This window comes from Salarias fasciatus, chromosome 12 (assembly GCF_902148845.1).
Source record: "Salarias fasciatus chromosome 12, fSalaFa1.1, whole genome shotgun sequence".
NCBI lineage: Eukaryota > Metazoa > Chordata > Actinopteri > Blenniiformes > Blenniidae > Salarias > Salarias fasciatus.
In genome coordinates, this window is record NC_043756.1 from 5,804,982 (window position 1) to 5,925,049 (window position 120,068).

Sequence of the window (120,068 nt, forward strand, 5' to 3'; positions counted from 1 at the left end):
CTGTGTGATAAAGACAACATAATTAAAAGAAACCCTGACAGGTAATAAAGACACAGGTGTAAATGTGTGTATGTGTGTGTGTGTTGGAGACATCGGCGGCTGGTTCAGTACGCGGACAGATCGGAAATCTCTTTAAATCCATGCATTGTGCTGTAGACGTGACACATTTCATTGGATTTGCTGCCGCTGCATGCGAGCAGCGCTGACATATTTTCACGTGCCTCGCTTTCTGCCTTCTTTTTTATTTTTTTCTTCTTCCCTCGCCGGCTCCACAGGATCGACAACAGTATTGATTGTATCTGGGTTGCACACCTCAGACTGAAAGCAGGGGTCTCGTGTCAGTCCCTGGGACACAACCGAGCCTGTGCAGAAATGAGCTGCTTTATACTGGCGCTCCTCTCTGGTAAGCAGGTTTGCTTTTAGTGGATCCCAAGTAGGCGAAGGCATTCTCTGCATGTCGAAGACACAAAAACAAATTCCAGTCCCTGAAACCAAAAAACAGATTAAAAATCTTGGCTTTATGTAACCATCTTTTTTTTTAAACCATGTCAGTTAAGGAATATTGTTCCGGTGCAGTGAGAGAGAGGAGAGTGGAGACAGTCGACTGAGGGCCGGGAGGTCTAACAGGTCAAGGCTGTTATGAAGATATTACCCACCTTATTCTGACCTTCTCCATCTCTTCTCCACTATTAACTTTTTTTTTTTTTTTTGGCTCGATCACTGCAAAGAGAGAGGACCAAGCCACATGCAAAGCCGACACGTGTTCAACCATTAACAAATGGTGCCGGAGCTCGAACGTGAACGCTAAAAATAAGACGCTGAGATTTGGTTTGAAAAAAACAGCAATCCACCACTTACCGGCCCTTTCCTCGCAGCTGTCAGTCACATTTTTCCTCCCCGTTCCGAAAGCACGCCTCACGCCTCACTCCTCGCTCCTCGTTATCAGCCATTACCGTGTTCCCACATCTCGTGTGAAGCACACAGGAAGTTTCTGACTGGTCGAAGGTGGCTCAGATAAGGATTTATGATCTCTCGCGATCCACTCTTTACACATGACTCAGGATTTCTTTTGTTCTGCGGGCAAGCGTGGAGGCATGCTGCCAACTGAATTTATGTCCATAGTTTCCAGCTCTTGCATATATGATGAATTTGTTTTGTTGGCCAATGGGAAACTCTGTGAGGCTGTTTGAATAAATGTAATAAAAGCAGGAAAAATGATTTGTTGGTCTAATTTTGGCAGATATTGTAATTAGTGTTTGATTTGTCGTATTGTGACTGATGAAAAGCAAGTCCCCGTGCTTTTGAAATCTTTGGTGTTGGGTAAACGACTGCCGATTATAGAGCTGTGGTCTGCATGCTACAGATCATTACCAAGGATATTCGAATGAAGAATAGCTGGAGTGCACAGTATTGACTCAGTGCAGAAAGAAACAAATATAAACAAACTCCACAGGCAAAAGCACACTATATGCTTTCCAACAACAGAGAAATGCGTCTTTATTCAAGGCGCCTGATATACCATAACTTTCTCCCAGCGTATAATTCTAAAAACAACCAGGCGAATCAAATGTAAAAATCCAGAAATACTATATGTTTGCCTCCTGCCTCGTGTAAACAGTCACAGTGTGGGGTATAAGTCGCTCAGCCCTCATTGACAGGCGTGAAATTTTGATCACTACATCTCTCTCCGGGGATCTTTTCCAAAGTAACGCGTGTGTGACGCTCTGCCTCCTTCTGTAAAAGTCACACTGTTTATTTGAATGGGAAGGACAATAGTCTGAAAGCATCAGTGAGGATGTTTCATCACCTCAAAAACATGCTTTCTTTTCATGTGGTGGCCTGATTTCCATTCATGAGGTAAGTCTTTTAAAGCAACAGTTCAGCACAGAGCAAAGAGGCTCATTTGCATTCAACCAATAGTTAGGCGGTACTGACACCAGTCTGATGTCTGCCTGTGAAAATAAGACTTCAGTCAGCAGCAGGTTATCCTAACGTTGCATTTCAAGCCTGACTTTGCCCAAAGGTAATAAAAATTTACCTACCAGTACCCTTGAAGCTCTTCAATTAGCATGCTATGCTTTATTTATGGAAGCTGTATTTATGTACTTCTTGCACGCTCCCAAGTTGTGAAGTAATTCTTGCGGCTTGGTCTTGTTGAACTGCTTCTAAAGTCATAATGTGGAAACAATATGGAGGTCACAAACTATCCGGATCAGATTCAGCTAATCTGACATTTTCATGGTACATTGGCGCGTTCGTGTGAGAACCGTTTCTCTACAGGTCATGGGCCATTTACCGAAGGAGAGCGTGTTGCGTATGGATCATCATGCTGTGCTCTGTTTACCGAGGCTGGAGCAGGTTATTTAAAATAAGAGCTCTTTAGATAACCAGAGTTTGAGTACAGAAGCCAACCTCGAAGCAAACACAAAGAATAACTTTGCAGCATTATAAAACGTTTCTCCTCTTTCACATCCATCCTGATGCAGAGTTAACAAGTAAGTTACAAATGTTTTACATGTTTCTGGGTTATTTGTCTTTGCTGAAAGTTTAAATGAATTTTCCCAGTCAGGCACATATTGGCAAAACAAGAACAGTCTACAAATCCATAAACAAACTGGTGTGCTGCTCTTTTACAGTAGAACTTCTGATAAGGTGATCAAGCAACGGCACATGTATGAACTCTGGTAATGATTCTGAATGTGACTGAAACTGTTGTCACGTCTGAAAATCGAGGTGCAGCAGCTGAAATGTCAGCGGCTCCCAGCTGCGGCAGTGGATTAGCAAACTGCATTAGGAACTATAATTATATGCACACATGATGATTTGATGGTTAGACGTTTGCAGGATGAGAGACTGGAGACTGACAAGCCTCACAGTCAGCAGCAGGTTGTGTCCGGATTTCTTGTCCGTTCTCTTGAAAGTTTTTTTCAAGTATTCTGTTTAAAATGATCACTGCAAAGGTAGACCAGTAATTTGGATAAAATCAGCCAATTTATTCATGTCATAATTTAGAAAAAAATAATAAAGAGGTTGTTATGCAGCTCTGGATGCACAGGACTATATATAACAATTGAAGGAGTTTTCCACACAGTGTTTTTATGCTGCCACATTCTCGCACACACCAGTGATGATGGCCGTCACGCAAGTTGACCCACCTCCACAACGAGCAGTTTGAGGTTCGTACGTTGATTCAATGGATTGAGAGATCAAACCGCCAACGTGACGCCACTATTCGACCCTCTCCGCCAACCGAGCCGCAGCGACCCTAAATTTATTAGCAGAAACTTGTTTTTCCTCCCTAAGTGGCTCAGAGTTGGCATGTGCATGATTATCTGGTAGTTTCACACACGCCTCCCCTGGGAAAACAAATTTAAATATGAAAAAAATGTAAAAAAACAAAAAAAAAAAAATTAGAAACAAAGACATGGAGGACTGGAGGCCACAGTCCTGCATGTTTTCAATGCATTTCTGCTCCAAGGACAGCTTCATCATGAAGCAGAAGTCTAATAAACCTATAAAATCCCGTGTTCTGCACCAGGGACACGTGAGAACCATGCAGGACCCGGAGAGACCACCTTTAGAAACAGACGTCTGAATTTTTCCTACAGACTTTAGATCTTTATCCGATTTCAAGGTTTTTATACCGCGCTAACCGGCTAGAGCTTTATCTTTCACGTGCTGATGTTACACAGTGGTGCAGTTGTTACCAGTCTTAGGCCTCAATCACACATACGCGGTCACTGCGCGGCGCGGGGCGGACGCGTAGACCGCGCGGGCCCTGGAGCGGCGTGTTCAGGCGTCCCTTTCTCACCAGCGCGGGTTGTCCGCGGCAATGGGCTACTAGTGTAATATGTTTGAAGTAATTCCAGAGGCGTTTCGGGAGCGAAAGGATGTTTATTCCCAAGAGCAGGCATCCAGAAACATGCATCAGCATCGGGAGTCAAAAACACTACACAATGCGGCTTCCGTAGCTCCAGCATAGACCTATAGATATAGATCTCTAGATATGTGTATCTAGACACGAACGCTCCTCTCAACTGCGCTGAATAGTAAATTCAAACGGAACACATATCTGCATATCAACTAGGACCTGTCTTCATTGGTTTTAATGGCACCCGCTCCAAGCCGCGCGGAAAAACAGATGGAGCAGAACACTGGCGAAAGCCTCTTGTGTGACCAGTTTGTGGGCAGACATGAGCTCAATACATGCATAGAAAGCCTCGCTGACACGAGATGAGTGTTTACGCCACTGGTTTCAACGGGACGCAGCGCACAGCCCGCTCAAGTCCGCGCAGAAAAATAGACTCGATTTCTATTTAGAAACCGCCGCGCGGATTTGAACGGGCCACGCGCGGGGCCGTGCAGTGTGAAAGGACTGATCTGTTTGCATGCAGTTCTGACTTTTCCGCGCAGACACCGTGCAAACCCGGACAGATCCGCGCCCGCACAGCCGCGTATGTGTGATTGAGGCCTTAGTTCATAAGAACTTTTTTTCTCAATTCAAGTGTAGACATGGAGTTTGCATGTTCTCCCTGTTACTGATACTCCTGGTCCAACCTTTGTTACAGAGAAAAAAAAAATCCACATGAGGTTAAATGGTGATTCTGAAGTTTCCCATAGGTGTGAGATGGATTTTCCAAGGTGCACGGAGCACCGGGCCTCCACCCAAAGCGAACTGGAAGTTGGATGAAGCTCAACAAAAGATGAATGTGAATACAAAAAAAAATGGAGGTTATTCTTTTTATTCAGCTCTTGGCAAGAAAAGAAGAATTCCTGAACCTTAACACCAGCAGTTTAAATTCTTATAACGTCTTCAGTTCAGCCTGTTTCATTGTTTCGCTTTCAACTGCATTTGTACCACCGTCCCCTGAAAGGACTTCAAGGAAGATTGAGCCACAGAAATGAGTTCACCTGTAAGAAGACGGCCTCTCTCTCTCTCTCTCTCTCTCTCTCTCTCTCTCTCTCTCTCTCTCTCTCTCTCTCTCTCTCTCTCTCTCTCTCTCTCTCTCTCTCTGACAGCTGGTAGCATCACATCTTTTCTCAGATTAATTTAGGGATCCAACATGTAGTACCTTTAAGCCAGCGAGTCAAAATAATGAGTTCCAGGCTGCTAAATCCAAATGATTAACGGCAGCTGAAAATAGAGGCAGTGAAGTATGAAAGTGTTCAAAGGCAGTCGTCACAGTTTGAGGGGGAAGAAAGTTGTCCTGTCTCTTGAGCACCACAACAGGATCTCTTTGTCAGGTGCTCTTTTGTCCACTGTATGTCACCTGTAAAATTCATTTGAATACTAATGCTTTACAGCGTTTGTCGCATGTCCCAGCAGGGCCTGAAAGCGGCACAGAAAATCTCCTCGCTGCTTTTTCCCGTGCATGTGAACAAGTGACGGTCAGGAAGCAGAAAGCCCCTTTCAGTGTGCAGCCAATTTTTTTTTTGAAGCATAATCGTTCCAAAAAGAAGACATTAGCGTGAGCTGTACAGGATTTGAAAAGAGAAAAAGTTCCAAGAAAATGATTTCGTACTATAATATTCTCTCACTTTCATCTCTACGAATCATTGTTCTCTAGAAACTTGAACAAACTTGAAGCTTAATCAAAAAAAGGAAGAACTTAGATTTTCTTTGCATTCTGTCCTGGAGCAAGGCGAGGCGAAAAACTTTTCTCATCAGATAAATTCATCTTCTCCATGCATCCCTTTGTTCTCTTAATCCCGCCACCCATCTTCTATATCCGCTTTATCCTTTATCCAAACTTGAAGTCACGGGGGAGCCGGGCTGCAGCCTGTCGCAGATGTCAGGGGGCAAAAGGCAGGGAGCGTCCCGGGCAGGTCGCCAGATCATTATGGAGCGAACACGCTCGCACACACCATCACACACTCACTCACACCTCGGGCTGGACTCATCCATCACTCCAACGGCATATCTCTGGCCTGTGTGAGGAAGCCAAAGGACAAGAAAATGCTCCAATAACAGAGAGAACATGGAAACTCCACACAGGAGACGCAAGCTGGGGCATTAAGAAGCGAGGAGTGTTAACCTGGTTCCAAACCTTGGTTTAGTTTGAAGAACGTGAACCCCCTCCCCGTCGACTACACCCACACACAAACACGGAAACTTGAGATTAAAAGAAGGGCGCATTTCCAGGGTTTCTCTACAGAGCTTTCATTCCACTGTAGTTTTCTTTGACACAGGAGCGTATAATTTGAAAGAAGCCCCCACTGTGATCTCTGGCACCCTCCCTGTATGAACCCCGGCCGGGAACAATAGCGCTGCACCTCCACGCGGCTCGTTCTCCGCTGGAATTCAGCATCCAGGTGATTTTTCACACAGTGAAGATAATATAGAACATTTAACAAGTTAATATCAGATCAACAACAAGGGATCCCAGAGCGGCTTTCGTTTGCTTAACACCAGGAAATCATTTCCGGCAGAAACACGGTTAACTGCCTGACCTTTAGAAGTGCATTTCCACCTCGTTTCGACGAACCGTCTGCCACGTCGAAGTGGGGTTTGTTTACTTTGCGGACACATTTTCAGAGCGTAGATTGAATTATTTTGTACCAACCGCATGCTGTACATGTAGACCGTGTGATGTAATAGTAATATAGTGCGCTCTTTTGCGGCGGCCCCTCCTTGTTTTTCTGATTTATTTCCCCTGATTCTTTGACAGGTCGGCTTCCCACAACTGGGGAAATCAACCAAAAGCCAACAACAATTAAATGTATAAGATTTACAAGCGGTGGGCCGAGCCATGTTGTTGTTTCCTGAGTAATAAAGCATCACCATGGTGCCCATAATAAAGACAGTGTGGCAGCGGGCGCCCAGGATCCACTGTGCAGGGAGGAGAAAAGTCATTCAGATCTCTGAAAGAAGATTTTGGGTGGTACACACACACGGACACACAATACACACAATTCAGTCCCTTCCTTTCAAGACGGTTGTGATTTGACGGCTGGTTATGTGGCTGAAAGACAAGCGGACTTGGCAGACCTAGAAAAGAAAAATGGCAGTGTTAAATAAAATATATGAAATACGTACACTGCCCGTCCGCATTCTTTCACTGCTTGTTTTTTCTTTCTTTTAGAATTTAACTGCTCGTGTGAAGCGTGGACTTGCACAACACATCAGCCGCATCTATTCAGACCTTCAGCACAAAAACACACGCGCCGCCATTATAAAAGGCGGTAAAATATTGCTCTTGTTAATTTGTCTCCACACGGGGAGTCCTTTTGGCAGAAGTCCCTCAGGCTCAGTGCTGTGGGCTTCTCCGCCGCCGCATGAATGATGGCGGCATTAGTGAAGCAGCCGCGTTCGCCGCCACGGCACTCTGAAACATCCTAACAAAGATAAAAAGCACCAAACTCATCTTTATTTCCACTGAGGCTCCGCAGTGAAGGTTGTTAAAGGGCAAGGGAGAGAAGAAAAAAAACAAAAAACAAAAACTGAGTAACAGAAGGGTGTTGTAAGGTTTGAATGGTCCCAAAAACCTCAACATCGCAGCAGATGGGATATGTTTCACAGGGTCATCTGAAGCGTTGATGAAGTTACTGACAAAAAGTCACTTGATTAGAGACGTCATCCATCCGTCCATGCATGTTTTATTGAGTTCAGGGCTCATCCGGGCGAAGGCAGGGGCCACTGCGGACAAGGCTGCCAGCTGAGCACAGCGAAGACACGGCGAGGCGTCACACACATTCATATTCTGTCTCGCAGGACGTTTTGAGTCACCAATTAACCTGAAACATGTCAGGGTTTGATTGTTCTCTGTTCCCCCTGCTCTTATTGTCTGATCTCCTTCACCTGTGTCTTATTAGTAACTCTGTGTGTGTGAGTGTGTGTGTGTGTGTGTGTGTGTGTGTGTGTGCTCCTCAGTGCTTGATGCCAGATTGTCTCCCTCTCATGTCAGCTTTTTGGAGTTTTTTGTGTCTGTCATGCGTTTACCTTGTGTTTGTGACCTTCTGTGGGTTTTGGGCCTGTGGCTTTACGCCTGTTACCTCTGCCTGATTTGACTTGCTTCTGTGAGCTGACCCTGCTCGAATTGAAGGCCTCTGAACTTTGGACGTTGCCTCAGTCCACATTTGTGAGTTCATCCCTGTTGAAATGCATGTGAGAGGAAACCGGTGCACCTGGGGAAAAACTACACACGCAAGGAGAACATGGAACCTCAACGCAAAAGACCCCAAGACCGAGACTGAGGTTAATATCTAAACTGTCTGCAGGTGTGAGTGTGAGTGTGTGTGGCTGTCAGGGTGTGACCTGCCTTCGCCCGTCGTCCACTCCAACATATCGTGATGCTGGGTTGAAAAAAGCGATTTAGAAGATGAATGAACAATTTTGTGTGCGTAGTTTGAGGACTGATTCACTCATTAACGTCTGCTGAACATTAATGAGCCGGAGGCCGACTGGAGGTACACCCCTTTATTTTGTTCTGTTTGTGTTATTCTGTTAACATTAAAATCCATACTCCAGCCCGAGCCTGTTTTAAGAAGCTGTGCTAAACTTTTTCCTTATTTTTTTTTGTCACTAAAGACAAAGAAAGCAGCACAGAAAACAGCTGGAATGAACTAACAATGTGCAAACAGCAACAGGCAGACTGCAGTCGAGGTAAGTTACCCTGCTGATAAATCATGAGAGCAGTGGAAAAATGTGTGAAAGCGTTTACTGGAGAAATTTGGCATTTCTCAGGTTTAACAGTGAAAGTATTTTCATGATGGCAATCAGTTACTTACTGCCAAACGGTAGCGGTGTTCTGCAGTACTTTATGGAGCTTTATTAACCGCATGTTTCACTGCAGCAGATTCGTCTCTCTCCCTCCTGAAGGTCCTTGGAGTGAGGCATCTATCGGCCTTCATTGGAAACCACACGGCGGTCAGCAGCAGCCTGTCATGGCTAACGCGGCATAAATAATAAAACCACATGTGCAGCGCAGCTTGTTTGCTAATTGGCAAGAAGATTCTTCAGCAAAAGTGGACGTGTATTATAATCTAAAGAGCCGGCTGTGTTATTTGGTGTCTGTCTGACAATCAAATATCCCGGTCTCTGTTCCATCCTAACAGTCCGTCAACAACAATGTATTGCTGATTTTTTTTTTGCCAGCAGAGCTGTAAAATTCCCACTTGTTGACAAATAATTTCAGCTGACAAACACTGCAATCTTGCATTTCTGTGATTGAAGTCCGAGGTGTTCCAGAGTCCAATCAAAGGCGTCTGGTCATGATTCATCACACCCTTTGTTGTCAGGAACCCACCTCCTCAGGGTTGATTTAAATCACCTGCTTTTGTAGTTTTTTTGGCAATCTGTGTAAAAACCACGGCGTGTTTCAAATGCCGCTCTGTGTCTGACAGCTGCTGTATGAAGATCTGTCTTCTGCTAAGAGCGTCTGTCATTGATTGGTGACAATATAGCGGCGTTTTGTCCCCGGTACCACGGTGAGACACACCGCTCAAGCTGTGATGCTCGGAATATAGAGACTTCCAGACAGTCCAGCGGTGTACTCGCATCCAGTTCAATAACACACTAATCATATGAAGTAATGATTGCTTTGTATTTCCGCAGCCTAATCTATAACTCATGGCATTTATGAATGGCGATGTGAATGTGAAATACATGTGAACACAGACAAGAAAGGGTCCCTGCAAACCTCCGCATACGCAGTGATTAGTCCAGCTTCTAGCAGAGAATTAATTCATTAGTGGCTAGCTGATGAGAACTTCTTTTTGGTGGGTTCAGCGCCTTGATTGCTCACAAAATTATACCATTCATCACTGTTGGGTATCTATTGAATCATTTTATTTTCTACAATTAGCATGATTTCCATTTTAATACCTTATGCAATATGTAAATAGTTTTCATTAAAATAGTTCCTTGCAATATTCATGCTTCCTGCTCTCAATGTAGTCATCTCTATGATGTTATGATAATTTGAGTAGCCATGTGCAGCGAGTGTTGTCATCGCAAATTGCCCGGCCTGGTTAGACCAGGAAGACATGTTAGCATTTTAATCTAATTCTGCTTATTTGTTTTCGTCCCTGCATGCAAAGATGCATGCATACATGTCAGAACATCCGAATGAGGCGGCCTGCAAGTCTTTCCAAGGAGGGGGGGTGGGGGGCGGGGGTTTATTTGGTCTGCGTTAAAATGAGGGCACTTGACATGTTTGACACTCACCCTCCAAAGGACAACTGCAGACTCCGGGAAGCGCCAGGAGTTGTGGAGACATGTCGCCTGGAATATGCATTTGAATTACAGAACCAGCATGTGATTAAATAAAACATGCACGTTTAATAAATTCATTCTTTAGCAGTTCAGTAGTATGCACATTTATGCCAGTGTAAATTTTCTGTCCGTTTGTTTTCATAAACGGCTGATAATGAGACTGGTGATCTTCAATACTTTCATTCTTGCAATTCATATAAAAGTTTGATTCTGCATGGATTTAGTCGTAAAAAAAAAAAAAAAAAAGTATTGAGGAAAATTTAATTTGGACCAGATGATGGTGCGCAATGAAAAAAAATGTTATAATTCATCCTGAAGGCAACTCAACTGTGTGTGACCAATTTTACGGCGGCCAATGCCGAGGCGTTTCACTCAAAGCAGCGTCTATTAAAGTAACCACAAATCAGTCAGCAGCACTCAGACACAGCAGCTAACAGACAATGCTAACCCCGCAGCGGTGCCACCAGCATGCCTGAGAACGGCCATTAATTATTAAAAAAAAAAAAAAAAAAAAAAGACAACGCCTGGCATGTACGTTTTCAGGTCTCCTTTAATATTGGTCGTGAGCTGCTTTGTGCTGCAGATATGAAACTCTGCGCCCGGTCAGGACTGCAGGACTGACTCAGAATGAACCACAGCGCCTTTCCAGTGTTTATCATAATGAAGGAACATGTCAGCCAGCACAACAGTGTGACTCACTGATGTGTTTGGAGAATTAACCTTTATGAAAGTTTCTGCTGCACGGCCGCATGCCAGACGACGCTCCGCGTTCATTTTTAGTCGTTTAATGTTTAATGCTTATTGAAAGCTCGGCAAGAGAAGTCTTCACTTTTCCTTCAGAATTAACATTTACTGGACAGCTACAGATATTTAATCTACATGAAGCATATGTGTCTTTACAAAAATCAGATAAAGTACGTGTCTCTGGCAGAGCACTCAGAGTTTAGTTTAATCAGTCGTTATATTGTCTTTAGCAGGAAAAACTATTTATATTCAGCAAGTGTCACATTTTAATTATCAGAAAAATATCTCTTTATTGATGAATGATGTTACCATATTCCGGGCTGTAAATGTAAGTTCTTGCCTATATTAATGTCTCATGCGTCATAAGTTATAAAGTCTGTGTCAGTGAAAGTTTGAGTATAACACGTTTAGCTGTGGCAGAGCCAGTGTAGCACCAGGGAGAGAAACGGCCAGACATCTCTATACATCAAGAACCTTATCAAATCTCGGCTCGTTCGCGCAGTGAATCATTAAAATACTCATTAAACATCTTGATGAGGACTGACCCGTGCAACAGCTCAAGCGTGCACACAGCCACAGAGAGGATATTGAACTTTGCAGCAACAATGATTCAACTGCAACATAACAAATGACACTGTGTGTTCTTCCCAGAGTCTGGCTCGCTTTACTCTCACTCTGGATCAAATCCAGGCCACAGAGAAACTTTTTGTTCTTACACATGTAAATTAAACTACCTGCTCCATATATCAAATACATAAAAGGATTCATATGAATTCTAGTGAATGTATAACCTCATAAATAAATATAAATAAAAAAAGAAATTTGCACCATGGTTTTCTTTGGGTGGGAATATTGAGAAGGAGGTTCACTAAACGATTGTTTTGTTGTGGCTTCTTAAACAACATTTTAGCTGCATTGTTGTTTGGAATTCACCTGAACAAAATAGAAAAGCTGCTCAGACTGGTTGGTCCAGTCCACCTAATCCTTATTGAGCTGTGTGCTGTTGGACAACTGGAGTAAAGCAAGGCTGGCGCCGGAACTCGGCCAGCTGAGTTCAGTCCAGACAATCCTCCTTCCAGCAAGCGTTTAAAGACGGATCCGCTTGGAAGTGTTTATCGACTATTAGAGCAATTCTTCAGATAAAACAATGTGAAGAAGAACCACATTGTTGGAGAATGCATTTTAACTTGCAGCCTTTTACAAGATTGCAAATTCTCTCCACACAGTGTCGGCAGAAAAAATATTTATTTTTAGGAAAGTTACACAGAGGCTTGTTCAGATTACAATGGAACATATGTTTTTACAATAGCTTAATTGATATTTACCATCAGACACCTCAAAAGCACTAAATATGGTGTTTTTAGTCAAAAACAACCTAAAAGAAACAAAATTCACTGAAGTTAGGACAACCGGGCATCCAAGGACCAAACTGTCTTGTAATACCACTCTGTACCACAAGATGGTACAGTGAGTCATTCTAACATTTCTCCTGCATTCAGACCGATAATGAAGAAGCAGCAACATATTCTGACACACACACACACACACACACACACACACACACACACACACACACACGCATACACAAAAACACATCTCAAGCTCTAAAATTTGGTGAACAGCTAAAGCAGAAAAAAAGTGACTTGAATTTTTCTCTTCAACACTGGATATTTTCATCTACAAAATGAAAGCGAGGCAGCCTATAATCACTCCGCTGAAGCAATGCTCGACCACATTCGCCTCAGCAATCAGAAAGATCTTTATTTCCAGGTACCTTCAGCATACAAAGATTTTTTTTTTTCTTTCTCTCTTTCTTTCGTTTTAGGGGGGTTATTAGCAAACAGCTAACTTGGCAGAGTTAAAACTGAACACAGTGTTGCAAATGTTCGCATAGCAGTTACACATATTACCACAGAAAGTTACAGAAAAACATGGTAGCAAACATGCAGATATTAACCTGTACAGTGGAGGCTCGTGACCCCTAGAGATTTGTTTCAACCGAATTCAGTTTCAGCGAAAGGCCTCACAGAGTTGGAGTAATACTTTGAACCTGAATACGTGGTGCAAGGACATAAAATGATAACCTCCAAAGAACAGCACAAAGCAAAGCGCATTTAAGGATGAGGCTGGTCGAGATTGTGATTAAAAGTTTCAAAGGGCTCATTCTACAAAATATTTTCAAGTATAACTTTTTTTAGAATGTTTTCTTTAAATATTACTGAAGTTTGAATGTTTTCCTTCTTTTTTTTAAACACATCTTAATCAAACATTTTCATTTAATTGAAGTTATAATTAGTTACCATCCCTACTCCCTGCTGCCACCCACTGCTAAAAAACTGTCATTACATCACATTGCTTATTCCAATGGGAATCCTTTTTTTCCACTTGCCCACCTCTTTCCTCTAAACGTTAGTGGGGTTCAGTTAACATAAAGATTTAAGAGCAGGGTCGACGATAAATTAAAGCTAATCAGTATTTTATAACAGCGACGGCTCAAATGACTATGTGAAAGGTCACTTTCTGTGTAAGAAACCCCCCACAGATTTATCACCCGACTCTGCACTTCCTGCCACGTTACAGAGTGCTGGTAACATCTTTAAGCTCATTGTTTGCATTTTATGAAGTGGAGCTTTGCTGTTTTGGTTCGCTCACTTCACACTCACCAGCCCGGGTCCCATCTGTAACAGCTGCCTCCAGCGGGAAAAAAAAAAAAAAAAAAGCCCTGAAAACTGCTGCCTGAGCAAGTAGGAGAGGTTAGAGACATTTAAATCCACTGTGCCGCTCCAGGTGTACCCATCACGTCTCTGTTACACCAGCATCTGTTGCTCACTCCATTTTTTTTTTTTTTTCTTCTTCTTCTAAGACAAATCACACGTCCTCCACAGCAGTTGCTTTCAGGAAATTTATTGCAGGTATTAGTCGGCGGACATATGGTTTAGGAACACACAACGGAGCCCAAACAGCTACGGTTTGATTCCCTGCTGATGGTCCTTTGTTCTTGTCAGACATGTCTTTCTCTGCTCTTGTTTCTCCGACATGCGCTCTCAGGGGCTGTTATGGGGGTTTGGGATGGGGGGGGGGGGGGCAGGCCATCAGTTCAACACGGAGAGACGGAAAATACACCAATTCACTGATAATAATTTTAAATGTGATTGTAACCATTCAGGCATCTTCTGTGCTGCTTTATTCAGTCAAGCTAATTAAGACAGGATACAACCTGCATGTATGCCTACGGGCAATATAGAGGGATCAGTTTACCTAAAGGGCATGTGTTTGGAGTAGCCACAGAATATTTATACTTATGAACTCCATAGTGAGAGATCCCCAACTGGATTCAAAACCTTGCTTTCATGCATCCATGAGCACTCCATACAAATGTGACCTTTGACACTCATGTCTTTGGACTGTGAGGAGAATCTAGTGTGGAGAGAGACCGAGACAGAAAGGGGGGATGAAAGCAAAGAGCGCTCCACCACCAAACATCCATAACCTATCAGGCTCATCTTTGCATTGTCGAAAAAAAATGCATGTGCAAAACACACATAGGTAAAGATGAAGTGTGCAAACTCTAAACACGATAATGATGATGATGATGATGAATGAGTTCGAAGAATGAAGCCTTTTATAGATGGGAATAAAATTACTTCTACACTATCCTGAAGTTGACCAATGAACACATATTGTCCATCCAGTTTGTGTGAAAACTTAAGGGAATCTGGGAATTTCAGAGAATTGAACCTTTTTCTAGCAGGTTAGTCGTCCAAGAGCAAGTTATCCACTAATCCCAGAGCTGCTGCTTTATTTCAGCTCCTCCTTTCCACACGTCGAAAGACGCTGGACTGAGTTCCTCCTGATGGTCCGGTGGTTTGTTAGCGCGTCTGCAGAGTAGCTGTTCAGTGGAAGGCAAACGGCTTTGCATAAAAGCAGTATAGTGAACACCGGTGAGCTCATCCTTTAAGGTGTGGGCTTTCTTAATAGTTTTTCGGTCAGGAATAAAATTAGACGTGCATTAAAGATGGTTGAGTTAAGCTGCAGAGCGGCGGTGTGCACAAGGCAAAGCGGTCGGAGTGTCATCCCAAATTGTATAATTCAAGCCTGAGTGCTGGTGTAATTGCCGGGTGAGAGTGCCTTGTGATTCCAGGAGCAACATGCTTTTATTGCTGCCCAACACCAAACAAAGTCGAGTTCACTAATTTGTGGCTCCGCCAGGGAGCGAAACACAAACTGCATCAATAAGATGAAAATGACGTTTCTCCACCAGCTGTTGTCATGCGCATGAGAGCTGCTCGCTCTCCACAATAGCATAGCATGTACTGCGTGCAGATCCCTAATTTGCAGAAATAATTCCCTCCCTGAATGAGTTGCGTTGAATGAGACGACGACAGATGATAAAGCATGGAATCACCATTTTAACTCGACTCGTTAATTATTTCTGGTCTTTCTCCGCGGCGCGGTTGGTGGCACGCAGCTTTTTCCAGGAACATTTCACCTAATTGAGATTTTCCTCAAGAGGAAACGCAGCATTACCTTACATCATTAAATCACAACTCCTCATTGTGTGTGGGGGGAAAATATAAGCGATGGTCGTGGCAGAGGGGGGGGGGGAGAGATCTGAAGTTCTTTATCAGAGAATACAGTTGCCTTCCTCCTCCTGGAAGCGAGGCTTAGGGGACGCCGGTCTCCACGGACTCCGTGTGTGTGCCAGACTTCACTGGGTTTAGCACAAGAAGCACAACTTATTGGATTATGGAATCCACAGTCTATGCTCATATAGCTGGAGGCTGTGCGTGCGTGTGTGTGTGTGCGCGTGTGTGTGTGTGTGCGTGTGTGTGCATACGCTGTGGTATATGTGGGTGGGCAGCTTGTGAACCGAGGGAGGGACGGAGCAGTAAATACACGCTAAATTCCCATTTACTTATCCGTTTCATACGAGGAGCTTCCTGATGGAGTCCTGCCTTTTCATGTTCAGAGGTTAGAAGTTGAGGAAGCCCGAGGAGCGGCCGGCCTCCTCCTGGCACCACTGCCAAGACTTTTGCTTGTTTCCCATATAGGTTTAACTGCACCTGTCTAGATTCGACTCACAGAAAGTGTTACATCTGCACGGACGGGATAAGCCGCTGGCGCACATTCCTGGTTAGATGGGCTTTCTGCTGATGATATAACACTGCATCATAATTGTGCACATGCAGACGGAGATTCACCATGGAAGTGATTTACTGGCTCTTCTCTCTGTGTGTGTGTCCTTGATGTCTATTCACTGGAGTAACTCCGCTCACCTTCCACAGATTTCAGTCAGGGTAGTGTGAGAAGCTGCATTTTCAGGTTAATCTCTCTCTCTCTCTCTCACTATTTCTCGCTTCCAGTCATCTCCTTTTCCCTTTTCTGTCCTCTTTCTGCGGAAGAGATGTAAAAAATAAAACCATAGGGGCACTGTGTCTGGCTGCGCTAGTTTCAATGTCATTAATACAGGAGAATGAGAGCACAGCAACCGATGGGACTTTGTCCTGCTGTGTCCAGCATCATCCAGGCATGCTTTGATGGTAGATATGCCCTTTCCTTAGTGAGTTACTTACCGAGAGAAAGAATCACACAGGCTGGAAAGGATTTTTGCATTTCCCTCTTTATTATTTATTCTGCAGTCTGGCTCGTGGAAGGCATGCAGGGCGGGAGCAGCTGAAAATGTGTTCGACTGGGAGAGAACGAGTAATCATGCCAGTCTCACGCCAGAACAAGAAAACAGATAGAAGGAGAATATGAGTGGAAACACTTTAACCGAGCCCATTTCTGTCCACATTATTCCAGAGGATAACTGCAGCCTGCATGTTCATGATCAGCAGGACATCTGCAAATAAAGAATGATCGTTGCAAAGAAGACCAAAAAAAAAAAAAAAAAAAAATCAATTTCACTGTCAGAGTGGACATTTAATTGCAGAGATTCAGGGGGTCATGAATATGGCGCGCGGTCCAAAGTGTGCCGGCTTCATTCCGCTCACGTAGCTCTTTGAGGGTCTGAGTGACTGCCTCCCTCTGCCAGAAGCGCCATCCTTGTCCCAGTGGCGTTCCACCTTAAAAAGACGAATATATGTGCCTAACTGGCTCCCTGACATTGACACACCGTGAGTCACGCTGCTGAGCTATTTCAGTATGGCTGCTGGCGAGCCCGGGATGTCTGCAGCGCTCTCCCTCCCGGTTTTGGTCATTTGTTCGCCTCCTCCTGCTACGCTGTTTACTTGTAATTTGGACATCTGTCAAGGTGCTTTGTTTGCCACCCTGCGGTGTGATTAGGCTACCTTTGCCAAATCTGGGAAGATAGATTGTGTCTTGGCTATAAAGACAAAGCATGAAAGTGTGGAGCTTGACTGCCTCCCATCCACCAAGTTTAGTGGAATAATCAAGAAAGCACTGGGAAACAAACAAACAACAAAAAAAGCTGCCGTTAAAGAGTTACAACAAGTTCAGAGCATTCAGGTCAGCGGTCACTAATGTATTCATCACGCTTGTCCACACACACTCCTGCAGTGTTAATGGTGATCTTATGCAATGTCCCAGTCCTGTCCGTTTGGTCCCACCTCGTCCCGTCACACAGCCTGTTCGGCTCAGCGCTCCGACGCCAGAGCGTCCTCTTACACCGGGGGAGGGGCAGGAAGCAAACGGAGCAATTAACCACCTGCTGGTAAAACGGCCATACAGCATAGCTCACACAAGCCGTCACACACACACATACACAGCATCGCTCAGGAAGATGGATTTATGGGCGTAGTGTCGCTCACACGTGCTGCACAGAGCTCAGGTGTAAAACATTCAGAAGGCCTGAAAAAAAGAGAGAGAGGGGAAATTTGCTTCCTAATCATGTTTCATCTGAGCGTTACTAACTTGTTCATCTCCTTAATGAACATTATTGGCAGGACGGCATTAACCCAGCACTTAAGTTCCCTAATGGCGAGCGTCACGCTCCGTGCTCATACTGTACACTTTCACACAATCAATACTGAATAATTTCACCAGCCCATCTAACTTCAATAAAAAAAAAAAAGTCTTTCTTTTAGTTTTCACATCATCGGGCACAGTGAGGATCTGCATTAAAACAACCACATAAATCACAGCGACCTCCAAATCAAAACTTCCCAGTTGGGTAAGTCATTCATCGCTGATAAGAACTTTCAATTATGTGTGATTACAGGCTGAATCATCACATTCCGGGGTTCTTCGTGGACTGGACATCAGCCTCTGTTCGGCAGCTATGTCGTCAATCAAATGAAATCAACATATCTAATTTTAAACTGGCTGCCTGGGAGCCACAACAACAATAACAGTGAAACTGTCTTCTTGGGTGTGTCAAGAGGGTGTGTTGGTGTCGAGGAAGCGCTGGTGAAAAAGAAACAACAGATTGGCTGAGTGGAAATTTAAATATGAAAAACTCACTCTGGGAAAACACTTGAGCGGGATGCATTCAGTCTGCGGGATCTCTTCCCTGCTGGGACGTTCCCTGCACCCAGCGGGGCAGACGGCAGATAAAACCTGCACAGAAAAGCTGCACAGTCGCATAGTTATTGCAGGTAAATATTAACCTCTCGGGTCAACTCCCATACAGACGCATGCCTGTAATTATAAAGCAAGTTCAAGCAGCTCAACTATCAAAAGTTATTCCTATTCCTCCTGAGTTTTCCTTGGGGGGGGGGGGGGGGAGATATTTCAGCATTGTTTATGAATGCATAAGCACATATTTCTTTTAAAACTAATCAGTGAGTAAAAGAAAAACAAAACCGGTAAGAAGGAGGTTTGACTTGTTTCTAAGTCAAGGAGTGGCCAACAGATGCACTATGGACAGAAAGGGTGTGGTCTTAGTTACTGCTGCTGAGTTTCACCTGAGAAGAAAATAACCAAGCCACACAGCCTGTGACAGTCAGACGGCCGTCCAGGGACTCACGTTCACTTTGGATTGTAACTTCACCTTAAGGTATGTATCCACCCTTATGTTTCTCACCCTTATAGCCTGTGTTTATAAGGGCTTCGTGTTGTTGACGCTGTGGAGACAGTCTGTCTGCCTTCTGCTAAATAAAAACAATGGAACACGCCGTCTGCTCTATGAAAAGGGGAAATATAACAGTAGTTCCTCCATTCTGAGGTGAGACAAACAACTACAATAGAAAGGTGGATGATAACCTTACAGGAGAAATGTTTTCCCCTCAGATAATCTAAATTACGGACAAAAACAAGCATTCGAAGACAGCGGAGGCTGGTTGAAATTACACCTGTTTTCTTTACTTAATGCTTCCACTTGCTTTCAGGCACATAATGGAGCCTGCTTTCACAAGCGTGGCGTTTAAGGTGACCGTGCTGGTTCTGATAACAATCCAGCTGAAGACGGGTGAGTCTGACTTCACCATTCCTTTTCAGGTTTTTGATAAGGCAGATGCCTCATTTCATCTGCAGTTGACTTCCCTTTTTTTTCACCTGTTGACAGACCCTTTTGTGGTTAATCATGAATATTCAGACCGTGGTGGATCCAGAATGAGTCAGACCAGGTGGTTTTGAATTTGGATTGAATCAGTCTGGTGTGCTCCTGTCACGACTGTCCACTCTTACATATGATGAAGTGCATTACAGACATCCAGTCAACCATGAGTATATAATTTGGTCAGGATGACAGGCGCCCTGCATACCGTTCATACCTACGCTGCCGTTGCGAAGGGTCAAGCTGCCGTGTGCGTTTCCACAGCAGAGTCCTGACAGACTTTATTGTGCCCGAGAGGGAAATTAGTCCTGGGCCACCGTCCAAGCTGCCCATTTAACGTGAAAACATTATAAAAACAGAGGTAAAATTAAATCAAGAGTGTGCCGAGACTGAACGGTGAACACACACCACATCCTCGGAGCCACAAAGCCTTCAAATTACAGCACTTCATTAGACCATGAGGTGCTGAAAGGACTGATTGATTTTTCAACATCCTGTCGTTCACCGAGGGACAAGGGCCATTCAAGCCTTTTGTTCTGAGCCAGTTGACAAGGTATACAGGATTTAAATATTCACGGCTTCCTGGACTGAAACATGGTGTCTGGGTTCAATAGCGGCGCGGCTCAGCTCCACATAGAAAGCTCATCTTCCATAGATCAGTGTTTCGCCCAAGGGGGCTTTCACAGTGTAAACATCTGACTGACTAATTTGAGCTTTTTTTTCCAGCCTCCCCACGTCGCATCTGCCATTTACACGCTTTCATAAATACATCTGACACACTTTGTTTTGTTGTTGTGGCATTGGAGTGCTTTCAGAGGGCTACAGTGGATTTAACGACGAGCGGAGTCAAAAGAGAGGCTGACTTGATTTTCTCCATTTAGGTATTTTCTGAAGGTTAAACATCTAAGTGGGGAAAAAAAAATATAGCAAAGTCTTTTCTCCTAAACTTGAACAATATCAAGATGAATAAGCTGAATGTGTGGGAAAGAAGTCTTCCGATGTGATGCTAATCAGCAGTGAGTTTTGTTTGTTCGTGTCAGGCTATCAGCAATAATTAAATCCATGGCTGTAAACAGTGAGTCAGCAGGGTGGATGTCAGCATGCCGAAAGCTCACAACTGCCGCTCGTCAGCCGTGTTCTCCTCGTTTGTTCATTTACTCAGTTTTTATCTTCATGTGCTCTCACGTTTGGAGCAGGTAAGGAGCCTACAGAGTACTGAATTAAAATGTAACTCATTTGGGCTGAGATATCACAATTGCTTATTTTTTTAAAAAACCCTCAGATCTTTGCTTTGACTTAAGAGGCCAATTATTCTCACATCAGCACGTCGGCTCCACCCTGAGAATGCCCTCAAGCTCAGACAAGCCCAGAGCTGGAATGTCATTTAGCGGGATGATATTGATACATTTGCCAGTGAAATTAGTTTTATTCTGTCCGTTTCTGTTGCTGTGTTTTCCCCGGTGGCTGATTATGAAAATCATAGAAACAGACAAGTTCACATCGGAGAAGTCTGATTACATTTTTTTTTTTTCTTCATTTCTTCGACAGAGGCTTTGGAGGTGACGTCCTCGGGCCCACAGACCATTCAGACCGCCCACGGCTCCTCGGTGCTGCTCGGGTGCACCTACACGCCGGGCCCCCAGGACGTGGGGGAGCTGGATATCGAGTGGTTCAACGTCATGCCAGACATGACACAGAAGGACAGACTGGTGCGTTTGTGTACGTTTGAAAACAGCAACAAAACGGAAAAACCTGTCTGAGGGGTTTGAGAGAGTCGGGCGTGCAGGAGGCATTCGTCAGCCGGGGTTTCACTGTCGGGGTATGTTCGCTGATTTAAAATCCTGACGTGACTGTCTGTGCGTCGCAGCTCTTGTCCTATTCAGGCGGGCAGGTGCACAACCACGACCACAGCCTCACCAACAGGATCACGTTCAAGGTGGACCCCAGCCAGGGCGACGCGTCCATCATGATCTCCAATCTGAGGACGACGGACACGGCCACCTACATGTGCAAAGTCAAGAAGCTGCCGGGTGTCGACACTCGGAAAGTCACTCTGGTGGTGATGGGTGAGGAGAAGAAATTCCTTTTTACCGGTTTTACCTGTTTCATTTTCTCAAGGTTCCCTTTCTTCTCTTCAGTGCTGCTCTTTATCTAAACCTCTCGCCCCGCGCCTGAGCGCTCACGTCATCTCCGCAGCCTTTCCCAGATGTTTACCTCTGTTTGTGCTTCTTGTATCGAAGCACAGCGTTCTGATAATTGCTCCTCGTGTGTTTCCTTCCTTTTCGCAGTCCCCCCATCCACGCCGAAGTGTTGGGTTGAAGGTGGTGAGGAGAAAGGTGGCTCCGTCTCCCTCCGCTGCAAATCTACCAAAGGATCCATTCCCATCAACTACGTGTGGAAAAGAGGGGACGGCGGCGCACTGCCCGCCACTGCAACCCAAGGTGAGCAATTTCTAGTGAAATTGCAGACCTGCACATTTAAGTATTTGTGTATTGATAAATTGCATGAACCCATATGTGCTGAACATGCGCTTCTTTCATGTAGACCCGCAGAGTGGGGAGCTGTTGATAAGAAACCACACAGAAAGCAATGCTGGGACTTACATGTGCGAGGCCAAGAACCCTGTGGGCAACGGACAGTGTGAATATTCACTACATGCGTACAACCGTAAGTCCCTGCCATCACCTCATCGGCTAATTGAATTCTGAAGAACCCAGAACACCTTGTTTCCTGTTTCCTTCACCGTTTGTGCTTGGTGGAGTCTTTCATGCTCCACCACGCTCCTCGTCGAAGCTGGTTTTTAATGACTGTATCTGAGGAGAGCCGCGCTCGTTTGATGTCAAACCGTTGGGTCCTCTCTTCCAGCGCCCAACAGAGCCGGAGTGATCGCCGGCGCCGTGATAGGTGCTCTCTTGCTGCTGCTGCTCCTCCTGCTCCTCATCTGGCTTCTGATCTGCTGCTGCCACAAGCGCCGCTACGAGAAGGAGGTGGCAAATGAAATAAGGTATTGAATCAAATCCGGAGACTGTTTCTCATATCCATGAAATTGATCTCGGATCAAAGCATCTCTCTCGCCGAGACTTATACTGAAACCTCATTTCTTTGCAGAGTGGACGCCCCGGCGCCGGAGAGCAGACCCTCCAGCAGACACTCCAGCCTGCGCTCGGTGCTGGGGTACCGGACTCACCAAGGGGTGATCTACAGCTCGGTGAAGAAACAGCTGCCCAGCGTCACCGAGTCGGATCAGAACTTCCCAGCTGGGAGTAACGGCGCAGCCATCACAGAGGGCAGGCCCACAAGCCTGAAATACGACCATCGGTATGGATACCCTGTGTGATGGCCGGCCCGCTGCGTGACACGCTTCACTATAAAGCTACACCTTCTACAGTCTATTCTGAAGTATTTGCGTGACCAAAGGTGCAATATTATGTAACACAGAACAATGGGAGCACTGGTATTTGTACAACTGCTGCAGACTTGTCAGTCCGACCTCAGACGTCTTAAACTGCTGACTTTCATGATGCACTGCATAGCACATCGCGGCTAATGTAAATATTTAAAACAAAATAAGGCAAAGTCTCATAATACAAGCCATTTTTACAGGGATTTTGCTATAAAACTGTGTAAAATGTACATAGCAAAAACTGTATTTTTGTTGAAGGTTTTTTTTTTTTCTATATGTACATTTTAGCTTACTTTTATTGTTTTTTAATGTGTACAATAAATTTCAAACTCAATTAAATGATTACTGTTTAAAGTCTCTTTGAGTGCACTCCACGTCAGATTTTTGTGTAATTTCTTCATCTTCTAATGCTCGACATTATCGGGGCTGACAAAACATCATGGAATCATATTTGAACACGTCTCCCTTCCAAAGGATGCATAATTTAGCAAAAGTTATCTCTTAAGAAATTAAAAGGAAAAGATAAAACCTAATTGAATGGCTTCTGCATCATGATGAAAAAATGGGAAATTGTTGCACTGTAGAAACAATCAGTATTTCTGCCTGGCTGGAATGCTTCTTAATTGGAGACATTAGTAATTGCAGAACTTATTAAAATGAACAAGAAGCAAAGCACAAGAAAGATCCCAGTGCATAAACATGGAGTAAACAATTTGTGTCAGGGGAGAGGCGATTTCCCAGAGAAGTGATGGAAATTCAAACTTTGCACCTAATGAGGCAGAATATGGAGTGTCAGTCATGTTAGTTCTGCCTGTCATCCTTTCTGTGTCTCCCACCAAGACAATCTTCATTTGTAGAACAAAGAGCCGCAAAATTGCCTCGTGCCTACAGACGTGGGGTTTTTTTTGCAGTGTGCAGCGAGGCAGCCAGTAAACTAGTTATTAGTCTAAGTTGTAAGAGCTGAGGCGGTAACCTGCCGCTGACACCTTGAGCCGGCAGAGTCAGCACTGTGCCTGCAGCCGCACCTCTCTTCAAAACACACTGAATTAGTCTGATCCCAGCTTCAAAAAGCTTCAATAAGTGCCGCTGGAGCCGGTGTGGGGAGATGGGTTGTCGTTCCAAACACACAGCGATAAATCCCGGTCTTCAGGAAACATTACCATCAATTATATCAATTTCCTGAATATATGCCTTCATCTTTATTATAGCTTCTACTTGCATGATGCATAATGTGTGTTTACCTTCCATTTGTGGTATTGCGCTCTCACTTCATGCGTGTGGAATTCTCCTGTTTGCATGTTCTCCCTGTGCACGTGTGGTTGCCTCTTGCCACTTTTAGTTTCCTCAAAATGTCCAGGATGTACTCTGCCTTTGCTTTTAGTCAGCTGGGACGGGTTCCAGCGCGCTGCGACCCTGAACTGTAAAAAGTGGTTTAAAATATGGATGACACTTTATGTTCACCTTAAAATGTGTGTTAATGTAACAATTTACCTGGAATTTATCACCCTGAGGGGTTTTACAGCTCTATTGTGTTTGGCACTCTTTGGGGTCCTTTCTGTGTTGAGTTTGTATATTTTCCCTCTGCATGTGTGGTTTTCACCTGCTCTACACAGCCCTAAAGAGAAGAACAGTATCTGATGTGAGTTTACATGTGGACAAGTATGTCTTTCTTCTTTCTTCATGTTTTGAAACAACTTTGTTTCACACTATAAAACATCTGGAAACAACTTCTGAGAAAGAGACTTTACTGAAAAATCACTGAAAAACAAAAACAGGAGTTCTTTAAACTTCCTCAGTATGAATGATTTCCTTTTTAAAGTCTCAGTGGAGGCATGTTGGATTTACCCTCCTCATGCAGTGAACTCGCTCTGTGTGTGTGTGTGTGTGTGTGTGTGTGTGTGTGTGTGTGTGTGTGTGTGTGTGTGTGTTTTCTCCGGCTACTCCGGTTCCCTCCCACACTCCAAGAGAAAGCATCTGAGTTTAATTGGTAACTTGCCTGTCTGAATGAATGTGTGTGCAACACGTGTGTGTGTGTGTGTGTGTGTGTGTGTGTGTGTGTGTGTGTGTGTGTGTGTGTGTGTGCCCCGTCCGGGCAGTGCCTGCCTTCACCCATAGCCGGCTTGGATCAGCGCCAGCTCTCTGATCGAGATAAAGCGTTACAAACACGGAAGGACGGCAGTTTACTTTTTATTACTGTAATATGACAGTAAATAGATATAGGGGACTCCAAAGTGTGTGTCTCACACACACACAAACACACACAAGCACCATCTCATGTCATGCTGTGTTTGACTTTCACTTGTTTGTCTTACACAAAGACAAATTTGAAACTGTCACCATTCGTGGGTTCATGTTAATTTCTGTCTTTCTGTTGACTCAATCCAGCGTTTTAAACAAGTGCACATCCATCAAGGCTGTTTCATGTGCACGAGCCCGTCCTTTGAACCAGACATGAAGTGGAGGAAATAGATACAATAATTAATTACAAATACTTTTCTGGCAGCATCATCAGGACATCACATAATCTCAGTTTTAATATTAAGTTTCTTAGAAGGCAGAACTTTTAACTGAGCTGGCATGGTAATTACCCCCCTAAAAAGGCGAAAGGCTCAGCCTGCCGCAGTCTGCCTTCACATCCACATTCAAAGAGCTCTTTCATGCAGTCGTGCAAAAAGGCTGAATCTGTCCTTTGAATTTGGATTGTCTTGTAGGAAATAATTTATTCAATAGGGTAATAAATTTGACTAATACATGATATTCATAAAGACGAGTGGTGACAGAGCCCGAGGAAGCCATGTTTACTGCCTGTGTAATTAGGACTTTGGTTGCATAAGGAAACCAAACAAACAGACGAATGAGGAATCCAAATGGAGCGATGATTTAATTTAAGGCAGCATCTTGTTAAAAGTGTGCTCACAAACTTTGTGTCCTCCACAGCGCAAACCACAGTGATAAGGTGTGCATGAGCAAGGCTCCTGAAGGTGATTTAAAGGTGATTGACTTTTCTTATCGGCTAAATAGGTGTGTAGGTGGTTCGGTGTTTGTAAATATTGTGGAAACGCTGCAGGAAAAGCTATTTGCATGCGGACTGTGGTGGATCGTGGTCTGCGGATTGGTCGGGCCGCCATGCTGCATTGAGAGACGTACAGTAAAGTCACAGGATATCCATAATGAGCGCGTATCCTGCCCTCGCTTTGTCAATGCAAATAAGACTGTCACCGCAACCCGTGGTCAGAACAGATGCAAATCATCCCCGGCGCTCACGTATAAATCCCCGTGAAGCAACGCTTAAATCTCAGGGTTTCACCTTGCCGCGTGCGTCCTGCAGACGACTCAAGGCAAGGATTAATACTCGGATAAAGGAAGCCAAACAAAGGATTCTTCAACGGCAGCCAAAGTTATTGAGTCAGACAAACGCGCTGCGATGACGAGCAGGAAAACAATGTGTGTGAAGACGTCTTCAGATGGAGTCGGAGCGATAGAAAGCCTCACCTGAGCCAAGGGAGCTGCGTCTGAGGTAAAAATGGAAAACATGTTTCACCCTAATCTCTCTTGCCTTTTTACTTCTGCATTGCCGTGCCTGCGACCATCTAAATTTCACATCTAAAATATATTTTTAAAATATAATGTGAGGTTTTAATTGAGCCTATTTGTATCCGTTTTATGTTTTTCAAAAGCTAAATGTGCGAATCTTTTTCCCCCTAGGCCCCGAACTGACACACAGTGACTGATTCTGTTCTGTCACAGAAATGAAGAATCGTCTGATTGGGAGTGTGTGCGCATAACTTTTTTTTTTTTTTTTTTTTTTGCCTTCTTGTCATCTCACTCTTTGAACGCAGTGAAAACAAAACACTTCAAACTCCTCACAGACTGCTGAGTGGGACACAGAGGTACAAAGTTATTCTCACAAAAGTTTACGCTGCGTTCACTTTGGCTGAAGACCGTCGTCATGTTGTCGCTGAGCAAAAAGGCGGTCTGGGTGATGACCAGTCTGCAGGCCGTCCTGACGGTCTTCTTCAACAGCTACATCTTTCTGATGAGTCTGTTGAACCACAGGCAGCAGAAGAAGTGGAGTCCCAGTGAAACCATCATCGTGGCGCTGTCACTCGCCGACATGGTCCATCAGATCATCTGCTACTTCTGGATGACCATGGACCAGGTGGACGTCAACTGCCGCCTCGCCCAGATGGCCTACGCCGTCATGCTGGTGCTGGTGTTCAGCTCCAAGTTCACCATCATGTGGGACACCGGCTTCCTCACGTTCTACTACAGCACCAAGCTGGTCAACGCGCCCAACCGCTGCTACACGCACGTGCAGGGCGCCATCCTCAAGCACGTGACCCTGGCGGTGATCCTCATCCCGCTGTGCGGCCTGGGAACCTGCGTGCCGATGCTGGTGGTGTTCCACTCGCAAAACTACACCGGGAAGAACCGGGACTGCGGGGTTCTGTTCCCCGACACGGCGTCGGGCCGGGGCTACGAGGTGCTCTACCTGCTGCTGTCCGACGTTCTGCCGGGGCTCCTCATGATGAAGTGCTGCATCTCCATCTCCGTGCACCTGGCCGTCCACCTCCGCAACATGAAGGCCAGCACCAACGGCGCCCACGCCCCCAAGCTGGGCTCCCAGATGAGGGTGATCCAGATGGCGCTGTGCCTGGTGGCCATCTTCATCATCTTCCTGGTGGTCGACCTGTACGTGAACTACGAGATCGTGGTGAACCACGAGAACGCCATCGTGCTCACCTTCTTCTTCACGTCGGTCTACACCACGGTGGCCGCCACGGTGCTCATCTACGGGAAAAAGACTCTCTGGAAGGCTCTGATTCGTGAAGTCAACGTCTTCCTGGATGGATATCCGTGTTTGTCTCGTCTGAAAGTCCCCGAACAAAAGACCAAACCCAGCAGTCCTGCGAAAGTTAAAACCTAAAAAGCCAATTTGCTCTGTGCTGGAGGTTTTTTGTCCTGAAATCAATTGGTCATTGTTTGAACTTATTAAAAAACTTATTCTTTTATCTTTTGTGCTAGCAATTTCAGTAATGACTACTGTCCTGCTGTGGTGCCATTAATTGCAATTTCTTACATCAATACGGTCCTCCGGCTGTGTAGAGGAGGTGGAACTGCTCGAGTGTTGCAGGTAAATCACCAGCTCATCAGACTGCACCATTGAATATTAATAATTTAGTAGTACAAATAATATTCAGGCCTGTAAGATATCTCCCCGAGCATGGCTGCCTGGACATGATGTAACTCTGTGCCCATCTAAAAATGCTAAAAAATACATGCGACTGTTGTGAGAGTACAGAGCATATTAATAAAACAGGAAAGCATGCTCAACTTGGTTTTTTTTTTCTGTTCCTCTTCTTTTTTTTTTTGCCATCACAGAGGCTTTAGGAGTCTTCCCAGTCAGGTTGCAGATAGCTTAAGCTTCGCGCCGGGACTACAGAAGCTGGCGGCAGCTGGAAGGCTGCCCGGCCAGCTCCTGCACCGTTCAGCGGAGAAAATACAGAAACTTGATGAGGAAAAGCACTTATAATCTCCTCCTCTCTGGCGTACCTGTTTGTTAGCCCACAAAAGGAGGGCGCACGCGCGCTTCTGACAGCTCCCAGGTGCGCCCGAGCGTAGCTGTGACTGAGCGTGCATGAGAATGCCGAGGCTGGGCGTTCCTGAAAAGTCCAGTCCTGCCCTGCGAAAACCAACTCACAGTAAATAGAGAAAGAAATAATAATAAAAAAAAAAAAAATGCAGCAGACCTCTTTGCAATGCTACATTAGTTCACACCCTCTGGCACCACCTAGTGAGGTTCAAAGCAGAGATACAATGGTGCAGCTAATCCCACTCCACGCAGACTTGGGATCCCTCCAGCAGCCAAATGGACAAAGTGAAAAAAAAGGGCAAACTTCCCTTTGATGCCGGGAGTTAAGTCGTACCAAGGCCCCTGCTTCCCTCTCTGCGGTCTTCCTCCCTCTGTGGACGGGTGTTAGATTCATCCTGACAGGGAAGCTCAAAAAAAAAACAGAACAAAACCAAATACAAATCCAGTACAGTTCTAAGCAATTCTGATTTGATTCCGCACACTTAGTAGATTTGTATCCACTGCAAACTGTGCATGATGTTTAATTAAAAAAACAGACGTTCAATCAGCAGGAAATCGTCGTGGCGACCGATGCGTCACGCTGTATCACCTCGTTATACGTTTCCCGGCGGGCCGCTCGGTCGGGTCTGTTGTTTAACCTTTGGGGCGCAGGTCTTCTCGCCCTAACAAACGGCTGCATCAATGGCTTTAAAACGACGTGGCGCAGAACTTTCTGCAGATCAAGTTAATAGTCTTTAGTCCCGACTCATTGGGCGCCGCCATTACGCAGCTCCGAGGCTCATCATCATAAAACATCAGTCAAAAGGGAACAAATCTGCTCTTCTTTGAGATCTGCCTCCGTCATGAGGATTTTCCCACAAGTTATCTGTATAACTTCCAAAATCAGGTCAATACTGACCCATAAAAACTGAAGACTGTCATTCATGCTTTGATTACAGCAGAATCATCTCTGGATAAAATATTGATTAAATGCAACATGTTTAAAATGCAGCAGTCGGGCTCTTCACCAGAACAAAGAAACAAGATCATCCCGTCAATATATTTGTAGTATTTAATCTCTTCAATTGCTACCAGTGAATTATAGGATTAACAGTCAGGATTTCACTGAAACCTTTCAAAGCCCTTCGGGGTGTGTCAAGGTCGTCACCTCAGCCGAGGCTCTTCTCTCAATCCGGACTGAAGACTCAACGCTTCAGAGCAACCCGAGTCAATCAGACTCAGGAGTTTTCTGTCACACAATCACAAAAACATTACTGTCATTTTTTTTTAAAGAAATAAGGAAAGTTTTAGGAGCTCAAACAGGAAATTCAAGTATAAGATCATGAAGGATTGCAGGCGACAGAGGGGGAAGGTAAAGTGCATTCACCAGTCCATCACACAGGAAACACACACACACAGTCACACTTTCACATTTTCATCGATGGGAAAGTTAGAGTCAACAATATCATGTTTGCTTTTGGGCTCCAGGACACAAGGCCACACACACACACACACACACACACTGAGAACATGCAGGCTGAACTGAAAACACAACTTCAGAAGCTGTTTAAAGTCTGCTGGCTGCTGCGTTGCAGAGTTTCTGCCCCCTGCAGAGGAACGCTGGAGGAACGGGCGGGTCAGGTCCGCCATCTCAGCGCCGGAGTGCGGCTGTGATACGCTCTCTGAGGGGAAGGAGGTTGTTTTGAGGGTTTTCTGGAGAGTCACACACTCTGCAACCGTATGTCAGGAAAATTTAAGTGATTCGGAGAAATAAATCTGAGCGTCTCTAAAGCTGAGGACATGATGCTCTCCATATTTAACCCGCCCTCCAGGAGCAGTGGGCTGCGACAGTGGAACTCCCCGGGGTGAAGGACATTGCTCAGGGTGGTTATATGTCAGCTGAGGGATTCGAACCAGGGATCACATTTCCAAAGTCTGCTTCTCTTAACTTCTATCGCACTACTGACTGAAGCAGATATAATTTGACATTATAGCCCTTGACGTTTTATAGTTTGTTTCATTCCTATTTTTCCCAGATGTAGGTTTTTCACTCAGTTTCAAATTAAAATTCTCTTGAATAAATTAAGCACACCTCTCACTCCACATTACATTTAAGAAAACACAAAACGAACAACCCAAAAACAATACTATTCTCCACAATTCTGTTCTTTTCAATGCGGCTATCACCTCACTGTTAACCGTTTTCTTACAAAGGACATCTTGTCCAGACGCCCATCAGTCCGTCCACCGTCTCCACAGCGTTATCCAGCTTCAGGCATGGACGAAGATGGAGTGCAGGCTGGACAGGACAGGGTGTTCTCTGGGGCGGGTCGGCAGTCCATCACAGGACACACACACACACACACACACACACACACACACACACACACACACGGGCAACTTATTGTCAACAGTTAACTTTAAGCACGTTTTCAGTCTGTGGGCGAAAGCTGGACTATAGCCCCCCCCCCCCCCCCCCCCCCCCCCCGAAACACACACACACACACAGCAAGGCCAGAGGCCCAGCAGTGAACTGTGGATTCTTTAGTGTGGATTCTCTGAAGTGCCGACCACTACTCCATTACATTCTATTACTGATCTGAACAACAGGGTTAAACTAGCCGGCCTCGAGAGGTTTTCATGTTTCCAGCTGACTGGGTTGATGCTTTATCTATTTATTTTTGTCTGTTATCATTGGCTTCATATTTTTTTGTGAAATCCTAATTTCGGAAGAAGCTGCCAGCTGCTGTGCAGTAAAAGTAAAACGTTTCCCTCTGAAATGTTCAGGGACGGAGAACAAAGCGCCTTCAAAATAGCTTCATGAAAAACAAGCATCTCAAAATCAAACGCACACTAAATGAATGTACTCAGTCATGTTCCTGCGCGTCACACAGGCGAAAAAAAATAAAAAATAAAAATAAAAAAAAAAGTCAAATCTGCTGTCCACTGTGTGCTGTCTGACCCCAACAAATCAAATTTACAGACAGAGGCGTCTGTGGCTTCCGGGCGAGACGTTTTCCATGTAAATGAGAGGACTTCAGTGAATCTCTACTGTATGAAGACACAAACACGCTACAGTGTAAACACAGTTACCATGGAGATGTTAGAGAGCATCCAGCCGGAGCTGGCACTTACAACGCGACTCTCCCCGCATGAGTGAACATCACTTCAAACGCTCTCTGCTCCGGAGACTCACACAGAGAGAGAGAGAGAGAGAGAGAGAGAGAGAGAGAGAGAGAGAGAGAGAGAGAGAGAGAGAGAGAGACAGAGAGAGAGAGAGAGAGAGAGTGATATCCTGTTCCTCACTGTCTGACAGGAAGGAACAGGCCATTAACAATCCAGATTAGCAAGGCCAGCAGCCATCGACACAACTCCTGTAAACACCTCCTGAACTCCTCCCGGGGAGAAGGCCTCTCTCCGCATCCCGTCGCCGCGGCTCGTCCGTCTGCGTGAGCGAACGAGGCATCATTCACCTGCACCCATTCTGATTGGGTTTGAAATGCACAAATCACCATTTTCATCCCAGTTTGTTCGATATTTTGAGCACAAATGGGTAATTTTTCACACCATCGAGAGCTTCCAAAGCAGTGTGCGTGTGTGTGTGTGTGTGTGTGTGAGCGCCGCCACCGAGGGCACAGACAGTCATCTGTATTCTCCGCGCCGACAGCGCCGCAGTAAAGAGATGGAGACGATGCCTTTCTCAAATAATCAATGTCATCAAAAAAATGGGAGTTTTGCTTGGCTTTTCAAAGTCTTTATTTTTCTTCAGTCGACAGCAACTAGTTCATAAAAAACACCACAATATATCTCTTGAAGCACTTGTTTGTATAAAATTTCTCTGATGCTTATTCGAAACTGTGTACTGTACAAAGACGTTGATCCCTTGCAAAACAAATTCAAAAAAACACAATACTGACAACTTAATTATGGATTTGATCATTTTTAGAGCAGCTTACATGCAGAGATTTAACATTTGCATTGCATATATTCAAGAACAAAGAAATGACACCGCATTAAAAAAAATGTCAGACGTCTGAACAACAACGGACATGAGTTCTTAAAATCCATGCAGTAAAAGCAATAATTTAAATTTCAGTAGGAAATGGATAAAAATAAAAGTAAATCTAGCAACACCTGAAACTTGAGAGGACTTTATTGCTTGTACCATACAGCGTTTGGGCTTCTTTTAAGGAGCAGTTTGACATTTTGGATAATAGTCACTTTCTCAATGAGAGTTTTGTGTGATGTTTGTCACCTCAAATCTTTTTTAAAACAGACTGTGAAAGAATCTCAATACGATTCAAAGCCCACCAATTAAAAGTCACATCTTACTTATTAGAATCTAAAAACAATAGTTTGTTGTTTTGCAGGAGGTGATGAGAAGAAGTATTTCTTTCCATAGAAGCCTTGAGAGGCTGCCTTGGCAAACACACATAACCTTTTGCAAAACCACAAATTGTTTGTAGAATGAAGCGTTTTGCAAAGATTAACTCGTAGCTTTAACTGTGCTTGTAGGTGGATTTGAACCATCTTCACCTTCAGCTGTTGGCTCCGGCTGAACAGAGCAGTTTGACAGCGACGATCTCGCTTCTCAGCCAGGATGCAAATAAGCTCATTTTCCAAAATGTTGAACTAATTCCTTAAAGGAAAATAAAAATGTGCTTCCTCTACACGCCACCATCAACATGATGAATGGCGGCCTGGAAGCAGCAGTTACAGTATCCAGCTCATGATATAGATCAAAACAACATCACAACAATCTGCACCACATTCAATAATGCCATCCAGTGTCTGAAAAAAACCCTTGTAGTTTTTGCACAAATTAATCATTTTACGACCAAAATTCCATCAATGGACAGAAAAGCACATATCAAACAGTTATATTCTGTACAGTCCTTTCCCTGCGATTCCTCAAGATAATGCAGCTCTGTCCTGTTTAAATGCAGGTAAACAGCTCCAGAGGGAGAATGATTCATCCAGTGTCGCCCCAAACAGAAATAAAACATTACAACATTGGTCATTTCCTTTTTCCTGTGAATGATTTTTTAAAAAATACACTGCAGTGACTTCTTTTCAAGAAAAACTGGTTCGTTACCTCTTTAAAACTGTACCTAAAATCTGGCGTCCAGTATTACACAGTAGTACCATTTTCTTATTTTCTTATCGTCACCACACACACACGCACGCACACACGCATCCTTCCTCACGGCTTAATAACAAAACAACAGTTGAAACTCGAGAGAACAAAGGGCTGCTTGGAATTATAAGAGACTTGCATCAGAATTTTTTTCCTCCCCCCCTCCTGAAAATCTTGCAGACTTCCCACGTATCGAGTCCTGCAGCCTGAATCCTACCTGTGGCGTTTCAGCGGCGCCACAGACGAAACCCGGCTTTCATCGCAGCCAAATCTGAGGACGGGCGAAACTCTGCGGCCTGTGCGTGCGCAGGTGCAGCCTTACTGGGGGGGATGCTCGTACGAGGGGAACATGGACTTCCGAGCCTTGGGAGGGGGCGGGGGAGGCTTGCTCTCGATTTTCATTGGTAGTGGAGGAGTGAACTGTGGGGAAGGCGAGACGGGGAGTTCGTGTTAGGACTTCAAATAAAAATAAAAACAGAATATTTTAGCGTTTACACGCCATTAAATATGCATTAGTGAGAGGGTGCTGTTTTCCGCGAGCAGACGTACCTCTGAAGAGAACCCCGGGTTGTCAATCTCGTGCGGGTGTTTCTTCGGAGGCATGGGTGGGGGAGTCCCTGGGGTGTCAGTGGCGTTGGCATCGTTGTCGCTGAGGAGTGATGAATAACCTACCGCAGGAGGAAGGAGAGAGAGGCTGTTCAGACCACACGCACGAATCTCTGCACGCACGTGTGTGTCGGTGTGAGCGTGTGACCTGATTATTCTATTTTCTGAGCGCGAGGCGTATTTTTAAGAGAGGAATAACATGATGGCATGTGGTGCGGTGGTTTGCTGGAGTGGCGGCGGTTCGCTGCGTACTGGAGCTGCGCGGCGTGCGCGGCGTGCGCGGCGTGTGCGGCGACGCGGGCAGCGGGCTGAGAGGGTTCGACAGGCTCAGCTGGGATGAAACGCCCTGGAACAGCGAGAGGGTGAGCCGCCTGTCTCCTAACTGTAAACTCTTGGGCCTCTGCTGCTTCTCTGGAAGAGTCTGGGGTGAAAAAAAGCAAAAAGGAGAGAGAGAGAGAGCAGAAATAGAAATAGAAGTGAAGCTGATTCTGACAACTGAAAAACACAATTACGACATTCTAAACCAGAACATTTCAAACATTGTTTGAAAGAGAAAACACTTGTAAAACAATTGTCAATTATTATAGAAACACAACGCATCTCAGACAGAAGTATTGGCAGCTTCCACTGCAAGAGCGCCGAAGACTCTCTAGTATCCATGCAAACAAAGCTCAAGATTCTTTGGAAATTAATTTCCTGTTGTTCAGAGTTATAATGAAGAATGTGCACGTGAGGCTTGACGTTCCTAACTCCGTTCTCTCGTTGTGACTGACTGATAATCCAACTTATGACCCTCGCTTAGAGAAAGCAGGAAACACAATCGATGGACGGTTTGCGGTCGTTTCTTCATAATTCAGGCTTTCAGGCCATCAAACAGGACATATTGGGACTTGAAGAATCGTTTAACAAACAGGAGCCTCGGCTGCAGAACCCGTTCGCAGTCAGAACAGCCCGGTCCTCCCCTCCTCATGCTGCTCATCAGCCTGCTCACACTCTGCTCTGGGACTGGTCCAGTTCTGTCACCGGCATTAGTCCAGAGTCAGCCAGCATGGCCGTGTTGGTCGGAGTGATATCTGAGCTGATAGGCGGCACCTGGGGGACACTGAGGGTCAAACGAAGACTCTACACCAGGAAAAGCTCTTTGATGCCAGAAGATTTGGTGACTTTTTTTCATTTCAGCAACCCTCAATTCCTTATAAATTCAGCTCAATTTCCAAGGCAAAAAATAAAAAGCAACAACTGGCTTTTCAAGTAATACCAAGAAGCTTTTTTACACTGAAATCTCCTGCACATTCATTTCCTGCCCCTGTTTGTTTGTTGTTGCTTTCTGTCACCTTTCCACTGCAGCGGCTTCACACTCAGCCAGCCTTCACGAAGTTGCAGGATTCGGGTTTTGCTGAACATTTAGGTGAGGTCGCACTTCTCCTTTTCACCCATTCCTCTGTGCTGCTGAACGGACCCAACACTGTGGCCTCAGACCTCGCTTTCTGGCACTGGCCAACACATTTCTCTCTCGAACGTCTTGGTAATCTTCATATTTCATTATTCCTCTGATGCATTCAGAGCCTTTGGGAGCAGAAGCTGCTCAGCAGCCACACAGCATGAGGGACCCTCCACCTGCTTCTGACTGTGAGTGAGATGCTCTTCAGTGCATCGGCTTCATTTCATTATCGGTGCGCTGCGTTCCCGCGCGGCGCCACTTTCATTTCAGACGCTCATAAAGCGTTATCCCGGAAGGATTGTAGCTTTCTGTGTGACTTTTTACAAACACCAGACTTCCCTCTCTAATGAGGTCCTCCTGGTTTGATGCTCAGTCAGGACCTTTTGTATTTTTTAACAGTTTTCCCCCCCAGTTTGCATGAAGTCCCTTAATTTTTCTTTTGGGTAACTAAATCAAACGAACTGAAATGTGTTTGTACAGAGCAAGATCAGCCACAACGTGAAAAGTGATTATCTCTTAGTCACCTCGCCTGCTGTCCTGGTCCTTAAAAAGTTGCTGTGTTAGATAAAGGAGAAGCAGGACAGTGAAGACAGCGGCAGTGTGACCGGGTCAGAGCGTCTCCAGCTCTGGTGAGGTTCTCCCAGTCTGCAGCTGTCGGTATTTATTAAAAATGAGGCGGTTGAAGCACGTGGGGATGAAGTCTGATGTGCGTGAATCAACTCCAAGTTACTGCTGGAAGCAGTCATGCTCTTATGGCATGTCAGTGTTTCTGGTTTCAGTTCCTAATTTATTCATGTACAGAAAAACATTTGCATTTAATCATTCCATTTTCTACATTATGTGCTTAAGTTCAGAACATAAGTAAAGTCAGGACCTCAGTCTATATCATCTTAACGCAGCCATTTTCAAGTTTGGGGTCAAGAAAATTATTTTGGGAGATCACCAGTTTCATTTAGCTTCACCAGAGATTTGAATGAGTTGCATTCTGGCAGCAGTGATCAGCGCGGTGCGCATCCACCCTGGGAGGAGCTGGAGCGCAGGGGTTACCAGCACAGCTGCGATCCAAAAAGTTTGAGAACCACAGCCTGAAGGAAAGAGTTTCACAGCTTCAAGGATGAGAGACAAGAACACAAATAGCAGCAGATGCTCACGAGGCCGTACCTCATCCACGTCGGATGGCCTTTCCAGCAGAACCTGGGATTTGCTCACACTCCACTCCTTCCTGTTCTTTCGAGCAATCCTGTTGTCTTCCTCCGAGCGGGACAGGACCGAGGCCCTGCGATCGCTGGGACGGGACAACAAGGAACTGTTTACAGATGAAACGAGGCAGAAAACAAAAAAGAAAGAAACAACATGTTGAAAAATGCAGGACGGAGTAGACAAACAGTGCTCTTTCTGGAGCAGGGAAAACAAATCAATGTTCAAAATAAGCAGCGTCTGCAGAGAGCCGAGACTCAGACGGGGTGAGGGAGACGGGGACTGACTCGTGGGAGGAAACGCAGGAGGGTCCGTCTGAGGATGCAGAGCCGCTGGAGAGGCCCGAGGAGGCGTTGGACAGGGTCGAGACGGTGGACATGCGGCGCAGGGTGGAGGACAGGATGTAGGGCATCACCACCGAGCCCACGCGACTCTTCTTCCTCTCGGTGAGAGAGCAGGGCTGGGACACACAAATGGGATTAGGCATCGCCGGGGAGTCTCGGCCGGGGGAGGAGCACAATGACGGGCAGAACACAGGTCGCAATGAGACGGCCGGAGGAAGATTTATAGTCCGGCGCTAAAATATGGTACGCTCCGCTTTGAATGAGAAGCGCTTTGATTAGAAGGCGAGGGGGGGCCGATAGCTTCAGCTGGCACCGTGTTACATTAAATTGAGTTTGCGGCTGGCAACGCACCAAGGTTATGACGCCATAATGCTTTTCCACTTTCTCCCGAAGGTCCTGGAAACAAGTCACCAGGCGATTGTGTAAGGGCTTCAGCTGCTCCGTCGTCTTCTCCCCGTGGATGCGAATTCCATCTGCCAAGAGAGGGATCTGCAGGGGGGGAGGAAGACGAGCACTTGAGTGTTACAAAACGAGCTGCGCTCGAGGCCAACGTCACTGACGACGACGGCGGAAGGATTTACCTGCAGGGCGATGAGGTGTTTGAGGACCTCGATGCGATCGTGATCAGCCGGGTGCTCCTGAATGTACGTGTCTGTGAAGAAGGCCTGCAGAGGACGGCGACAAGATTAACGTCTTCAGCTTTTAAAGTATGAACACTTAAAACGTAGCCGCAAGCAAAAAAGGAAGAGTTTGCGCAAAGTGCCAAACGGATGAATGAAGCTTTTCGGCGCACAACAGGCTGGAAACCAGCCAGGAGTCACGTCAGCAAACAAAAAAGCGTGTTTTTTTTTCCCAAACATCTTAATTATCATCTGTACTTGTATAATTTATATTATATTAGCATAGTTTGGTTACGTTTGATGTTTATGTCACATACAATGAGTCTTTGAAACTACCTGTGCACACAACCAAACCTGTTTGAGTAAACAGAGACGCATTCACAAATACAGAGCTGTGTGTGAGGAGAGGCGGTGTGTGTGAGGCCTGAGAGAGCTTCTGTACGCTCGCATAATACATTCAATACAAAAGTAGTGAATTATTAAAGAAAAAGCATATTTTTTTTTGCTTTTACTGTTTTAGTTTCGAGGCTAATTTAGCGATTGGCTTCCGGATTTAATGATGACATTTATTTCTTTCGCCGTTTAGAAACGAGCACTCTGCAGATTAACTGTACCTCATAAATTATTCCAAATTAAAAAGACAGACCTTCTCATAGTTGGAGAAGCCACCCATGACGGCGGGGTCAACGATGCCGCTGAGCATCATGGACAGGGGGTTGATGGACAGCGAGCGATCGCAGGCCTGCTGCTGCACGAGGTTGCTCAGCTTCTCGTTGGCCATCTCCATGGTTTCTATGGCGTTTTCTAAGGGGCTGATCTCCTCCTGCACGCCAGACAAGAATAACATTTGGATAATGCATATATCTGAGGGTGAAAGATGTCGAGCATACACAAGAAATTGCAGCTGGAGGTTGCCTCTTACCACTGAAACTGATTTGACTTCAAACCATTTGAGAATCCCCGGGAAGCGATAAGCAGTAATGTAGGTTGTTCTCTCGATCCACATGGTCTGTGGGGCAGAATAAACAACAAAAAAAAAATACTGAAGTGAGGCGTTTTTATGAATCTTTAGCACGAGGAATACACAGAGTTGTTTTTTTCTCACTATATGCCAGTTTGCTTACACATATGAGCTTCATGCTTTAAAACGTATTAAAAAAAAAAAAAAAAAATGCTCACTGCAAATTCATTGTCTGGATCCTTTTCTCCTTTCCTAAAAGGCCTGGAATACTGGAACTGGTCCACTTCGTTGGTTCTGTAATAGCTGCGGCAGGAGAACAGGAAAGGACAGCGTTGACTTAGCAGTTTGCCCAGAGAACTATAAATCCCCAGATATTCACGAGATAATAAATCAGCCTTTAAGTGTTCCGTTACCCACTTTAATATCTGCTCTGGAACCCCTTTGTCTTTAAACTGGTGTGGCACAGTCAGAACGGGCTTGACAGTGAAGCACTGGATGTCTGTGAAGTTCAGCTAAGGACACGGCCAGCAGGAAAGCGGAATTAAAGAAAACCAAACGCGGCGGATTAAACAGCTCGAGATCTGTACGTGGCTAATATAGGTAATTATAGGCCGCTCGCTCGGTAAGGCTATACTTACGCACAGCGGTGTTTGGAGCTAAATGCTCATAAGGACAAGCTCATAATGGCAGAGCCGGCATGCAAATGTCGAGCGTGTTGCCGTCTTGTTCCGTGTCTCACATCATGGACTTCCACACTTCAGTGTTTGAGCAGATAAGTGCGTGACAGTGAAGTGCGAGCACACAGGTGCTGAGCAAAAGTCTGGAAGCTGCTTGATTCCTGGACATCGAGTCAAATTTCGGCAAACAGAAATGAAACATTATTTGTTAAATCATTAAACTGAATAAAGAAAAAGCTGGACATCAGCAGGTGATGGGTGCTCAACAGCGGGGGGCAGAACTCATGTGTGCACTCTGCAAGCCGGAGCGATCAAATGTGACCAGCACGTGTGAAGCGGAGGTAGAATAAGAGATTTAACAAACAAGGAGCGTTTTGTTTCTCTCGATTCAGAACGCGAACACTCGATTTTCAGAGATGGCAGATGTATGTATTCATTACCATCTGGACGACAGGCAGATTAGCTTTAACCCTTTGTAGGAAACTCATTGAAATTCTTGGACATTTTAACCTTGCTCTGGTTGATTACTTTTTTATTATAATCATTTTAATGGATTTTTAAGGACAGGAAAAGCCAATATAATCATATGCCATTTGAATCCCATTAAATTGTGATTTTTCACTGAGGAAACATTCATTCAATTACGGGTGAATTTTTTTTTGCACTATTCGATAATCTGCTGGCAGGTTATTACATGAAAAATGACCAATATTATGTTTTAGGCCATTATTGAATGACTGGTTGTTACATACGCTGCTCAATGCATGAGAGTTGGCAGCTTCAGGTGAATTACACACATCACTGAGGGAATGAGATGAGACTTCTCACAAAAATATTGATATCAAATAAAAATTAAGCAGATTCTGGTGATCAATTCTGAATTAAGCGGTAACCTACCAAACAGCGTTTTTTTTTTCTTTTTCTTTCTTTCTTTTTAATTCTCTGTAGCAGAGCGTGCCAGCATGGCCTGAACTAAATCGGGTTAAAGTGGGTTCGCAGTGCTGCCAACTCTCACACTGTGAGTTTGAGATTCAACAATTTGGCCTAAAGCCACAATCTCTCACCATGCATGCTTTTTCTGAGACTAAGCTGCAGCTATTGTCTGAATACTCAGGAATTTCCTGCCTTTCTCAATAAAGACATAATTGCTAATACAATACGGAGGCCAAAGCGGCGGCGCGTCATGAAAGCTTTAATGAAAGTGACTTATCACCGCGTACAACTGACCTCCCAATCTCACTCATGGCTTTCCATCACAGGCCCGTTTTATGCCTTTTTAATTTTTAATTTGTCCTTGTTGCGTTCATTTTATTACTTTTTTCCTAATAATGTTTGGATCCTCGGCAGATCTTTGTCAGGTCAACATTTCTCCGCTGAGGATTGAAATGTTAATAATTAATTTCTGTGGGTTACTCTTGTGCGCAGGCATTTCTCCTTTTTTTTTTTTTTTTTTTTTTTTTTTATTTGACGGAGAAGTTCAAGCAACCGCTGCTACATGTGATGTGTGCATCATTCTGCATCACTTACTCTGCAGCACTGCTTTTACTCAAGACGTTCAGTTCCAAATTAGGGCATTTTATTGAAGAAATATTAGTTCTGTCACTTATCAATTATTCACCATGATATATTCTCAAAAAGTACAAGGACGGAGACATGCCGGAGAATATTAGTCTCCTTTTATCCTGAAGAGAGACTGACACACACCTTACGATGAGTTTTTCCTCTTTTCTTTTGGTTTGTAAATGCTAAACTAGCATTCCTCACTCCGCTGATGCTTGCGTGGTATTATAATATTTATGTACTGTATGTGCTGGCATATGCGTTTGCATACATGCAGGGTGTGAAAACACCTGGAGAAAACACACACACACACACGAAAGCCATCCATCCATCCATCTTCTACACTGCTTAATCCTGCGCAGGGTCGCTGCAGCACCGTCATCTTTAAGGATACACTGTCCGGAGGAGTTGCTGATGTTGTCTCCAGGCGGCGCCGTGCTGGTCATGCGGACGGCGTTCGGGAACTGCGAGAGGAGCTTCAAGCTGAAGTCCTCCAGCCACTCGTACTCTTTACCCCGGTAGATGAACATCTTGTTCTGCAGAGGAGGGGGAAAAAAGTTTCGGCTCACATCAAGTGAAAAGTCAGTGTGATGGGTTTGAATTGTGATCAAGCCCATTTACCATTATATAAGAGGAGTGTGCTTAAGCAATGCTTCCACATGACTGTATTCTTTCTGACATTACCTTCTGTCATCAAAATGCCAACAAGCTTTATCTGCCTTATTGCACATTCCCTCCAGAAATTTCTCGGACACCCGCTCACTGCATAATCTCAGACACATGAGAGCTTCGCTAAGTCTCTATTCAGTGAAATAGGTAATCATTTTCTTACCCTGAGGAAAGAAGGAAATCCAAGGCCATAATATCCGACAGCAAAGTACTCTGGCTGTGGTCTCATCGCATGCATAATATTTTCATAGAACTTGGCTTGTTTTTTCTGCAGCAGAGGACAAAGTAGACGATAAGACAGCTGTAGGAACACAGCATGTTGTAATTAGTCTGACGGAGGTTAAAAAATGAAATCATTCATAACACTAAACAAAGAAAAAATATCCTTTTTTTCCCTTCTTTTAAGTGATTCCAAGAAAGCTGTTTGGAGCACAATTGTATTAAATACCGAATGCTGACAGAGTTTATAAATGGATTCTTCACAGTATCAGCAGACGCGATCTGGGTGGAAATGAGTTGGGTAAATACAAAAATAATCTCTTCTCCAGTTCTTTGAGTTGCTCGGAGTCGTTCAACACGCTGGCGCAGAACTTTTGTCGTCCGACTCATTAAAATTAGCAATGATGAAGCGGCAACAATGAAATCATTTGCATTTTATTTCATTTGGTTTCATATCAGTAAATGAAGCGGACTGTTTTTGAGGTTGTAACAATGTTTGGCTTGGTTGCTTCAGAATTATGATGCATGTGTTCTCTTACCAGCAGCTGGCTCAGCTCCATAAAGTCGAACATGTGGCTCTCATGCATCTTGGCCAGCTGCTTGCCCAACTCTATGGCCTTCTCCCACATCTAAGAAGACATGCGCATCACTCAGTTAAAAGGAAACATAAAACATGTACATGGAAACAGCAGCGAGGGTTTTGCCATCTGCTTTCTGCTGCTGTCCTGGGAGAAACTCAGACTTCACAGCTTCACTCGCTCACTGTTGGTATGTAGTAATAAGATAGCGATCTAAACACTGAGAAAACACAGTTTATGTAATTTCCCCATGAGTTTCCTTATGCTAAATTTGCAAGTAGACGTACGATTATTTATAGTATAGTGCATTTGTTAGAGCTGCATGGTGGTGTAGTGGAATTCTGTTTGCATCTTCTCCCTGAGTGTGTGTGACAGCTTTCTGCGAGAATGTGCAGTGTGTGTGATGTGCAACGCTGCAGTATCTACAGCCATGTGTGTATTGTCCCTGTTTGTGTGGTGCCGACTGGAGGTCAGAGTTCACAGGCCCGATAGCTTGAGGACTGTGAACGCCTCGTGTGAAGACAACAGCTCACATCAGAGGTAAAAAATAATATTAATTTACACTTTTACAGACAAAAGTTTAAAGCAACCGAAAAAGTCACCTTTCCCTTGTCCAGGTAGCAAATGATCTCCTGGAAGAGCCGCTCCTTCAGCTCCTGCTGGGTCCACACATGTTCTCCATCTCGAGGGATCAGATGAGACGCGCACTGCTTATCAGACCACTATGGAAGCACAAAAAAAAAAAAGGAAATCAACACAAGATACACCTTTAGAAGTCTGGTTTTATTGGCAAAGAGACTAAACAGCTTCAACGTTATTTTAAAGAAAAAATGTTTTAATCTGAGAGACCTCCAGTAATTCTGCGTGCAGCAGCAGCGTGAACGCCGCCTCTGTGTAGTTCTCACAGTCCAGGTGCAAATCACGCAGCTTGTAGAGGTACCTGGGCACAAGAGCACAGCGGTAAGACACAGCTAGGTCAACAGTCCAAAAAAAACAACAAATGTCTCCATCTGACCGACCGGATGTAAATGTCCTCCCGCTTCTTTTCTTTGTAGAAATTCTGCAAAGAGAAAAAAACAAATCTTAATTTTAGCATATCGCAAAGATTTTCCCTCCAGCAGTTTGCACAGTTTGCTTTATGTGTGCATGCACAAACTGTGTTGAAGCGCTGGATAAACGCAGACGGCGGCCGCACCAGCACGTTGACGGTGCAGCTCATTCGGTGCTCGGGGCTTTCGTCGTGTGTGATGGTCCGGTAGGCCAGGAGGTTCTCCAGCAGGCTGCTCAGCAGCAGGGCCAGCTCCTCTCCCGACTGCGACAGGTATCTGTGGCGTCTGCAGTGCTCCAGCAATCTGCACGGGCACACACCGAGTCTTCTTAGACTAATCTTTAACTGTAAAGAACAGCGTCTCGTTTATCTGTTTGCCGAGCCTGCCACTCCTCCTGACGGGACATTTGTCTTGGCAGTCGTTTCGTGTTGATCTGCAGCGCGGTGCCAAAAAAAGTTCCTATTGATTAAAAGGTTGCTCACAATTCTGCAGACTGTCACGTCCTTCTGGCTACTGCAGGACTTTATCAAAACACAATCAGAGAGGTATTTGTTGCGTTTCTGCAGCCACGCAGAGTGAGCTTCACTTTAAACAGAACAGGCTCTGTGACCGGCGTGTTGTTGTAACCTAAACAGCGTTCAGTGTTTGATCCGTTAGCGGTCCTTACGTTTTCTCCAGCAGGACTTTGTACTGCTCATCCCCTTGGCCTCCTTCTACCTCTTGATCCAATTTTGTTATCAATTCATTTTCAAACTGCAGAGATGAGAGGGGACTTTAAACAGCGGATCACCACACACATCATGAATATTGTAATTTGTTCTGAAGTCGGCCAGGCCGTTCAAAAGTGGGGAGTCCGAGATAATTTCTCACCGTTTCAAAAGTGCGTCCGGGGCTGAAGTTGTGCTCACACTGCATCATATCGAAGAAGATGGGGATTGTAGCTTTTCTGAGTTCAGGCTCGGGCACCAGTGTGACCTCCAGAATGGGTCCGACCATGGCCGGGATGAACTTCATTTTGTGGGGGCCTGAGGGACGGCGAACATTGTCAGGCAAGAATATCACAGTATGATTCCAGAAGGCAATAAAGCCGCATCTTCATTTCTCAACAAACAAAAGGACAAATCCAATAACGCGGTAAACAAAACAACAAGACACTGTGAAACAGGACAATAAAAAAATATTGTCACGTAATTCCCCGTGCATGACTGGCAGGCACTTGAATAAACAATTCTACAAACTCTATGGTAATAGCAACATTATCAAGAGGCTCAAAATACTCACCCAGATTGTACCACATGTCTCTCATCTTGAAGCCGATAGTCTTCCTCATGTCTCCATATCTGAAGCGGATTCAAATCAAAGAAATGCTACATTAGGTTTTCCCCTCATTAAAATTCTTTCTGATGAATTGAGAATAACCTCACTTGTTGAGGATCTTATTCCGTTTCTCCTGAGAGAAGGACTCCAGCTGCAGTGTCTTGTGAGTGAGGAACGCCACGGTCAAATGAAAGTAGTTATTCCACAGCTGCGAGGGGAGCAGGGTTTTCAAATATTAATACAGTAATTACCTTTTCATAACAATTTTGATTTCATGTTTAATAAAAAAGCGCGACCTCCACCGAGGCGGTGGAGGACGAGACCGCACCTGTTGTTCGAAATGCGCTTGGTCCAGAAAATACATGTTCAGGACGTCCGAATATTGGTTGATGGCCCTCAGGAAAACCTGCATCTGCACCAGGTTCATGATCATCCAGTCAGCCGGGAAGACGTTTCCCATGAGGTCTTTAAACATGATGAACGTCTCCATGAGGAAATCCTTGAATCAGAGTGAAAGATTTTGCCTTTTAAAAGGGACACTCTGCAAAACTGAAGGCATGTTTCTGCTGTACATCTGTTGATGGTGTTGATTATCAGTCAGTTTTGGTTCTCATCTTCATCTATACGGGGTCCATTGGGTAAGAGAATCACTGAGACGTAATCTTTCAACCACGGTTAAGTTATCTGCAGCCCGTCTTGTTCTTTGAGACATTATTAGGACTGTTCTTTTGCCTAATTCGGCTATTTCTTACAGGCTGTATTGACTTATATTCATATAAAATACCACATGTTGTATGTTTAAAATCAGTGATAAAAGATCCTTAAAAATCAATACAATTTTAACTAAAAGATTAAAAACCAAAGGAGTAAAACCCACAGCACGTCAGTCACGCAGAATGTTCCCACAGCTTAATGGAGGGCCATCATGTCTGTCCAATCCATTGCACAAAATACCTATAATCAATATTCCCCTAAGGAGCAGTAAGTGGCCGCAGCGGTTTAATGTCTGTGATTGATGGGATGTTTCGGGACACGATGTAGCCACCAGGGGAGGAACCGGGACACTTACCATGATATCCTGCCTCGTCTTGAAGGTGCCGATGTAGTGGGCGTAATGCATGTCGTCCATTTGCTTCAGGACGGCCGTCATGCAGGCGAGATAGTGGCCCTGCCACAAAGGGGAGCGCCATCATTCACAGGAACACATCCCTCAACAACAAAAACTGCATTCGCAGCACATGCTTCACACACTTAACTAAATTTAGCTCCCGCGGATGTCAGAGATATTAATAATAAAACAAATGCTGATGACGACGATGTCAAGGACCCGCTGTGTGTGTGTCTTACAATGAGAGGAGAGGATCTCTCCATGCTGATGACGGTGCGATTAACCCTGCGAAGAAGCCGCTCCATTATCAGCTGAACGTGCGCCCTGGTTGGTCCCTGCACAGACGGGAAAGCCCGAGACGCGGCGAGCAGCTTAATACACTCACACACACACACAAACATGACACAGAGCGCCGTGCGCATTAAAGCACTGACTCACCCAAATTCAATCACCTCTGGATTTATTTACCCACATTTGAGATACTTCAGGCTCCACTATAAAACCATCAATGTGAGCACAATTTCTTTGGCAATGCCCAGGAGTATTGCTAAAAGTGATCATGAAAATAAGAACCTGACCGTACAATAATGCAAATATTCATCCACTCCTAGGTGTGCACTCTGGGTATAGGCAGCCGAGATCGGTGCTGAACCCCTTGAGGATGAGTGGAATAAAGTGGTATTGATGGAAATAATCAGCTTTATCTCCCAGCAGTGGTTTGTCTTCCTACTGCAGGAGATATAGATAAACCACATTTTCATTGTGAGAGTGCCTGTCATGGAAAATAACACTGAATGGACCATTAATCAGTCACTTTGCGGTACATTTAGGCTGCTTCTTGACAAACTATCCATTCTTTCAGCCATTTTAAACCAAAAATGCCAAAAAGAATTAGAAGGATTTTGTGCTTTCCTTTGTCTTAAATCATCAAAACAGTGCATGCTGGTCTTTTTATTCACACAACAGCAAAGATGAGGATGAACCTTGAAGAGAAACAGAAGTGATTATTTTTTTATTTTTTGACAAAGGGAACCTATTGAGAACTGTAACGTCTGTAGGTCATTAACAGCTGTAACATCCTTCCTGAGAACGGCAGTTTTGAGGCGCTGATTTATCAAAAGGAAACCTTCATTCATCAGGTCTGTGTCAGGATGGTGGGAAAAAAAAAAACGGAGAGAGAAACACTTGTAAAGCTGGGTGAATAAAGCCCCAAACAGACTGGATGACTCGATGTTCCAGCCTCCCCTTCGTCCACTTTAAACCGCTTATCTGTGTTTGGGTCAGTGTGGTAGTGGGCTAAGCACAGTAGACCAGACGATCTTAATAACATCCCCCAGCTGTTCCAGGGGGGGACCCCAAAGGTTCACCCAGGCCAGATGAGCTTTGTAATCCCTCCAGCTTGCCCCCGGAGCTTGCCGGGAGGGGAGGGGGGGGCTGCTCCCAGCTGGGCAGACCTAGAAATCCTCTAAAAAGAGGTTCAAATCATGGAAGGGGGAAAAAAAAAAAGGGCAGCACTCTGAACGTTTGAGCTCCTTACTCCATGTCTAAGGTTGAGCTCGGCCACCCTGAGGTGAAAACTCATTTCAGCTGCTTATGTCCGCCACCTCATTCTCACCAGATAACTCCCTGTGTAATTTGGGTTTGTTGAACACGTAGACTTCTAATCCCCGTCCACATGCGACCCCCCCCCCCCCCCCACCCCCCACCCCCCCTCCCCTCACCACGTCTTTGCGGTCCAGATTGTCCAGCACTGTGCTGAGAAGTTGAACGCAGGCCTCGTAGTCTGGCTTACTGGAGTGGTCGTCCAGCTGCCCGCTCAGCTGGTCGGTGACGAGCGGCAGGAGCACATCTCTACAATCTGTGGCAGCAACCGAGAGAGGGAGAGAGAGAGAGGAAAAAAAAAAAAATTCTCGCTGGATCATACGGCACATTTTCCAGTAATGGAGCCGGCCAGACAGACTTGCATGCAACTGTAATGCAGATTTTTTTTTTTTCCCCTTTTCTTTTTCCATTTTCTTCTTTCTGAAATGTCATTATGTGGTTTTGAGCCTTGAGGACTCCTACCTGGCTGCCTGAAAAGGTCACTCTCCACCATTTTACACATGCAGCTCAGCTTCTGGCGCACGAGCTGCGAGTCGGGAATGCTCTCGATGAACTTGGCTAACAGAACGCTGAAAAGGGAATCAAAGGAAAGAGTCAAAAGAGCAGATGTGACAATTTTAATACCATTCACAGTTCACGTCTAGTAATTATAGTCACAGAGGACTAATGAGCAACACACATGACGGACTGATTTTATAGAGGAAAGAATTGAGTGCAACGCCTCCTGCGCACAGAAGTAAATATGATAATTTGCACTGAGGCAGGCAATTATCATTTCCTGCTGTGCAAACTCTCTGGAGAGTTACCTGAGCTCCACAGGATCAAACACAGTCTGGATGTCATTAATGATGCTGGGGAGATACTTCAATATTGCCCCCTGAAAAGGAAAAGAATCAGGTCTCATCAGGCCGAAGCACGGGGACGTTTTCCTCTTTGTCTCCTACCAGAGTTGTTCTTCACCTCGCCGAGGCTGCCAACAGGAAACTCGCTCTTATTAACAGGCAATTTGGAAAACTTTCCATTAGCCAGTCAATAACAGTGTGACACATTCTCACAGCCGGTTCCCTGCAGTTATCTACATACAAACACACAGACTGACTCACTGCTTTCCAGTTCCACTGTCAAGAACCATGCTGAAGGATCGAGTTGTCTATGTTTCCAAACTTTGCTCATTTTTTTACACAAAAAAAAAACTTTTTAAAGAAAACGTTCAGGTTACCTTTATCTTCACCCCCTCGTCCAGCGGTCTGTCCATGAGAGTGTTGAAAGAGAGGAAGAGCGTGCGAATGGAGTTGAGGAAAGCGTCTCCGTCTTCACTGTTTCCGTAGAATCTGATAATGAAAACCAGGAAGTGCATTACAAGAAGCCATCCTCAGAATATGAGAGCGAGAGCAGGATGCTCGTGTCGACGGGCCTCCAGTACCTGAGATAGAGAACTCGGGACTGCACGATAAACCTGAACAGGTACTTGAGCGCCTTGAGTGCTGCGTAGAGCCTCTCCGTCAGGACAGGCTCCTCGGCGTGGCCCACATAGTAGTTCAGCACCCCGGTTAGCTTCCTGACAAAGTGAATGAGTCAGACATCAAGGTCTGCTGGCAATTTGAGTGTGGGAGGAGAGGAGCGGCGAAAGGACCTAAAAATAAAACGGCATAAGCCTTGGAAGGTGGGAAAGACAGAGATTGGACTCACATGTAAGCCAAAGTGGCGCTGAAGTGCTTGGTGATGTACGTTTCCAGGACCGGGTTGAAGTGCTGGAATTTGATGTCGCCGATTAGTGTGATTATAAATACCTAATGGAGAGAAAAAACAAAAAAAAACAGCAAGGGAAATAATTAGACAGTCTTGTGCTTGTTGAGATAATTTCCTGGAGCAGTGTAAGAGAGTGGCGCTCATGTATTTACATTCTGGTTATATTTCATATTATGAATGTGTTTGGGATCAGTGCAGAACAGATTAACCTGATTCGTCTCACACCTGCATAATCATGTAAAAGTATCCCAGAACAGTGACGCCAATTCGAAAATCAGTATAATCCTGTGACGTTTTTGTGTTTATTTCAAGTATCGCACAAGAGCTCGAAGTTAACTTGACCTTGAGTGTGGGGGACCCGGGTTTCAAACCCAGACCCAACCGAAACAAAATGAAGACTGCGCTGCAAATTATAATTATTGGAATAATAATTATCGGTTATTGGAAAAGAACGTGGCAGGAAATATAACCTACGTCCAGCGCCGTGACTGCTACCGCAGCATGAGAGCAAAGGCTGAAGACAGGCAGCCAAGTGGATAAAGCAGCCACAGCACTGAACAAACTGAGCGGCGGCGGGGAGCGCGGCTCGGTTGAAAACCTCCTGCAGGAGAGGCTTTTATTGCCGCCGCCGCCGCGTGCGTTCTGGTTATGTCCAGATACCCGCCTGTGCAGGTAAGCTTCAAAAACAAAGTCAAAAACATCACGATCGTGATGTAAGGTTGAAACGCACAAAACACAAAATGTTATCTGAAACACTTGTCGAGTTATTGCTAATGGAGTCAAAACATTACTGCGACTTTAAATAAGCAACATTTCATATAATCCATTGTCTAAGAGCTCAAACCATTACTGCCAGAAGGAGACAAGCCAGTATTTAGATCTGCAGTGGACACTTTGTCAGGAGAGCTCGGAAGTTACTTGCAGCGCTGCGATTGGCCGTTCACATGAAAACCGTCCAAACAGAGCGAGGGAAGAAGAAGGGAAGAATACTGATAAATTTGTCACCACCGAACACCTGGGCTGGAATGTCTGATTTCTCACATCATAAGTCAAAAAAAAAAAAAAAAAAAAAAGTGGCAGTTTCCATCTCCAAATCTGACCGCTTTAAAGGTGCTGAAGCTGTTCAGCCACCGAAGCTCGGAGTGGCACTGACAGCATCATTTCCTCAAAATGTGTTTACAAAACCAGTCTTTTTTTTTTTTGACATTTTAAAGAATGTGGAGAAAAACTCTGAAAAGTTTAAATTGTTTCATGAGATAGATTCCGCGTATCTCATTTTCCACCGTGTGGTCACTAACATGGCTAATCAATAAAAACTGACCAAGGCGTTGAAGACCAGCGTGTCGTAGGTGTCCTTCTCTGAAGTCTCCATCATGATGCTGAACAGAGCGTCAAGAGTGTCCTGGAGAAACTGCGAATGAAACGGACACGCATTAACGACGATTTGATGAAGAAACCATCACACAGCATCAACATCTGGAGCTGAACACGGCATTTTAAAAGGACACGAACAGTTTTATTTGAACCCGGTGCATCATTAATGTGGATATTGTGGCTCAAAGGGCTGTAAAGGTCATGCTATCTTTGCATTTCAATGTTGACGCCGAGAAACAAAGTTACACAACAACACGTGCGCGGCATATGTCAGATTCTAATTTCCCTCGTTGAAATTCCCTTGATGCATTTAGCTTTTTGCACTTTTCCAGGCAGCTAATCTCCATGTTTAACTTTGAAACTCATAAACAACCGTTTGTACTAATTCAAGGAGAAATGAGGGCTGTTTGGAAAGCCACATGAGCTCTGTGATCGTGACCTGGATATACGCTCTGCACATGACGCTGCTGTGAAACTCTGGACATATTTTAAATCTTTGAAAAGGAGGCGAGGAATGCGTAACCTTGAAGGGCATGACATGTCTATTAATGAGAAATAGGTGAGGCTGATAAAAAAAACAGCCCCGCTTATGAGTGTGAGCGGACTTACTTTGACAATCTCGCCCCCTTCCACCTCCATGAGCCTCTGCAAAATCTGGTCCAGGTCTTCAGGGTTCGACCTCCAGTTTAACAGGCCGAGCAGATCCACTGAGGGAGAAGGCGAAATGGACACGTCAAGACGGAAACGAGGAGGAACAACGCCTGCTCCGTTACAACGCCAGTTCACATTACTGCATCAAAAGCCTGAAATTTGAATACAAACTGCATTAGATGCGCACCAGGCCACGTCGACACTTCAGCAAAAAATATTAGCAACACGGATCGGCTTAATTAATTTCAAAGCAATCTGTGGGGAGGCAGCGATGGCGGCACTGCTCTGCTATCCATCACACAATCGGTTTTAATTCTCAAAGACGACTTGTGACAGGACTTCTTTTAATTATGAGACGCTGTGAAACAGTCCGAAAAGGAAAAAAAAGGAAATGAGCCGTTTGGCTACCATTCTGGGTGAGTTTGGTGGAGCAGGTGAGCGTGGCGATCTGGAAGCTGTCTTTAGTCACAGGAATCACTCCGGAATGATGGAACTGTTTCCCCGTTTGCTTCTCCTTCTCCTCCACCTCGGACCAGGTCGCCGGCAAGGTGAGATAAACCTTTGCATCCTCAGCTTTTTTCACATCAACCTATGAAAATCATAAAACAGCGAATGAATCCTGAAGCGTATTGATCGATGGAGATCTAATTTCATTTCCATCGATTGCGGCAAGATTCATGCATAATCCATCCGCCCACTGTCAGCTATTCAGGAGAGATTTTTTTGCCTAATTAGATTATGGCAATAAATAATCTCCTGCTGATTTTAAAGCGCAGTGAATTGAAGTCAACGCAGGACAATAATCTGAAAACAACATCAGGCGTCGCTACCTTGTAGACGATAAGCTCATGTCTGCCATCCCTCAGAGTGGTGCCGTCTCCTCTCATGAGCCGGACGAAGGCCATACCGAAGGGTTTCTCTGATTTGTCCCGAGCTGAAAGATGCACAGGAGCATAAGACGGGAACAAATTCACTCACTCAGACTGTACCGAGCGTGGCGGCAGGATTACGTGTGGGTGTTTGTCACAGAAATGAGGCGCAGGCACTCACAGTCCTGCGAGGATCTGTGTCGGAACATCACCCTCAGGTGGCAGCGGCACACGTCCTCAATGGGAATCGTCACCTTGAAGGGATCAGATGAAAGTTTGGAGGAATTAAGGCGTGTTTTAATACAGGATTACACACATCTGAGAGGGAAGAAAAAAGAAGCTAGATTTGCATGTAAGGCACATGCTGCCTGTACGCGTCCTAAAAGATTACTTCATTATATGATTTGGAGGCAAATCCATTACAAAAAAGACTAATTAGAGAACATGAGATAGCATATTTGCCACACAAAGCTCAGTCCCTGATATGAGCTTACCTTCACTGTTTCATTCCAACAAGGCTGCTTCACCTGGTAGTAAATAACAGACTTGTACTCTGTTATGCCATCGTAGCCGGCCCCGGGAAATATGGCTTTCTGCAGAGGTTGAAGGAAGAACATTAGTTAGCATGACAGGAACAATATCAATTTTCCCTTCGCTGTGTTTTTTAAAACAAACTTTGACAGCAAAGTGTAATATTTACGGCAGCAATGCGAGGCAGCACCGACACAGTCAGTCACATTAACCCGTCAAAAATAATTACTAATAGAGGAAAAAAAGGCTGGGGGTTGATGCTTTGAGGTGGTCCTGAGTTAAATGCAATATAAACTCCGCCGCGGCGAACACGCACACAACGGAACGATAACACGCTGATGTTTTAACACATATTCAAGGCCAGTTTTGAAAAAGGTGGAGATAATGTGCCAAATGTGAATGATGCAAACAAGATGCAATTATGTGGAAATCACAAAGGTTGCTAAAATCCTATATGCAGCAAGCAAGCAAGTAAACACGCATAAATTAATCCCCTTCGGTTCAGGTGGTGCGTGGCAGTAATGAACATGCCTCTGCTCTCACATCAAATATACTGCTAGATTCAAATGCAGACCGGCTGTGTGTTCACCAAATAAAATGGAATTTCTTATTTACTGGATTTGATATGTCTTTGAGCTTTTTTTCTTTTTTTTTTTTTTTTTTTTTTTTTTTTAATTAAATCATAGGTTCAAAATGAATCGCACATCAATGCATTCTGTCTGTTGTCATCTACATTTTGCACAACATCACGACTCTCCCCGGATTTGTCGTTGCAATATTTACCTTGCTGCATCTCAGAGTAAGCATGAAAACGTTTGCAAAGAAGAGCAGTGAGGTGTGTGTGATGAACATATTTAATCAGAAAATAGCTGAAACTTCAAACATGAAATGTTAATACTGCTTTCCAAAAAAAGTCCAAGAGGATGACAGAAACTCTGTAAGGTGATACTACCAAGGTGCTTGAATCTTAATCATAAAGACTGATGAAAGGGCATTTTTTTATAATCGCGTGTTCTCTTTTACCTCCATGGGATTTCCCTCATCATCGTGCACGCTCAGAATGACCTCCACGTTTTTGGGGGTCTTCTTTTTACCGCGATCAAACTCTCCCTGTACCAAGGTTACATAAATATCATTCCTCACGTTTCCTGGAAAAAGAAAGGACAACAGATGATCAGGCGGATGTGCTGAGAATTTATCAAGCCTTTCGCACACAGCTCTCTGAGCAATTAAAACGGACATGGCCGCCGCGCACGTGGAGCAGCGCCCAACAACAAAGACTTCAATCCACCTGGGAGGATGATTTCTGGAAAGCCCATTTTCCTCACGATCGCCGTGCTGCGATCCACAAAGTGGGGGTAGTCCTTCCTGACTTGGGCGAGGTCCCCCGGGAGGAGCTTCAGGGTTACGAACAGCCCTGCCGGCGAGCATGTAAAGAAATTCAATGAGGCAGAGAGCAAAGGATAACACCTCGCAGGCCTATCACACATCACTTCTTCTACTCAAAACAAAAAGGTCAATTTGCAGCGACCCCATGGAGTCGCAGGGGGAGACGCCGTCTGCGAGCGCTTCATTTTACCCTGGCCTTTGTGATTGACCTCCCGCGTGGCAATGACTTTGTTGAAGACAGCTGTGAGCGGCTCGTTCTCTCCTATGACTCGGGAAGGAATGAGAGGTGACATGATGAGCTGCCGCTGACGGATGTAGGTTTCCATAGCTATCCTAGGAGGAGAATATTTGGGAGAGAGCACAAAAGCATGAGCTGCCAGTATCTCTGACAGGTGACAAACAAATGGACAAAAGCAGCCGCACAGCCAACGTGAGACTTTCTGGATTTTTGATGGGATGCTCCATTATTCCTCCCAGCATCCCACTTACCTCAAGTGACTGCAGCGCAACACAGTAAAAAGCTTGGACTGAGTTTCCAACCACAAAACTAGTTTTGCACCTACTTTCACCTGTAATCTTGTTTTTGGACCTTTCTTTTTAATTAAAATCCTACAGTTCTGTGAATTTTGTTAATGAATAGTAAAAGGATCTCATTGAGGTATACCTTCTTTTTCTATTCCAAGCTTTCAAATGCAGATTTTCTGAGTACAAACGCTGAATTTATTTTCATCCCAGTGACCAACTTACACAGCTAAATGCAAAAGGAGCATAACTCTCGGGCATGCTGAGAGGCAGACTTACTTTCTAATCCAAATGCAAAACATTTTTTTGCTCACCGCGATGATCAGACTGAATGTTTTATGTGTTGACAGAACAAAAACAGTCGACGATCACACCGATGGATTTTTATGATGGTTCTTTCTCACGCGCATGTTACAAATGCACATCATTTTCCACGTTTACCATCTCAAGTTGCCTCTGCTGCCAGGGCTAAAGGGGGAAAGTCATCACTTTAAGATTTATTTAGTCATCTCTGTAGATAGAGGGTTGATTAAATATTGATGCTCATATTTACCACAATAGAGTAAAAAAACATCTCCACCCTCCGTACGTAGCTTAAAAGTTTCCATCTCGTCTCAGGTTCTGTGGAGTCGATCTAATTCAGGCCAGATGAGATGGGGTTAATCCTGGGCTCTTTGGGCCATTGTTACTGAATGTGAATCACACAAACATTGCAGTGGAACAAATCACTCACACGGAGGGGAAAACGCCAAAGCAAACAGGGGAGGGTTGGTCCAAGGCAGAAATATTTCGGGGGAAGGTTTCATCACGTCTGCGCGTCTCAGAGAGGGGCAGAAGAAACGCTCCCGCTCCACTGATCTGCTGTGTTTATTGCTTCTTATGTAAGATTCCACTTCACATGTTTTGTGCCACTGTTTACACATTTACGTCAGGACTTTTGTTGTGATTTAAAATTTCATGTAGCTGCAGAAAATGTCAGTCTTTTACTTCAGAATTCTAAATGGTCGTCAGTGGACTTCAATGGCCGCTCCTTTAGACTGGTTGAGCTATGTGAAGGTCCTGTCTGACTTACTGGGGAAACGTTTGGCATTTTCCTTTTTTCGGTGTAGTGGCAGCTACAACAACATTTCAGATGCACTTAAGTAGCTGAAAAAATTATTATTAGAAGCCCGGTTGTTATTTTAATCTTTTATTTGTTTGAAAATTCATCATTTGTGACCTTTTCACTACTAATTTGCGATTAGTCGATTCATGAGTACCTCAGCCAAAGTTACTCAGTGCTGATGAAATATAAATCCATTTATCAAGGTTGGAAAGCTTAAATTCTTCTTTTTTTTTGGTAAAACATTTTGTGTTTTGTGTTGGGAAACAGGAATTACGCTTCAGGACAGATTTGCATAAACACTGTCAAATAAAAAGTGCAAATGGCTTCAGTGTTTCAAGGTAAGGAAAATGCAATTAATAATCATATTTGTTATTTGATTACCATTGCATGCTATAAAACCAGTTTGTTTTTTAATCTAACACTGATCAAGAAGTCACAGTCAATTGTTTGACAGGAGAAACAAAGAGGTTGAACGTTGCAAATTTGGGTTTAGACGTCAAGTATCAGTCGTGATATTTTGGGGTTCTTCCATGTAGGATCCATGCGAACGTATCATCACCCTCATCCCCCGACTGTGCCTGCGCCATGAAAACACGGCCTTGAAGGCAGGCTTTGAGAAGAAATAACAGTTAGGATTGCAAAAAGTTTGTACATTCGTCCTTGAAATGCTCGGTAGGAGAAAGTCGATTTCCAGCCTTGAAAGAGATGCGCGGGAACACCGTAAACAGCATGCATAACCGGAGTCCTGCTCCATTACTCATCCATTCTCCGAGCTCAGTTGTGTGCCGTTACAAAACAAGGTTGAGCCGGTTAACAGTGGAAGTGTGACAGCATCAAAAGACTCACTGCTGAAAGGGGATGAAATGCTGCTTGTCCTCATCGTCGGTTTTGCCATGGGCGATATCTGTTATGTCCATCACTGCAACGACAAACACACTGGAAGTAGACTCAGAAATAAACTTATTTCACTCGGTGCAACGCAGCTTTAAGTTTGTACAGCAAACTACTGCATATTTAAATAGTTTTTAAAACTTATGTTTCCAATTATATCTGTAAAACGGCGCTTCCTACTCTTGCAGCTGAAGCTGAGCCAGGTGTTGGAGCTCACTCACCTGTTGCCTGACACAGCAGACAGCCAGCACGGTAAGCGGATTGAGGAAAATACCTCCACTCGTTCCACTCTGGTGTTTTTTTTTTTTTTTTTCTTTCCTCAAGTGTTTCCCTGACTGAAAATATAATGCAACTTCTGCGTTCAATGTTCTTTCTGACTCTGGTTTCAGTCCATTTGCTGGAGCCCATTTCTCATCAAATCCACTAATCATCTGGCCAAAAACAAAAAGACGGTTGCTAAACCAATTTCACCGACTCCCTTGCCAAGGTAGAGCGAAGGCATTTTCTAGGTCAGGAAGCAGGTGTTCCCATTTCGCTCCACACATGGATCCTTCATTTCTACACCTCAGTAAAGCCATTCATGCAGCCGTACCGTCAGGAAAGAATGGCTTTTTCTTTTACGTCAAATTGACTTTTTCCATTATTTAAACAAATATCAGTAGATGTGTGTGTGTGTGTGTGTGTGTGTGTGTGTGTGGGAGTGGGTGCTGCTTACCAGCCACACCGAAAGGTCTCCTCAGTCCGCCGGTTTGTTTCTTGCCCTCTTTGAGCTCCATGCTGCCCACTCTGATGATTTGGCACACCAGGAAGAGCCGCTGCCTCATCAAGTCGCTGCTGCTCAGGTCCTGAACAAACACAAACATGATTTTTTTCAAAGCATTTTTAGAGTAGAGGCGCTCCGCAGACACAAAAAGCAGGTCGCGGCACCTCTCGGCACCCTGTCATTACCTGGATTCACATGGCTGAAGCTGCACACCAGATGCCAAGCATTACAAGATAAAAGCAGGTGGTAAAAGCTTCCAACAAAATATCCCTTTTCGGCTTCTCATGTCCATGTTTCTACATATATTTTTTAAGTCAACAGTCGGCCTGACTTTTTTACAGTCCTGATCACTGATTTCTGGCGGCACACATGCAGGTTGACACAGAACTGCTGACTGCATCATTAACATAAACAGCGGTTTATGATAATCGCGATGCAAATGCATTCAAATTTCCGTGAATGTGAGCCATTCAGCGCAACTCTCAGAAAAATTAGGAGCGATCCACAAGCAAATTGTCTCCTTTGTCACAGACTTCGGGCGCTGTCTGGATTGTGTGAGTCCGCAGCAGAGGGAATACGGCCGGCGGGTTGGGATTCAGTTACCGTGAACAGTGCTGGCAGGTTGTTGAGTTTTTCAATTTCTTTAGGCATTCCTTTACTGTCCCAGCGCACCAGGAAGTTCTCACTGCATGAATTTAAATAAGAGTCACAGTTAGATAGTATATTATCTCAGGCATCAGGAAGAATTGAGAAATAAATGGAAAAAAAAAAAAAAAGAAAAAGAAAATGCATTACATTTCCTGTCTCAATCCATAAAATCACAACCTGAAAAAATGGGCATTTTTCACATATCTTGGTGGATGTAACAGAATATTTTCACTTTGTTAACATATTAAATGGATATTTTATGTATCTGTATTTTCTGTGAGAATTCTCTAAGTACCTTCTAATCCTCCGACTTTTAAAACTGGACGATTCTGAGTTCCAGAGAAAGGATCAAAGCAGCTGACAGGAGCAGTTTTCCACACCCCAAGACGCAGGAAATTATTAACTTAGGAGTGGACAAGTTACATCATTAAAAGCTGAACGTCAAGACTTGCTTTAACCATTTCAATTCTAAGTCTCTTCAAAAGCTCAAACTGGAATTTATAGCGTTTTGAATACAGTCCAGTGTTTTTTTAGGATACAACGGTAACACAAATATTTTTATTATTCTAATTTGTCAATTACACAAAGAAGTCTAATACCGAAAAAAAAAAAAAAAATATGCCCAAGACTGTCTCTCAAAACTTAAGAGAAAAATGATTTGTGAGAAAAAACATCCCCATGACCCCATCACTCTTCAACACTGTCGCATTTCCCCCGAAGCTGAATGTTGATTTGTGTCATTACTAAGGTATCCGCACTGTCATACATAGGATTACAACAAAAAATAGTTTTGTGAATATAAGCATACAAGTGTACTTCAGAATTATCTACAACCTGTATTTTAAACTTTTTTCAAACACATATCTGTACTTCTACTCCAGTAAATGAAGTGAGTACTTCAGCCAACTCTGTATTTTGGACACTAACATTACAGAAATCAATAGATGCCACCACTATCCCCTCGAATCCCCCTCCCTTCAGCTAGCTTATGACTGTGTGTGACTGAGGTATTCCCTTGACAACTACATGCTACCCAGGCTCTGCAGTGAGGCTGCCGGTTGCTCAAAATGCACATTTTTCTGTACATTCCTCGAATGTGAGACAGAAAACGCATTCCTCTTCAACAGATTTGTGCTTCTGAATTCATTTGGAGCCGGCAAAAAACAAGCAGTGGCTCCATATCTGGCCTAACTGGTTCTCTAAAAGCAGAACAAGCCATCATTAATGGTTTTAGTTACACCAGAAATGTTCCTGCTATTAAGTCTCACTGTGCGCTGGAAAAAAAAAAAAAGGTCTGTTGTTTTTAACTCCTGCTGCATCTGGGGGGTCAGATAACTGGTTCAGCGGCAGAACAGCACTTTAGGAGCCGGAGCTTATTGACTGTTTTTAGTTTTTGTACCTCCAACACTCATAAAAATGTAGTCGGCTCACCATTTCAATTTTAAAGGTTGTTTTAATCACTTCTATTATTGATGGCGGCACATTTTTTTTTTTTTTTTTTTTTTGCCAGGGAATAGAGATGTTAGTTTTCTAGACCAGCAAGCAGAGGAAGCTGCAGCTTAGCAACGCCTGAAACGAGTAGCCTTCCAGCATTAAGAATTAATTTAAAACAGCGGTGAAGCTGCTACATCAGAGCTGTGCAGAGTTAAGTGACAATAACACACAACCCCCAGCAATTATTATTATTATTATTCTTCATGGCCAATTGTGATTTCTAATTTTTCACTCCGTAATTTCTGCCTCGGCAATATTTGACAAGTGGCAGCTGTAATTGTAAACAGCAGCAAACACTGGTACTGCGGCCCAGACCAAAAGACCTACTGCATCAAAGTCTACAAAGATAAAGATTCAAATCTCTTAGATTTCACTGTTTAATTAGGAGGAATGGGACAAACCAACCTGATGAATTCGGACTGGTCGGGGTCATAGAGGGACATGAGCAGCTCTGAATCTTCTCCGACGTTACACACGAAGTTCTTCAGGTTCATGAGGAGACTGTAGGTGTGCACCGTGTTAAAGAGGGTCTGACGTCTCATTTCCAGGTTTTGTAGCCGCGTCTGCGGGAAAATGAAGAAAATTTGAAAGCTAAATGAATTAAAGTCACCAAACGCTGCCATGAAAACCTGTGTTTGTATCAGTTCTTCAGCCGTGCCTTCTCTTCCTGTATCCTGTCATCCACGCTGCGGGAGGCGGTTTCGTGAGCGCGGAATAGGCTGACCGTACTGGTCTGGTCTGGGTTCAGGGTGTTTCCGGCTTCATCTCGCACCACCAGGTCCAATCCCAGAATCCTGCGCGGCACAGACGATCGTGCAGCTTTAAATGGGTTCAAAAACTCAGAAAAAAGTTTACAACGGTGCTCGTCACAGAAGGAAAGTCACTGCAGTGCAAAAAGAAAAGGGATTCATACCGGTTTCCATAGTCAATCTTTGCTGTGACTTTCTTTTTGAGCTCCACAAGGTCATCCTTGGGCAGCGTTCCCGACACTATCTGAGATCGATATTCGATGAGGCTGTAGGCCATTTGCTGCACGCCCCTGAACAGCGCTGTCTTGTTCACCTGTCAGATAAACAAGTTTACGCCTTGTTATAAATAATACTTCTATCAGAGGAATGAACAGCGGTGCAACTTTTCAACAAAAAGAAGTGTCAAAGCGGTGACAAGGAGAGAAATACACAGAACTGACTGTACTCAAACAGAATGACACATAAGGGAGAGAAATCCACACGTACCACGTACAGCTTCTGCCATATCTGTGCCCATTCCCTCAGAGTTGCCCCGAGCTCCTGTACCAGGGGTAAATCTGCAGGAATAATTATTTCCTGCTGGCTACCAGCCACAAGAAGAGAAGAAAGAGACATTGAGAAAGTGTCTCGTCACTCACAGATCATGTCAAATCACTTGGTCACTGGGAATTTCTGTACATGACAAACGGCGTGACATCTCTCCTACACACTCAAGAAGAGCATTACTGAATATTCTCTTATGATAATTACACTGCTGTGTTAGTGCCAAATGACAAGACAGGGTAAGAGAACAAAATCAACGTGGTTTATCATCTAAATGATATGTTTACTGATGCGTGATCTTACCCTATTCCCTCTACGGTAGCCTCCTTCAAGTGGATGTAGGAAGCTGGGAAAATGCCCTAAAACACATTTAGATAGCATCAGTATGTATACATCCCAGGATTAGTTACTGGCTGATGAAGCACACCCGTTTCCCCTTACCTTCTGTGATTTCTTGCGCAGAGTGTAGCCCCGATACCAGCCTGGGGAGACGTAAATTACCCGGGAAAAATGTTACATCGAGGGAGATTTGGTCGACAAGATAGGGGTGATGTCGGGTGGACAGTGTGGCAGAGTCATTTACATTATTAAGCACAGCACATTAAGCGCAAGCTAGCTCAAGATCTCATTTAAGCTCCTGCGTCAGCTCGCTTCGGAGAAGGGAAGGAGGGATATGTCGGGGCCTGTTGTGTGCTCAGACTCACTCACCTTCCAATTTCTCAAGTATGTGCACCGTGTCGCCCACCTGAAGACACAGCTCCTGTTCGCCGCTGGGATCATAGTTGTAGATGGCTGGAGAGCGAAACAGGGGCGTCTCATTACACACGTGCAACACTTAGAAAATACAGTTAATGCTCGAAGAGAAAAGGGAAAAAAAAAGAAAGTTTCAGCTGACAGTTTGACTGACGAGTTTTGTTCCCTCTCAAGGTCCAGTGGATTAAGAAAAACCCCAAATCCCTTTTCAATCACTCATTGCACAGAGGAGCAAGTCTGCTTAAAAAAAAAAGTTATGGATCACAGCTTCACAATTTTCCCCTGAAAAGGGAAACCAATTCACTCTTCTTGTTACAGGAAGCTGGGGCTCTCGGCAAAGAGAATTTTGATCTTTTTCATTTATTCATCATCTTACTCCTATTTCTAAAAAGCATGCTGTGTGACTCTAACTACGTAAGCATTTTGACTACTTCTAATTGAATCGGATGCCTCGAGGCTGCGTTAATCATTCCAGTAAATGGACTTTTCTGGAGAGGGTGGCGCCGGTGCCAAAAATGAGGCCAGAGGGATGGAGAAAAGTTTCGGGTGAGCACATGTTTGATTTGGTATTTTTTTTTTAAGCTGGTCGCCCTGTTGGACACGATCTGAGCAGTAGTGGGTTGAGTGCCTTGCTCAGAGATCCATGCAATATGATGCAGTGGCATCAAATTCTCAACGTCTCTGAGGCCCTCGTAAAATTTTGACCTTTGGTCATTATTTTTCAGTTCAGGCTCAACTGCAAACACTGTGCGAACAGCAGTCCTATTTTAGCCACTTTCCTAGAAGTGGCTCCTTTCCTCTGCAGCTCTCCGTCGAGGATGCACCAAAGCTCAGCCATGCACCCAAACATACATCAACGCACGCCTAATCAGAGAGACGTTGCAAAAGAGAAAGCTTGGCACGCAGAGCCGCCGCAGAGGTCTTTGTCATGACTTGAGGGAGCTGCAATAGTGTGCAGCCGCTCATTCTCACAGTCAGATGGAGGAGCTATGAGCAGAGCTCTGCCCTGACTTGCATGGTGATAATGCTTGTTGCTGGAGGCCAGATTTCACAGCACGCTTCAACTGGCTCGGCTTATCGCACCTCAGTCTGAATACCAAAACTTGACAAATCGCTGAATGCGACTACCCTCCCTTGTCCGTGGCTTCTTCCATCAGTGATAGACATTTCAAGCTCTCTATAACATGCATTTGCACAGACAAACACGTCCACAGGAAGCAGCTTCCAGCCGGAGACGTTTCTGCAGAGCCCATGAGCTCACATATAGTGTTAGGCAAGATCCTCGTCGGCAACACAGGTTAATGTGAATGACGCCTTAGCGCGAGATCCCTCAGCAGGTCATCAAAAGAAAAACAAATACCAGTCTACCCGGGATCTGGAAACGCCGCAGTGTTACTGATGTTTTCTTTCTGTCTCGCTGAATGCACATCAAAATAATAATAAAAACACACGCACGAACGTCAGACATTTTTCAACTTAAAAAGGAAGCTATACACAGACTATAAATCGCCACAGAATGCTTATGTAGTCAGAACAATACCTAAAGAAACAACAACTCCCTCCAGTCATGCCGAGAGTGACAATAGTCCATTCAACAACTTGACACAGCGTTCAGGCCCGGCAACAGCGTGGCACCGTGCCAGCGGTGGCAACTCATTTGAGCGTGTTGTGATACTAGACTGTCTCAACTCCAAGCATCAGTCTGAGCCGTGGCAGCACAGCTCATGAAAGCAACCCGGAGACGCACTATATTCCTGTTTTACTTCAAATACGGCGCCCGTAGCTACTCCTGTAAAGTCCAATAAGGGTTCATTGACAAGGCTTCAAGCTAACGTGCATATTAATGTGAAATCAGGGAGAGCCTTATTCACTTTAAATGATTTACCGTGGAAGTGGATTAGCCGACAATTAAAGAAGACCACGGCTGAACAGTTTGAGGAACGGCTGGCAGCCCATCAAAGTTAACACAATGCAACAAGAATCTATTGTCCGCATCGCCGACTGGGCGTGAAGGCAAGACATACAGACAGTATTCCGCGTTATCGAAAAGAGAAAACACAAACAAACCAAGCAAGTGTGGAATTATGGGGAGGTGGGCACAAAAAAAAAAATTCAAAAATACACCATAAAATTATGCGAGATACAAATCTCTTGGTATTCAATCGATGAAGACACAATGGACCGGAGAAACAGGTCCACCAAATTTCAATCAGACAAACAGCATGAGAGATCTTCAATCTAACACATGAAAGAAATAAAATGATAAAGCAAGTCATGCTACAGAGAGCGATGTATCAAAGATAACAACCATCATTTGCACTTGAGCAGAGGAAATCCATTTTCAGATGTAACCATACAAAAATAAAATTAATCATGCCCTGAAAGGTTTGTATTTCACTTCAAATTGAAAGGACGGCAACTATTATATAAAACATTGTTTTCCTGCAGGAAGCTAGAATTCAATGATGCACAACATATTCTATTATAAGCCATCACCAGACCTGGGACAGGAACACTCAATATCTCTCCATAAAGCCATTTGGCAAAAGTAAGCGTATCAAAGTTTGTTTTGGAGCCGATTCTCCACAGGCAGCAGGCTTCAAACCCCGAAAGGCCTCAAAGAAAAACCCTTCTGCCTCCCGTCTACTGTCTAGACAGCTTCGACTGATCTGTACCTCTTAAAAATATGCCTCGGCTAATACGTCCTTATAGGTTATCCATAAATCAGGAAGCCAATTCTCAAGTTCAAAGCTGATAGTCTTTAAAAAAAAAAAAAGGATCAAATTAGGCCCGCGTGGGTTAATCTTTTAATTCTGGTTAAAAACTTTGCTGCAGCATTTTGCAGTGAGGAAATTACATCTATCTTATCTAATGCAGAGAGGGAGAAAAAAAAAAAAAAAAGCACAGATGCTTTTCTGCAGGATGTTAAAGACCTGGGGTAATTAATCCTATACGAAGCCTTAAAAGTCATAACTGACCAACCATCTGGTCAGTTCATCAAAACTGGGAACCAGGTCGACACTTATGTTCGAGCCTGCCGCTGCACACAGGTTTGATATTGCAAGATGAGCAAACAGGGAAGTAATAATAATGATCTATGGAGGATACAAATTCCCAAAATGGCTGATTTATTCTGGTGATACCAGTAAGTAACACCAGCAGAGAAAATAGATATAGATGGTTCATCATTGAACTTCCTGTTTATTGTAGAATACCAACAAGTGGCTGAGCACTTGAAACCTTTTCCATCTGGCCACAGTGAGCAGCATCATATGTCAATCGTTATGGCTCCGATGACTTTGAGACAGCTCCCTGAAGAAAACAAGGTGCGGGAATGAGAGGAGGAGGCATTGTTGCCTGAGGGCAACTATTAGGTAATACTGTTGTTAGATAGGACACTAATACAACATGTAAGCTTTAAAAGGATTACTGTGATGGAACAAATGTTCTAATTATAACTACCTCAATGAAAACTACGACACTAGAGTTTTTGTCCAACCTTTGAATGATTTATGTTACATTTTAGCTCAGTTCGAGACCTCATTAAGATGTTTAATTTCCTAAATAAAGAATACTTTAATTGAAAAAAAATTGTGAAGTGAATGTGCTTTCACTAAACTGCATGCAGGATATCTTTTAATTAGGAGTAAAACGCAGTGGAGAAACAGTGTTTCTTTTCATTCTTACCACTTTTGAATAGGCTTTTTGAAATCGTCCTGACCCTGATTTAGCTCCATTTTTACAGACCACCATCTGATTACTGCAGAAAGCCTCTGAAAAGGATCTAAACCACGCTGAAGCACAACCTGAAGATTTGATTTTCCATCTTCACACGCAGTCTTTGAAAACCTGTTGGAAACGTTGCACACAAGGGACCACAGTCACCAGGACTGTGTCTGAAGGGTCAAAGACTTGCTATAACTTTAACATAAAAGCCAAACGTCATCAGTACAACTTGGATCTTTAGTGGGTGAAGCATGAAGGACCAAACGACTAAAGCATCAGAAAGACCCAGAAGATTACCACACAAATCTCACTTTTTTTCCCCCACGTGCCAAAAAGTGCAGCGCATCATGCGAGTGCCTTACCGAGAACACTTGGGAACATTTTCCTGGTTGCACGCCAATGAGCAACTTCCATTCAGGTGAATAAAGTGTCCTCGAGTAGAAACCAGACGAGCTCACTGGTGATATCATATAATGATTTCAATTAACAAAATACCGCTGGTTTAAAGTATTTTTCTCTTTCTTTCTGATTTGCAGTAGATTGGATGCATTAGGTTGACTGCTGCCTCTCACAGTTTCAGATTAGACTGAAATTCTGAAAGGTTTTATTGCCATACTTTGGCAGCAAATCAGACAGCACCCCTAAAAAAAGGTACGTGTCGTGGGGACGTCTTAAAAAAACTCCATTTCGATGTGTTTGGCGCAGGGTTACTGACCTTTTCAACCTGAGAGAGCTTCTTCAAGGGGACAGACTGATCTGTAATAATCTTCCTGAATAGTTACAGTTTCACAATATTGTTTCTACTGATCACCACTTTAAAAACACAACCTGCTGCTACTCACAAGGTCCCTGCTCGCGGCCAGGTGCCCATGGGCAACACGTTCGCTGCTAGTATTTATTTCTCTTCCACCTCATACTAAAGACATTTGCAATTTGTATTTATCAGTTTTTTATGTTTTCTGAAACGCTGCTATTGTGTGTGTGTGCATCACAGCTGTAGTAAATAGTTGTGCACAGGGCAGCATGACTCCCAGTCCATATCCTCCTGGGACTTGACAGTTTTATAGGTGAGAAATGCCAAACCTTTGTGAAAAACACAGAAATGATGCATTTTCACCTGGAACGTTGTCGTGCAGATGAGGCCTGAAATACTCTTTCCAACACATTGGGTGCACGGAAGTAAATGCTCGGTGACATTTACACCACTTGAAGAGCACGTAACTCTTTAGTGCACGTGGAGAGCAGATATGAGCCTTCAGAGCCCAGGTTGGACTGCCTGCTTCTCTGGACAAAACAGCTCTGCATCAATTTAAGACCGCCAGCGAGAGGATGAAGGAAATTAGCACTTAAATTTGTTTGGTAAATGAAGCTGGTTTAAGAGGTCTGAGCAGCATGAAGCATGACATGATGTGAATTAAATATGTTTTGAGAGAGAATCTGAAATAAACTGCAGTAAAAAGTGGCAGCATTTTTCTTGAGATGACAACTTTCCAAATACTGGATTTAAATAAGATCATAAGATGTTACTGAGCTTTCAGTATCTTCTTGTATACAGTGTATAAACTCCTTCAGACGTGACATGACTATGAACTGGCTTCTGAAATAAAGAAAAGCTGAGCGGCATCTAAACAGCCTCATGACAGCCAATCACACTGCATTCACAACATACAGCCATTTATAATGTGTGAGGCATTCCCGGTAGATTTGTATAGACTGGGTGTGTTATGTTAGCTGCAGCTAATATGGCCTCAAGCAACATGTCTCAAGCTGGGTTGAAGAGCATTTTAACTTCCAAACTTCACTCCCAAGATTTTTTACTTTGCAGACTTGAACTACCGGTCGACTCCGACTTGTGACCTCACCCGAGGTTATCTGTGAGCCCTGCGGATCAGCACACACCTTATCTCTCCCCAATTCAACGCTTCAATGGACCTCAAGCGCAGTATTTCTCTTAAAGATACAACAAGAAAATGCTACTATATTTCTTCATTACAATGGTTTCACTAATTTAGACACTTCAAACTGCATACGTTTGCATCTCAGTTTACATAATGAAACTAATCACGATCACAAAAAAAAAACAACTTAAATCTCTTGTTTTATCTGGAAAAGTAGCTGCCTGTATTACAGCCCAGTCAGGGTTAACTAATCGGATTAAAAATGTAAGCCCGTGTACAAGGTCCGATGGCATTTTAAGGATTAAGTGTAGCGTTAGTGACTCCTGCGCTGCTGTTTTTGAGGAAAATGGCAGGAGAATGGCAGTCCACACAATCAGGCAGAGCAACAGTTTAGAAAGCCACACTGGGATTTAGAAGGATTAACATAGAAAATTTATCAAGATCAACGAAAGCAGAAGGAATGAAAAATTATATATATATATATATATATATATATATATATATATATATATATGTATATATATATATATATATATATATATATATATATATATATATATGAAACACAGTGAAGCAAAGAGGGGACAGGATTGTGCTGCCGAGGACTACACTCTCCCCTGAAATCCTGAAATCAAAGGTGTTTTCACCCAGTGTTTTCAGGCACAACAGCAGTTTATTTAGAAACCCAGATAACGTCAAAGAAAGGATCCATGGAAGAGCGGAGGTATTTCAGTCCTGTGCTCAGATTCATATGTCGTCACAGGAAAGCTGTACACTAGATGTATTTACGATCCCCACATGGGGCTTTTCACACACAACTCATCTCCACTGTACACCATTAAACACTGTCTGGTTACGTGCCTGTAGCTTTAAGTAAAGTTTTAATAGTCAGTCAGATCAGATCAGCAACCAATAACCAGCCAAGCTGCACTGGTTATAAAGTCATTACTGTGAACCTGACTGGGGTTTCGCTTCCTTCTTCTACTTTTGTTCTTCCAACAACTGTTGACTTACCTTGAGGGTGTGGAGGGCTACCTGATAGCATGAACATGAATGAACAGTTAGATTACCAGCACACACACACACACACACACACAGGTCAAAGAGCCACACCTTACTGCAGTTGGCATATAGACTTCTGGGGAATACAGGTTTACCTTCACAGTCCTGGTTAATTGGACTGATACCGAAAACTTGAAAGTACAAATAGTCTTTCCAGCTTTTCCTGAATTCATGCCAGTTGGATTCTCTTATCTCAGCGTCTGACAGTCCAGGCACACTGAGGTGCCTCCCATGTGTGACTGCGGAGTCCTTGAGGGGGACTGCGGAGGACCTTTCACAAAAAATGAGGATTCATTTGACTTCACTTTAACTTCCACAAGTTAGCCCAGAGAGATTAAGCCCAGGAATGACTGGTATGCCCATTCAACTTTCTTTTTTCGCCTCTTCGCTGGATATCATGGATCAAGTCGTTTCTCATCAGAACCAAATGGGATTAAATAAGTTGATATGTAGAGGTGTGAGAATTTCTTTTTCTTATTTTTAATGAGAAGCAAAAACACTTGAAAGCAAGGCAGGGGGACAGTGTTAACACCAGGCATGTAGCAACAGCAACAATAAATTGTGTGGTGCCAAACTTGAGGGAGTGCTTTCTGTTAGTTAGTTGTTGCTGAGAGTTCGCTCGGAAAAGCACGCGTAGTTAAAACTCAACACTTACCAACTCCGTACTTCTCTTTCTTAGTGGGAATCCAGCGGGTCATAGTGGGAGGGAGGGTGGAAGCGGTCCGGGTGAATAAATAAAAAATATATACACTTGCTAAAGGCGGACGGGCGGCGCGACTCCTGCTCGTCCCGAAGACTACAGTTCCGCCATCATGCCTTGTAAACGGGGAGGGGAGAGCAACACGCCTGGGAGAGAGAGAGAGAGAGAGAGAGAGAGAGAGAGAGAGAGAGAGAGAGAGAGAGAGAGAGAGCACGAGAGAGAGAGAGAGAGAGAGAGAGAGAGAGAGAGAGAGAGAGAGAGAGAGAGAGAGAGAGTGAGAGAGAAGCACGGACTTTCCAGACGGGCCCCTGAACGCACCGCAGACGCTCCCCGCGGCGCTCCTCCATTCATCAGGAGTTTGTCTTCAGGAAAAGGTCCGAGAACACCGAGACAGTCGATACCCATAACACTTTCTCATAAATCCTCAGATGAGCTCAAAATTGAATTGAGGGAAATCATAGCGAGACTCAACTATCTCTCATTTTGCTTCAAGGACTCCCAGATAGCGTCGGCACTTCAGGTTTAGGAGGCGCAGTTTGACAATCTGGAGGAGAATAATTAATTGAAGCCAGAGTTATAAATCACTGATGTGTCATAAATAAATGATTACCGGGTTATTGTTTTTAATTCAAAATAAGATTGGACTACAAGCTACTGTGCTGACTGGCTTAACCCTTAATAGGAAGTACTTTATATCCCTAGGCTATTTATTTTTTTAATGTTTTTCAGTTTTAAATTTAATACCGTTAACACCCTCATCCATCTTCTGTACTGTTTTATTCGAAGGCTTATTCTGATCTCAGATGACTGTGGGCAAAGGCAGACTACACCCTGGACAGGTCAACAGTCCATCACAGGGCAAACAGAGGGGCAGATAAATATTCTCACCTGTAACCTTTTAACCTCAAACATGTGTGCTTTTAAATGGAAACCCACACAGTAATTGAAAAAAAAAACAAGCAACCAAGCTCAATAGACGGCCTGAATTGACCAGTGACAATTCTACTGTGAGGCAAGGGTTATTATAATACTAACATTTAGTTACAACATTATACATTAACAAATAGTTGCTCAAGACTGATTGGTTGATTGATTGATATGCCTTAATGTCACAGTGGATAATCTTCAGTGTTGTCAGGAGCAGTTGCATGAAAACTGTGAAAGCCCAAGTAAGACAATATAGAAAGAATAGTGCAACACAGAATATAAAAGTGCATATTGAAAAACAGTGTAAGTCCAGATCTAAGAATAGTGAACTGTGCAAAGGGAAATACACACATACATACATACATACATACATACATACATACATACATACATACATACATACATACATACATACATACATACAAATAAATAAGTCTATCTATATATTACAAAAGGGATTTTGTATGTTTTTGGTCTGCGTTGTAACAAGAGTATGAATATCCCCAGTTTGAGTTTGGATTTTGGCAGCATTATTGTGGAGTTTGCATGTTCTGCAATCTGTTGGCAATCTGGTGGTGCGTTTGTGGATTTTTTTTTTTTTTTTCATTTTACTCCAATTATCATATAGTCTAAAATACCTGCACCTATATAAACCTATATATATGAACATTAAAATCTGTGATTGTCTCTGTGTTTGCCCTGTGATAGACTGGCATCCAGGACACATCCTGCCTTTGCCAGTTGTCAGCTGGGATTGGCTCCAGCTCCTCAGGCTTGAAGCTGGCACTGGATTTCTATGAAAACATGAACATTCCTTCTGCCACATCCTATACACAATTGTGGAGTGTCCAACTATTTACTATCCTATTTGCAAAAAAGGAAAGTTAGCTGACAAGGATGCATTGAGTATATTTTGACATATTGTCACTTAGAGTATATGATGAAATACTGTATCAGAAGGGCAACACACATCAGTGTTTGTTATTTTGAGAACAGTAATAACCATCAACTGGCATCATATTACAAATCCAAGAATTCCTGCACAAGCAGCACATAATGACTGTCAATAATTTCACATTGTCTGTTTCAGTTTCACAAGCACAAATGCAGAAGTCACCGAGAAAAATCCACCAGATTAAAGAGTTGCAAAAGAAATTATTTAGTTTTTTTTAATCAAGCCAGACAGTTTTGAGAGGCATTTTTAAAACATGTTGTGCAATGTCAGAATCAGTGTTATTGTCCAATATGCAATACAAATTCAACAATCCACCCCTACAAATGACAACAAAGACTGAAACATTAAGAATCCAAGTACACACTTATGTGAAAACTGCTCTATCTTTATAATTGCAACACACAAGACAGGCTATCAGAATAACAGAAACCCAAAAGAAACTTATAAAAGTAGACGTAGATTGCAGTCCACCTTAAAAGCACTCCAAACTCAAACATGAAAAATTAACATTCAGCCAGACTGAAACAATCTCAAGCAAAGCTGAACATTTCTGCCTTTGAAAGGACAAAAAGTAAGAGAACAATTGCGCCACTGGATCATAGAGAAACATAAAAGTTTGCCTTTTGGAACGGCTGCTGACTGAACATGCCTATAAACAATTTATATAGCAAGACAAAACTGGCAGCAACATAAACACAGCAAAGTCAAATGCAATCAAGTCTATGGAGAAGTAAAGTGTTGTCTTGTAAACAATACCTTAATGCAGTTGACTAAATATTGAATGGATGTACACAGAGAAGATTGTTCACCGTACAAACATACAAACGCCTCTCTGTACAGGAAGGATATGTTTATATGAAGCTCACAGACACGCCGGTTCCCTCCCTTGCCTACCCTGCCCAGTGGAGTAATTTACAGCTGTTGGCTCTCAGATCTGGTGGCCCACTTAGCCTTTTGTTCTTTTGACCATCATGTGTGTTTATTTTTTTTTTTTTTTCACTGCCACCCATCAGCCAAATGGTGCTGTCAATAACATTCAGCCTTCCAATGCTTTTGGGTGTCCTCTCTGAGAGAGCCCTGTTCATTACTCCCCCCCTCCCTCGTATTCTGATGCAGATGCCTTTAAACACAGCTTGTAGTGAATTACTTTGAACACAACACAGCCTGATTGGATGTTGTTGTTGAATTTTGTTATTTTTGCAAAGCACAGAGCTATTGAACAAATTACAAATTAATAATTAATGATTATTGAATGCTACAAATTGGCGTTGTTTGAAGCTGGCAAAAACAGTAATCACTTGGACCAGAAATTATTCCTGCTTTTTGGGGTTATTTTTCGATTTGCCACATTCTATACTACAGCAGTCTCACGGAAGCAGAAACCTGTGTATTTTTATCTTTTCAGGCTCAGAAATGCATTTCCTTTTGGCTGTATGTTTGACAAATTTTGCACAGCTAAAGAACTTAGATACAGTGACTAAGCCGCCCTGGATGTCGAGGAGTAGAGGCCCATTTTTTGCAGCTATATGTGGGATTTCCAAGGTTATGACTTGAGCTGTTACACATGATTATTTTGACCCATTTGCGGCTGAGCTGTAGGTGGTTGCAAGGCCTTTAGATTCATTGTAGGAGTCCTGCATATGTGTTCATGCCCTTTTCACTTTTCATTTACCTCTGCGCCTGTTCAAAAACAAAGGAAAAGAAAAAAAAAAACTCTATTATTCATCCATTCAAGGTAAAGAGTTGTTTTGGTCTTTCAAAAATTTGAAGAAAAAAAAAAAAAACAAAAAAACTAAAAACAATTAAACCTGCAAAAAGGAATGCAATATTGCCATCACCTGACTGATTCGTGCTATTGCATACAATAGGCTGACATATCCTGACAAAACCTCAACGTTAATTCACATTTTATTGTGCTCTGGTATTCTGAACATCTTCATGTCACGTTTATGTAACTGTGTTTTAATGTTGGGAGAAAAAAATAATTTAATTTAGAGAGCGGTGTGTGTGTGTGTGTGTGTGTGTGTGTGTGTGTGCGTGTGTGTGTGTGCGCGCGCGCGCGCGCGTGACAGCTTGACAGGCAGAGTTGAACTTCGGAGTTCACCTGAAGTTGAATAGCTCCACAAGCAATAGGAGTCGACAGGCTGAGTCTTCACAAGAAATCCCCTCAGCTCGTCGCTGCTAATTTAGATCAGGTTGCGTTAGGTCTCCAAAACCTCAGAGTAAAAGTCCCTGACGACGTGTAACATTTCAATAATCAGGCTCTGTAAAAAGAAAACAAAAAAAAGCATCTATATTTCAGCGGGGCACAGATGCGTGAGGTAAATGGAAACAGGTGCACATATGGACAGCACAGCTCCAGCAGCTGGGACGTTAAAGAGGGTTTGCTCTCACTTTCTGCATGAGAGTGACAAAGTGGTCCTGGCGAGTGTGCGCCGCACTTACTGTGGATTTTTCAAAAAGCAGACATGGAGGTACTGTTTTCCTCCTAATACGGGGATATACTGTCTGTTTACTTTGCCTCGGGCCTTCTCAATGTGTCTCCGAACAGATGAATGAACAGTGAGAATGATGGACAGTTGAAATAATAATAAATATGCTCCCCATCTGCTGTCCACCTTCCACCGAATTTGATTAGTTCTTGTAGGCCTATATGCTTCAATGAGTGCCCTTGTGTGTGTGTGTGTGTGTGTGTGTGTGTGTGTGTGTTTTACTATTATGGGACGCACAAAGATGAAGCACATTGAGCATCCATATGTATGAAATGTACCATATAAATAAAGCTTGACCTGACTTGACTCGCGCTGAGTGGCTGACATTACTAAACCCAGTGAACTGTGAGGATGATATGAGGAGCGACAATGCTTCAGAGACTTCTGAGTGGGAGGGAGTTGTAGGGGATCTAAACGCATATTTATTTAACTCCTATTGAAGGGCTCTGTGTGTGTGAGACATGAGCAGACCAAAGGCCTAATGGATTTGTAGGTCCAGTGCCAGAATTGCATGATGCTGGAGGCAGGCTGGACCTGAACAGCCACCTGGCCGCCCGGCTGCAGCATCAACACTGCTTTCAGAGGAGGTCAGTTCACTGTATGTGCTCAAGGTCTTCACGTTATACCGCAGAGGTGACTTGCAATTAACTTTAGCTGCGGGAAGACGCCTCCGAACCTTCACGATTTTGCAGCATTTGTGTGTTTCTTGCTTTTTGCTGCATTGTGTCATTCCCTACCTGTTTGTCGCCACAGCTGCTTTGCTTAATATGCAGGCTTATGAGCAGTATCGAAGGATCGTAACTGCAGGCTAATCAGGAGAAATACAGACATCGCTGAAATCAATAAATAGCGTTAATAGGTGCGATCATATAATCTGAGTTTGCAGGTAAGTCAGCTTGAGTACATTTATTTCCACACTTCTAATATCTCATTTCCAGGTTGCGTGCCTTGAGGCTCCCCATTTGTCTCCATCTGACTCAGTGAAGCGCTCTTTGTATCACCGGAGTGGGTACATGAGGCCATCCAAAAACGGAATATAGGCTGTATGCGCTCCAGGAGAGGCAAGTGTCTATTTTTAGAATATGAGTCTAACTTCTTTAAATGAAATAGTCCCTGTCTGGTGTCTTCCAGACCAGTGTGGAGGCTTTTTCGACGGAGGCTTTTAATTAGGCGGTTCGCTCGGATCAGCAGAGGGAGCTACAACTCTTATCAAGATCTCCTTTTCTTTGTGGAGACAAAGTGTGGCTGTGTGACTTCCCAAAAGGCAGACTTCACTGCAGTGTGACCACAGTCACTGTCTGGCCAAGAGCCCGGGAGGACTGCGTACTCCCGCCCACCGTTTACAAACCATAATCAGACTCACAAGCGCGCCATTCAAGGTGAAATCATATCCTTTCTAAAGAAAAGACAGCAGTAACTCTTTTGAGCAGTATATCTCTAAAGAACCATATTTTTCAATCACTGTTATTGATTGGATATGCAGTTTCCCAACAGTCCAGAGGAATGCTGTAATGGAGAACTAATTTTCTTTTCTAGTAAAGAGTGCTTCGCTGTTTATGGAATAGATCTCAAACTTATCACAAAATGTCTTAAAATATTAAATGGACCTGAAGAATATAAAAGTTAAACACATTTTTATGTTTGAAAAACATAATGAAATCTGTCATATCTATTCTGCAGTAACTCCACAATGCCAAGTCATTCACCATTTTAACTTGTACAGTCCAAGAAAACTGGTTGTCTTCTGTGTCTCCACCTGTACCGTCACGCCTTTATTTTTCATGAAAGAGTTTCAAGTCTGGGAGGTCTTAGTACCATCGACGGGCCTCCCTCTGCTCTGATATATGCCCAGAAGAAAGAGGGAGTCATAAGATTTATACACCGCTCCATTCATAGCCCAAATGTGACGGATGAAACGGCCTAGAATTCAATATCTGAGCGATGAAATGCGAAAGAACGGCGCAGCCAGTCTTTGATATGCTATTGGGAATCTGAGCTACAGAAACACACAGACGCAGAGCCGTGCAGATCTCCCCGGTTGTGCACAGGACAAGTGGGAGAGCACCTGAACGGCCCACTGGTGGTTTTACCGTATTGCGAGGCGCTTCATAGCAGCTTACGCATTCTGTCTGCAGGACGGTTTCCCTTTTAAAAATCCTGCCAGGAGTGCTCTTTTTAATCCCGTATGAAAGTGTTAAATGCATCGCTATCTCTTTGCATGTTGAAAGGTGTGGGTACAGCAAAGCCAATTTCTTTGCAAAGTAGAATTTCTAACAATTAAACTGAGTGCTCCTTTGGACTGGCTCTACTGTAGCGGCTGAGAGGAATAGGAGAAGATAATGTGGTCTCGCTGAGGGCGGGGTGAGCCCAGGACAAAGGAGGGACGGAGAGGGAGTGGAGAGGAAGAGGAGTGCATACAGTTTGGGGCATCGCCTTTATCTTTCTACATGCAGGATTGGGTTGAAGATTTGCCACGTGTTGTAAAAGTACAATTATGTGCTCATGTTAAAATTATAAGACGATTCAGCATTTCAAAGCATTCTTCAGGTACATCAAACACAAGCTCACTCATCTCTCTCTCTGCTTTTAAATCAGAGGGAAAATTGTGTGCGTGTGTGTGTGTGTGTGTGTGTGTTTGAGGTGCACTTAAGTGATAGGAATTGCATCTCTGCAGATGCCTAAAGGGAGCCCCTGGTTCCTCCACCTCTTTGCTGGATAGAAAGCAGTCTGTCCTCTGTCAAGGTTTAGTGCAGTGAGATATTTCTCTTCTCATCTTTTCTCCCCTCCTCAGTTCATCCTCTTCCCCCCCCCATCCCTCCCTCGCCACCCCCTCTCTCCCTCTCCCTAATGAAATAATGAAATTGCTCTCTCATCTCTTCTCTTCTCCCTCTTGTTCTGCGTGAGTTGACACTTGGCCAGATTCTTTGGCGCAGCAGTCTAGCTGAGTCATAAAGGTTTCAGTCTGCCCAGATTTATGGACAGTGATGTGGATGAGGGTGAGGCAGCAGGAAAAACTCTGGTGTCAGCTCACTGATCACACAGAGACATATCAGGACAGAAATGACCCGCTGACTTGAAAAAAAAAAAAAAACACAAAACGCGACTGTAATGCAGCTCTTAGACACTACACTTTACTTTTATCCAGTCAGTTAAACGCTGATTTTTAAGTCTTGTCTTATTGAAAATGTAAAATCTACAAAATATGTGGAGCTATGAGATTTCACTTGTATTGACTTGTTTTTCTTTTTTTTTTAACTGACATGTTTTTGTTTGCTGAAAAAGACTCAAAACAGTGGAGACTTGCTGACCAGCTATTTGTCTGCCGCGTCTGGTGTGGACTGGATTTATCAGAGTGGAGAGGACCCAGGGCCATTTGGCTCCTGCTAATGTACTCTTAACATTAACCTACATTAACATTCTCGTCAGAAATCAGCATTTTCCTTTAAAGCGCTGAATTAAAGTGAAGCTCCAGGGTAATTAGCAAGTAAAAATCTCCACTCTTGTTTGTGAAAGTGAGTCACACCACTTGGACATTGAATGTAATCTTGTTTGCCTGCGTCCCTTTGTGCTGAATGATATCTTTTTTGACATTTCATTGCTACTGCTTGTTTTTTATGAGATGAATGAAACGCCTGAAGCGAGCTCTGGGTTGACAAGGCTTCAAGGCTTTATTGGAGTTCAATGCAGCACATCATGGACTTAAAGCACTCAGTGAGATCTTGAAGTAAGGCATTTCAATCGGGGTATTGCACATATAGTTGCATAAGCAGATTTTTGTGACAGTAAAGCACCGGAATACAAGTCTTCACGAAGCAGAATTTCTCCTCCTGACATGTTCTGTATTCATCTTTAGATTTTTACATAGTTTGATTTCTTTGCTGTTACAGTGTGTATTCATGCTTTCAGTCACTCAAGGTGATCATACAGAGGCTAGGTTCAAAAGCACTTTGGAATTCAAGAATGTTTCCTTTGTTTTGAATGAGACGTCTCAGCTTAGAGCACCGGAGGGTTCGGAACAGTAACTAGGCTCACAGGTGTATTTCAAAACGGCTACATTTACACTTTTTTATCGGTGGTTTTCCCATTTTTCTCCTCGGGTTGCGCCTCCTCTTCTTTCTCAGTGTCTTCCTCCTTCTTCTCACCCTCTTCATCATCACCTTCTTCTTCTTCTTCTTTTTGCTCCCCAGCATCTTCCTCATCTTGAGTTTGGCTCTCCTCTCCTTCCTCCCCCTCATCTTCTTTTTCTCCTTCTTCTGCCTCACCTTCTTCATCATCAACAGTATGGGAGGAGGGATAAAAGTTAGAATTAGTTCGTGGATCAACATGCTCATTTAATAGTTAGACAAACGTAATGCACCAACCTTCTTCGTCAGCTTCTTCTTCTCCCTCTTCTTCTTTGTCTTCCTCTTTTTCTACCTCTCCCTCTCCCTCTTCCTCTCCATCCTCTCCCTGCTCCTCCTCTTCCTCTCCCTCCTCATCCTCTTTCTCATCTCCCTCTGCTTCCTCTTCTCCCCCCTTCTCTTCCTCTTCCTCCTGCTCTTCCTCCTCTCCTCCCTCCTCTTCCTCTTCAGGAGGGCAGGCCTCTGCCTGCTGTGCTTGACTTGCGGATACGGTCTCCTCTGTGGAGAGCGATGAAGTGTACAAGCGGGAGCTCAGCGGATACGGAACCGCAGAGCTCAACAGAGACTGCGAGGACGCCTGACTTCTTCCGTAGGATGGAGCGGCGTACATGGACTGGGAGTACACAGAGACAGATCCCGGTCCTGTAGCGCTCAAACGATTCTCCTCCCCTTCAAGAAGCTTCCTAAAAGAGCAAGAAATGAATGAGATGGTAAATTTCCACATGATGGTGGGAATCAAATTAAACTTACAACTTTTATAACCTAGTCTGAAAAACACTGTAAGACAGACTGTGGGATTTTTTTTTTTTCACCTGTATGCCGCAATTTCAATGTCCAGAGCCATTTTCACATTCAAGAGGTCTTGATAGTCTTTCAGGTATCGAGCCATGTCATTTTTGTTTGCCCTTAACTCATCCTCCAGTTGGCTTATTGTATCCTGTATGAAGAGGAACGTTAGTGATGCGTTATGGACTGGACTGGAAGACATTAATCACTTAAGTTTTTGCAGTATTGAAAGCACAAAAGAAATCTGTCAGACTACTTTCAATTACCAAGAGATGCATAAAGACACTTCAAACCATCATTTTACTGAAAGTACACTTAAGTAATTGTATATTTGTCTTTCTCACCTGCAGTGCAGATATCTCTGCACTCTGTTTCTCCTCTATGTCCTGCAGCTGGTTTTCCAGAGCTTGGTTCATCTCACGGCAGGAGTCAATCTCCAGCGTTCTGGCTTTGAGCAGCCGACGATATTCTCCAGCTTCATCTTTGGCACTGCGTGCGCTCTCTGTGTTTCGGGCGCTGGCCACTGTCACCACATTCATCTTGTCGCAGAACCATTCTTCGGCTGACTGAAGGTTGCGATGTGCCAGCTTCTCATACTGAGCTCGAATGTCACGGAGGGCGGCGGAGAGGTCCGGCTTGGCGACTTCCATTTCCACTGACACCTCTGCGCTGTATTGGATTTGGGCTTGAAGCTCAGCAATTTCACTCTCACAGAGGCGCTTCAGGAAGGCCAGCTCATCCAGCAGGTTCCCCACTCTTTTCTCAAGCTCGGCCCGCCCCATCGCAGCTTCGTCTGCTCCCTTCCTGGCATCCATGAGCCTGCCCTCTGCTTCCTCTCTGCCAAGGATTTCGTCTTCATAGCGGTTTTGCAGATTCTTCAGCACGTCCTCCATCTCACTACGGTGGTCCTCGGCTGCCTGCTTTTCATGGCGGGCCTCTTCGACAGCAGCCTGGAGCTGGCGGATCTCGTGCTCGTACAGGGCCCGGAGGTTGGATGGCTGCGTCTGCCTCTGCCTGAGGAGCAGGAGTTCCGTCTCCAGCAGCTTGTTCTGCTGCTCCAGCTCATGGACTCTCTCGATGAAGCTTGCGAAGCGGTCATTCAGGTCTTGCAGCTCCGCCTTCTCCTGGGTCCTTATCGCCTTAAACTCAGAACTAACTTGAGCTGCTTGGTCAAGGCGGAGCTCGGTGGCCACTGCAGGCACTGGGGCAGCGAGGACGGTGGAGTAGCTGGAGGAAGCTCGGGTGTAGGTTGGGTAGTTTCTGCGTGAAGATGCATAGGAAGTAAATGGAGCAGACTGGGTGGAGTAAGCGGACCTCGATCCGATTCCTCCACCTGCTCCATATCCTGTGCTGCGCACAACTACCCTCCTCTTGTAAGACGAAGGAAAATAAGGGTCAAAGCCGGAGGAAGCCATGACTTGAGAGACGGGCTGCTCGATACCTGGAAATGGAGCTGGGTTTACTGCACAGTGAATCTGCATTACCCCGGCTTTTATAGAGCCAGTAATGACTGTGACGTCAGCTTTTTTTTGCAGGGATGCTGACAGAAAGAATTGATAATGGTGCCAGCCAGCCAGTCTCAGCCAAGGGAAGGGTGGGGTGAGGTTGGGTATGGGTGGGTGGAGGAGGCGGGGATAAGCAACGATGAAGCAACAAGGGACTGCAACAGACAGGGTCACTGAGGACAAAAACAGTATCCTGTTACTCTAAAACTGCATAATTTCTTACAGATTTCCTTCCAAAGACACACAAACCCACACAAACTGCACAGAAGGGTGAAATAAAAGCCATTTGGGGGTGGGGGTGGGGGGACACTGCTTGACAACATCTGTCTTGTTTTCAGCTGTTTTACAATTAACAAAAGTATAATTTGGATCAAATCATCACACTGTAGAAAAGAAAGAGGGTTATCTGGGGATAAAACAATCAGGAAATTGGCTGAAGATTAAACAAATTGAAGTGATAAGAAAAAGAGATCTCCATCTCTGAGAAAATGTTTTACATGAATATAGATAAAAGTTTGCCCTCTAGTGGCTGTCTGTTCATTATGCTGAACCCAAATTATTACATGCTGATATCAACTAAATCACAGATGAAGATATAAAAAAACATGTTTTCTTATACTTTATTCAGTGACTTAATCATAATATCTTGGAGGCTAAGACAGAAAATCTTTAATTTATTGTTACGTGGTTGAATCTAGAGGAGGAAATGCTGAGCAAAGCCGGAGGGTAAAATGAGCCTCTTCAGTTTCCTTGGTCAAGAAAAAGAAATGAAGACACAGAGGTTGACATTGTAGAATACATCTTGGTTTCAAAAGCTTTGTGAGAGTACATAACACACACTTTACAAACCAAGACTATGCCTCAACAAATTGTAGAAATTTAATTAGCCATACAGCTTCTATAGAATTAGGGTCATTATTTGTCCTTACATGTATGTTTTTGGACTGTGGGGAGCTCTTACAAGGCAAATATGCAAACTTCACATAGAAAAGTCCAGACAGTATTTGAACCCGTGACCTTCTCACCTCTCAGATGTAACCACTGTTCCACAATGTGCAGTGTCACCATGACCCTGAGTTTATGTTACTAAATTTAGACTAATTTGATTTACATCAGCGGTCTTAAGTGCCGGGATGAATGATGTTCAATATTGTCATCATAGTACAGCCAAACATAATTCTGTTTAATCTGACTTTACTATAACATTTTTTATCCCTAGTCTGAGGATGAACTCTTTAGAGAGTAAAATTGTGATTTTGAAACTTGCTGTCAGAATTACCAAAAATTCCACAAAAACAACAAAGAATCGAAGATATTTAACTTTTTTCCCCTGAAATATTTGGAATATCATTGACTTATTCATCAACTTAAAACCCATCACCGTGTCAATGTGCGACTCCGTCCAACATCCCGGAGCGTGATTGGCTGCTAGGCTACACCCACAGCGTCTCGACCAATCAGCGACGAGCTTACTCTTTGGCGGGTACCAAATGCTGTACAGTGACGCAAACGCTCATCCATGTTCAACAACAACAAAGGATGATGGATCCCTGAAGTTTATGAGTTGCTTTGTGCTTCATGGACGCCGCGTCCTCGGACTTTGTGGTCCTGCTCACGGCTCTCTAACTCAGCAGGAGCGACTGAAGCGGGAATGAGCGGTGAGTCGATCACTTTGGGAGGAGCGGGTCGAGCCGGTGTCCTGCAAGCTAACATTAGCTGATATATTGTGACTGCTAACTCCATTTAGCTGAAGGGATAAAATTATTATTTCAGTTGAAATCGCCAGCCTGTTGGGTGTTGGCGTACTTGTGTCCAGTGTCCAGGTGTTTTTGTGTCGTTAATCCTGTGCAGGTGTTGCACACATGTGCATAAGGATGATGACTCCGTCCGTCCCAGCTAACCAGGCTAAGTTTAAAGTACGTTTCGAGAGCGTTTCGGTAAATTGCGCTGCGCCATTTCTTCTTAATAAGTTCATTTCATTATGTGTTTATTAACTCGTATATCATCTTCAGGTATTACACTGAACAACACTCATGTCTAACATTTCAGTGAAAGACTCCGTAGGCGGATGTCGCGTGACAGTGTTACAGTAGAGATGTGAGTGTTATTTACGCAGTGTCCCACTTTTCTTTCACTGCTTTCCTACTCTTCTTTTTTGCTTCAATATGTGTCTGCAGATCTGATGAAAGATCGTCAACTGTGAGAGAGACGCTCCGCAGTCCATCTATCACAATGGTATGCCTTTAATTTAGAGTATTCAATAGTCTATATTTGTTAGGATTATACAGTATATCAAAATCCACGCTAAAAATGCTCAAAATATCAGATCTGACTGATCTAAACCTTTTCTTATACTTCTTGAGGTTACCTGACCCAACATCAGTCCTGATTATCAGTCTATCAGTCTGAAATTTCAATTTAAAATATTACTGTAAGGATTGTTTTGGTTTATTAATGTTAAATACTTTATCATCTGTTGTTTATTGCTTGGTGTTCTCTTCTTTATCGTGTTTTTTAAACTGATTTTGCAGTGTGTCATTGATTGCTACCCAGTGTCTTTTTTCCAATTTTTGTGTCTCCACAGATTCGCATTGCGGCACTAAATGCTGCTTCAACAGCTGCAGATGAGTCTCAAGACCCTTTGAGAAGCCACAAGAGCCAGACAAAGGAGGCTCAAGTACTGCCTGCATTCAGATGAATCATCAGTCTGCCTATTAATGCAGTTATTTTCCTCTGTGAATGTAAATGTGACCTTTTTTCATTGCTTTTCTCTCCAGGAAGCGGAGGCATTTGCTTTATATCACAAAGCTTTGGATCTGCAAAAACATGACAAGTTTGAAGAATCTGCCAAAGCTTATCATGAGCTTCTCAAAACTCCGCTGCTCAAAGAGGTAAAAATAGCAGATTATATACTGAAGTCCTGGCCAAACTGTCTAAAAATATTATTTGTATAGTTTCACAGGGCATCTAAAAACATCTGAATTCTTACATAATCACAGTAGTACAGTGATGTTGAGGACAAGGACTTATTTTGCCATAGAGATGTTGCTCTGTTTCAGAAATAGGAAAACAATTCACACTTTTTTTCACATGTATTGCTATAAAGACATCATGCACAGTCACACATTTCATATCATTGGTCAGACTGGTCGATGTGATTAATTGGTCATCCGTTTTTCTTTATTCTTAGAAAAGATCTTATTTACCTTCGGTCCACATTGTGTGAGATCTGTGAAATTTTTTATTTTTTTTGCATCCAAACATTTAAAATTAAGTGTAGGAAGTTACTTTTGCTGATCTAATATGTCTGATGAGATGCCCTTCAAACTTGACTTACTGCTTGCAAAAAAAACCTGTCTCCAGGCAGGCTTTACAGATTGTAATTTAGTTTGATTGATGGGTCTAAGATGAATCTGCACTGGGCTGTGTTTCCTGACATTGTAACGTGTCCTCGAATATTTCAGGCCATGCCCTCGGATGATCAGAGAGTGGGTCTCAAGCATCCCGGGCTGATGCTGAAATACTCAACTTTTAAAAACTTAGCGAGTATGTCTGCGTCACGAGATGACCTGGAGACGGCTATGGAGTTTTATTTGGAGGTAAATCAAAACAATGCCTGTTAATTTTATTAGAAATTCTACCAAACACATCCTTCAGATGTGCATGAAATATGCACCAAATTTCTCCCCGTGTGTTTTCCAGGCTGTAATGCTGGATTCCACTGATGTGAACATGTGGTACAAGATCGGTCTGGTGGCCGTGCGCCTGGTTCGTATCCCTTTGGCTCGTCATGCATTTGAAGAAGGACTGCACTGTAACCCGGACCACTGGCCTTGCCTGGACAACCTCATCACCATTCTCTACACGCTCAGCGACTACACCTGTACGTGGCAGATCATCAAAGGCGGTTTGCTCATCAAAATTATTATAGACTGACTCATCTGTTTATGCCTTTATTTTATTTTTTTTTTTAGGTTGTTTGTACTTCATTGCGAAAGCTTTGGAAAAGGACCATTGTTACACTAAAGGCTTGGTGCTGAAGGAGAAGATCTTTGAGGAGCAGCCCTGTCTAAAGAGGGATACCATGCAGATGTTCAAGAAATGGTAAAACTAACTTCTTCTTTACTGTTTTAAGAGTTTAAATCCGGGTTGTCATAGAACTAGATTTCTGTTTCAGTTCAGTTCAGTAGAAATCCAATTTAAATAGTGTTTTTAATTTGTTATTTCTATACAAGCCTCTTACAATTTACAATTTCAAATGAATATTTTTGGCAAGTTAAACTGTTTAATTTTTAATGATGCTTCCCAGTACATAATCCAATAAAATATCCAATAAAATTTTTATTCAGCTGTTTAAATCTGATGAAAGGTTGAAAAACCTGCCTCCCACAGTGTTACGCATGTTATGTTTTCAGAAATATAACCTCATACAGCTGTTGTTACATCCTCACTCATAAACCAATGTGCTGTGGTGCGGCTGTTTTCCAGCGACATGTCTATCCACTATGTGGAAGTGGAGGACGAAGAGCGCAAGTCCATCGTAGAAGAGGCAATGGAGATCCGCAGGCGCAGGCAGGCTCTGTCCAAATGTGAACCACAGCCTGACCTTGTCCTGGTCCAGCCCATCCGCTGCCTCTCGTGAGTGCCCTTCTGATCTTTCTGTCTGGTTCAGACTGAACCGTCTTCCTACCTTTTATTCATAACTGTTTCATCTTAGATGGAAACATGTGGGGGAAAGCCTCCTGGCAATGTACAAGCATCAGACCACATGTGAGCCGCCACGTCCGAGCCTCGGCCGAAGAATCGACCTGTCGGAGTACAAGGACCCCAACTTCCTCCAGAACCTCCCTCAGCCGAGCAGCCCTGTCAGCGTGGCGCAGAGCATGGCGCTGAGCAGCAGCCCCAGCTCCTCGCTGCCCCCGGTGACCTTCACGGAGCCGGTGGTGCTGCCCCAGTCCGGCGCTCAGCTCACGACCAGCACGGCCACGGTGGAGGTCACCACTTCTGCTCCCCCGGCTCCCCCTGCTGTCGGTCAGTCCTTTAGCGTCAGAAACAAATTCTGTTCTCTGGCTTGTTTGTTTTTTAGTTAACATGTTGAACTGTTTTACAGCCTCGGCAATGGAAGTGTCCCTGACAGATAAAGTAAAGAAAGCTCCTAAAAGGAAGCGTGGAATGGAAGATAATGGGGAAACGGCTAAAAGACGCTCGGCGCGAGTTCGAAACACAAAATGCAAGAAGGAGGAAAAGATTGACTTTCAGGAACTGCTTTATAAATACCTTCCCTCCAGGTACTTTATTAGGAGCTTTGTTTCTTTTATGAACACACAGCTCATCGTGGCATTATTGATTATTGACTCTTTTGCCGTTTTGCTTCAGGCTGAGGAAGTTTGATCCTGATAATGACGACGAGAGTTTGAGCAACCTGGAGACACAGTGTGAAGGAAAGGAGGACATACAGCCTTTACACGGCAGCTGCGTTCCCGTTGATTCAGTTGAATTCATGGAATCTGGTGCGTATTTCATCCTGGATGTGTTTGTTTTTTTAAATTTTTGTCATAACTAAATGAGTGCTCTCTTCATAGAACAACAAGATGTCCACAACTTCCTGCTCAACAACATGACCAATGGCGGCATCCTGGATTTAATGTTGAGGTACCTGAAAGCGGTGGGTCAGAAGTTCATGGAGGAGTGGCCCAGAGGGCTGACGGCAGTGGTGCTGGACGTCTACCAGACCTGGAGGAAGCACAGCAGCGGCCTGCCTAACCCTCTTCTGCGGGACTGCAGCAATCAACACATTCGAGTGAGTGACAGAGAGTTCATTTTAGCAGAACTTCAAAATAAGTACAATTTCGACATGATAGCCTATTTCAAGCTTCTTACCCCGGTGTAAAATACACTGAAATGACTCTTGCAATCCTGCTACAGTTAAAAATTCACCATTGACTCGGCTACATGCGCAGCCATCTCACAGGCCAGACTTGGCCCTCTGGTGTCCCGGGTTTGGCCCACAGACCATATGTTTGCCAGAGCTGACATCGATGATGGACAGCATGAAGGAAATGTCCCATCCTGTTATGAGCACACAGCTCTGGAGGAGGTGGAACTTTGGAACTTTGCGTTCTCTGCTGACTGTTTGTCTGCCCTACGTCAGACGGGTGAAATCAGCAGTTCCTCTGGTTTAAATTTGAATTTGATTTATCTCCCAACCTTATATCAAGTATTCTAAACTGCCATACACTCTATTACTGTCACATTTTAAGACTATCATCTAAATTAACATCGCCGTGATTTTAGTTTTATGCATTTATATCAGCACTAAGCTTACAGACAGATATTATTACCCACTGTAGAAGTTTAATGAAACCAGAGACTATTTCATAAGTCCCAAGTTCCAGCTTTGAGACTCTTCCTCATTTCAAAACTTGAGCATCGTCCTTTTTGCAAATATTTGTGACACTGATACTGATTGTGCTTTAAAGTTCTGCTCAGCTGCATGGATTACTCTTCTCTTTAGGTAGAATCAAGGACACAGGAGAGTTTGTCAAAAATAGGCTTCTGGTTTTCACCCACACCCAGACCTTTGATGAAAATGTTTCTGTCTGACACGTGCAGGAGATGTTGGCCATGAGCTTGGCGTGTATGGAGCTGCAGTTGGAGCAGTGGTTACACAACAAAGGGAAGACTGGTGAGTTTGATCCAGCTCATGCAGTGAATCCCTAAATCGTTTTTGACAAACTTATTCAATTGCTGTATGAAATATTTTGAGTTAATAAAGCCCCAGTCTGTAAATTTTCTTCTCAAGCAACACAGACCAACAGAGATGTTTTTTTTTTTTTTTCAACAATGTGATCTGCCTCTCATATTCTGTGTAGTTGCTCCAAGAAGAGGCGGCGGTGATCCCGGCAGTGATGGAAATGACTCGGAATTCCCCGGACAGCACTTCCAGGGCGATTTGCTGCTGTTGGCGTTGGGGTCGTCTCAGAGGGATCTGTTTGAGGACGACTGGTTGGACATCATGGTGCGTGTCTACTGGCTTAAGGCTCGATCCCTGGCTTTGCAGGTAAACTCTGGTTCCTTTTTTTTTTTGTTTTCCTTGGATATCTGTCGCTTTGACTCGCTTCAGCCAGGTTTGACCTCTTCAGCATTATTTCTTTGTGTTTTGACAGGGGGACATGGAGTTGGCCTCAGAGAGCTACGATGTCTGCATCGGCCTTTTGCAGAGTAAACCAAAGAACGCAGACGGGAAACATTACACCATCAACCTGCCGAACCTGCGTGCGGATGCAGCAATCTCAGTCGAAGAGGTCAGTGCGGTGACAGACTAGACTTTTTTCTTTAATGGAACACTGTTCAAGTCTATTTTTCTTACCTTGTTTGGAGTAAAGCTTGCTGTACACATTTCCACAGGCAATATTAAGTATTGCTTAAAATCTGGTGATGTTACTAAAAGCATCTATAACTGTTTGCACTGTAAGGTTTTGGGTTTTTCCTTTGTTCCCTTGGACAGATTGACAAGAGGCTGAAGTCCCTGGAGCGCTGTCAGTCTTTGGAGGAGATCCAGCGTCTCTTTGAATCTGCAGACTTTGAGTCTGTTGTGCGCCTGCTGCAGCCCACTCTTAATTATGGAAGCAGGAGCAAACCCCTGGAGTTCGTGAGCTCTGCACCGGAGCGTCCTGCGCAGCTCATGCTACTGCAGGTCTGACACTGTCAAATCGATATCTGGGTCACATCAAATGTGTGATGTTGACACTTCTTTTTTTTTTTTTTAATTCTTAGTTGATTTTCTTTCTTCTTCTTTTTTTTTTTTAGAATTCTCTGCTGAGGCTGCAGGACTACCAGCAGTGTTTGGAGTGCAGCGAGCTGGCTTTGAACGAAGCCCTGCAGCAGCTCAACTCCGCTACAGACAACTCTCCCCCCAGCAAGGAGGAGTGGGTCAGCACCATTGGAAAGTTGCTGGACGGTATTGAAGTCTGCTTCACCAAAGAGTCCGAGCTTCTGAAGAACGTCCCTCACTTCTCAAGTATGGCTCGGCTGGCAAACAACTTGATTCAGGTCAGAAGGAATTCCACTGAAAACGCTTGACTTTTCACAAGAAAGGCCAAAATCTGGAATATCTTATCTCTTCGTTTGTTCGTGTTGTTGTGCTTTCAGCTCATCGATCTGAGCATGACCATTTCTGATGATCCCAAGGAACCTTTCTTCTTCTCGGTCCTGCCCTGGATCATTTTGTATCGCGTCATCAAACACGAAGAGGCTGCTTTTGACTGCATGCTTCGACAGCACATGTCTGTTGGGGACGATGAAGGTTTGCTGGTTTCGGGTTTTCCTCGGTGTTGACGCCGTGCCCGTTGTGGCACGCCGAGTGACCCCGTCTCGTTTTTCAGATGACTCGGACAATCCCATGCTGCCCTCCTCCCTCATGCTCCTGAACACGGCACACGAGTATCTCGGCCGTCGCTCTCTGTGCTGCTACTCAGATGGCGTGCTCCTCAAGTTCTTCGTAAGTCTTCGAATGCCTTAGAAAAATGTGTCTGGAAGAAATCCTTCATTACAAAGCTTTAATAGATGTTTTTGATTATTGAATTATCCTTTCTGTTGTGCATTCTTTTTTCACACAGGTTCTAGTTTTGGAAAAAGAGTTTGCTGCTTCCGCCAACAATGAATCCCATCCTTACAAAGAGGAACTGGAGATGGCCTTGGAGCAGTGTTTCTTCTGTCTGTACGCCTACCCCAGCAAGAAGAGCAAGGCCCGGTATCTTGACGACCACTCGTCTCCTCAGGTTACTCACGCATTTTCTGTTTAAAATGTGTTATGATGAAGCCCAAGGTGTTCAAGTGCAACTGTAAAACGTTTAGATTACTGCAGGGTTAAGAGGCATTTAATGAGCAAAAAGCTATTTTGAGGCTTTAACTAAATTATGATTCAAAATACATGAACGCGTGTTTAAAATGTAAAGTTTTTGCCTGTGCACTTTCTTTACCTATCAAACTGTAAGAAGTGGGGTGACCCGCAGAAGCATTAGGTTTCTGTGAAAACCCCTCATCTGCTGTTTTTGTAATGCCTCCATCCGGCCAGCAGGTGGCTCTCTCCTACAGTTTCATGTTGCTGAGAGGGCTTGAGGGTACCAGCACAGTACAGGAGCGTCCTCATGAGACCTTGTTACCGCTAATTTGCCGTGACTCTGCATGTGACACTCTGATGAAATAGTTTCTTGTGGGGTGACTTGGTGTTTTACAGGTTGAGCTTCAGTGGAGTGATGCTCTCTTCATGTTCAAGTACTTTAAACCAAAGTCACTGCCAGAGTTTGACAGCTACAAGACGAGCACCGTGTCCGCAGAACTAGCCAATTTGCTGAGGAGGTTTTCGGGCATTGCCCCCTCAGGTGACTCCCCCATCCTTATAATGGATGAAGTGGCAGCCTACATTGAGGATATGACTGAAAAGGTCAGTCTGTGCCGCCGCATGAATAAGTCACTGTAGCTTAACTTTTTGTCATTAAAGAAAAGATTTTAATCTCTTTTAAAGACGCCGTGCCTTCCAGCGGGCTGTGCTCCCGCGCCCCCAATCATCAACGAGATGTATTACCTGCTGGCTGATTATCATTTCAAGAACAAGGAGCAGTCCAAAGCCATCAAGTTCTACATGCATGACATATGCGTGTGTCCTGACAGGTGAATAATTTTGTTTTATTTACAGTGGACTTGAACAAATATTCTTGCTCATCAATTTCGGTATTCTCTTTTTAGCTGCCCAGTTACAGAAACGTCTCTTTTCAGGTTTGACTCTTGGGCGGGAATGGCTTTAGCGAGAGCCAGCCGCATCCAGGACAAGCTCAACTCCAACGAGCTGAAGAGCGACATCCCCATATGGAAGCATTCCCAGGCCGTGCTGAACTGCTTCAAGAGAGCGCTGGAGATAGACAGCTCCAACCTGTCTCTGTGGATCGAGTATGGCACCATATCGTACGCGCTGCACTCCTTCGCTTCGCGGCAGCTAAAGCAGTGGCGGAGCGAGCTTCCCCCGGAGGTGGTTAAACAGGTCAGACGCACGTTAATGTATCCCCCGTCATATTCCTGTTGTGTCCACTTTCATTTCGGATGTGCTAACCGAAGGGTCGCGTTGTGTCACTTCCACTTGTTCCACATTGGAAGTCTTTGCAGAGTTAATTGATTTGTCGCCTGCGGTTAATTTACTCATGCAGTCTCCGTTGTGCCTCGGAGTGTGTTCGCGCGTGTGATCGTCTGTGCGCGTTTCAGATGGAGGAGCGGAGAGACTCCATGTTGGAGACGGCGTTTCAGTGTTTCCAGGGGGCGTCCCGGTGTGAGGGCGACAGCGATGAAGAGGAGTGGCTCATCCACTACATGCTGGGGAAGATAGCTGAGAAACGGAGACAGCCTCCAGTGGAATATCTGCAGCTTTACAAAAAGGTAAACTCTCTGAGTCACTGATGACGCGCAAGACGTGGGGATCAGCGGGAAATACAAGACCGTCTGTTACAGAAGACCAATTGTATGGGAACTTGTAGGATTCTTAAATTAATATTTCACGTTTTATACTTGGTGCTAATCAGATTAAAGGAAAAATAGGAAACACATGTGAAGAACAAACAGGAAAAATTTAGAATGATCACTCTTTTTGATATCAAATTTCTTCAGAACCTTTGAAACCACATGAAAGCAGCTGGAGTAACTCTTTGACAGCAGATATTTTTCTCGCTGGAATTGTTTCATAATCCACCTACGGGAATAAAGATCACTGCCCTTTCTCTCCCATTAGATGTTTTTCTTCTCCTCAGAACAATGTATAGCGTTAGTCATAGCTGGGCTGCTCTGATTGGATCTGTTGAGGCAGTTGAACCTCGATAAAAGCCAGTGTAATCGAGGTCAGTGCTGCCATGGAGGACAGTGTGAACGCGGTGAAACCTGATGTTGGCACACACAGTTCTGCTACTCCTGCATTCTTTTACTTTAGCGGCTTGATTTTCTCGCCACGTGTTTGTGTGTTTGTTATCGCTTCTCTTTTATTTTCACAGGCGGCACACTTTCTGCACGAAGAAGCTGCCAGGTATCCAAGAAAAATCCATTACCATAATCCTCCTGACCTGGCCATGGAGGCCCTGGAGGTATGAGATCTGTGACCGCCTGTGCGAACGGTGCTGTTTTATTTAAGGCAGTTGTCTGAAGGCATTCAGGATGTTGTCCACATAACTGTCAGCTTTGTCCATCTAACTTCTTCTAGTTGCATTTCCGCTTGAGTGCCACCATCTTAAAGCTCCTTGAGGCTGACGAGCCCAGCCTGGAGCACGAGCTCCTCTTCACGCTGCTGGTTGAAGCAGCTACAGGGCCGTTTGCAAGGGGGGAAGAAAAGAGTATGCCAAGCATGCCAAGGACCAATGAAAAGTAAGCTATCTAAATATAAACCACATCGGTGGGAAACAGTTTGGTGAAACACTACGGCAGAACATTAATCCTCCCATTTGACTTTTTGTTTTTTTTCCAGGGAAAAACCCCCCTCTATGATGGATGAAGACTTTAATTGCTCCTCAGTCCACAGAAGGAATGTCCTCAGCTCCTCCCTGCCGTCAGTCGCCACCCCAGGTCTGACATCCCCTCCTTACGTGGCCACGCCGTTTGACCACGATTACGCCAAACGCAAAACACTCCGAAGGCAGCAGTGGCAGCAGCAACGGCATGAGGAGCAGCAGGCTGATGGTACAGTCCCAGTCCTAGACACTGTCTCTGGGGTAGGGCTCTTCGCCCTTTCTGCACTGGGACAGGAAGCCCACTGGGGAGTGCTCAGATCGCTAATCACCATGCTTAATGGCTTTGGTTTCAGTTCCAATGATCCCCGTGCACTGGGTGATTGGGATGTGGTGAAATGGGCAATATGGCTACTGATTATTTGACTAACTGGCTGTGCTTGGCAGAGCAGCAGGGCGGCGATAGCTTCCAGTGATGAGTTTTGTTGCAGAGGGCATTAAGGCCCTCTGGTCTGCATATGTGTTGCATATGTTGCTGTGTGCTGGTATATAACACCCGTCTCGTGGCTGTTTTTTTTTCCCACTGGTCTTCTCTATCAAACCAATCATCTCGCTGATTTTGACATTTTATGAATGTTTTTCTCGTAACTCTCTCAGACTTATCATACGCATGTTTATGTTGTTGAAGTGGTTGACTGGTACGACACTTAAAAATAAGCTGCAAATTCTCAACGATCCTGTTTGATGGGTTGAATATAAAGACTATGCGAGACTTTGGACTGAAAACCGCCCCAGAAAAACTTCCTCCCGTAATTTAACCAGTCAATTTACAATGCTGTGCTGTGTTATCATCAGACAGTGGCCAGAAATGATCGCCTAATGCGCCCTCTAACTGAATGAAGTGGTTTGCATTTTGACAGATTCCCCATGCGTATCAAAAATGCTTCGACAGAAAAGAAAAGGAAAAAACGGTTTACACTGCATTTCAGTCTGTATGCTTATAACAAGTTTAAGCAGCCTGTTGAAAGTTCAATATTTTACACTGTAGACTCCACAGATCATTTGAATCACAAACACTTTACACCAATAGTCTTTATGATCAATCTAAAACTCTAATATTACTGCATGTTCTAAACTGTTGGGCTGCTCAGCAGAAGAAAATAATTTCTTTTCATGTCCTACAACTCTTGCAGAAAATCCATTTATCTCTCTTTATGAAACTCGATCTAAAAATAGGAAACACATGTACCTGGAAAACAGGTCTGCTAGTTGTAATAATGTGTTGGATGGACAGTATTTTATTTTATGTATTTTTTACTAATGTACATCTTGTACATTGTGTGCACTGAGCCTTTAAGTGCCCTTTATGAATCACACACATTAACCCTTCTCATACATTAGCTGTTCCGCCTGCGGTCACACGCGTCTTCGATTTTAACTGAAATCCTTTCAAATTTACTTGAGTCTGTTTTTAATACCTGGTTACCCCAGACATCAGATGTACTGTAAAATGCTCATCTCACACCAACTGGACACCAGTGCCTGTTTAAATTTCTAGAGCTATATGGTCTGTTTGGACAAAAGCTGTGACGTCCCTCCTCCCGCCCACCCCCACCCCCACTCCCCTCCCCCTCCCCCCTCCCCCCTCCGTCCTCCCTTCATGTATCATGTTTAGCTTTGAATGTGCAAATAATGCAGCCATATTGCCCATGTTGCCCAGTTTTGTCACCCTTTCCAGATTCCTACCTACCTACCTACCTTCCTACCTACCTACCTGCCTGCTACCTCTTTGCCTGCTTGCTTTTACCACCTGCTTTGCCATTTATGTGCATGTAGTTCTAACGGGCCGAATGTCTTCACAACTGGACAAAGTCAGTCACGATCGTCTGGTCTGTCACATGGTCACATCCTATTTGAGTGTGGTGCTGGGGGAAACTTCACGGTTTGTCAATCTCCCGAGAGTTTTGCGTAATCCATGTTTGCTATTTCCCACTAATTGGATCTAATTTCTAATTACGGCCAATTAGTGTGAAAATGCCAAGTCGGAAAGAATGCGGCCTCTCCGGTATTGGCACACGCCTCGGTGTGGAGAAAATAACCCATCACGCACAATTCTGATTGTACTTGTCCAGTCTCTCTGGCTTGAGTCCTGCTTAAAGTGCATCAGGGTGATCAGACTGCAGGGCCGGATTCAGACATGCATTTCATCGTCAACAGCCTAAAAGCAAAAGAGTGAGCTTCCTTTCGTCACGGTGCTCCTCTGAGCAGAAATTACAGGAACAGTTGTCGGAACGATTCACTGTAGTCTGTCTGTGTGTGTGTGTGTGTGTGTGTGTGTGTGTGTGTGTGTGTTTCCCTCAGAGGTAAACAACCCCTAAGTGCCTTTGCTACACTGCTGAAAAGGCAGCTTTTAGATTTATCGACATCATAGATTTTCAGATTTCAGAGAGAAGTATTGATCTCCAGAAATGCTGAACCATAATCATAAGAACACCAAAACACTTGCTCTGCAGATTTTCTTGGGTCTCATTGAAGGTTTTGCATGTCTGAATCGGGTTCTGCATATTCAGGAAGGGGAGTGGTGCTAAATCTGTACTTGATTATAAACAAACTTAAATGACTGATTTTTAAGGCTTTCGCACATGACTTTTTTTTTTTTTTTTTTTTCCTTCTTCTATAAATTGAGAGGTGCAACTTTGCTTGATTATATTTTAAAACCAACTCCCCGTATCTTCAACAGCCTCATCAGAGTTTGACCATGATTACTGCCTGCCCAGGTCTTCAATATGGCTGGCTTCCCTGAATGGTACTGCTCTACGAACCCACCCAAACGTTTTAAGAGGCTATGCTTTCATTCTGAGATGAAGAGCTGTCTTGTAGTGAGCACTGAGTACACAGCTGCCAGTTTATTAAATTTTACAGTACCATAGCAACTTTGCTGTTGACTCAGACTGTAAATCCTTTGAAAAGCCCCTTGTGTGCATTATTTTCTGAAATAGCAAAGGCTTGTTGCCCTTCTGACTCTTAATTACGATTCCCTGCCAGTTTTTGTTGAGTTTGCAGAACTTTGTAATTAAGAGGATTGCTGGCATCTCTCCTTTTCATAACAATGTGTCAGTAACGACGCACTAGAAAGGATTTGTGGCATACTTTTTGTTTCATACTTATATGTACTTTCTTTTCACATTGCAACAGGAAAGTTTTGCATTTTTAAACAGCCTTTACACCAAGAGCTTTAAAAAAAAGCCCACACTATGCAGTTTAATATATATCTTAATTTGAAATGTATGTAATGAAGTAACTGGTCGTGTTTTTTACTGAAGTAATTGAGTATTTGTGCTTTATATCCTCAAGTTTGCAGTTACTTGTCTGCGCATCCTGGCTGGCAGTAAAAGCGATCTTCTCTTTGCTTTTTTTTTTTTTCTTTTTCTCCCTTTGTTTCGGCAGAGCGCAGTCAGGACAGCGAGGTGGTGCTGCTGTCCGACTCCAACTCCACCCAGGACGCCTTCACCGATCCGGCCAGCTCGCAGGACAGCAGCCACAAGCCGGTGTGTGTGAAGGCCAGTCCGTCGTCCTCAGAAAGCACCACGCCGGTGAAGGATGGCCAGCCCGTGTCTGAGGACGCAGGTATTTGTGGTTAAACATGACGCCTGTTTCGCTTTAATACATTTTTTTTTTTTTATAGTGTTATGACTTGTTTTGTTCTGATCTAATTGGCTAATTGAATGACCACGGGGGCTTCAACTGCAAGTCTTATGCCATTTATTAAATCAACTTCAGCCATTTCCTCAAACAAGATGACTTATTTTTGTCAGCGGCGGCGCAGCAGTTTGAAAATCTGGTGACGTGTTTTTAATCTAAATTGTGAAACGACGTTTTCCAGACACATTCAAGATGCAGGGTCTAAATATAAGTCCTTCTATTTCTGAGGCTTTTCAGTTGTTTCCTGACCTTGCCCTTAAAGTTTGAAGTAATATATTTATTTATTTTTTAAATGTGACTTTAGCTGCTCAAGCAGACCAGACTGGGATTCAGGCAGAGGAGAAGATAATCCAGGAGGTGGTGGAAACGGTGGTGGTGATCGCCTCTGAGGTTTTAGTCCCCAAGGTTTCTGCAGAGCCGGGGCCTCAGCCGCTGCCTGTCCCGACCACCCCTCCGAAGCCCGCCCCCCCTCAGCAGGCCGCTCCGCAGACCCCGGCCTCCGACGGCAAGAAGAAGCCCGAGCCCCCCGCCGAGGTGGAGGTGCCCAAAGCGCTGCCCGCGGAGCGCGCGGATCAGAGGCGGATGCTGCTGGACATGTGCGTCCGCGCCCTCTTCCTCTGCCTCGGCCGCTTCCCGCAGCACTACAAGAGCCTCTACCGCCTGGCCTTCTTCTACAGCAACAGCAAGACGCATCAGGTCAGTCCGGCCCCGGTCGCTGATGGCACCAGTCCATGCTCATTGCATTTCAAAGGCCAGGCCGTCCATTACGCCCAGCCCGAACGCCAGTAATCAGTGTCCTCCGCCACCGAGGGTGACATTTCCAAAACATAACTCTTATTAAGAATTCCTGCAATTTACTCAAAAGGCACATGGACCTTTTGCCTCGATTGTTCAGTGATGAGTATATGACTGCAGGGATGGCCATTTCATCATTACTCCTCATAGACCTGGTAGCTCCGAGTTGCTGAAACAGCCTGTGTTGGCTATAAGGCTCTGTGGGCAGAGGTGTGTGTGGGCGGCAGCGCAGTGCTCTCAGCCAGTTTGGCACAAGAAGGTTGCACTAAGCTTTACTGTGATTTCAACCTTCTGTCTCCTCTATTTTGTTAAAATTTTCAGTACCGCCTTTAGACATATTCTCACATGGGTAAACTGGGCCTATAAAGCTCCGAGACCTTTTGTGTTTTCGACTCTGCTCCTTCGATCTCAGTACTGTAGATGCAGCACTGTGGTTTTTTTTTGCTGGGAAATAGAATCACCGTGACCCGGAGATTTTCCCTGCTCCTGCACACCTGAACCTCTCTGGACCTCCTCACACTTTGAGTCATCAGACAGCTGATATTGTTTTAAAGCAGTGGCCTTTTAAAGTAAGTTGATTGTATCAAGTGGAACGTTTTTTTTTTTTGTTTTTGTTTTTTTCAAAAAGCATCCAACAATAATATGTGTCCCTACATGGAGGACTGTGAGCAACAATCAGGCTGAAAAATCCGGTAGAGTACAGTCAGCGGAAAAACAGGTAGACTCATTCTGACCTCAGCGGAGGGATGAGACCAGCGCGACCTCCGCAAGACGATGCCTGGACCCTCCGTCCCATCAGGGGAGAGCGGACCCTGAGCCGGCGCCGCGGTGGACACCGAGGGGGCGCTTCTGAGAAACCACTGCAGTTTGAATGAATGAGTTACGACAGAATAAACGAGTTGTGCTTTTTATTCCCTCCAGAGCCCGGCAGTTGTTCACAATAGCACCTGATGTGAGAAACGATGAAACAAAAAAACCACTGTTGGCACGACAAAGTCAGCACTGTGTGTGAGTTTTGGAGCTCAGTGTGTTTCAAGCTCTGCGAGGTTACGTTCTAATTTTAAAAACTTTTGTTTTAAAGAAAAGGAAAAGAATCAAATTCAATGTGACAATACTACGACAATGTGAACAAGTTTCTCTCTGACAAGGGATAAAAATAAAATAGGCTTGCGGGCTTAATTAAATGTAGAATAACTTGTAATTGAAGTTTGTATATTTAATGTAATTGATAATGACTGGTGAGGCTTGGCGAGCCCAGACCTTCCCTCCAGGTCTGACTGGGTACTGTGGCACTGCCTTGACGTGATGCTGTTGACACCGGTTGCGAAGCAGCCTTCACAACCCAACGCGTCCGGAGTTAAAAGCCTCCGTGCCCCCTCAGCTCTCAGGGAAACTTCTCCGCTCGCGCCGACTGGCCGTTTTTTACCCTCGCTTCAAAGACGGAGGGAGAAGGCAGCCTGCGGTTTCCCGCCACAGGCGAGCAGGACTGTGAAAGATAACGTGAAGTGGCTTCGCCTCTCCATCATCTAGCAAGGCGTTCACACAGACGCCGATTCGTGACTCATCAGGCGGTGGAGAGGTAGCCACATATTCCTGATTGCTAATGAGATTTTTTTTTTTTCTCTCTCTCTTCCGGAACCTGTTTGTGTGTGTGTGTGTGTGTGCATATGCATGTGTGTCTATAAAAAAAAAAAAAAAAAATGCACTTAACAAATGTATGTGGGTTTTTCTCATTTATTTATTTATTTATTTCCCCACACAGAACCTACAGTGGGCCAGAGATGTGTTGCTAGGAAGCAGTGTCCCATGGCAACAGCTGAAGCACATGCCAGCACAAGGACTTTTCTGTGAAAGAAACAAGACGAATCTGTTCAACGTAAGTCGGAGTTCACCGAGCGCCTATAGATGTCACGTCATGTTACATAACACGCAGCACCTGTGGCTTTAGCAGCACTCTTTCTTATAATGACAACTGGCGTAGTTGGAAATATTATTCTACACAAAGTCAGTTTGCTGATCTGAGAAATTCCACTTTGTTTTCCTTTCTGAAAGTGACTTTCAGTGCCAGCAGTTCTTGATTCATTTAACATTCCAGAGCTTAATCTACTTAATCTTACAATTATGTACTCTGCTCTCAACAGTGCTCAAAACCACAGTGAGGAAATGTCTTGCAGAGTGAAAGCAAACAGAAAAAAAGAAAAAAAAAAACCCTCTGCTGTCATAATTACATAATAATTGAGTCACTTTAATCTCCGGTCTGCTGAACATCAGAAAGCAGATGTTTCAGGCTCCCACCTGTGTGCCTCAGAACCGAATCTGAATTTAAAAGAGCAGAACAATGCAGGGGTGGGTCTGATAGTATGTACAGCAGCAGTCGCATAGAGAGGACGCTCTTAACACATTAACAAGGGGGAAAACAAACCCACACCTTTCAGGGAATTGTGCTCGCAAGCTCATTTTCTGCTGTGGTGGCTGGATCATATAGACTAATAGTGCCTGATTGGATTGAGACATAAAAACAGTCGAAACAGTCCAACCTACACACAGATTGTTCATGTCACGATCCGCCGTCTCTGGTCTCATCACCAGAGTTCAGCCTGAGCCTACCTGCCTGGTAACAGCCGAGCCAGCCTCCCAGAGGAAGATTGTGTGAGGCGCCGAGGTGTATCCTGACATTTGTGTCTAATGATCTGGGTGTTTGCAGTGAGTGATTGGCATACCTCGGTCGGGTTTACCATTTTCACACGCGTCCTTCACATGAATCACTTGAACACACAAAAAATCGGCCCTATATATGGATCATCAGATCCGAACGTGGCTATAATTAGAATCGCTCAGTGGGGGCTTGTGGAATTGTCTGCCGCAGAATTACAAGACCTCGGCTGGAGTTCCAGTGGAGGTGATTACTGCCTGAAAAGACTTCGTGTCTGCCTCAAGTGGAGAGAAGTAAATAAACTGGCATGCTGAACAGATGATAGATTCGAAGTGTGAAGGAATCGGCTTACTTTATGACTCCTCCTTTGTGTGTTTTGTCAAAGCCGTAACGCTCTCGCTTTTGTCACAGAAGGGATAATAAACGGAGAACGTCATCTCGACTCAGTGCTCGGTATCAGTCACTTGTCAGGCTTACTATACCCGCGCATATTTTGTGAATGCCGCCGATTGTGTGGCCTCGGTGTTGATATGCTGACTGGAGAAGGCTTCTGGGAACAGATTGTGGAAGTGATGTGGGCCAGGTCTGAGCTGGAGGAGAGCTCCTCTTCACTCTGGTTCCCACTGAGTTCTCACTGAGCCCCTTCTGGAGGCAAACCTGCCGCCCTGGCACACCAACTGTCGGAGCTTTACTGTTCACTTTTAACCAGGCTATAGGAGAATGTAAACCTCCCCAAATATCAATCAAACATATCCGTTTCCTTGAGTGTGTGAGTGAAAACCAGTTCAGCAGACATCCTTGCTATGAGTTTTAACCACAGATACAAAAAGTCTAAAATCATTTTCCTCCACACGTTCTGAAGAAGTTGACCTGGACTTGAACAAGGACCTTTCAAATAAGCTTCTTTAACTCTTGAACCAGGCAGATGAGATTTACTGATGCCGTCCCTCGCTGCCACCACTTCATTAATACATCGAGTTCAGATCATCTGCGGCGACGGACTGATCGCACAAGGCCACGGCGGCAGTTACAAACCGAAACGGCGTGTTGATCGCGTCACGTCTGAAGCGCGGCACCTGGGTGACCTGTCTCCCGGCTGAATACACACCTCGAGGAGTGTGTCGGTGAATACTAAGTTCCCTAATGTAGGCCATGATGCCCCACTTTTCTCCCCTGCTTTGGCTGGGCTACATTAACCGGGGCCAGTATCAAATAACCTACATACTGCTGTAAAGAAACCATCCAGATGAGGTGGTGTTGCATAATTCATCGGCTCGGGTGAATTCAAGGAGCGCCGACTCACTTCTGCGTCGATCATAAAGTCATTTTAGGTGTGCAGTTGTTTTCAAATGAAGACGCTTTCGATGAAGTCCGGGTTATTTTTGGAGTCAAAGATACGGACAAATCATTAATACTGCATTATGCTTTAGGTGTTGTACAGTTTACAGTGTAACGATACATTATTGATACGCCGACATCCATATTCTCATGTTTACACTAAAAAAACCGTTTCCTGCTCTGACTGCCGCCACCTGGACTCTGAACTGCCGTCATAGTGACGATGTCGTAGCCAAATCATAGCGAATCCAGTACAGCGACGGGTCACTTCCTTGTTTGTTCTTTAAATATGGACCTCAGTGTTAACAGCACCTGTTAGTGTGCATGAGATTTTTCCAAGCTGTTGCTCCCACTTTCCAAACACACGCCTGAGGGGTTCATTTCCAAACTAATGAATTGATCATCGGCGTGAACGTGATCATGATGGTGCTGTCTCTGTTGGATTGCTGATCTGTTTTGGATGGATCCTTCCTTGATAGTTGGTCCAGATCCGCTCCGGCTCTTCCTGCCTGTTGGATTGAAGAGATATCGGCGATGGTAGGATGGAAGTTCTAGTTCATGATTGTCCACTTTCAGATGAACTTCCTGGTATCTTTTAGCACCAAGTTAAAATAGCCTCAGCTACAAGAGGTGAGGATTTGTTTGCTACAGCATGCCAGTTGTAGATGTATCTGACCTAAAGAGGCTGTTTTGACTCTGCTGTTTTCCCTGAGCCATGCTTACTGAGGAATATGTTTGTATGCATGGTACTGGGCTTGCTTCATGACTCAGTTGGAGTTCAAAAGCATTAATTAATTTATTAAAAAGTCAGCAGTTTCCATGCATTGTATTTATTTACCAGTGTTACTATTTTGAAGGCTTGGCTTTCACTCTGCGCTGCTTCTCTTATTCTGTTTTTTCAGCTGCTTGCTGTAGTAAAAAAAAGAAAAGGGAAGGTAATGAAATCAATCTTGCATTTTCCGTGATTTGAAGGATTTCTTCATTTGAGGGTGCTTTTTTTTTCCCTCTCACTCCGACATTCAGGTGATAGTTTAATAGTTCATCACGGGCCTTGGAGGCTATTAGGAATCACCTTGAGTTACTGTAACATTGATTTTTTTTTTTCTTTAATCACAGCTATTGAAAGCCTTTGTGAGCGAACAGAAAGGCTGAATCTAATGACTCTGCTGCTGGCGTGTCGGGCCCGTGCTGCTCGCCGCTCGCCGCTCCTGTCGAGTAGTCGTGAGGAGTCCCTGTGTGTTCACTCAGGCAGGCACGGCGTCGCCGCCTCCTGATCCCGCCCCGCCCGGCACAGGCAGATATCTTGCTTACATATTCTTCCTCCCACTCACAGGATCGCTCTCCATGAATCTCCAGAGAAAACACACTTTCCTTGTTGCTGCCTTTCCGATGAACGTCAATCCATGCCTGTCTCGCTCCTCTCCACACAGCTTGGTTTGAACCAGGCCTGTTTATTTGTGAGTGAGCATTCATTTCCAGTCGAACTGCCTAAAAATGTGCCTTTGCTCGTAGGTAGATCTCGGTGTCTTGTTCTGTTAAGTTAACACAGTCTTCTGGGGAAGAGTTACACTTGCATTACTTTCCTGGGTTTGATGTATGACTCAAACGTTGGAGTGTTCAGCTGGGCAGTGTGCCGTAGGTGGAGCCTCACCAAGGAGAACCTTGTTTTTTTTCTTTTTTAGAGGAGGAGTGCTTCTCCAATGAATTCATTTTTTAGAGGTTGATATTTGGATTTGCGTGTGGGAGGGTTTACTCAGACTGCCTCGGCTTTTTTTTTTTTTTTTTTTCTCTCTCTCATTGCCAACCTCTGCTCTGTTATTGGTTGAGCCTGATATTTTGAGCAGGGTTTTTTTTTCCCTCACACACACACACACACACACACACACACACAACAGGAAACAGGAAAAACAAGGTGTGTTTGCTTGGTATATTTTTGGTGGCCAGCTGGAGAGGCACAGCCAGAGTTGAAGAGAAGAAGGTGAGGAGATGTTTGCAGGCAGGAGGCACCATGTTTTCTCTTTCTAAGGTGGGCTTTCCTCACACACACCTCAGACCTTCTCCCTGTAGTTATGCGGCTCTTGTTCTGTTGTCGGTCTGCCATCTCGGTGCAGTGACAGGCCGACAGTGGATCCATTTTTCAGCCAGTTTATTCTCTCTTGTGCTTTTCCTGTTGCTCTGTCGATAGGATGATCACGCTCGCCCCCTCCCCCTGGCTGTTTTTTTTTTTTCTCTACTCATCTCCTCTCTCTGTTGCACTCGTTCTTTTTCCTCATTACTCTCTCACTCCTCTGTTTGTGTGTGTATTGTGTGGGTGTTCACTAATGGGCGGGAGTTTCTCCAGGAGCCTGCGATTGGCTGGTAAAGGCCTGCGAGGATTGGCTGGAAGCTGTGTATAGTGTGCGAGAGGAGGAGGAGGAGGAGGAGGAGGAGGGGGAGGACTCCAGCAGGCTGGGGTCAGGGGAGAGCAGAGAGAGAGTGCGTGGGTGTTTTTGTTTTGAGATGGCAGGGTTTGAAATCAGGAGAGGACCGAGTCAGCTCGTCTGTCAGCGGCACGCTGAGTTTCTCTGCCCTGACTCCAGCGCCGTGTCTCCTCCCGCAAAGGCAGCTGCCATTCCCCTCCTCTGCTCCTCTGCTGCCATGTGCAGCTGTGCTTCCCTCCTCTGCGCTCCAGCAGCTCTCGCTGCCCTCGCACCCAAATGCAGCCCACCCCGTGCTCTCTGATCGTGAGCCGCTTTCAGGGTGGAGGCGCTGTCAGGGCTGCTGGTGCCGCCGCCGCCGCCACCGGCAGGAAACTGCCCAAAAAAGAGTACTAGCACAGGCACCGTGGAGTAGCTCTGTTTGGTGATGGTGAGTTGTTTTCTCTGCTTCCTTCTGACTTCATGATTGTTGCGGCTGTACCGAGAGCATTGATGTTTTCATTGTTTGATATATTAAAAAAAAAAAAAAAGTGTTTTCAACCGCTTCTACAGAAACCTGAATTCTAGTTTATGTACATCATGAAGTAAATAATCATCAAAAAAGAGAATGTTGTTAGAAGCTGGTAGGAATGGTCTACAAGCAGCCATGTTTGATTTCTCCCTTGATTTTAGCCTCAAAAGTTTGAATCCAGTGAGATTGTAACTGCAGGTGAGATGTAGAAGCGACTGCTGCCTGCTGCAACACACGCAAACAGTGGTTTGAGCAACTTTCCTGTGGCTGCTATTCTGGGCCTGTGCCTTTCCTGTTATCATTGGCATGTTTACTCATTTGCAGATGATGTCCGAAACACCATAAATCAGAGTCTTTTCATAATGTTGGGGAAGTGGCTTTTTGTGAGGGCGTTCATACTAAGATCAGTTATTCTTCATTTCCTCTTTTCCTTGCAAAGTGGTGAAAACATTTCCTTTTGCGGCTGTTAGTAACACTTGAAGAAATTACTCGATGAGTTTTTTTTCCTCTCTCTTTCTCCCACAACTATCACGTGATGCTATTTTAAACATGAAAACAAACCAAAGAGGGTTTTTTTTTTCATTTGTTGTTCGGTCTTTTCAAACAAACGATTCTCATCATATTTTCCGACGTTTATCCCTTCTTTGCATCTTAATCCCCGATTCTTGCTTGATGCATTGGCCACAGCTGTGCCAAAACTGCCGCTGCAGATAAAGCAATGGTCATATTTCCTGTCACACAAAAAAAGGGGGGGAAAAAGATGCTTAAAATTATTGCAGTTAAAGTCTTACAAATCTGCTTTAGCCGTTGTGCTGAATGATAATCTGTGCAAAGCCATGGCTCTGCTTCCCTTAGACAGATTTGCGGTGGCCGGACGGTTCTCTGATGAAGAACAACTCTCCTCCATTAGAGATGTTTTCCTAAGTGAGCAAAGCCCACCCCCCATAGCATCACAGGGAACTTGTTGGCAGCTTTCTTGTAATCTGTGCGTTTAAAGGTTGAAACCCTCCCGAGCCCCGACAGATTGCATCATATCATAATATTGATGCATTTATATTAAATGCATACATATGTGCACCTTTTCACATGATAACATTGGATTAATTGAATGAATTCTGATCTAAGTAACAAAAAATATGACATGAGTTTCCTACAGTTTCTGCATTCTTTAAAGAAAAGATTGTGGGTTTTTTGTTTTTCGCTTGTGAGCAGCAGTTTGACACTTTCTTCAGCTCATCCTGAGGAATGTGCTTTGTTTTCAGAGGCTTTTCTTTCCTTTTTTTTTTTTTAAATCTTTGTTCTGTGGTTCCTTCGGCTTTCAAAATGCCATCTGACAGTCTGGAGCTGGCTGTTCGGAGGAGCCCGGCGCTCCTCATGCCTCCAGCAGCTGATAGAGCCGTCTCATTTGTTTTTGCTCCCGTCCCGATATGGTCATCTTTGTTTTGCCTCACACACACGTTTCCTCGAGTCTGTTCCTGCGCGGCGTGCCACGTGCTTTGCGATTGTAGGGCCGTGCGCCGCTCAGGCCACCATCTGCACTCGCATCAGTGGCTCCGGCGTGCGGATCCTCCGCTCGGTCTACCTGCAGAGAGGACATGTGCTCGCTGGAAAGGTGGACTCCTCCATCAAAAACACGCCTCCTCTGTGTTTGTTGGCAGCTCGCTGGTTGTTTTGTTGCAGGACTTGGACAGAGCTGAGCACTAATGAGGCTGCCTATCCTGTGTGCCCAGAAAGCGAGCCCCCCTCCTGCCCACCTTTTACACGGCCAGCTTGTCCGCAAAGATCTCCTCCCGCAGCCTTTCCGTCCCCTCATTAGGGTTTATTCTTTAAATGCCATGTGTTTCACTCACATTTATTTCTCTTGCCATTCTTTCAGTCTTTTTTTTTTTCTTCCTTCTATTCATTATTTGTTTCCATGTGTTTTTACACTTCACAGGCTCTTGAAAAAAGAAAAAAAAATCTAGTGGGAGCAGAACTCAGTCGTAAAAACACAAACTTTATTAAATTGGACGGTTGAGGTGTTGCAGCGGCTCCCGCTCCTGGAGACCGCTCGGCCTCCTTAATCAATTTTGAATCAAGTGCTGCAATTTCACCAATCGGCTGCTTGTGTTATTTCTATAATCATTTCGTCGGCGGCGTGTTTATGTTGCGGCTGTTCCCTTTTCACCCCGTGGTCCGTATCAGGAAATATGGACGACGGTTGTTGGATGGCGATTTTGTTGAAACATTAAAACTGAAGGTCTGATTCTTTGGTGTTCTGTCTTTTTTTTTTTTTTTCTTCCCCTCCTATCCTCTTTCAGGGCATCTGGCGTATTCCAGTAGATGAGATTGATCGCCCGGGAAGTTTTGCCTCTCATATGAACCGATCCATTGTGCTCTTGCTGGAGGTGTTGTCTCAGCTTAAGGATCACGACACTCTGCTGAAAGTCTCATTCATGCTGCAGAGAACCCCTGATCAGGGAAAGTAAGGACCCCTCTTCTATCTCACTCTCGTCTCTTTCATGTCTTATATATATGTTTTCCCTCATTTCTCACTTTCTTTCTCCCGTGAAGGAAGTATTTACGGGATGTTGATCGTCAGGTTTTGGCCAAGAGAGCATTTTTCCTAACTGTTAAAGTCTTGGAGGACAATCTGAATAGTCTGACTGGGGTAAGCAAGCACCGCCCGCTGCACGCACACACACACACACACACACACACACACACACACACACTCGTACGGCAGAGAAACCGCTCAGTGGTTGAGAAGCCTGGCATGCACCTACTTCGTGTTTTGACAGGTCCTGTTCTCTTTCAGGTGTCTGAGCAGCTTCCTAAAGCGCCTGCGCCCTCCATGGGGGAAATGACCACGACAGACACATCCAGCAGGCCCAGCTCAGAGGACGGCAAGCATGCTCTGCCCAAGAAGCCCGGCCTCACGGAGGGAGCGTGTGCCGCCGACACGGCGCCGAGGGACGCTCCTCAAGCCCAGCTCGCCTCGCCGCCGCCATCAGTGGACAAAGGGAGCAAGGTTCAGGACGCTGTCGGGAGCGAGGGCCACAGAGCGGGGCCCGAGGAGCCCATGGAGACGGACACTGGCCCCTGGAGGAGGCCCTCCAACGCCACAGATTCTCAAGCCGGCCAAGCGGAGGCCGAGCCCTCCCCGAGCGTCATGGAGCCGCAGCACAAAGCGGCCGAGAGCAGCCGGACACCAGAGCTGTCTCTGGAGGAGCTGAGTATCAGTTCCCGACAGCAGCAGCTTCAGGCCTCGGCGCCCAAGGTCACCGCGGCAGCCGGCGGCGCGGATCAGGCCTCACTACGAAAACCAAACAGGAAACGGAAACTTCTCGAGGACGTGGAGTCCGGAAAAACCCTGCTGCTCGATGCCTACAGAGTGTGGCAGCAAGGCCAGAAGGTCATGACCTATGACCTGGGACGCATTGAGAAGATCATGTCTGAGACTTACATGCTCATAAAGCAGGTAAACCTCATTCCAGATGTTCTGTCGTCCCAAACCTCTGCATTCACGCACGCACATCTCTGTTGTCTGATTTTTTTTTTTGCTCAGTCACATATGATCAGCCGGGAGCTCTCCGAAAATGATTTGACATGAGAAGCTCGGTTTTTGTTGAATCATAAACGCCCACATAAAAAAAAACGGGGACTTTCCCTCCGTTTTGCTTTCAGTCATTCTGACAAATCGGGTGTAAAGCAGACCGGCGTTTCACTCTCATTGACCTAAATCAAACCTCTGACTTCGGTCTTTCGGTTGTTGCTTCAGCAGCTCTGTGATGGTTGCAAACTCACTTTTGCTGGTTTTCTTTTTCTTCTGAGTGCGATACATTTTGATTATATTTACCAAGCGTTTTCTAATTCTGCATACAAGTCTTACGTGCAAGCAATTGAAAGTTTTCTACTGTCCAATTCAACAGTTTTTACAATAAATTAGACCAGTAATAAAAAGATATGGCAGCATAACACCATTAAAGACACAAAAGTCTGTCAGATCACAATAAATAGGACTTGTAGTACAGCACAGGCACAGGATGTCTGCTTCTCTGTTAGATCTCTACCGAGTTAGAGACAACCACAATAAATTAGAATCGAGAGGCTGGCCCTTAACACAATTCAGTTTTTGTTTTGTTTTTTGTTTTTTTTAGGTTCTGGAGCTGCTAGTCTTTTCCAGTGTTATTTGAGAAAACATTTCGTGAGCACCACCCATACCAGAGTTGCCAGAACCAGCCTCGACATGTTTCCTGTCACATCGCGCAGCTAATAGATGTGGAGGTTTCTCAAAAAGCCCCACACGATTCCGTGCTTGATATTTTGTGGTTTTATAGTCTGCTGCTCGTGCACAGTTGTACTTCACAGGTGCATTTTGCCTCCTTTCCTGTTACGGTTGCTAGTTGCTGATCACAGTACGCCATCTTTTCTTCTGCTTCGTTGTAAAGGTGTTGCAACAAAGTCTCACTAAATCATGCGTTGTAGACCGACAGAACATTTCCTCCCATCAAAGTAACAAGTGAGAAATTAAAGCTGCTTAATTTTTCCCCCATTAAGAAACTCAACTACACATCATGTCTAGCAGTTTTTCCACGCTCGACTGCTCAGATTATTGTTTCAGAATGTCTTCCAATGACATTTCTCTGCTGTCGTCAAGCGCACGGTGTAGCAGTTCCTCCAGGTTTTACCTCCTGACCTTTCTAACACAGTAATCTGAGACCCTGAGTCAGAATAATGACCATGTAAGTTCACGATGCTGAATTTTCCTCTTTCTGATCATGTTCCTGGCATGAGTGTGAGAGGCCTACGCTGGCAGATATGTATGAACTGAATGAGGCTTGCAGGGGATTTGATATGGAAGCAGAGGGCGGTCCTCCATAACGCAGTGAAGCTCGACTCGGTCTGTGTAACAATTGGTCCAATTTAAAAACTCGGCCGAGGATGCTGTAGAACCCCTCCCTCCGGGGGTCCCTGAACCGCTGTTAAGGGGCTGCTGCAGGGAACGCCGCAGTAATCCTGTTCAGCTGTTAAAGAGTGCGGCGTCGCGCTGGAGCGAAGCTCGCCAAATTCCCACACACACGCGGCCGTTGAACCGGGCCTCAATTTGGACCCAGCTTGTGCATCAGAGGCCAGAGCTCAGGCGAAATCCCACCGGCTCAGCAAGAGAGTCGCATTTCTTCCTCTGTTTCACAGCATAGAGTTAATTAACACGGTGAAACTCTTCGCATTTACTGATAAGCCGTTGTTCAAATCAGCATTTAGAAACCAAAACTGCGTTTTAGTGCCTCGTTATGAAATAACTCTCAATGAGTGCTGCTCGGCATCAGCCGACGTCGGCAACAGTTTCCCAGATGGAGGCGCAGTATGCAGTATGGCCTTGTTTTGGGTCATTGAATAGGCAGCAGAAGGCAGAGCTTTTGGAGATCTACTTTTTCACTTTGTGTGGCCGAAGTCTGACGTGTTGCGATATTTTTATTTTTGAATGGATGCTGAAGCTTTGTGGAAGGTTACCTGTCTGCAGGTCCAGATAAAAACATGGCATGAATAGGAACGCCATGCCTGTGGTGAAATGTCCCAAATACAGGAGGCGGGCTTCAAGTTTCATTGTGTAAATCAGTCCGTCTTTATGCTTTCAAATAAAACTCCTCACAGATTCAGGCATGAGAGGCAGTGCTTTTCAAAATAAATAAAAAAAAAAAAACGGTCATTAAAAAGAAAACGCTCATGATTGAGCATCTATTATACATTTATCCTTGATAGTTATAGTCACTGTTCTTGATTTAGATCTTTTTTACATTTAAAGCAGTCATATCACGTTCAAGACGAATGTGCTGCTGTGATACTTACCTCCTGTTCTCCTGCCTCAGGTTGACGAGGACGTTGCTCTGGACCAAGCTGTGAAGTTCTGCCAGATCCAGTTGGCTACGTCTGCCCAAAGACAGGTAAAGCGGTGGAACTCTGCCGGATTATCTTTGTTTTCATCTCCCCTTTTGTTCCAGCAGCTCACAGTCGAGTCGGCATTTTTAAAAATACATTTATATCCACGCTACACTACCGGTCTATTCCATCCTAAGACCCTTTTCTTTTATAATCAAACTGGACTCGCAAAACGATTAAAGGCTTTATTCTCCAGTTTGTGACGACGGGATGTGGGCGGGATTTTGGTGACTTAAATTACACTGTTTTCAAGACTCTAAAGGAAAAATCCTGCCATGAAATTAGCTTTATGCTTTTGAACATCGTGAGAAAACACTTAACCAAGCATGTAATTTCTGATAAAGCACAACCGCCCTGACACAAAAACGCCGCACTCAGGATTAATTACAGTCTTGTCTGCAGGATGGCGCACGGAGCGTTAACGGCAAAGCTCAAATCATCCCGCTCATAATAACCCGCTGTTGTAGATCACGATAGATATTCAGCATCTGTAGTAAAACGTTGTTTATCGGACGATGACTAACTTGGCAATTCCTCGCCTTGAAGTCGAACCTGCTCCAGCCTGCCAGCTCTAAAGATAGCCCAAAGTGTGGTGTGAATGTTCCCTGTTGCCCGTTCAGCCTCGATCCGCAGCCGCCAAACTCCTCGTCGTCGTATTTATCCATGTGATTTGCTCATTTACACGAACGAGAAGCACAGAGCGAAGTGTCAGAAACCTCTGAATTCATGAATTGAGGACATCGTCTTGATTTATAATCCCCTGTGTGCTCTGTCTCAGTCGGTGTCGGTGTCCGTCTTCCCCCCCCCCCCCCCCCTCCACTTCCTCTCATCCCTCCTCCTGCCCACACAGTCATCAAGGGTCTTTCTTCCCACATCTCGTTGTCACGGTGATGTTCTCTGTACCTCGGGATCATGACGAGAAGTTGTGAAGCACACTGAGCGGGTTGTCATTGAAAAAAATTTTTAAAAATCTTCCAAAGCATCACAGCAAACCAGATTCCTCACGTCCGTAAAAAAACTCATGTACGTATTGAAAATCTCGTTCAGCTGCGTTTATTTACATCATGGAAATATTTTTCCAGTCTGATTGAATTCCCCCTGATTAAGTGACCAGATTTTTTTTTTTCCCATTTGCGTGAATAAAGTGATTAGACTGGTGTCTGGTTCGATATGCATCATATAAATCTTATGATTCGATCAGTGGGCAAATCCCACAATGCTTTGCAGTGTGATGCTGGTCTTCATAGGTGATCGCTCATCCAGTGTCGGCCGGAAGTCCCCCAGTGCTGAAGACAGATTTCTTAGCTCAGCTCCGAGTTTCTGTCTATCTTTATTTAGAAAATGCAACAAAAAAAAACGTTCCTTGCATTAAAGGTGCATTAAGGAGTTTTTAAGTTTCATGCGATGCAGCGGCCCCTGCAGGCCTTGGGCGTAACTGCAGCTTAGCGAAACGCTGTCTGTGGCTTGCATCCATGTACGTGCACCGAAGAGGGGAACTCCTTCCTCGCTCTTTTAGTAGCGCTCCAGTAAAATGTAAGTTTCTCCTGCCTGGTGGGGTCTGTGCTGGAGCTGTGGCAGCGCTAGAAGCCGGTCTTTTCTTACTTTCTGGAAGATCCATCCTCATACTGCTCAGTTGCTGCTCGCTAAGCATCTGGCGGAGTAATGGCAAACAAAACGAAACCTAAGGAAGTCAGGCCAGCGGGAACGCGCATTACGTCATTCCTTTGAAATTCTCCCCAAAAAAATTCTGGTGCCGGACCGGCACTGTGACTTTCAAGTGACAATTTAGCGCTGTTAGAGGTACTTGTAATGAATATGTCGGGGCACATTGTACACATCATTGAACATATTTATGGTGGAAAATAAGTATTTTTAAAGTTGAAAAACTCCTTAATGCACCTTTAAGTTACACTAAACACCAGTCAGCCACAGGGTTTCTGACACCAGCATGAAGCTCTGCAGCAGCCCGTCTCACTGCCACCACTGAGGCTCGGTAAACGACGAGTTTCCCCCTCTATTCTTTCTCCGGACCACTTTTGATCAATACTGACCCCTGCAGACCGGAACAGCCTGAAAGAGCTGCAGTGTTTGGAGATTGTCAGGTTGTTACGCCTGCTTGTATCTAAAAGTTCATATATAAAATTCCTTTTGACTGTCTAGTAGGCACGGCTGCTGTTTTAATTGCCAGCTGAATGTGGGATTATTGATTTGTTTGTCGGTTTGATAAAATTAGCCTGCATGTGGTGCTCGGTGCTCTTGTGGGCCCAAGATCTGCAAAAGATGTGGCGCGATTACACAAAAGCTCATTTTGCAGTCCTTTCAAACTGCAGTTAACGTGTAATTAATGTGCCGCTGACTCATGTGAGGATGTGGTCGCCCTTGTATGTGGCGGGAAAGTGAGAGCTCAGCTGAAGGACGAGGGGGGGGGGGGGGGGGAAACCTCCTGCCTGCTTACAGATTCACACGTTGTTCTTTTCAGACTGGGTCCCTCGTTTTCTTTTCTGTCCGGTTTGTTTCCATATTTTTATAAATTTAGGAGTTTATTTTATTTAGCTGAAAATCGCCACTTCAGCCACTTGTTTTTCGGCTGACTTTGAGGATTATTTAAGCTGTAATCATCAAGGAGTCTGAGCCCAGGAAGCTCCGGCATCGCCGTCTTTTCTGCAGCGTTTTAATTCAATTTGGTCGTCCTGTCTGAAAGCGGACCAGACCTCGACGCAGCATTAAGAGCTGCTCTAATCTGCTTCGCAGCTCAATCTGGATCATGGCGAACAATCATTTGCTTTGTATTGTTGAACTTCTGTTCAGTCGATACCCAAAATGCACCACACACACACACACACCCACACACGCAGCAGCGCAGCGCTGTGTACTGTAATCTTCCCAGGTACAGTGTTTTTCCAGGCCACGCAGTCCAGCTGACTTGTTGGTGTCTTTGCCGGCGATGTTTAATTCATGAGCAGTGAATCATGGGAGCTCGGAGCGGCCGCTGTCTAAGGTTTTTTGGAAGGCTACTCTGTTTGTTTGATTCGCCCGTGCTGCGCTGCGTGAATCCCGTGGGGAGCTTCATCACACGCAGCTGTGATTCAGAGCACAATTTGACTTTGACTGCCAGCGAGACGCGGTACGAGCGCTCGCTCATTGCCAAACGCTCCTGTACTTCCACACCGCATCTGTTAGAGCGGGCCCGTTGTGACGGAGCGTATTGTTTACCCTTAATGTTGTCTTAGGCTCATCAAAAGATTGGTTTTGGAAATTATATTGCGTTGTAGAAAAAGTACTAGAACCAAAACTCACATGTCTTATGCCGGCCCTGCGTCACGTCAGTTTACCACAGCTTTACCTCCTGCAATACTAGCCAGTTAAAGTCTGTGCTGTGCTTTTATTGAATTAAAATGACAGCATTGCAGAGACAAAATGATAAAAAGCAGTTTATCCTTGACTTTGATCGTGGGCTGACCCGAGTTTCTACCCCAAGACGTGTATCTGCTGTTAAACCTTGTCTGTTGCTGTGGTGATATCTGGAAAAGAGAGCAGACCAATGAAATCGGGTTGAAAAATGCATTAAGAACTTTGATTTTAGAAATATAAATTAATTTATAAACTAACAAGTTGCAATTGACGTAGTCTTTTAAAAAAAATGAATGAAATTAAATATAATACATGATTAAAGGGCGTTAAACAGAGTCTGTGATATATTTTATGGTAGAGTTGAAAATATTGAGCTTTTTGTGATTTGAGTAGAAGAACTGATCCTTCAGCTCCTGCTTCATTTCATACACAAGGCTGCAGATCCTCCATCTGATTATTATTTTTTTTTAACAAAGAGTAGTTTTCATCCTACTTTTCATCCAAATGAAATTGAGAACTGGAGAAGGTGTATTCATGTCTTTAGCTGCTCCTCTGTGTTGCCATGGCAGCGGCTCTGGGAGCAGGGCGGCTGTTGTCACAGGTTGTTTGTGCAGCTCTTGTGTTTATAAGTGGTCCTCAAAAGGACACCCAGGAAAAGTAGCTCAGAGGGACGCAGTGTGTCGGAGAGCCAGGCTGCCTCCCGGCACCCAGCTCTCCGTTCAGCAGGCAGGCTTTGTGAGCCTCCGGACCCCCGCGGGACGCCGCCGCCGCCGCCGCCGCCGCTCTCTGAAGGATCACTGCTGATTACGTGTCTGGCTGGTAATGTTGATGTGGTGCTGTTAGCAAAGTGCGGCGTCGTATCGACTGCTCCTCCTCGAGTCTCTTGAAGTCGCGGACGGACCCCAGAGGTCAGCCCCTCCTCCTCCTCCTCCTCCTCCTCGCCGTGACGGCCGCTCCTCTCCTGTCTCCTCCAGTCTGCAGGCGATGCCCCGACCACCCCGAAGTACGCCAAGGAGCACCGAGACCTCTTCTTCCCCGCCGCCCTGCCCACGCCGGTCCTGCTCGCTCACCCCGCCTGCCACCCGCTGTCCGGTCAGGACGGACAAGCCAAAGCGCCGTACGAGCCCCTGAGCAAGCTGCCCCGACCTCCGACCTCAGGCTTCCAGGACCAGCCGCAGCACCGGCGAGCGGCGGCGGCGCCGACGGCGGCCATGGCCTTCCTGCCGCACACAGGTACGCTCAGCCGCTCTCATTATCTCAGTCCGTGTGTTGAAGGCTGTGTTAAAGTCCTTGCTGTTTGGATGGAGTTTTGCAGTGGAGCCAGCTGAGTTGTGCTTCAGTGCATGTGGCCAGCAGGGGGCGCCTGTGGCCTTCCACTGGTCTGTTACGTAACAGCAGCGCTGGCCTGGTTGTGTTCTGCCTTCTGGGTTTTGTCAGTCCCTGAACGAGAGTTTTAGAAAGCAGCGTCTCCTGGATTGTGGCTGCTCTTCTGCTTCTGGAGGGTTCTGGCTAAAAAAAAACAAAACTGAAGCCATTAATCACCACGAATAATCAGTTTACACCCAACCTTTACTGTCATTCTGCTAAAATAATGGAATTGTGTTCCATCCCAGTGTAAACTGGGTTTTCCCTGGTGATCTACATCTAATGCATCATGTTTCAGACGACATGAATGTCCAGTTCACTTATATCTTCTTGCATATTCTTCATATTATCTGCTTGTCATCAGTCTGAATTCTGACTTGTTTTCATGAAGCACCTGTGGTCATTTAACTTCCTCCAGTTGTGGGAGGAGTGACTTTCTCTTCTGTCTGATCGTGACTCATTAAGAGGAGCTATTCAGTTTGGAGGGCTTGAGCGTTTTCCCAAAACCTTTCCTTACTCTTTTAGTCACTTGTTATTGTCTTGCTGGTAACTAAATTCAAACTCCTGAAGTGTTAAAGAAAATATAAGAAACAACCTGACAGCGACTTTTGACTTTTTCAGATCAGGTCTGAGAAAACTAAAAATCAGCATTTCTAAGGGAACAATGACGATAATAAAAGCTGAAACATAGAATATTTTTATGATTGTCATTATCAGCTTTCTGACTGCTGATCCTGAGAGACATGGGAAGAAGCAGTTCGGAGCCAATCCATGTACATGAAGTCATTATTAAACGTAATGTAGAACAGATTAATACAAATATGATCAATTTAATTCTTAATAATATTCTGTGGTTTAAATCAGTGGCAGTACTGAGCATGACTCTTTGCCACATAGTTTTTTTTTTTTTTGTTTTTTTTTTTAATTCCTTGATTCAAAACTCAGGATACATCGATATTCAGCAAGTTCGATTCCAGTTCTTGAGTTCATTTCTTCTCCAGTAACCCGTTCACATATCAGCACTTCATATCAGCAGAAACAGACCCTCGGTGACAGATTCCTCCCTTCTCTCCTCTCGCCTCTCGTCAAACTGTGGATTTGTTACAAATTCCAGGAGTTGGGCCACCGTGCAGAAACAAACTCTGTTTATACACACACACACACACACACACACACACAGGAGGCATCAAGCAACCCTGCACCGGCATCTATTATGTAACGGTTTCCAAGGCAACGTTATGAGAGGAGTCTGAGAGCATATTGGATCATTTCGTGTTTATATTTGTGGCTCTATAAGCTGCAGGGGGGAGTCTGGTTCTCGCACGCTCACTGCATCTACCTGTCTAATGAACAACACACACACACACACACACACACACACACACACACACACACAAATGAAACCACACACTGACAAAAGGGTTTTATTTGTGTGAACACGGGAAAGAAACCATGTGCTGAGGACATGAGGACATTTCTCTGGGCAGCACGTCGGATTCCGTTCTGTAATTTGTGAAGAAAAAAACATGAATTTTTCAGAGAGGATGACCAGAATGTTGTTGTGGGCCCACAGAGGAGCGGGAGGAGCCTTCAGAGGGGCTCCTGTACCGACAGCAGGAGTCGCACCTCTGCCAACAGATGAAGCTGGCCACAGTCTCCCAGGGGCAGGAGACGGCGGCGTCCTGGTTCCAGGAGGAAACGGCCACATGTAGCAGCACACAGCCTTGTCCAGGTCAGAGTCCCTCGCAGAAAGGTCGAAGGTCAATTCAGCTTTCGCGTGCCTTCAGTAGTTACTGATAATCAATGATCTGCTTTCCGCCGTGTCTCCCAGACCAGCAGCAACACGCCAGCAGCGAGCAGTCCAAGCTTCCAGACCCCAGCCGGATCCGTTCCCGAGTCCCGCCCAACATGCCAAAGCTTTTCATCCCTTCCACCGTCACCAAGTTCCCCCCGGAGATCACGGTGACGCCGCCCACGCCGACCCTCCTCTCGCCCAAAGGCAGCATCTCAGAGGAGACCAAGCAGAGACTTAAGGTATGCCCTCTGCTGCCGCGCCTCGGCGCCCCGCGTCCGAGGCCCTCCCAGTCTAACGTTCAACAGCGCCCCCTGCTGTCTGCCCCCGCACAGAACGTCATCCTGTCCTCCCAGTCCGCCGCCACGGTCAAGAAGGACACGCTGAGCCAGCCGGCGCTGGAGGTGCAGGAGACGTCCAGCCAGGAGTCGTCCCTGGAGAGCGAGGAGTCGGACGAGGAGGACGACTACATGGACGTGTGAGGCGGCGGCGGCCCCCGAAAAACTCCACTACAGCCGTCTGTCTCCATGCTACTGCTCCCTCACGTGCATTAGAAGAAAACAAAGCACTCCCAGGCTGATCAAACGCAGTATTTTCATTGGCTGTCCTGCTGCATGCGGCGGACCGGTGTGGCTTCAGTCTCACAGCATGTCGGTTTTGTGCCATTCCTGCATCTCACTCATCAGCTCGCCGTGCCGCACCCCGGACGCGCCCGGCGGTCCCACCGTTATGCATCTTTTCTATGTCGCGCGCGGCGCCGATCCGAGGCGCCCGCCGTCCCCCTCCTCCTCCCGAAACCTTTCCCCCGGCACGAGACTCTCATCTCCAGGCCGCTCCGAGTCGGTACGCCATCCGTTCCAGCGCACACGGACAATCGGCTGCAGCCGAGGCTCGTGGGTTCGACGAGCCTCAGAACCCGTAGCAGATTGGAAATGTTTACACTTAACGTTCGGGATGTTTTTCAGTTTGCACTTAACTTTGTGCTATTTTTGTACACGCTGTATTTCTTGTAATATTCTGTCCTATATATTTTTGTTTTTCTTCGGTGTGCATTTGTAGCTAAAGAAGAACAGTTCTTACCAGGAAAGACGTTCTGTCACCAGCACTGATCTGAATGGGGAAAAAAAAAAAAGACTTTTCAGTTATTAGGAATTAGTTTTTGTACATATCACAATCCAAATATATATTTGTGATGGTTTGAGGATTGACTTGCATGTGTGGCGGGGAGAGCATTCAGAGGATGGTCACTTTAATGCGTGCTGAAGAAGAGTCCTATACAGATGCCTTTTTCATTTAAATTATGGAAGAATTGTCACAAATTTAGCTCAACTCAGAGGAAGACAACCGAATGTTTTTTACAGATTGTTTTCTATAAATAGAAAGATTGTGTCTTGAAAGCTGTCTAAAACTGATTTTTAAAAAAAAGGGCACACGAGTAATTGTAAAATATCACCCTTGATAAGAGAAACTGTTTTGTATTTTCTTTTTTTTGCTTTCTGTTCCAGTGTAAGATACTTTTCTATTGTTCCGCTGAGCTTCTGGGAATGTACCGCAGCCGACAGGGTGAGCCGGCCGCTGGCTGCTGGAGTCCAACTCTTCTGTCCGGACTCAACGCATTATCGATGTCAAACCAAAAATATATTGAAGAAACATGTGCTGCTTCTCTGCTCTGGTTTTTTTGGGTTTTGGTGGGCTGCATTAGGGCCTCTGGCCTTATGTTTGACACACCTGATACAGACCACATCGATCCACCCCTTTATAATAGGGTTTACTTTTTTAAATGTCTAAAATGTGTCGGTGTGATTGACTCACTGAACCTCAGCTGAAGTAAAATCAGTCGATCGCGTTGTGGTTTATCTCACGTGCACGCGCTGCCGCACGTTTACCAGCAAGCCGTGAAGAATTCGCCGTAATGCCTCTTCTGGAAAGAAACCAAAGAATCAAAAGACGAAGACAAGAAGCAGCAACGCGCAGAAAACAGCTGTCAAGGTAAATTTTATGTGTATTTAGAGTTTGTGAAGACATTTCAGCGTGGAGGATTAAAGATGAACGTATTCTCTTGCTTTCAAGTCAATGCTTCAACTTCATTAATTTTAAAAAAAAAGATCAGTTATATAATGAAAAATATCTGCAGCAATCAGATACACAAACTCTGACAAGCTTCACTGGTAACTAAACAGACTGTCTGAAATAATTGCTATTTGTCTATCAATAATAGAAAAATATTTCAAAAATCACTGGAAAAAAACACTTAAGATACTTGATAAGTTACTGCATTTTTTTAAAAAGATAAAGGCACATGACAGTCATGCATCTTAACCAGCAGGGCCTCGACATGCAAACGAAAATCATTAAAACTACGAGGAGTGAATGATGCCCCAAAGGAGGAGAAGAAAACATGAATAAGACAAATGGTAAATGGACTACACTTATATAGCTCTTTTTACCCTGCACTGACAGAGCCCAAAGCGCTTTACACTGCAATATCACATTCACCCATTCACACTCACATTCACACACCAGTGGAGGCGGCTGCCATGCAAGGCGCTCAGTCCATCCACTAGACAAGCTAAAGATACCAGAGGAAAGAAATTTAGCTCTCATCCTGCTGACTGATATTAACATAAGAACCAAATGTTCCTGGTCACAAACAACCATCCAGAACTGTCTGACTGTTGGACATTCCTACAGTGTATCAGAGTCTGTTATATTGAAATTTCCGACACAATGATTTATTCATGTGGCCGAATCTCCTCAGTCTCACAGGAGTACAATTATATCTCTGTATTATCTTACATTGTGTAAATTTGCCTTTGCATTCCCTCAAGAATTTCCCGCATTGTGAAATTATGAAAGATTTTCCCATAACGGCCCAGTCTGAGCTACACTGGCTGGTTTAATGCACGGCAAGTTTTTCCATCTCAGAGGAAATAAAGTACAATCATGGGTCCTGTAAGGCCAGCCTTCCCTTATCCCTGGTCAAACACAGCCTGGTCAGCTTGATCCTGGACCTTTTCCTTCCCAGAGAAAGTCCTTGACCAGTGGGTCGTATTGATTCAAGTACTGGAACAGGCAGCATCATAAGAGGATAGTTAAACTGAGGCGAGACCACCAATTTAATCACATTCACTCTTCAACACAATGTCAACCTCATTTTATTCCACTTCTCCAAATTCATTTTTCTCCAAAAACATTTCTTCCACCTCCCTGCATATTTTAATTCCTAAACACTTCGGTCCCTGCGGTATCCACTATCTGGACTTCTTTGTTTTTGCTGAGAGTTTGATCAGGAGTCTGTGAACCCGGGGCCTACACATAGAAAATGGAAAGGCTGGAGGAAGTGAAAAGGTCTCTTCCTGAAGTTCCTCTGCGGAGCTGCGGACCTGCAGCAGCTGGCGGACCACCCTGCTGACCACGCTGGCTGGAGCTGGTCAAAGGGCTCGTGCACGCTGGTGTGAACTTTCCGACACGAGGGAAGTCATTAGTCTTCATTAGCAACTTCCAGGAGTTTCTTATGAAGTGCTGTGAAGTTGTCATTTGCCCCCTTTGCCAGGCAAGCTAGATCTGCGGTTTGTTTTCTTATGTGGCGGACCAAATGTGAGCCTGCCGGCCCCCAGCTCCTCATGGGACGGAGGAATCTCTCAGTTCAGCACTGGGATGTCAGAGGTGATGCTGAAACTGACTTCTGTGGTCTTTCTCTGTGAGAACTTGATTAACTAGTGTTATCCCTTAAAAAAAAAAACTGATTTATGTGGATAGAATACATCGTTTGTGTTTGAAGATGTGATGAATCTTTTTTTCTAAAGCAGCTCAGATGATAAAAAGTGAGGATGTTGTTGTCGGGGGGGGAGACATCGAGCCGTTTCTGCTCGTGAGCCTGCTATCTCTACAAACCCCTCAAAGTGGCCAATTGAGCATCAAAAGGGCATGCTGCATGGCTAATGTGAGCCAAAGGTGTGAGATTTCTCGTCAGTCCACTCCGGGGGCTCTTTATTGGGCTGCTGGAGAGCCGTCTGATCCCCCCGGCCCTGGCTGTATATTGGCAGCTGTTAACTGTTGAGCACAAGAGCGATCGGTGCAGTTAAAGCAAATGGCCGAAGGCCTCCACCTGAGAGGTGGAGCGTCCCTGCCGAAGGTGATCTATGAGTGGACCGAGGAAGGGAGGGCCTGCTGGAATCAGACAGTGGTTACTGTAATGTGATTACACTGATAATTCACTTGCACACAATGCTCTGTATTAAAAAAGGCACAGCAGCTCCTATCAGTTCCCTCCAGACGACCGCTCTCCCTGATGTGCCATCCCGTCTAAATCCGCTGGCTGTTCTCCGGGCTCCATCCCTGGCTGTCGTCCCCCCCAGCCGTGCACCGAGGCCTTCGCCGGTCACACCTGTCACCTCCAGATTCACTGAGTAATGGGATCGACGCTGCCGCTGCTGAAACGTACACCTCTTCCTCCAACGCCGACACGCAGCAGAGGCCATCCACAGAGAATTGATCTCTTAATTTGTAGCCGTTTCTTCTTCCAAAACAACCCCCCTGAGAGAGAGAGAGAGAGAGGGAGAGAGAGAGAGAGAGAGAGAGAGAGAGAGAGAGAGAGAGAGAGAGAGAGAGAGAGAGAGAGAGAGAAAGGAGCCGTGTGACCTCTCAGCCATGTGAAATAATTTGAGGAGGTTCCCAGGCCGGCTCAGAGGATGCAAAGTGAAGAGAGCGACACTGAAGCCGTGATTAATAACTCCTCGACAACAACTGGCTTCACGTGGCTCAAGAAGCGCTCAAGGCCAATGCTGTTTAGAGGAGGCTGATCCAAACACCGATCTTTGCATCTTCAAGTGCATCATTACATCTGAATGCGATCCTTTTTCTTCCACATCGACCCCGCCGGAGGGCCTGAAACGAGCTGGTCAATACTTTCTCGGGAAAGGTTTTCTGGCACCTCGTCTTCACTTAAGGGCTGATTCGCCGGGGCGCCCCGCTGTCTCATAAACTCTGAAAACCATCTCGGAGTATCACACGCTGCATTTAAAAGTCGATCCACTCTAACGTGTTGTCCATACAGTTGGGGTAAAAATC

The 120,068-nt window shown here is 44.7% G+C and overlaps 5 protein-coding genes across 11 annotated transcripts; 3 read left to right on the forward strand and 2 right to left on the reverse strand.

The window, feature by feature from the left end:
- Window positions 1–18,785: 18,785 nt before the first annotated feature.
- Window positions 18,786–23,173, forward strand: vsig8b (V-set and immunoglobulin domain containing 8b). Its single transcript, XM_030104868.1, has 8 exons — window positions 18,786–18,914; window positions 19,246–19,325; window positions 20,961–21,121; window positions 21,280–21,478; window positions 21,701–21,853; window positions 21,957–22,079; window positions 22,278–22,416; window positions 22,521–23,173. The coding sequence occupies exons 2-8, from the start codon at window positions 19,253–19,255 to the stop codon at window positions 22,747–22,749; spliced, it is 1,077 nt and encodes a 358-aa protein (XP_029960728.1). The 5' UTR covers window positions 18,786–18,914; window positions 19,246–19,252; the 3' UTR covers window positions 22,750–23,173.
- Window positions 23,174–26,761: 3,588 nt separating this feature from the next.
- Window positions 26,762–27,742, forward strand: tas2r202 (taste receptor, type 2, member 202). The gene has a single exon (XM_030104143.1). It carries the CDS (start codon window positions 26,765–26,767, stop codon window positions 27,740–27,742), a length of 978 nt encoding a protein of 325 aa, XP_029960003.1. The 5' UTR covers window positions 26,762–26,764.
- A 4,383-nt stretch (window positions 27,743–32,125) lies between these two features.
- dock5 (dedicator of cytokinesis 5) lies at window positions 32,126–68,993 on the reverse strand. Of its 2 annotated transcripts, none has more exons than XM_030105628.1 (51): window positions 68,845–68,993; window positions 61,459–61,542; window positions 61,192–61,232; window positions 61,054–61,109; window positions 60,694–60,790; window positions 60,372–60,520; window positions 60,117–60,252; window positions 59,864–60,021; window positions 57,920–58,001; window positions 57,269–57,398; window positions 56,509–56,581; window positions 54,226–54,368; window positions 53,938–54,063; window positions 53,670–53,794; window positions 52,610–52,708; window positions 52,297–52,369; window positions 52,077–52,180; window positions 51,655–51,835; window positions 51,205–51,302; window positions 50,543–50,632; window positions 49,162–49,262; window positions 48,896–49,030; window positions 48,692–48,803; window positions 48,279–48,349; window positions 47,935–48,041; window positions 47,592–47,728; window positions 46,110–46,205; window positions 45,832–45,930; window positions 45,091–45,261; window positions 44,870–44,970; window positions 44,727–44,785; window positions 44,316–44,470; window positions 44,113–44,198; window positions 43,592–43,748; window positions 43,416–43,456; window positions 43,246–43,336; window positions 42,999–43,118; window positions 42,358–42,447; window positions 41,763–41,867; window positions 41,325–41,466; window positions 39,111–39,192; window positions 38,912–38,996; window positions 38,655–38,741; window positions 38,379–38,555; window positions 37,694–37,777; window positions 37,464–37,601; window positions 37,056–37,228; window positions 36,733–36,877; window positions 34,383–34,551; window positions 34,074–34,192; window positions 32,126–33,944 (listed from the first exon to the last, which is right to left on the reverse strand). In XM_030105628.1, the coding sequence occupies exons 1-51, from the start codon at window positions 68,885–68,887 to the stop codon at window positions 33,843–33,845; spliced, it is 5,625 nt and encodes a 1,874-aa protein (XP_029961488.1). In that variant the 5' UTR covers window positions 68,888–68,993; the 3' UTR covers window positions 32,126–33,842. The 2 variants fall into 2 exon arrangements, with proteins under 2 accessions (XP_029961488.1, XP_029961490.1); XM_030105630.1 differs by having other exon boundaries at window positions 36,733–36,856; window positions 68,845–68,887.
- An 8,065-nt stretch (window positions 68,994–77,058) lies between these two features.
- neflb (neurofilament light chain b) lies at window positions 77,059–79,645 on the reverse strand. Its single transcript, XM_030105631.1, has 4 exons — window positions 78,515–79,645; window positions 78,197–78,321; window positions 77,625–78,067; window positions 77,059–77,525 (listed from the first exon to the last, which is right to left on the reverse strand). Exons 1-4 carry the CDS (start codon window positions 79,583–79,585, stop codon window positions 77,320–77,322), a joined length of 1,845 nt encoding a protein of 614 aa, XP_029961491.1. The 5' UTR covers window positions 79,586–79,645; the 3' UTR covers window positions 77,059–77,319.
- A 1,524-nt stretch (window positions 79,646–81,169) lies between these two features.
- On the forward strand, window positions 81,170–116,460 carry cabin1 (calcineurin binding protein 1). 6 transcript variants are annotated; one of them, XM_030105622.1, is made up of 39 exons: window positions 81,170–81,333; window positions 81,853–81,910; window positions 82,260–82,352; window positions 82,453–82,566; window positions 83,140–83,274; window positions 83,378–83,558; window positions 83,650–83,779; window positions 84,164–84,313; window positions 84,393–84,706; window positions 84,786–84,963; window positions 85,052–85,185; window positions 85,258–85,475; window positions 86,288–86,360; window positions 86,548–86,735; window positions 86,842–86,979; window positions 87,183–87,371; window positions 87,485–87,727; window positions 87,827–87,980; window positions 88,060–88,175; window positions 88,294–88,455; window positions 88,914–89,120; window positions 89,202–89,347; window positions 89,453–89,714; window positions 89,933–90,103; window positions 90,709–90,798; window positions 90,915–91,075; window positions 91,176–91,387; window positions 93,896–93,961; window positions 94,603–94,782; window positions 95,162–95,553; window positions 97,415–97,528; window positions 104,872–105,035; window positions 105,125–105,221; window positions 105,369–106,031; window positions 108,421–108,495; window positions 112,816–113,074; window positions 114,780–114,938; window positions 115,038–115,240; window positions 115,307–116,460. In XM_030105622.1, the coding sequence occupies exons 2-39, from the start codon at window positions 81,908–81,910 to the stop codon at window positions 115,478–115,480; spliced, it is 6,708 nt and encodes a 2,235-aa protein (XP_029961482.1). In that variant the 5' UTR covers window positions 81,170–81,333; window positions 81,853–81,907; the 3' UTR covers window positions 115,481–116,460. The 6 variants fall into 6 exon arrangements, with proteins under 6 accessions (XP_029961482.1, XP_029961484.1, XP_029961483.1 ...); XM_030105624.1 differs by having other exon boundaries at window positions 115,334–116,460; XM_030105623.1 differs by having other exon boundaries at window positions 115,041–115,240.
- The last annotated feature ends 3,608 nt before the right edge of the window (window positions 116,461–120,068 follow it).

Bases quoted from the DNA above. Each gene is read 5' to 3' on its own strand.
- tas2r202 (XM_030104143.1), top strand. From the start codon at position 26,765: ATGTTGTCGCTGAGCAAAAAGGCGGTCTGGGTGATGACCAGTCTGCAG.
- neflb (XM_030105631.1), bottom strand. From the start codon at position 79,585: ATGGCTTCCTCCGGCTTTGACCCTTATTTTCCTTCGTCTTACAAGAGG. The intron at 78,322-78,514 runs GTGAGAAAGACA...CTCTTCATACAG, and splicing joins CAGAGATATCTGCACTGCAG to GATACAATAAGCCAACTGGA. The intron at 77,526-77,624 runs GTTGGTGCATTA...ATGATGAAGAAG, and splicing joins AGAAGAAGCTGACGAAGAAG to GTGAGGCAGAAGAAGGAGAA.
- dock5 (XM_030105628.1), bottom strand. From the start codon at position 68,887: ATGACCCGCTGGATTCCCACTAAGAAAGAGAAGTACGGAGTTG. The intron at 61,543-68,844 runs GTAAGTGTTGAG...TTCGCTCTCCAG, and splicing joins GAAAGAGAAGTACGGAGTTG to CCATCTACAACTATGATCCC. The intron at 45,262-45,831 runs GTAAGTGTCCCG...CTCTGATTCAAG, and splicing joins AGACGAGGCAGGATATCATG to GATTTCCTCATGGAGACGTT.
- cabin1 (XM_030105622.1), top strand. The intron at 91,076-91,175 runs GTAAGCTATCTA...TTTTTTTTCCAG, and splicing joins ATGCCAAGGACCAATGAAAA to GGAAAAACCCCCCTCTATGA. The intron at 95,554-97,414 runs GTCAGTCCGGCC...TTCCCCACACAG, and splicing joins GCAACAGCAAGACGCATCAG to AACCTACAGTGGGCCAGAGA.
- vsig8b (XM_030104868.1), top strand. From the start codon at position 19,253: ATGGAGCCTGCTTTCACAAGCGTGGCGTTTAAGGTGACCGTGCTGGTT. The intron at 21,122-21,279 runs GTGCGTTTGTGT...TGTGCGTCGCAG, and splicing joins TGACACAGAAGGACAGACTG to CTCTTGTCCTATTCAGGCGG. The intron at 22,080-22,277 runs GTAAGTCCCTGC...CCTCTCTTCCAG, and splicing joins TTCACTACATGCGTACAACC to CGCCCAACAGAGCCGGAGTG.